The 128379-nt window shown below is 42.1% G+C and overlaps 1 protein-coding gene across 1 annotated transcript; it reads left to right on the top strand.

The window, feature by feature from the left end:
* Positions 1–34196: 34196 nt before the first annotated feature.
* LOC143352945 (LIM domain only protein 3) lies at positions 34197–98626 on the top strand. Its single transcript, XM_076786000.1, has 5 exons — positions 34197–34309; positions 34406–34543; positions 37978–38103; positions 80571–80727; positions 98412–98626. The coding sequence occupies exons 1-5, from the start codon at positions 34221–34223 to the stop codon at positions 98568–98570; spliced, it is 669 nt and encodes a 222-aa protein (XP_076642115.1). The 5' UTR covers positions 34197–34220; the 3' UTR covers positions 98571–98626.
* The last annotated feature ends 29753 nt before the right edge of the window (positions 98627–128379 follow it).

The raw sequence follows: 128379 nt of genomic DNA on the forward strand, positions 1-128379 counted from the left end.
GCACAAATTCAAGAAAATGTTAGTTTTTCCAATACCACGCGCGGAAAAACTTTTTTTTTAACATGCTATACATCATTTCCCATAGATTTCTTCACGCTGATTTCAAATCTGGTCTCAAAATTTGTCTACGACCTCAGGATTTTGCAAAACATAGATTTTTGTGACAAAAACTAATGAAGTCATTTTTTCGTTGAAATGATTGGATGGTAATAATCTCCCTATTTTTCCCACATTCTACAAAGTTGCAGCTTTCATTTAAAAAAAATTTCATCGCTCTACCTGATTCCTATCGAAAGTTCCTTGATTTTGAATCCGATTTTGTCCAAATTGCCCACTGTGCGGCGCATTGAAGATTCCAGGATAAAGCGATCGTCTCCTTCATTCTTAAATTCTCCTCAGCAGTCTCCGTTCGAGCCATTAAGAGGACGACATTGCCAGCACCCGGAGGGAACCGAAAAATATGTGTCTGTGAACGATGCACGGTTTACCGAACCGTCGCGTCGCTCGATTGTCCCTTGCAGGTAACGGCGGGATAATTCGATAACAGGTTCGGATAGTTATCGATTCAATTAGCTAAGAGTGCCATAAAAGTCCCCCCCCCCCCCGGAACGTGCGGTTTCCTTCGGACGATTAACGCGTCGAGAGCCCATATATTCTTAAGGAAAACGTTAATTTCGCTCGAGATTAAAGTACCTCCTTCGATTGGTCGACGCGGCTTTATCGTTACCTGCACGTGATCCCGATCGTGTGAAAACGGCACACGCTCGCGTCTCCTCGCGAGTGGCTCGCCGGCCAAGGGAACTTCCCGGTTATCGGTTGAAGTCGCGCGAAAGCAAACAAGTCAAAGGGCTCGGCGGCGGTCGCTAAGCCATAAAGTATCCCTCGGCTGTACACTTAGGCGGGCCGCAGTAAGTTAATTCCCCGGCGTAACGCCGGCGAAGTGGGCCGTTAACAGTAAATAATACTGCAACTATTACCACCAAACGGCGCTCTTACCGAAGAAATATGGCACTCGTACAAATCGTGCTTAAGAATCCCGAGCTCTGGAGGAATCGAGTCGACGCGAGACCAACGGTCCCCCTCCGACTTGGTCTCTGCCGACGATTGTAATCCTTGTCCTTGAAACCTACGTTTCATCTCCTTTTCAACATTCTACACCGGTGAGAACGAAAAACATGTTGGAACTGTCGCCGGTTAAACGAAACGTTTCAACAGGCCAATAAATCATACTCGAATTACTCGGAAATGTTACCATTTTATTAGTACAGTCTTCTCTCGATATATGTCGCAAATATCTGGGTTGTAAAAGTCGCAGAGCTATCCCCACTACCGCGGGGTATACAAGGCGAGGGGCCTCGAAGCTACGGTGGCCTTGGACGCCGAGGAGTGTAAACATAACACGGATCGGGCACGACTTTCAGCGTGGATGAGAGAATAGTGTCTCCTGGGCGATATACGTCGCTGGCAAGACCCTTCATTGGTGACTATTTGGTGCTTCATTGGTGCAGAATATTTATTTTGTATTTTGTAACATATTTCTAGCCCATTTATTATTAATTTACTCCTTTTTCTACGATATTATTTATGGAATAGGGGCCCAAATGACTGTTGCAATCTCTTAGTTTATTTTTAAAACGATCGTGCACTCTACATTTATACTACAAAATTTAGAAGAGTAACAATATATTCACAAGAAATTATCTAACAAAGAGCGAGCAAAGTTAGCTTCTAATGCGATTTGCATTTATTCTTTTACGGGTCCATTTTTCCAGAAACGGCCCCCACTTCCTTCTTCCGTTAGGGAGTTGCGAACGTCGAGGAATTTCTAATCACTATGACCGCAATATAGATCGCAGTGCGAGGGGTAACGTTTCCGAAAAACGTTTCGCAGGAACGTGTCGCCGAATTTCTGGCCGGAGGTGATCGAATTTGCAGAAACGGATGAATATTGACCGGCAATCATCGAAGAACATTCCGCGCGGCCTGATTACCGCGAACAAGCGTCCACCGCAGAGGAACGATTGCTTTAATATTCAACGTTGGTAATAGCCGGACGCGAGGTTTATGATTCCTTCAATTATTCAAGTCCGCCGCTCGTTAGGTCGGTCTAAATCGAGATCTAGGCTATGTCCGGAGTTTCCCGCGGAGGAAATCTAAACTTGCCCGGCGGTGCTTTGAATTTTGCAAACCCGCGTGTATATAACTGCGAGCCGTTCCGGCACTCGATGCAATTCGCTTGAAAATACACAGTGTACCAAACATTTTAACGCTCGGAAAGAGGTTACGAAGAAAACTTCGTTAGCCGTGCGAGAATAGATCATTCCGGGCTGGTCGTCGGTAAACATATTTTTTATGCACTGCACTATCGTTCACCGTTTGTAGAATAACAAGTTTCGGAATCTGTCGCTGGCATTCAGTTCAATTTTTTATCAAATTTTTATCGAAAAGAAAACCAGGACCGAGCGGCGTGAAAATATTTTTACGAACCCTCTAGACCACAAAAATAAAAATTCAGATATGCCGATTTCGTTGTCCTAATCTGTCCCATTATGGTGTACAAATCCCTCCTCAGGTTTCCGAGCATTCGAAGCTATTAATAATTTGCGAAATGTGTTACGCAAGTCGCCTATTATTTTCTGGAATTTCTTTCCAGAACGTGGGACTCTTCGACGCACTATTATCGAAGTAATAGTCGCCTCTCAAACATTCTGCAACTCGCAGTCGCATCGTCGCTATACCGCACGTGGCTTCAAACATACCCAAATCTCAATCGAACTGAATTACTGGCCTTTTTAGCTGGACAAAATTCTAAATCGCCTATTTTTCTATATGTATCGATTAATATGTTTACAGGTGTATAAAATAGGAATAATTATTAATTTTTTACAACATTTAGTTGGTTTTTGTTAATTAAACAATATATTTTAAGTGATTTATAATTAAATATATGATACAACAAACTTAGTAATGGATCTATGTAACACAAAATGATTTAACAAGTAGTAGATATTGTCAAAGAAGACGTCATTTTTAAGTATGGACAAAAAGAACGTGATTTTGGAAAGATGATTGTAAACGTTACTTTTTGGAGATTCAGACATATTCTAACGGGAAAGAATTATTCTTTGGTTTAGTACAAGGCTTCATTTTATAAATAACAACTGTACTTCATGTTATTGTTTATTGTTTTAATAAAAATATAATAACATGGAAATATGAATAAAACAAAAGAAATAACAGAGATCGAAATCAAAGTCTTAAATGGAAACGTTCGGTTGCTAAAAACAAATAAATTATAAACTAATAACTAAAACAAATAACTTATAATTTGGAATTACTAAAGTGAAAATACATGTTTTGAGATGTTATAACCAAACATTCCTTAGTACATTTTAACATATTTCTAGCGCGTATGGAAATGTGCCCGTTCATTTACAGGTTAGGTGTTCGTCTTTTAGGTGAAGTTTACACGCTCTGTAAACATACAACAAAAGAATTTGAAGTTTCAATATTCAAGGGTTTTAATACATGGTTATTTTAGATTATATTAGCACAGTTAGTTTTTGTTAAATTTGAAAGTTAATTTTGTCCAGCTAAAAAGGCCATTCGTCACGCTGTGCAGCGTCTCAATCATGATCAGTGTCTCTCTCATACTCGCAGAGGCAGACAATTCGCGTCCTAGAATATTCACCGTTGGGACCAGAAGGGGTCACGTGTGCCCCTGTGGCTACTCCCGGAAAAAGTGATGCGAGGAGAACAATCGATCGTTACGCGAACGGTGTGTAACGGCAGTTAATCGGGCAGGGTTGCACGCGTAAGATGGCAGCGCGCCGAATACCTATAGAATACAGATCTTGTTCCATGGCACGGTCTCGCTGGCTCGGCGAAGGGCGAGGAGGAAGGGCGGCGAAGCGAAGGGAACGGTGTTAGTTTCCGTGGCATTGACGTTCCACAATACAGGCCTGATGCCGTTGACACCCCCATTTGCAACCCCGGGGCCGCAATCTCTGCCGTCGTGGTGTTGCGTACCGAAAGTGCGTCAGGGTGAATCTTATTCATCCCCTTCCGTGTCTCCCAGGATATTTCCTGTCGACCTCGCGCACGACAATGTGATTTCGGGAGAAGCCCGAGCTCGGATCATCGTCGGGGCCATCGCGAGTCATTCTTGCCGACTCGCGAGACCCCGAAACGACGAAAATATAAAGAGTCTCCGCTGAAAAGCGATAAACCGAGGAGTTTTATTAGCCCCGGTTTACACAGCGGGCCGACCTGCCATCGCCGGAGGAAACGGAGCATGAATCCGTCCCGTAAAATCTATTATCGGGCCGCTTATCGGTCCTACGAGTAGGACAATGGATAATATCGGCGTTAACCATCCTCGAACGACCGCGACCGAGCGTCGATCAGTGACATCGTTATCAGTTGTTTCCGGCTCACCAGCCACTTCGGAACGATCGCTCGGCAAGATGGCGGCCCGGGGATCGCACAGCTGGTTTTTGGGACGGACGCAGATGCGTCGGGACGCCCGTAAATCAGACGCCACGCAAAAATTAAGCTCCTCGTGCCGTTAACGGATTGTACTTGTTTGAACGGTCGAATTTAATGATCTTTTGACAGATTAACATGGTGACTCTCATGTCACCCACATGTGGGCGACGGAATTATTTGTCCAAGTTTTAAAATGAATTTTTACGTTGATGCATTCATTGTATTAAATTTGATTAGGATCAGTAAAATGTAAGGAAGTTGAAGGACCAGTCGATATCATACATTTAATTTTTTTCGATTTTTATTTCATTAAATAACACCTTGATTATATGGAATTTTTGAGGTTTCTAGTTTGCCAGTGAAAGTGTTAAAGTGTGTTTCTTTGACAAATCTTAGTCCATAACGTTTGCTGGAAAAATGAGCTGAGTATCTTACACTAGGACGTGGCAGCCATTTTTGTAAGAGAGTTTCTGATCGTCAGATTTTGTTTACTACACTATTTTTCAATTTTTGCATTGAATTAAAAATGCTAGTTCTTGTCGAGGCTAATGTTGAAAATGTACATTCTTTTAAAAGTTGCAATTATTCGAACTCAAATACACATACAATCTTTATGCATTTATAACAAAATTGAGTGGATAAAATTTGAAATTGTAGGAAAATTTTAAAAATTTCAAATGTCATACTATTTCTCATCTATTAAAATTAGCAAGTGAAGAAGCAACATTCCACATACTTTCTATTTCCTGTAATCGATGCAGACAATTTTTATTTTGCATAAAGATCCGCAGTCTACATATTCTATAATAATATGTTATTCTATAAATTTTAATAATATACAGGGTGAGTCACCTAACACTTGCAAATATCTTCGTAAGAAAAGTCTTCCCTATACGTTTCCCCTGCCTGTGACCTTGAACGACCTTGACTAATTATAGTTACTGAATTCACAATGAATGGGACTATCATCGTAGGTGATTAAAAGGGGGTTATTTTTCTAAAATAATTACCTAAAAATAAATATTATTATGGCGTCGTGTGAGCTCTATTGGTGGGGGGAGGGGGGTCCTGAACTCTCACTTGACCTCACGTGGGTAAGGACGACTATGCAGATGTAAAAATCCGGTTGACATTTTACTGATCCTTATATTCAGTTTGTTACCATCTTAGGCGCAGCCTGTTCGATTAACTGATTAACAGCTTGTGTAACTTTTTCCGAAAATCATCATTTGGTCCCAACGGCGAGCGCACGCAGGTACAAATGACCCGGCCGCATCATGACAGTCATGGGAAACATTCGGCGCGTTAATGGGAGCGCCGCTGTGATCGTGTCGTCTTGTCGAGCACCGATAAATTCGAAAATCGCCGATAACCGATAACTGGCTGTCAGAACAATCCACTCGTTCTGACACCTGTGTCACTTCCGGTTATTCAAAGCCGGAGGGCGCGCCGTCGAAAACATTGACAGCGCCTTTATCCGTCGCGTTTCGAGATCGGCGCGTGCGGGGTGGTCCTCGGCTATTATTAATCGCGACCGGTCAAGTCTTTTTAGACGATATTCTTCTTCCGACGTGATCGGCAACAAAACACACACACACACACAAACACACGCACACACTTCGGCCACCGGAACGCTTTCAAAGCCGTGTCACACGGTCGGAACGCGCGTTTAAATTTCACCGCTCGATTTTATTATGTGAAATAACGTCACCGCCGCGTTCGCGATCATTGTCAAAAGAAGAGCGAGACGGCCACAACAACTGTGCATGACGTGAATACGTTTCCCGAAATCCTTCGCCCGCTTTGGAAACACAAGCTTTATCGCGGACGTGCAGAAAAATCCTTGCTAACTCTCCGCCAGAGAGCTGTCGGTCCCCTTAATTAATGCCATTGTTGTCCGGTGTCGCAGTTAGTGTTTGACTGGCATTCATTTGGAATTCTAGCTGCCTAATTACAATATTTCATAGAATTTTAACACATTATTTACCCCCCACCCCCCAAGCTACTGTTTAACAGCTTTGAGTGCCAACCTAACCTAGCAGTCTCAAATTGCAATCAGCTCCATCAGAAGTATTTTTGTATCTCTAAATACTTCTGAACACGGGGCTTCTACTGATACCTAGTTACAATATTTCGTCGAATTTGAAGACATTATTTACCTACCAGCTACTGTTTAACAGCTTTGAGTGCCAACCTAACCTAGCATCCTCACATTGCAAGCTAATTCATTCAGAAGTATTTTTGTATCTCTAAAGACTTCTGAACACGAGGCTTCTACTGATACCTAATTACAATATTTCGTAGAATTTCAACACATTATTTACCCCCCAGCTACTGTTTAACAGCTTGAGTGCCAACCTAACCTAGCAGTCTCAAATTGCAGCCAGCTCCATCAGAAGTATTTTTGTATCTCCAAATACTTCTGAACACGGGGCTTCACTGATACCTAATTACAATATTTCGTAGAATTTGAAGACATTATTTACCCCACCAGCTACCGTTTAACAGCTTTGAGTGCCAACCTAACCTAGGATAGCTTAGCTCATCTCAGAAGTATTTTTTTATGCCCAAATACTTCTTAAAACAAGTTTTCTACAAATATTTCTCCGTTCTCTGGTGAGGAGCAGAGTTGCAGTACACTTTTCCGAAACATTGAGGACACAATTCCGAAAACAAGAAGTATCGATCATGTGTATTATAACCTCTGATGAAGGTAGCCCGCAATGCTTGCAAACACCATTGGGAAAAGACAATTTTCCAGAAGGACACTGATACCCGAAAAGCCTCAACACACTAGAAATAGTATATTGAAGCTAGACTATTGACAGTCTCAAAACTGAGACTGAAGTCAACAGAGACTGTCATGAGAAATATGATGACGAACTGAAGTAGTTTGGTAGCGGCTGAAAGTATGTGAAAGAGGAGAAAGGAAAGCGGGTTGTTTCGTCCTGGGCCCACTAGAGGACTCTCTCGTCACAATGAGGTTATCTATCGGGCCCTGCCTCAGCCATTAGGATATCGAAAGATAGTTGAGGAAGGTATATGTGTATATAGGGATCGGTAACGGATCATGTAGCAGCGAGAAAGGTGTCGACTGTTTGTCCATCTGGTGGCGAGCGTAGAAGTTAGCCGCCACGGTAGCAAAGAGGCGCTAAGCCGCTCGACTCTAAGTCTTCGTCGAAGCCAGCAGCGAAAGGGTTAATAAGGGGCCATTTCGCATAACTCGGGCGTCGCGGCAGCGTGTGCTGGTTTTCCCAGGCGCCGGAATGGACCCGGAGTGTAAACCGTCGAATAAAACGATTATGTGAGAACTCTCGCTGACTTAGCACGCCGGATGGGCAAAGACCAGAGACCAGGGCTCTGTAGCGACTCGCAGGCCGCGGATCGAAGGGTTGAGGGACCACCGTTTCCTACAACGATATCCACTTTGGCCGGAGTCCTTATTAATAAAGTCGGATTAGCATAACTGCTCGGATCCGTCGGCCGAACTCCGCATAATTAAGCCGCGTCGATTGCTATCTTAGCCGGTGGAGTTCCTAGCCGCGAGATAAGCCGATAGGTCTGGAGAGGAGATCTTGAAATACGAAGTGGGCGGGTAACAATTGGAAGCGGCGGGGTAATAGATCTCTGGTCAAACTTCGTAGGGAAGACTCTCGAACGTGCACTAAGTCCCTCAGGACTTTTTACCTGAAGGATACATGCACGATGCTATCGACATATACATTGAAATAATTTTCAATCTGAAGGAAACCAAAACGTATGCAAAGTACTTACCTCATACGTTGATAGATTTAGATTTTTAGCAGTGGAGCAGCATTGTGTTGTGCGACTCAAACGAACGCTTCAAAATACAGTGACTTCTCGATATATGTCATCATCACGGGTCTTGTCAGGGTCGTGTATCGTCCAGGAGATATACCCTAACCGAGCTTCGTGGCTCCTCACGGGGTATACCCCGCGGAAGTGGGGATAATTCCGCGACATTTATCGTGCAGGTCTTGGCGACATATACAGAGAAATCACTGTGGTGAGTTCTAGTATCGTGTGGAAACTGTTGCCTATATTGTTGATTATATTGATTAGAAATTCGTCATCGTTCAGAATCTCATGGACTAAAAAAAGATATCATGTTTGCACTCTTCGGCGTCCTCGGCCACTCGAGCTTCGCGGTAGTGGGGATAATTCCGCGACGTTTATCGTGCAGGTCTTGGCGACATATATAGAAAAATCACTGCAGTGAGTTCTAGTGTCGTGTGGAAACTGTTCGTTGCCAGATCAATGCAAGTTTCGACCTTCTACTTATTTTGTGGTAATAATAATTATAAATTCGTCGTCGTTCAGAATCTCATGGACTAAAAAAAGATGTTATGTTTGCACTCTTCGGCGTCCTCGGGCTCTCGAGCTTCGCGCTAGTGGGGATAATTCCGCGACGTCTATCGTGCAGGTGTTGGGGACATATATAGAGAAATCACTGTAGACCATAAACAAAGATATTGCAGTCAGGACTTCTTATCCGACGTTTAGCCGCTGTTTGACCCTTGCGCGTGTGAAACGCTTCGGAATTGCGGCGACGAGCGGACGGTAAAATTTTCAATGATTACACCGCACCGCACCGCACCGGCAGCGTTTCACTTGGCGCTTGGTGTAATTGCGGCCGCGATAATAGCGGCGCGATGATATCGCGCAGAAACATTTTGAGAGTCGAGAGAGGCGACGACAGAAGTGGTCTCGGGCCGGGGGTTGAAGGAACAGAGAAAACGAGTGGAACGGAGACGAGACGAGCCCTTGTCATACACGCATGTTGCCTCGGCCCGTGTACGCGAGAGCACACGTGGGCCCCGATAACGAGTTCTGTCAGTGACTGGTGCCGCTGTCACGCGGGATCGTCAACGAAGAAAGGGTGCACGTTTGTGTTTTGCAAGGCAAAAACTAGAGGCTACGTCACGACGGCATAACGGCTTATCGGCCGGTGCGGTACATTAAGCACGACCGTTTACTGGCGCTACCGCAAAACGGGGATGCTGTCGGTCATGGTGGCAGAGGGATCGCGCGGGGAGGGGGTGGGGTAGGGGGCAACGGGTGGGGAGAAGAAGGGTGTCGAGAGATTATCTTGTCGTATTCAATATTCCTATGGAACGTTCGGGATGATAAATCGACCTTCTCGATAGGAAAGATGCGTCGGTACCACCGTTCCGCCAGGACCTCGATCGACTCGCACCTCAGACCACTTTGCGGTCCGTTGCTCTATAGATCCGTTCTGCCCCCCGCCCCTGCCCCTGCCCCTGCCCCTGCCCCGTTTGAATTCACCGCGGAGGGATCGAGGAATCGCCTGCAGTCAGGCTAGTCAATAACGTCTTAACACTGTCTTCCTTATCTCCTTCTGCGCCGGAGTGAAACACTTTATTTACAGGCCGATTTACGATCCCTCGGAATTCTCAGCACAATACCGAATGATCTAGCAAAAATATTCATTTAACCCTTAGCAGTCGAATGGCGACTGTAAGGCGCCACTAAACATTGCTGTATCATTATTCAAAATAATTTTTACGTTGTTCAATTTGTTTGTATTTAATAAATCACTAAACACTTCTGTATTGTGCGAGCAAATTGCACCATTTTTGAATGTATAACATGAAAAAGTGTATATAGAGGGAAAAAATTCTAGATCGGATTCTAATCGTTTGACTGTATATCATTCCATTAAAAAAAAACTTCGATGACCTTGAAATCTCAGAAAATATAACCTTGAAAAAGTTTTTTTGCCTACCATAACATTTGCCCCTCTGAGCCAACTAATGTCTTCCTCTGCAATTTTTTTCTATCATAAAAAACAAGCGAGATATTTTAGATGCTCGAGTCGGGTGAAACACCCTGTATATTATTTTTAAAGTATTGCTAAAAATGTGGACAGCACGTTCTTCTTATTTTTACAAAGTAATGCAAAATAGTCACTTGTAGTGCTCCGTAAACCCAGTGTTGACATTTACGAAATAAAACAATTGGAGATCTACAGGATACAGTATTCTCTCGATATAAGACGCCGATGTCTCCTCTCGCAACACGGAAATCTATCCCCCCTTCTTGCTTTGAAGATGTCCGCCGGTCTGGCGGTTATGGTCTTCCGGACTACTCTATGGGACCCATAAACTCTCAGCAATTTCAAGAAGAATTCCACGTCGAATAGGTCTCCTCATCCGTAATACGTCGAAAGCCGTCCCGATCCATCGTCCTATATCGAAAGAAAACTGTAGCAAACTGTTTTCATCAAGAACAGCTTTAACCGACGACTGTGTCAATCAACAATGACATTAGCTAACAACATTAGGGATATATTTGTTCATATTATTACGAATAACAAAAATATTCATGTGGCGGTCATAGTTATTGTTTCACCTTGTATATCTACTGGACAATTTTACTCTATTTACTTATGACACTTTAGAGTGCAAATAAACAATCTGGAATTATTAAATATTTAAACAAATTCCCTTTTTTTGTCTGGTTAAAGTGGGTTAGTCTCCTGAAGTCTAAAGTTGATACCTATCAAATTTTTAACACTAAACCTACCACCGCAGGTCAAAATGACCGTTCCAGATTTTTTATTCTACAATTACTGAAATTATATAAACAATTAAATAAATCTATTTAGGAGAGCATGTATCATAATACGAACCGCACAAAATCCAAATAAATTCAATCTCGTCATTTTTATCAGACAACATGCATTAGTCAATTTTAAGGCTCGGTAAGTTTAGCGTTGAACAAATGTCAGCCATTTTGTTGGAAACAAGAGTTTTTGGTTCCTGAAGTCTGTCACTGGCGTTCACCTCGTAGGGTATTTTCGAAGCCTGAGAACGATGAATCGTGGAAACCACGGGATCGGCGTGGATGCGGGTGCGAATGCGTCCACCGAGAAATCCGGCGAGTATCAGTATAATAAAACCATTAGAATGATCCTCGTACGTGCATTCAAACCGTATAAATATCCGCGGAATCCCTCGCGCCGTTTCCAACTTCTGTGTAATGTTAAAGTTGCGATAAATCCGAAGTGCCGGCCGGGGGTGAATCTCTTGTCCCCGGCCGCTTAGGCGAACGGTATCATCTTCGGCCTTGACCACGGACAATAAATACCCGGCCGGCGTACGCGAAGCGTGCGGGAACCCCTATGGCGCTGTCGCTCGTATTACGTGCGATATATTTTTTTCTCTCCCAGACCGGTGTACTTTCGAAGTTTCATTATTTTATGTGCATTCATCACGGAAACAATAACTCGGTTGACCTTTACTTCTTCTTTTTTTTTTTTTTTGCTTTTACCATTTGCATCGGAATCGGCGCGCGTTCGACCCGCTCTCATCCTCGCGCGTCCAGACATGCTTACCGCTCACAATTTCGCCAAAGCTGTTCGCGAGAACCAGCTGAAAAGGCATCATCATCGTTCGAGTCATATCAGCTTGCGAATTACCATTTTCGTAAATTGTTTTCACAACAATTTCTTACAATAAAATATTGCAAGAATTGGCATTTTACTGTCTTCAGTTGTGGGACGCCCATTTTGTAAAGACAGTACGATATTTTCTATGATTTGAACTGTGCAGTGTGTAAAAAAATGTTTTGTCGTGACTATCACAGATGGCTTCTACATCTTCCGATCGGTGGAGATCTGTTAAAAAAACGTCCCGCGAAATTGACCTTGACCTTGAAATTCAAGGTTAAATCTTTTTTCTTGCAACCTGTTCTACTCATCACAAGGGTCCAAGTTGTCAAAGGAACCATGGATCAAAACTCAACCTTGAAAATAGTTATTGAACAATATGATGTAAATATTTGTGAATCTTACCTGTTAAATTTTCAAAGATTTTTACCTTCTGTGTCTCGTTCGAAGCCAAAGAACGGATCCATCTTGATTGATGTTTCGTAATAATCGTTAAATTAAAATAGTTTGACAGCTTTGACCCTTGTGACGAGTAAAACTGGATGGAAGAAAAAAGTTTGACTTTGAATTTCAAGGTCAAGGTCAATTTTGCGGGACGTTTTTTTAACAGATCTCCACCGATCGGAAGATGTAGAAGCCATCTATGATAGTGACGACAAAACATTGTTTTGCACCCTGTACAATCTATTTTTTTAAAGTCGAACAAAAAAATGTAGACAGTTTAAAAGACGATTACGGACCGGCGAAATTCGTTTGTAGCCCTTCGAGATTTTTGTTGACATAATTACGTTATCTGGCGGACACCCGACGGGTCCCAGTCATTACAGTCCTAAGTAAAGGCTGACATAGCACTCCCGTTTCCTTGTGTAGACGCGTATATAATTATCGAAGCGTATACCGAGACGATGTTGGTGTCAGCAATGGTCATTTGCCGCTATCGGTTGGTTCACAGGCTATCCTAACTGCTCTGTCCTGTCTGATTATTCTCTGCACCCATTCTGCTCCATAAAGCCTGTTAGATGGCAACCCGTACATTACCAGCACTAAATTAGCGATTTCAGTGTTAATTAACACTGCGAACCGTTGACCGTTTCGTTTCTCGAAAAAAGGTACTCCGCTCAACAATTTAAGCTGTCCCCCATGTAAAAAATAACTGAAAACCTCGTTGTTCTTAACACATTACTCACCGGAGGCCTGTTGGCATGATTATCAATAACTGTCCTGTATAAAAAAAAATTCTTGAAAGTCTTTAAAATCTTCGGAAAAATAATCCCGAAGGAAATAATTGAATTGCATGTAATTTATATCCCTGCGGGTTTGTTGTTGCTTTGTATGTAAAATTGCTGTTAAATAATTCTGTAAGAAATACGGAATTGTTAATCATAAACTTCCAAAATTTTTTAAATGGTTGCCGTCACTTCTCAAGCATATGAATTTTTTATTGAAATTGAATTTGCTCGAAATAAAAATGTAGATTTACCTCAAGAGAGTCTAGAAACATCGGTTAATAGTAATAATAATTAGTAACACCGGCGCGTCGGTACACTACCATCGGCAAACACTGTTAACACTTAACAATAACTGGACATTCGATTAAAATTTTGTTTACTTAACCGATTCTAGTGGAAAGCGATTTCCAAGTTTGGCAAAGAAATTTTGGCGCCCGAAAAAAGTCATGTCAGAAAATAGATTCATATATTCTTGTTTCGGGATGTTTACTGAGCCTAATTATACCCATAATATTTGTTCTAAAGAAAATTATGTCAGAGCAATAAATATGAGTCTAACCCCATGAGTAACTTAGTTGATAGCGACAGCGATATTAGCGAAGAATTATTTCTATATTGTTATATTTAGATATTATTGTTACACTTATTTAATATTACATTTCTTATTTATTTTTATATTTGTTTCTATAATTTATATAATATTTTTCAATATAAATATTATTTTTAACACTTTGAACGCCCAACTAGAAACCCGAAAAATTCCATAAAATCAAAGTAAGTTATTTGATGAAATAAAAATTGGAAAAAATTAAATGATACTGAGCAATCCTCCAACTTTCTTGCATGTTACAGATCCTAATCAAGTTTAGTACAATGAATATATCAACGTACAAATTCATTTTAAAACCTGCACAAATAATTCCGTCACCCACGCACAGTGGGCAATTTGGACAAAATCGGATTCAAAATCAAAGAACTTTCGATAGAAATGAGTTCGAGCGATGAAATTTTTTTTAAATTAAAGCTTCAACTTTGTAGAATATGGGAAAAATAGGGAGATTATTACCATCCAATCATTTCAACAAAAAAATGACCATTAGTTTTTGTCACAAAAATCTATTTTTCGCAAAATCCTGAGATCGTCGACAAATTTTGAGACCAGATTTGAAATCAGCGTGAAAAAATCTATCGGAAATGCTGTATAGCATGTTAAAAAAAAATTCTTTCCGCGCGTGGTATTGGAAAAACTAAAATTTTCTTGAATTTGTGCGCGTTTTACGAATTTTCTCGAGGTTAAAAAACGTTCGTACCAGAATCTCTCTATTTTTCCCATATTCTACAAAGTTGCAGTTTTCATTTCCAAAAAATTTCATCGCTCTACCTCATTCCTATCGAAAGTTCCTTGATTTTGAATCCGATTTTGTCCAAATTGCCCACTGTGCCATTTATGGGTGACGCGGCGCCGAAAGTGTTAATGGATTCGTTCAGAGACTTCTACACGTGCGAATTGTTTCGATGTAAATCAGTTTCGGATGATCAACGAGTTTAATCAGCGTAGGCACGAAGTTCTTTCGGGCTTGGTTTGCCGGCGCAACAGCCTGCGTCTATCCGGAGAAATTAATCGAGGCAAGTATTTTGGCAGTAATTCCGGCCGATCGATCATTTTGTCGAAGAATCAACAAGTACCGTTCACGGGGCGACAGGCGCGCGAGGTTTCTTCGTGGCCGAGTCGCCAACACCCCGGCCGTGTGTTTCACCGTTTCGACCCCTACCGCAGACGCTTCTCGCGAATATCGATATATCACCGAGCGCGGTAGCGCCCCGGACGTTTCCTGTCATCGGTTTAACGGAGCACCCACTTGGATTAAGTGTTCCCGTCCGTGAACGAGTTGTACTCTTCGGCCGGTCAATAACGAAACTACTCGACAACGAGGAGAGCGCGAGGGACGCCTGTCAAGACCTCTTCGACGTCCCCTTCGGCATCGACCACCGTTTTGTCTTCGACGACGTTCTCTCGGATCCATCGAAACGTCAAAATTCAACCCCCGCACGCTACTGAATTACCCCGACGAATTATCATGTCTCGTTCGCCGACGAGTCGTTCAACGAATTGTTCAACGCACCAATTAAAAATTTTAAGAACGATCGCTGTTTTTCCACCAATTTATTTTTATTCCCTATTTTCTTAACGCTAGAATTACGGGACCCGTCAAAATGACGGATTCTAATATTTTTAATTCAGGAATACTGAGATTGCAAACATGAGGAGTGGGGAATTATTTAACAAATTGATTTCTCTAGGTATATATTTTCATTTCTTTGCCCTCAAGGTCATCGGAAGGTCATAGTATCCTATGACTCTATGATCGTCGAATTCGTCTTGATACGGGCTACTGTTAGGTCAAAAATACAAAGTGCCATTTAAGAAAATGAAGGAGGCCTTGGCAATACTAACAAAATAATTTTTTTATTGCAATGTATAGCCAATCGAAAACTGATCGACTTTTGTTGAAAATATTTGCTTGTCAGACTATCGCAAGTACTAGAAAAATCGTGAAAAGTGTTACGCGGGACACCCTGTATATTATTAAAAAATGGCTACAGATTTTGATAGATATATTCACGTTATTTTTATAAGGAAATGTGAAATAGTCATTTTTAGTGCTCCGTAAACCTAGTGTTAAAGTACAAAGGAACGTTTACAAATCTTGGGAAGCGGAACACAAGAGAATATTGTTTTATGCAAAAAACCAAGTTAACTCGGGCAACAAAAAAAAAAAACTTGGAAAGGATAAAAAAATATTGAAGAATAAGCTTTTGGTCAAAATTTACGTATTAATTTGGTTAAATTTTAACCCTTGACGGACCAATGCCGCCGTATAAGCGGCATGGCACTTTTGCTTACTGGGAAAAAAATAAAATACAAATATATATAAAACAAAATATAAATATTTTCCTTCCTATACTTGATATAAAAATGTCGAATCCACAGTTTCTCTCTGTATGAAAAATAGCTTGGACCCGGTGAGAAGTAAACTCGAAATACTTCCGGACCGTTGCAGGTTAAGACATATATAATTAGGACATAGATAATGTCACATTCAGCACAGATACAGGGTGTCCATTTGAAAACTTTCCAGCCGAATATCTCGAAAAGTATGAAAGATATTAAAAAAGTGTAAAACGCCAAGTTCTTTATTTCGGTGGCGTTTTCAAGGTCATTTGAAGGTCAACTTTGTTTTTCCAAAGGAAACCTATATTTTTTATTACGGGATCTTATTGTACGTGAAAAGATCAGCAATTTTCGTGGGATACTTTTTTCTAATCCGCGCACTAGTTTCGGAGATATTTCAAGAGAAGAATAATGTGGTCGTTAATGACTACTGGTTAATGGTATCGCTGTGAAATGAAATAAATAAATACTGTACCCCCTATACTGAATATACTGATGTGTCTTTTGGCAGCCGCACTAAAAAAAAAGCATTGAATCGTCAAGCACTGTGAGCTGGCAAGTGTGACTAACACTTCATCAATGTCAGTGGCGTGTGTTCAGTGTCGCGTGAATGCAACTAGTCCGACCGAAAACCGATCTAGAGTTAGAGAGAGGCCTCGTGTTGAAGATACCGTATCTATCCACGTAGAAGGGTGGTCGAGGAGGGTGTCTAGGTTATTTACCGACTAACTGCTAACGGCCAGCCGTTCCTAGAGCGGTCCTAACTCACGCGCAACGACCGAGAATATGTCCCGAGCGTCCGGACCTTCGTCTTATTGCGGCCAGGCCGTCTTGAATGAGTTATCTGGACTAGACCAAGGATGGCCCGAGTTAATCATACCCTTTGCCGGGTATCTTGCCCGATTTAACAAATATTCATGGTCGGTGCAGCCTAAACGGACCACTCTCTCTCTCTCTCTCTCTTTCTCTCTCTTTGCCGACCCCGGCCGCTCGTGCGGCGTATCATGCGATACTTTAAACGAACAATTTACGAACTAAATTTCTTCCTGTTTGCGAGAAGGTGCCGCGATCGCGCTGGCAGAGGGAAAATAATTAATAAACATTCTTCGGGGAGATATCTCGCTTTCCTTTCCCGCGGCTGCATACCGTGCGTTTGATTTACGCGGACTCATAGGAATGCTAATTAAATCGCTGCGAAAATTTCTCTGCAAACTTCCAATGGATCTCTTGCTTTTAGGCTCCGTAAAACATTGAAACCGGCGCGAATATGGGGCAACATCAAAGGGACACCTGATAATCATAATTTTCATACTTTTAATTACATGTCCTACGAAATCCCTACTACTGTTGCGGTTGTTGGTTACTTTTCGCATACCTGCGAAATCCTAGTTTCCGAAACATACGAGTCCACCAACCTTGCTGACAAATAATAAACTCTTAGTGTGTATTAGTACAGGGTGTTGGAGCGCAGATGGGAGAAAATTTAAGGGCTGGTTCTCCGAGACAATACAAGACGAAAATGAAGAATGAAAAAGTCGCGATTTCGGCTTGGTTTTTTAGTTATTATCGATGAAAAATCCGCCGGAAATACGGCAACCCGGCCGACAGAGCTGTGCGTTGCTTACATCATAAAGGCGCGCGTATCAAAGAGGGTCCTCGCTCGCACTCAGTTAGGCTTCGACGTCACACACTTCAGCCAATAAGTGGGCTAGAACCAAAAGTGGAATGACCTAATCGGTCGGTGTAAACGCCGAATTCTTGCGTGGCACGCGGAGTATCAGTCGCTTGATACACGTGACTGTCGCGCGCCTGTATGACGTACGCAACGTACACCTCTGTTGGCCGGGTTGCCGCATTTCAGGCGGACTTTTAATCGTTAACACGTTCGCGGACGTGAATGCTATAGCATTCATTTTCATAGTGCAACTAGTTTCAAGAAAAATTGCCTGTCTATTTTTGCAGCCCACTGAAATTTTTACCGTCCGTGTACGTGTTAATAACTAGAAAATGAAGCCGAAATCACAATTTCCGTACTCTTCATTTTCGTCTTACATCCTCGTGGAGAACCACCCCTCAAATTCTCTCCCACCTGTAGTCGAACTCCCTGCATAATAAAATAAAACTAGTTGCAATTTAAAATAGTGAGGAGAGTAGCAGACTTCGAGAGTATTAATATATTATTTCTCACTACGCTAAAGTTACTAGTGATAGATATCAATTTCTATTCAGCCTCCTCGGTCTTACCACTATTTCGCAAAGGTTTCATTTTGCAGAAGGATCCGGAATCTGATTATAAGTATTAAATACCATGTGCTAGAGAATTCTAGTGAGATGTAATATTAACGCTTCCTGTCTGGCTCGCAACTGAGAAAGGAACATACTACTTGCAGCTACGTGTACAATATAATTGTTTCGCCAAAAATCTGCATGTTCTCCCTATATCATGTGTATACACAAAGAAGGGCCGTCGTTTTGTCCCTGGGACTGCGACGGACCAACCGAAAGTTCTCCGGCAATCAGCATAGCGTTCGGACGCGAGACATGATCGGCCGCCGTCGGGGTTGTGGGGTGTTTTTGCGCGAAAAAAACGCAAAGAAGAGCCTGACCGTGCGGCAAGCCGCGCGGGCTAGGGGTGCGTCTCGCTTCGAGCGGCGTTATCTTGCGCGCGAAACATTAATAATAAAAGTTTTCGCGTCATTGTCTCCCGCGCCGTCCCGCTAAACGGGAGACGAGCGATCGCTCAAGGGGTGCGCGGGATAGGGGTAGCAGGGAAGAGGAACACGCCGGGCACCGTACCACGAGTCGAGTCCGTGTTCCGTATACAAGCGCGCGAGCGGCGAGCGCGTTTTGTCTTTGTCATGAATGCTCCCTTATCTTCCGCGAGTCCATCACCGGAGACCGGTTTTGTCCCGGCGTAGGACTGTCTGCGAATTGTAAGGAGACAGGAAGCTGGACACCGAGCAACGTCTGGACGTTCAGTTGGGAAATATTTCGAAACGTCGATCAGCCGCGAAACAAGGGTCGTGAGTTATGCGATGGGGGTTTAGTTGACGCAAGTCCCTCCTACCCTCTCCGGCCGAGAGAGGCTCGCCACCGCCGATCTGGACCGTCGCACAGTGGGCCAAAAGCGCCAAAACGTGGCCAAAATGCAAAAAATGAATTTCACGTTAGGGGTACGGCTCTTGCCGTATTGGATTCTCAGGTAATGACTGTATAAGAAGCCGAAGGTAAAAAGGTCTTACTACCTGTACCTGCTAAATGGTGGGAGTACAAATATCCCATACAGTCGTCTCGCAGTTTTCGTGCAGTGAACTACGTTGTGGAAAAAAAGGTGTCAAGCTTACAATTTTACGGAAATTGAATTTTTTTTTGTGCGTGTACGATGGATGCTGTTCCTGGAAGTAAATACTATACATGATAATAACATTGGATTTATATTAATTAATGTTTGGAATGTATGAAGTGAACGATAATACTTAGCGCACAGATTTTACAAATGTATACTAAAAGTTGTATATTCCACAATATTCCACGGAGATTCTTGTCGAGTCTTGTAGCAGATACTATTATTTAACATTATTTTGAAAAAGTAGCTGCCCAAAACTGCGCCTTTCGTAAAGCGATTCATTTTTGTGACGCAGAGGTAGTCATGGTACTAGTTACAAGCATGTTTTCTCGAGAAATTTAGAAGTTATAATAAAATTTGTTAAATGAGCATTGTATGGTTCCACTGATAGAGTTTTCTGATACAACAATTTCTTTTTTAGCAATAATTTTTTTATTGTTTAAAAAAATTTATTTTCGTTTTTTGTAATTTTGACATCAGATTCATATTCGCCGGCCCGAAAAATATGGGAATACTAATTTTTAAGAAAGTCCAATAATTTTTTTGGTTACGCATCCGCCACATTGAATCCACCATTTTGTTTTTTGTAATTTTGACATCAGATTCATATTCGTCGGCCCGAAAAATATGGGAATACTAATTTTTAAGAAAGTCCAATAATTTTTGTGGTTACGCATCCGCCATATTGAATCCACCATTTTGTTTTTTGTAATTTTGACATCAGATTTATAATCAGCGACCCGAGAAACCTATGAGTACCAATTTTGAACTAAATTGAAGTACTCCTTCCTATTTTGGCCACGTTTTGGCGCTTTTGGCCCACTGTGCGATTTTACTGGCCAAAAATCAAAATGTCATTGGATCTTCCTGAAGTTGGTAATCACGTGTTTTTGAGGTCACTGATAACCCTTCTCAAAGTTTAAATTGTTAATAATATTGCAGCATTTGCACATGGATTAAATAATGCTTAGAAACTAATTAAATACTGAAAGTACGCCTATTAATATATATATATATATATATATATATATATATATATATATATATATACATATAAAACATTCATTCAAACCTGTTATATCATGTTCTGTAATGAGTTCTTAGAATAATTAGTTTCCCTTTGAATTTCAGAATTTTCTATTCAAAACGTTACCCTCGATACCACAATGATCTGAAATGAATAATATTTTGGATTTTTAAGGTTTCAAGTGTTTTGTTACTCTATAGCAAAGAAGTTTTTCAAAATCTTGAACTTCGAAAATTGATTTTTGCCCAGTAAAATCGCGTTCTCAGACCACTGTGCGTCGCACAGTGGGCAATTTGGACAAAATCGGATTCAAAATCAAAGAACTTTCGACAGAAATGAGGTAGAGCGATGAAATTTTTTTTAAATTAAAGCTGAAACCATGTAGAATATGAGAAAAATAGAGAGATTATTACCATCCAATCATTTCAACGAAAAAATGACTTCATTAGTTTTTGTCACAAAAATCTATTTTTCGCAAAATCCTGAGGTCGTAGACAAATTTTGAGACCAGATTTGAAATCAGCGTGAAAAAACCTATGGGAAACGATGTATAGCATAGTAAAAAAAAATTTTTTCCGCGCGTGGTATTGGAAAAACTAAAATTTTCTTGAATTTGTGCGCGTTTAACGAATTTTCTCGAGGTTAAAAAACGTTCGTACCACAATCTCTCTATTTTTCCCATATTCTACAAAGTTGCATCTTTCATTTCCAAAAAATTTCATCGCTCTACCTCATTCCTATCGAAAGTTCCTTGATTTTAAATCCGATTTTGTCCAAATTGCCCACTGTGCGTCGCTGGAACCCTGTAAAAATCGTCGATTTTTCGCGACTTCGGGGTCTCTTATTTCAACGTACGATCCGTCTTATATCTTCCTCCTCTCCCCTCTCCCACCCCTTCCCTAACAGGTCCGAGGACGCGCTTGTTGGCCGTCCTCTTTCGCGGTTATCCTAATTCGTGATGGTCGCGCAGAAACGGCGCAGCCGGCGGAATCGATGTCTCCCGATCGTTGGCCGCATCTCTCAGCCGACCGCAGGCTATCCGACGCGCGAGCTCGCTTTCGGTGAAGGGATACGATGTAAATCAGCCTGACGCCCCGCCGCATGCATTGACCGCACATTAAGTAGCCTTGACCACTCGAGATCGAGGAGGGCTAATCTCACAGTCGGACTGCGCGCCGGGTGCCCTTCGTTCGAGCGATGCCTGCGCGTGACGATAAAGCGTTCGATCTCTGCCTCGCCTCGAACAAATCGCACACGACCGCTCCGACATCGATAATTGCCGTCGGAACGTGTTTGCTGTGCGGGGCCGAGCGGTAACTGTACGGTAACTTTTCACCAGAAATTTGTCCGAGATCGAAAAACAATTCAATAGGATTTGTGAATTTTTTTTTCTATCCTGCAGGCTAGGAATCCCATTTTTAATGACGTCCCTGATGCATTTTCCCAGCTCTTCGAACGTCTCGGGAATCTACCGAATGATGACGCAGAGGAACAACTAGACTGCTGACAACTAGATCTTCATGCGAAATAAAATTTTCATCAATTGCGATCTATAGGAGCTAAGAAAAAATTTGTTTTGCTCGCTAATAATTTTTATATGTTAAAAATGATATTAGACCCTTTTAATCTTTTTACTGCTTTAAATGACACTTACTCAATTTTGTTATAAATGCATAAAATCCGCAGTTTATTTGTGAACATAATTTAACGTAAACGGCCGCGAAAATATTATTGCAGTACCTTCACGTCACGAAAGTATAAGCAACGGAGTGTTGGAACGAAGTCAACGGGCTAATAAGCTTTTTAAAAGTCGACGATTAATAACCAATGATCTTTTAATGAATAATTCGGTGCTCGTGCTGTAACAGTTCCTGTCGCGGAATACGTCTAAACGAATATGATTAAACTTCTTTTAGACGCGGCCAAATCAGCGAGGCTCCTATTAATACTTTCAGCGAATAAACCGTTAACCTCGACAAACATAGAACGCTTTTTCCGCAGTCGGATATCTATAATTCTGTTGACATACTAAATTCACCAGACAAGTTCACCTATTAATTATAACCCGCCGCAGGAAACGATCGTTTATAGAATCGTTATTTGCGGTTTCGGCTTTATTCGCAGGAATTCCCGCCGGATACAATAATCCGGGCGAGTCTAATTCGTTTTCGAGACTGTCTCCGCGAATTTGTCACCAACACACTCGTTCGGAACGTTCTCCCGACGTCACCGAGCGAGAATTGCTGAGCACGTATGTGGAAGGAGGACACCGATCGATCGTTAAGTTCGTACCCGGCTGCAGGGGACACTTACAAATTAGCCAATCAAGTTCTAATCCCACCACGATTTACCCCAATCAGCCCGCATCCCGCTGCAAATACTTTAATCCGTCCATTAATCCTACAAGATAAAAGTTTCCGAAGTTGTTATAGCCCCTTTGTCGTCGGCATCGGCAACGTATCGGATCGCGAACCGGTCGAACCGATTACCGGTTGATAAGAACCGTCCCCGAGCCTAACAGCGCTCCACTAAATGCCCAATCCTCGATTTCCGCCGGCAGAAATTCGAGAAGTTGTAGACAATAAAGCAAGATGTGTCCAGAGTCTCAAGAACATCCCTCGATAATGGGGTTGATCATTACTTCAACCCCCGCAAGACTGGGTCTGCGGTGACCCACAACAAGCCTGTAGACTACCATAAACTGTCGTCTCTGATTGCGTGGTCGTTGGCGTGGGTCGCGGGAGACCCGGCCACCGCTAACTACAGTCCGTCACGCGAGGATTACAACATTTTCTGTGCTTCGCTTTCGGCAGAAAAACGATTTAGAGGTGAAGGAAAAGATTGTATTAGGGGGACCCACGAGCAATCAATTATTTTGAAATCGAAAACAAACTTTGTGGTAAATTCAATTAATTTATTATACAGGGTGGTGGGTAACTGGTGGTACAAGGTGAAAGGGGGTGATTCTACGCGAAGAAAGAAGTCGAAAATATAGAATAAAATGTTTTCATCCGAAGCTTCGTTTTCGAGAACATTGAGTTTGAAAATGCAGCCAATGCGCGTGTTGTTCGATGGGAATTGTCTGCTGCGTCTGATCATGACCTACCAATTCTACTTCCCGCGCATACGAAAGCACGCGAACCCGACGGATCTTTAAATTCGATTTTCTCGAAAACAAAGCCTCAAACGAAAAATTTGTATTCTATATTTTCGACTTCTTTTGTCGCGTAGAATCACCCCCTTTCCGCTTGTACCACCAGTTACCAACCACCCTGTATAATCTCTGTCATTGTCAAGGACAGTTTGCCATCTTTCCCGCAAATTTTCGTACACGTGTTTCCTGTTCAACGATCGGTACAGAACTAAAGGTAAAACAAATTCTTTGGAAATAATCAGTTACCTATGGGTCCCGAATACAAAGGGACTAACAATGCCATCGAAGCGTCCAGTAGGGATCCTCCAAAAAGGGACCGTATTTTTCAAAATTAATGACGGGCGGCTTGTTCTTGCAGCCGCGTCTTTCCGGCGTAATCCCAAATGTATTTAAGCGGGCGATGGGATTGAAATCCAAAAAACGAGGAGCGACGCGCGTTCCAAGGGATTCGGTGTGTGGGGTGGCGAGGCGAGGCGGGGGGAGGTGTGAGCATCGGTTAAATTTATGCTCGGCATCGCGGCGGTCGTCCCCGGGCAATGTATTTTTTTTTTTTGTTTTGTTTTGTTTTTCAACTTGAACCTCGGGGCGATTCTCTCTCCCCTCCACCGGGGCCGGTCTCACTAGCGGCGGTGGCCATACACAGAACGCTGGACAAACAACAATAAATACATTTTCCCAGTACGGGGTGGCAAACCCGGTGAGGGGTGGAACTTCCATGCGAGCACGTACGGGCATAGCTTAGCGTAATCTGACTGCACACCACCCCATTTCAGCCGGCGACCCTCCGCGCCGCGACGTACGCAAACCCCCGACTACCCCCCCCACCCCCCACCCCTGAACTACCCCCGGCCTGTTACTCCTCCGCAAGACTGTGACCACCCTCTCTCTCGTGGCCGTGGAGAAGCGCGACGGTGTGTAGGTGGGCGATGGAGAGATAGCTGGAGAGACAGTTGAATGAAACAAAGCAGAAAAAAAATGTAAAGAGAGAGAGAGAGAGAAGGAAACAAAACGGAAGAGAAAAGGAAGAAGCTGGGGCGGAGAGAATGCGAAAAAAAAAATAAGAGAAAACAAAGAAACACGTAGGAGCCGACAACGTAACCGAGGGTAGGTGGCATCGCCACCTGACGAAAGAATGCCGCGGCCTGACTAGAATTTCATTAACCGGCGCCTGGCAGAAGGGCCGGACAAATATGAAGAGAAAAAGAGTGGAGACACTGCGGCCGCGTTTATCGGCGCGAAAGAACTTGTTAAACAGACCGTTTGTCCGTTCCGCCGTTTCCGTCGACCTTAAGGGGCTGCTGATGGAAATTATCCGGAAGGATGACCACCCCGCCAAGTATTTTCGCTATATAATTACCTTTGCCGAAGGGTATCAGTCCCGCTGGAAGTAATTTTATACGCTCTCGGACACTTTACGAAATTGTTGTCGAATGTTTTTCGGAATGTCGATCCGGGTTGCCGGCGTTCAGTAATGTTTTTGTGTGTCGGTTCGAGTGTTGTGCACAGTTGTTCCCCGGTTTTCCACAACGCGAGAAATCTCGCGGGGGAGCGTGTTCTCTCGGTCGACATCGGCCTTCGGAATGCTAATGCGTGATTACGGCTCGGCCGCGGTTGTAATACGTGAACTTTTTGCGACTCACGCGTGGCGGCGGCGGCGGCAGCGGACCGCTTAAAACATCCCTTAAATTACCCCCATTAGCAAGGGCTGAATACCGGGTAAACGGGGATTTCACTGGCGGTGTTACGCGAGATTTATTCCGTAGGAAATATTCCTTTCGCCCGTTAAATTACATCGTTACGGAACGCCCCGGCCGCGCCGCGCTGGTTGACCTAAACACGCGTGTAAGTTGATTTGCCGAGATTTTACGCCTAAACTCGAAACGCTCTCAAATTGAATCACGCGAGTTTTAACGCCAGGTTTACGGACCGCTGGAAATGACTATTCTACGTTACTCTGTGAAAACAACATGAACGTATCTATCCAAACTCGTTGACATTTTTTAATAATATACACGGTGTCCCGCGTTACACTTTTCACGATTTTTCTAGTACTTGCGATAGTCTGACAAGCAAATATTTTCAAGTTGATCAGTTTTCGATTGGCTGTACACTGCAATAAAAGAAATTTTTTTATAGTATCGTCAAGGCCACCTTCGCTTTTTTTTAAATGGCACTTTGTATTTTTGACTTAACAGTAGCCCGTATCAAGACGAATTCAACGATCATAGAGTCATAGTGTACTGTGACCTTCGGATGACCTTGAGGGCAAAGAAATGAAAATTTCAACAAGAAATGACAGTCTGCTTGAATTTCCAAAGACAATTTCCAAAGAAGAAGAGGGGGTAGAGATTTCCTTATTGCGAATGAAATGTCGGCGTCTTATATCGAGAGAAATCTGTACACTAGTGTAGGTACTATGACACAGTGAAGTAAAGGAGATTTTCATTGAATCAACCCTTATGTCAATATCCAAAATTTCTTACAACATCCAAATACCATTGCATTTTACAGCTCAGCGCACATTCAAATGCCTTAAATAATAATAATAATAATATAATAAAAATAATGACAATTTGTAATTGTCCAAGAACATAGAAATGTGTAGCGAGTTTGTCACTTGTGAAAACATTAAACAAATGGCCATTTGACCAGTAGACGGTCACCTTAAGTTATTATTAGACTGATGTTAATGCAATTTTCAATTTCTGCAGACAAATTTTCAGAAAGTGGAGTCGCATAAAATTTTATTTTTAGCGGGAATAGTCTTCGTGGATAGAAAGTACACAAAAATCGTACGAAATTCTATCGTATTTCACGTTCCCGGATTATTTGAAAATTTGCATAACCTATAAATGCATAAAGTTCCGCAGCCCAGTTATTATTAATATATTCTAAATTTTGTATACGAGGACACGAAGCTGGAAGCGAGTAATAGGCTGACCACCGAGCTGATTCAAATACTGACAGGAGTTTTGTAATATCTCTTATTTCTTTTCAAGATGGCCGACTACCGGGCAGGTGCCGAAATAAGGCACACTATGCCAATTTTTGCCACGAGAATCCGCACGCTAGTGATCATTGTGACGAACAAAATCTGCCCGTAACAATCGCGTATCTTATCAAGTTCTTTAATTTTCCGGAAACGGGAGGACAGGGGTGCGTGTCCGCACGAAGAAAAGGGGGATGCAAAGGGGGACGATTTACAGAATTTAAACAGTCTCTGGGGGGTAAGGCGGTACAGCGCGCTGCCTCGGATTAGCAGGCTGCCGCCGTCGAAATAATTCCCCCTCTTGCCTGGACGCCCTCTTCAACCTCCGGGGAAGGTTACGTCCTTCCTGCGGGATAAAACAAAACAGCCAGCGGAGTATATTAATGCTCGGCTTAATGTGGCCCGCCTAATTAATGGACCGACTCACCGGATGCCCGTGCTCTCCTACTAAAAGTAAAAGATAACGCTTCCGCGGGGGCATTATTAAAGACAAAAGCGGTGCCGCTCGCGAACCGCCAAAGCAGAATTTTTGCCGGTCCCTTACGTGCGAATAAGTTTCCGAAATTCTCTGTTTTAAGAACAATCGCGCCGCGGCGGAGCCCTGTTGCCGAACGTTCGTCGCGCAAGAGGGAAAACCTGGAAAATTCTGTTTTTCCGGCGCACAGATTCCCGAGGGGTGGGAGGGGGTGGTGCGCTGGGAGTGTCGCGAATGCCGCGGAGGCGGAGCCTTGAGAACTGCATCGAGACTGCCCAGTGACGTCGATAAACAGAGAGAGCTCCTTTCCTCGTTTCGCCTTTTCAAGAAATTCTCAACGGATTTGCAATTTTAGTAATAATTCGTCTGCAGAACACCACCCCTCGACCGATCAATCCAGATCATTTTTAAACGCGAGAGGAATTGCACTCCTTTCGTACTCGGTACAGTGATTGTTTTGCGTTTTGCAATTACAAATTTTTTCGTCTCCCCTCCGAAGGGCACCCCCACCCCTCGAGGTGCTGGTCAGATTTACGACGTCCCCTCCGAGGGAGCAGTCGAGTACAAGAAAATACGCGGTTAGTGTGGTGTATTCTTCCACATCGATGCTGAAGAAAAATTACTGCCTCTCAATGATGACTTCACTTTGCAGAGAAAGTATCAGTGATAAGTGATTACTGCGGATTTTCTGCATTTATGACAAAAATCGGTAAGCACTATGCAGTGGGCATGTTAGAAAGATTTAAGGACATCAGCGTATCGGCCTCGGCTTAATAAACTAATTAAAAGAAGGAGAAAATTTCAATCAATCAATCCCGAAGCCTAATGTGTAGGATTTTATGCATTTATGGGAAAAATGAATAGGAGGAGCCCTAAATAGAAGAAACGTCGCTGGTACAATATTTACAACCTATTAAAGTTATTAACCCTTAGCACTCGAATGGTGACTAAACTAAACTAAACTAAAAATTGCTGTATCATTGTTCAAAATATTTATTACATTATTAAATTTGTTTGTATTTAATAAATTACTAAAACATTTCCGTATTGTACGAGTAAGATGCGCCATTTTCGTATGTATAACATGAAATAATATATATAGAAGGGAAATATTCTAGGTCGGAAGAAATCTTACGTGTTGGAGTTAAAATAGCTTCGAGTGCAAAGGGTTAAGAGAAGAAATCATTTTTTATTTAACTCTCTTTGCTTGCAATTGATGAAGAGAATTTGTATTTTGCATAAAGATCCGCACTGTATGTTTCTAGTAATAATAATGATCAGAAAGTAGTCGTAGACGGCACGCCACCGTGATTAGAGTAATTGAACGGAAATAAGGGAACAGCTCATTCAGCTCTGAACCAGTAATTAAAATGAAATCGTCCTTAATTCCGTGAATCGACCGGATCCGCCGACGTGTCATTGACTGGCGTGCGCGTGTAAGACCCAGCGCAATTAATTGATACGTTCCGAGTGAAATCGGCGGAGTAATGAAACGGTCAAAGTCAGCGGCGATCCATGGGGAAAAAAGGGACGCTTTTAAAGAGGATTCGCAACGCGTGGAAATAATTTAATTAGATTCAGGAAGTTGAGTAACCAAGAAGATGTACCGATTGGAGGACATGTCGGCGGTCGTCGAACGTGTACGGAGATAATCGAATTATCGTCGCTTTGAGGAGCAGCGTCCGTGGATGATCTGATCACGTACCTGATGAACAGATCGCCAGCGATGCGAGCAGCTTTCGAAGGGTAGGCTCTCGCGTGCTCTCTCGTTATGGACCCTTCGGTTACGTTCCAGCGAACCATTCCCACTGTGCTCCGCCGGCTTTTCGGTGATAGTAACTTCTCTGCCGAGCAATTAATGCCACGCGAACCACGAAAAGGCAGCCGCGAATATTGGTGAATACGTTAAATGTTGCTGCAGAAACGCGACCGATGTTTTGATAAGGGTGCATTTCAATTGCTAATTAAATAGAGGCCGGTCGGGACCGGTCATCATTCAAGTTCGCCAACTTACACCGCTGTTCCCTCGAATTGGCTCCTCTAGCCTAAATTTTTTCTCTTCGTATTCGATTCGAACAAAATTTGTGAGATAGCAAGCTTTTTATCCTCCATTTTGTGTGGTGTCAAAACTGTGTTTAAAGCAGTTTTGAGGTAGTTCTCAATTTTTCTCTGTATATGTCACCCAGACCTCGACGATAAACGTCGCGGAATTATTCCCACTACCCCGGGGTATACTTACACCGTGAGAGCTACAGTGACTCCCACTAATATTCGGACGCTTTTAAAAATCGTATAACTTTGTTATTATTGGATCATACGACTTGGATTTTGTAAAAGCAGTTAGCACAAGTGGTTTGCTACGTAAAGTGAACAAAAGTTTTTACAAAAATTGCAATTGGTCGAAATTGCAGAGAAAATACTAAAAGTTGTATTTCGCAACTTATCGATGTGGACGTATATTGAAAATTTAGAAAGTACGATTTGTAGATTTGTATGAATTATACATATTCTGAGAATTTCATCAAAATCGATCAACGTTGCAATGAGCTACAGATGTTTCGAAATGAACACATAAGGGCGATATTCCGTGACAAGACCAAAATTCTGCGATTTTCACCCTTCAGCTATCATCGTTAAGCGTTTGTAGCTCATTGCAACGATGACTGATTTAGATGAAACATTCAGAATATGTATAATTGATACAGATGTACAAGACGTACTTTTTAAATTTTTTGTACAAGCCCGCATTGAAAAGTTGCAAAATACAACTTTTAGTACTTTCTCTGCAATTTCAACCATTTGCAATTTTAATCGAACATTTTTCCACGTTATGTAGCGAACCAATTGTTCTAACTTCTCGAAAAAAATTCAAGTAGTGTAGTCCAATATTAATAAGGTTATGCGATTTTTAAGAGCGTCCGAATATTAGTGGGAGTCACTGTATGTCTCCTGGAGATACATCGACTTTATATCGAGAATAATACTAATAATACTAATAATTAGACTGCGGATCTTTATGCATTTGTGGCTTATGGAAATTTTCAAAAAATGCTGTAACATAAAATTCGAGAGAATTCGATATGATTTTTATTAGTTTTAGATCAAAAAATGCCTCTACAAAGGCTGTTCCCCATTAAAAATAGGATTTCATTTCAGGCCACTTTCTTAAAATTTGTCTACCAAAATTGGAAATTGCATAAACATCCTCAGTCTACTAATAATGATACTTAAAACAGATTGGAATAAATATTCAATTTTTTGGAAAGGGACACAGCGAGTTTTGATACCACACTAGGTGCACTTAATGATGTCCCTCGACTTGAATATGGTATTTACATATGGACAATTGTTTCCATAATCTTTGGTCAACTATTAGGCTCAGGACATATGAAAAGCAATAAATTTTTACGCAGAATTACGACAATAGAAAAGCAATACATTTTCACGATATAAAAGATGAAGGTCATTCCGGTTAATGAAATCAATGTGACATCAAAATTCGTCTACAAAAATTGGAAATTGCATAAACATCCGCAGTCTACTAATAATGATACTTAAAACAGATTGCAATAAATATTCCATTTTTTGGAAAGGGACACAGCGAGTTTTGATACCACACTAGGTGCACTTAATGATGTCCCTCGACTTCAATATGGTATTTACATATGGACAATTGTTTCCATAATCTTTGGTCAACTATTAGGCTCAGGACATATGAAAAGCAATACATTTTTACGCAGAATTACGACACTAGAAAAGCAATACATTTTCACGATACAAAAGATGAAGGTCGTTCCGGTTGAAGGAAACACGGTGACCTTGAAACCTCCGAAACTCCTTCACCCATATAAATATGTTTACATCATATTTCCCCTTGTACACCATGTAAACTTTTTATACATAATATTTTCATATTGATGCAATTAATTGAAATATTCTAGGTGGCATCCTCCCTTGGACCTCCCTTTTAACACTTCGATCGCCAAACTAGAAACCCGAAAAATTCCATAAAATCAAAACAAGTTATTCAATGAAATAAAAATTGCAACAAATTAAATGATACTGAGTAATCCTCCAACTTTCTTGCACGTTACAAATCCTAATCAGGTTTAGTGCAATGAATGTATCAACGTAGAAATTCATTTTAAAACCTGCACAAATAATTCCGTCACCGACATATGAGTGAGGTGGCATTCAACGTGTTAAATTTGTTGATACTTTTACTTGTACTTGTATTACATGACTGTACTTGAATGAATCGCGACGGAGACGTGTGAGACGACTGGCGGCGATGGCTACGGGAGTCCACAAAAATTATGGAACAAAGTGGAAATTGACTGACCACGTAGGGTCCGCGAAGACCTTCGAGGTCGACGCCGGTATTCGGGTTGGCTTCCGCAGGAATTTCGTGCGGTCGAATTCCAGTACGCCCAACTCGAAAATACTTTTGTTATTATAGAACACGCGCTCGCTTGTTTCGCGTCTCAAAGGAAACGATCCCAGTTCTCTCTCTCTCTCTCTCTCTCTCTCGCTCTCTCTCTCTCTCTTTCGTTGCAGAGGCCGCCGAAAAATGCGGACCATTTCGCGGAAATTGTTGCCGTTTCATTCCGCCGAATGCGTCCGCGTCGAATGTTTTCCGATTAACATATTAACGGTGACTTTAATCGACCTATAATAAACAGCAAAACGCATTAATGCCGCGCAATACATTTCCACCGGGACGAATTCGATCGACACGTGATTATTATGTGGGCAACTTTGCGCGCATTTGGATTTAATAGTTTGTATAATTTACCGTGCTGGTTGGTTATTCCATTAATCACTGTACTCGTACGAATATATGTTTGCGAATAATAATTGAAGCATTATTTATGTCATATTCGATGTATCGAAGTCCGCGAAGGCGTGTAAATGGCCAGTTAATTAACTCGCTTTAATGTTGCTGCTCCCGTTTGTTGGCTTGATTGTCCTGAAATAATAACAACAAATAATGAACGCGGTGCACGGCCATAACGGAACACGTCCATTCTTTTCAATGATCCGTGCGAGGTCGCACGGTGATCCATTTTTCTCAGAAATAGAAAAACAATTTACTGAATTCTATTAACAATTTTCTAATTCGAAAGTTCGCAAAATTCTTAGTATTTTTGTTTCATATGTCCCAAAATATAAATAAAGCGTGAAGATGTTTTGTAGAGAAGATTTGTTTTGTAATTAGCTACCTAAGCTCTTTGCAAAGTGTTTCCTGGGAATTTCGTATTGTTTATTATTCAATGCACATTTGCAGAACACGAAATGAATCGCAGCTTCTCGCAGGTTTCAAATTTAATCATCCCAGGGAATTGCATACAACTCCGTAGCACAGAGTGCTTGTATTAAAATGGCTAACTAATTATATTAAACCTAATTATATTAAAACACTGGAACGTTTTCTGTATTCATAATTACTACTTGCCAGAATAATACCGGATCCTATAATAACAGGTTTTATTGAATCATCGAGAAGAATCGGCGACGCTGAATGACGATATTAAATCGCTACTGGACATAATTAGAAAATAATTAGTACTCCGTGCTCGACTGAATTATTTGTTAACAAATATTGTCCGTTTATTAGACCTGAATGTTGATCTTCGGTCACTGAGAGATTAAAAAATTGACCACTGCGCGTCGGCTTCGCCGGAAAGGAAACCGTGTCCGATGGCGCGAGTTTCTGATGCTTCGGTCTTCAGTAATTAACATATCAAAGGCTCGGTATTAATATTTGCTTCGGAGTCTCAACCGCATAGAAGATATTAACGTCCCCGTAATATTGTGTCCAGGCTAAGGGGAGAGGACATATTGAAACCGCACAAACTTTGCTCATAGCATCCTCGGGTACTCGTAAATATACCGGGTGGCTCGAATCAATCCGGGGGATTTAAGTCTGCGGCAAAAATGGATCCGACCATCACAATTTCCGTCGAACCACTCATCTTGTCTTCTTACTGAGCGGCAAAGAACAAACAACTCCCAAATTAAAATTCAGTATGAAACATATTCTTGTACATGCTTACGGAGTAACTATTCTTTACTAGACTGGACAACGTCTACAGAAATTTCGGTCAACTTGCAATTAATACAACATTTATGAAAACCTGAAATATGTCACTTTAATTTATACACGCGACTTACACGTGTTCATTTATAGTCGCAACAAGATTGAATCTGCTCAGATACCGGAGCGATAAGAACGTACCTACTATTTATAATTAGCCAGGGAACTATATTTAAATACCTTAAAGGTTCTGTAGTATTATTTTCAGGCCGCTAAAATTATTGAGGCAAGTTGCAACTGATGCATTCTCATTCTGCGCAAGAATCTATATGTTCCTTTGTTATTAGAGGGTTTGCTAAATTCTACTTAATGGGACCAGTAATCTGATAGGCCGAGGCGAAAAGGTCGGAAAACGCGGGCCGATTAAATAAACGTTAAACCCCTGAAATTCGGTTTAAACTGAGCACAGGGGGTGGACTCTACATACGTCTTCGACCGAGAACAATTAATGTTTATCGGGAAACCCGTGCAGCCGTTACCCCGAGGAGCCGGTGGCGTTTAAACGCGCAATAAGTGGTGTGAGAGTGGGAGAGAGTGAGAGAGAGAGAGAGTGAGAGAGAGAGAGATAGGGGTGGAGAGGGTCAAACTAATTCGATTCTAAACTCTGACCGCATCGCGAGAAAGAGGCGCGTGGGTGGGTCGGGCCGGGCCGGGCCGAGGAAAACCGCTCCCGTTCAGGATGGACACAGATGGCTCTAACCGCGCCGTTAAATTCTGGAACCTGTAACTCTAATTGCTCATAGACAAGCGGACGTCCTAGTGCCAGATGCCGGTGAAACTTGTTAAAAGCACGCGAATCCGATTATTCATTCGGCCGTCCTGCGCGCCCCGCCTGTGATTTATCGTGTACACCGGAACGGGGACACGCGGAAAATTAATTAGCCGATACAATATAATAATCGTTGCGCGGGCATTAATTGCCCGGGCATTATCGGCCCTGCCGCGTGCGCGCCGCTCGAATCGTAATGATCAATTAAGACTTTTGTTTGATCGCAGGTAGAACCGGCCAGCCGTCGAACGGTCCAATAAAATGACGATGGATGTGAGCAAAAGCGAGCCAAGCAAAAAGGGGGCGGCGCAACAGGAATGCGCGGGCTGCGGCAAGGTGATCACGGAAAGGTAAACGGCCCTGATTGATCACCGAGATCCTCGCGATTCCAACGAAAAATAGGTTCTCGTTCATACCGGAGAATAACCTGCTGTGTTTCGTTGAAGGTACCTCTTAAACGCGTTGGACATGTTCTGGCACGAGGAGTGCCTCAAGTGCAGCTGCTGCGCGTGCAGGCTCGTCGATGTTGGATCCTCCTTGTACACCAAGTCCAATCTTATACTGTGCAAGAGGGACTATCTAAGGTGAGTGTCATCAACATTGTGCACTCTTCGTTGCTCGGGTGACCTGAAACAGGTCATCCAAATCTGTTGGCGATAGAAAACAGTGTGTCAGTTCAGTCAGTTGACCTTCGACGACCTTCGATGACCTTGACTCGTAGGTCACTGTACGCGTCTTGAAACGTCCTATTAGATAGCACGCAGAAAAGTATATCATTCTAATTTAAAAAACGGAGATGACCTTCGTATGTCCTCTACGCGTCAACCTATGAGAAAACTATTAACATGGAATTATGCCACCCCCGAAACCCTGCAAGTTTCGTATAACACATTTTTTTCTATCACCGACAGCAATCGAGTTATTTCGGTGGCCTGTTTAGGCGCCTCAGCCTGTATACCGGGTGTCCTAATGTTGAACTTCCTTTAAAGGAGATCTGAAAATATTGCTGAGGTCATTTCAAGCAATTTTTTCCTTTACGAAAATGTTCTGCGTGGCTTTGTTCAGGAGTTATTAACGAAAAGCATGGACCAATCAGAGCGCGGCTACAGTGGACGAATTCCGGCTCGGCCAATCCCGACGCTGCACTCAGCGGGACCTAACGCCGAGCCGGAATCCGTCTGCTATATTCGCGCGGTGATTGGTCCGTGTTTTTCGTTAATAACTCCTGAACAAAGCCACGGAGAAGATTTTTGTAAAGGAAAAAATTGCTTTAAATTACCTGGGGAATCACATTTTTGGGACACCGTGTATGTATTACAAGGAACTATACAATTGAAGATAGATTTTACTAACAATATTTACATTACTAATAATATTTTTGTTCTATTGATTAGAGACGTTAAGGGAAGCTTTAGTTTGTTAATTTTCGCACATTTTGGATACTTTAAAAAAATTTAACTTCAACTTTCTTTACTCAAACGAGTTGAATATTGTTTGTAAATTGACATTCTGAAAGACTTCTGTATTCTACGAAAGACTTTATTGATACCACGTAATTTGATTCGTTGCCTTATAGTGTATTCTTACTACTTCTGTTGAAGTGTTGATAAGAACATTGTTACAATATTTTTGAGTGATTAAAACTGTTGAATGAAGAATTACATGCCCATTTAGCTACGTTCGACTTAGAACATTTTTGTATTTGACATAAAAATTGGCAGTCGAATTACAAATACTTCATTTTGGTGTTTATTCCTATTATTGCCATATAGTGTATTCTTACTATTTCTGCGTTCCTCATTTTCCAATTTAACAAATATTTTTATCAATCGTTTAACATTGCGCCAAAGCGTTGATAAGAGCATTGTTACAGTATTTTTGAAATACATGTCCATTTAGCTTCCACATCCTACCGATCGACTTAGAAAACGATTGTATTTGACATAAAAATCGGCAGTCGAATTACAAACACGTATTCCGCGTTCGCGGACAAATACATGATCGAGACATCGACTCCTCCATAGTATACTTCATTTTGGTGTTCATTCCTATTATTTCCATATAGTGTATTCTTACTATTTCTATGTTCCTCATTTTTCAATTTCACAAATATTTTTATTAATCGTTTAACACTGCGCCAAAGCGTTGATAAGAGCATTGTTACAGTATTTTTGAAATACATGTCCATTTAGCTTCCACATCCCACCGATCGACTTAGAAAACGATTGTATTTGACATAAAAATCGGCAGTCGAATTACAAACACGTATTCCGCGTTCGCGGACAAATACATGATCGAGACATCGACTCCTCCATAGTATACTTCATTTTGGTGTTCATTCCTATTATTGCCATATAGTGTATTCTTACTATTTCTATGTTCCTCATTTTTCAATTTCACAAATATTTTTATTAATCGTTTAACACTGCGCCAAAGCGTTGATAAGAGCATTGTTACAGTATTTTTGAAATACATGTCCATTTAGCTTCCACATCCCACCGATCGACTTAGAAAACGATTGTATTTGACATAAAAATCGGCAGTCGAATTACAAACACGTATTCCGCGTTCGCGGACAAATACATGATCGAGACATCGACTCCTCCATAGTATACTTCATTTTGGTGTTCATTCCTATTATTGCCATATAGTGTATTCTTACTATTTCTATGTTCCTCATTTTTCAATTTCACAAATATTTTTATTAATCGTTTAACACTGCGCCAAAGCGTTGATAAGAGCATTGTTACAGTATTTTTGAAATACATGTCCATTTAGCTTCCACATCCCACCGATCGACTTAGAAAACGATTGTATTTGACATAAAAATCGGCAGTCGAATTACAAACACGTATTCCGCGTTCGTGGACAAATACATGATCGAGACATCGACTCCTCCATACTATACTTCATTTTGGTGTTCATTCCTATTATTGCCATATAGTGTATTCTTACTATTTCTGCGTTCCTCATTTTCCAATTTCACAAATATTTTTATTAATCGTTTAACATTGCGCCAAAGTGTTGATAAGCGCATTGTTACAGTATTTTTGAGATACATGCCGATTTAGCTTCCACATCCCACCGATCGACTTAGAAAACGATTGTATTTGACATAAGAATCGGCAGTCGGATTACAAACACGTATTCCGCGTTCGCGGACAAATACATGATCGAGACATCGACTCCTCCATACTATACTTCATTTTGGTGTTCATTCCTATTATTGCCATATAGTGTATTCTTGCTATTTCTGCGTTCTTCATTTTCCAATTTCACAAATATTTTTATCAATCATTTAACATTGCGCCAAAGCGTTGATAAGAGCATTGTTACAGTATTTTTGAGATACATGCCGATTTAGCTTCCACATCCTACCGATCGACTTAGAAAACGATTGTATTTGACATAAGAATCGGCAGTCGAATTACAAACACGTATTCCGCGTTCGCGGACAAATACATGATCGAGACATCGACTCCTCCATATTATACTTCCGTTTACCTCGAAGCACCTTGACACAGCATTCCATTACGGCCCCGTAAAGTCAATAAAGGACACGCGGGGGCGCCGGAGGAATAGCTGGCTCACGTACGAGCAGTCCGGGCGAGGAGAACGGAAGCAACAAATCGAATTTTACAGATGAGTTTCCCTTATTGAATACATCCACGTCCCATATAAACAGGAGAGGGCAAATAAACCGTGTTGAGATTACAAAGTCCCGAGGGAACACGCGCAGGTGGCGGCGTCTGCGAAGACCGCGCGGTCGCTATCGAGGTGGTCTTTATTAATGGCCTAATATTTGAAGATGGCATATTCGTGGCGGCGGTAAGCTTCTTGGTTCCCGCTCTGTGCCGACTAAAACTCCTCGCTAATATCGCCGACACGACGGGACAGCGAAAACACGAAACCGCGTTCCGGAAGAAACAAAAGCAATATCGTTTCGGGACGGTCGCGCGCGGCGTGTCCTTGCCATAATAAAATCAGTAAAAGTATCCTCGTTTTCCTGACTGCGCAGACTATTCGGGGGCACCGGGCATTGCGCGGCCTGCAACAAATCCATACCGGCCTGCGAACTTGTGATGAGGGCAAGGACCAATGTCTATCACCTGGAATGTTTCGCCTGCCAGCAGTGCAATCACAGGTAAGCTGATCAATGAAACCTATTCTCGTACGGACAAACAATCGACTATTGTAAAATATTTTAAATACAAGGGCTGTTCCAAAAGTTCCGTGAAAATAATTTTTATTCGTAAATGGAACGTTATAATTATTTAATGCAAGCGTAAACTTGTTATCAAGATCCTCTTTATCAAGTTATCTATTCACTGCTTCGCAATACTTGCAAAATACTTGAAAATGAAGCGCACAATTCGATTTGCTGTATTTTTGTTGATTTATTTTGGGACTTTTGTGGACGTATTCACTGACTCTCTGTGCAAGCAGAATGTTGATAAGGAATCGTACAAAATAACGTCTTCGTGGCGATGAAATATATTTCGGAGTATTAATCGGAAATGCTATTTTGACGGATAAAAGAGAATTCGTGGAAGACCGGATTATTCCGGCCGTGTGTTAATCAGAAGCGTATTCGGATACGCCGAGGATATTATTTTATTAAATTATACCGAGAGGCGGTGATTAAAAATTCACACCCGAGGGTGGCGGGAAAGTCGCTGATTCGGAGGAGGTATTCGTCGTGGCAGTTCATCCGTTTAACAATTTAATTCGAGCCAGCCGGGGCTGCGCGCCTGGGGGGGAGGCTCGGCGAAACTTCTGCAGCACTTCGCAACACTTCGCTTACTTATTTACAGCAACCAAGTTAAGCTGAAACTCGTTCGAGCCTGTGTTTAAGTCGAAACACCTCGGCGAATCCGCCGGAAGAAGATAATCGGCGCAAGAATCGGGAAGCCCCGAGTGAGCCTCGCCTCCGTCAGGCTGGCTAATAAAGTCGAATTAGTTACACCGCGGCTTTCGTCCCTTCTCCGTCCCTTTTCCGTCCCTTCGACGGCATCTGTCATCGACGCCCGCCCGAGACACATTCACTGTCACTCGTGCAAAACGTTCGAGTCCTTTATAGCTCGAATGGACCAGTTCTGAACGACGCGATGCACGTGAAACTATGGTTGTCGCTGGAAGATGCCACACATATTATTACAAGCGACGAAACACGTGGGATAAATTGGGGAGTGGTGGCCCACTTTATTTTAGAAAATATCAGTACGTTGTAAATTTAACCGCTGTCTACAATTTTTTAAAAATATATTTGTAAAGGTAGCTACAGTAACCGACACAGTGGGGCAATATTAATCCAAAAATTTTTGTTTTCATTATTTTTTTTGTGGAACCGTTACCAACCTATTAATAAGTAACCGACACAGTGGGACAATATTAATCCAATGATACAAATTTTTGGTTTTAATTATTTTTTTTTGTGAAACTGTTACCAATCTATTAATAAGTAACTGACACAGTGGGGCAATATTAATCCAAAAACTTTTGTTTCTAATTATTTTTTTTTTTTTGTGGAACTGTTTCCAAGATATTAATAAGTATCTAACACAATGGGGCAATATTAACCCAATGAGAAAAATGTTGGTTTTTAATTTTTTTGTGGAACCGTTACCAACCTATTAATAAGTAACCGACACAGTGGGACAATATTAATCCAATGATACAAATTTTTGGTTTTAATTATTTTTTTTTGTGAAACTGTTACCAACCTATTAATAAGTAACCGACACAGTGGGACAATATTAATCCAATGATACAAATTTTTGGTTTTAATTATTTTTTTTTGTGAAACTGTTACCAATCTATTAATAAGTAACTGACACAGTGGGGCAATATTAATCCAAAAACTTTTGTTTCTAATTATTTTTTTTTTTTTTGTGGAACTGTTTCCAAGATATTAATAAGTATCTAACACAATGGGGCAATATTAACCCAATGAGAAAAATGTTGGTTTTTAATTTTTTTGTGGAACCGTTACCAACCTATTAATAAGTAACCGACACAGTGGGACAATATTAATCCAATGATACAAATTTTTGGTTTTAATTATTTTTTTTTGTGAAACTGTTACCAACCTATTAATAAGTAACTGACACAGTGGGACAATATTAATCCAATGGTACAAATTTTTGGTTTTAATTATTTTTTTGTGAAACTGTTACTAACATATTAATAAGTAACCGACACAGTGGGGCAATATTAATCCAAAAATTGTTGTTTTTTCATTATTCTTTTGTGAAACTGTTACCAACATTTTCATAAATAACCGACACAGTGGGGCAATATTAATCCAGAAATTTTTGTTTCTAAACATTATTTCTTTTTTTTTGTGGAACTGTTTCCAAAACATTAATAAGTAACCGACACAGTGGGGCAATATTAATCCAAAAATTTTTGTTTGTCATTATATTTTTGCGAAGCTGTTACCAACATTTTCATAAATAACCGACATAGTGGGGCAATATTAATCCAAAAATGTATGTTTTTAATTTTTTTTCCGTGAAACCGTTCCCAAAATATTAATGACATTTGCGTATGATTAAAATGGGACCAAACTCGATACAATTTGGATTATGTTTATCTGTTTAATATACTGTACGATACAAATAATTGTTTAGCCCTTTTAGCGCCAGGTTTATCAAAAATGGGAAGCGGAATTGTCCGTCCAGATTTGTAAATAAATTTTCGCGGTAATATATTGTGTGCAGCAAATTTGGTTGGGATCTGGGAAATGCTGGGAGAGTGAGAGACTAAAAAATATACAACTCTTGTAATTTTCATTATTTTTTACTTTCAAAAATCACACATGTACCTCAAATACCAATAAGTACGCGATCAAAATCCCAGTGGGAAGGGTTAAATAGTTTAAAATAAAAAAAATGTTTGCTAAAACGGCTTCGAAGACCGGAATACCCTCTTAATACCCTATTGTACACGATCGATGCGCGCTCGCGTTAATTTCGGGGCGAACGTCGGCCATCGAATATTCCGGGAATAATTCCGGCTAGGAAAATTAATTAATTTGCTAATTTTGGATTATCGGAGCAACGGGCTACGTACCGACGTCTCTCACTGCGGGCCCCGTGTGTCCTCCTTCCCCTCCTTCTGGCCTGCCTCCTAGCCGAGCCCGCGAGATTCGTTAGTTTTCCCGGGAAATTAGTCGGCGGTGATTTGCATCTGACGTGCACCTCCGGGCACCTGCACGTCGCTCGCATAGTTCCGAACTCTGACTTTCCACTCGGATCTTCTCTCTTGGATGGATGTCTCAGCGCCCCCTCCGCGCTTCCACGTCAATTACGGACGTCACGCTTGGAAATTTCAGCGAGCCTCTTCCCCGAAGGGTTGAACGGATCCAATTTTTCAGGAATTCCAGAATTTTTTCGCGAAGCGCAGCGACCGCGCGTCAGCTGTGCCCCGCGAGAACTAAAAAGAGTACCGGACACGCGATTGATAGAACCGGAAATCGTCTGCCTCCCAGTCTCCTCAAAATTTTTTTAAACCTAATTCACAATTTGGCGAGCCACCGTGATCTGTTACTCCACCATTTGTAGAACAATTCATCCGAAATTGACTTATATTTTTTCAAATTTATTTATACACGCAGGGTATACCACTTTAACACTAGGTTTACGCAGCACTAAAAGCGACTATTTTGCATTACTTTATAAAAATAACAAGAACGTGCTACCCACATTTTTAGCAATACTTTTAAAATAATATACAGGGTCATCCGTTTTTAAACGGCCAAACGTCAACCAGCTATAGAGGACCCCAAATGAAACAACTTTCACCCCTAACATTTTTTTTTATTCGGTCTTGATTTTTAGATAATTGCAGAAACCCGTCATTTTTTGCGTTCACTTAAGATTAAATATATTAGGACTGCAATTATGTATCTTGATGATTTTTCCTTTGTTTGGTTTAAAATAAATAGGGGCATCTTTTTTATTAAGTCAACTTTTTTGTATGACCTTTAGATTTGGGGTCCTCTATAGCTGGTTGACGTTTGGCCGTTTAAAAACGGATGACCCTGTATACTCAAAGAAATAAATTTGCTAGATAATTTCTCATGTATGCATCCTTAGAATCTTCGCAATGTTAAATTAAAAATACTCGAACCCGTCATTTTGACGGGTCCCGTAAACCTAGTGTTAAGTGTCGCACGCAGTCATTTCCGAAACTATAACTCGTTATTAAAAATATTTCAAATAGAACCCACTCCATCTCGGTACAAGTGTTTCCGTCTAGCTAAGTTTTGAATAGTGCCAAGTGACCTTGAATGACCTCGGAAGAGGACAGTGTCATAGGTGAATTCGCCTCGCGCTTGCCTAAATAAAAACATACTGTTCCGTGTCGAAAATAGAGGTCACCTTGAAATCTCGGAAACAGAGTGAAGTCTAGTTGAAGTATTTCCTACAACGAGCTACAGTTTGGGAGATAATTGCACAATAACAAACCTAATTGCATAGCATGTGTGTTATTTTGAAATATGGTCAAACTGAACACAAAATTCTTTAAAATTTGACTTATAACGATTGTTACTAGTATTTCCTTTATTGATTCCCCTCGGGGTTACAATTCTGTACGCACTCCTTCCGCTCTTACCTTAAACTTAAACTTAAGCTTAATCATTAACCTAACCTACCCTAACTTAACTTAACTTACAACCGCCAGAGTCGTTCTCTAACCGCTAGTCGTTCCGTGCTCTATAACGATTGTTACTATTAGGACCTTGAATAAGTTCTCGCTGTTTCTTTTACAAAATAAAAGCTTTATTTAAATTATAAGGAACAAAAACATTTCATTCAAAGTATTGCCCATCACTAGCGACGGCTTTCTCCCATCTTTCTGGCAGTATATGAATTCCGCGTCGGAAAAACGACATGTCTTTTGAGGCTATCCAAGAATCGATCCATTTTTTAGCTTCTTCATGAGAATGAAAGCGCTGGTCAGCTAGGCCATGTGCCATCGAACGGAATAGGTGAAAATCAGAAGGGGCTATGTCAGGTGAATACGGCGGGTGGGGTAGAACTTCCCATTGAAGCGTTTCCAGGTAGGTTCTCACTGGTTTTGCAACACGAGGCCGAGCGTTGTCAAGTAGCAAAATCACTTTGTCGTGTCTCTGCTCGTATAGCGGCCGTTTTTCTTTCAAGGCTCGACTTAAACGCATCGATTGAAGTCGATAGCGCTACCCCGTGATAGTCTCATTCGGTTTGAGCAGCTCATAATAAATTACACCCTGCTGATCCCACCAAATACAGAGAAGAAGCTTCGAACCATGGATATTTGGTTTTGCAGACTATGTTGATGCATGGCTGGGCTTACCCCACGATTTTCTACGCTTTGGATTATCGTAGTGTATCCACTTTTCATCGCCAGTCACGATGCGGTGCAAAAAACATTTTTTTTTCTGCCGTTGAAGCAGTAGTTCACACGTGAGAAAACGCCGTTCGACGTCTCTCGGCTTCAATTCATACGGTACCCAATGTTCTTGCTTCTGGATCATTCCTAAAACTTTTAAACGTTCTGAAACGGTTGACTCATCTACTTGTAATGTTTTTCCAAGTTCTGCTAGCGTCCGACATCGGTCTTGATCGAGTAATTCCTCCAACTTTTCGTCTTCAAATTTTTTCGGTGCGCCAGAACGTTCTTTATCCTCAAGTTCAAAATCATTATTTTTGAAGCGTCCAAACCAGTCTCTGCACGTCGTATCCGACAAAGCATTGTCACCATAAGTCTCAACAAGAATTCTATGTGCTTCAGCTGCAGATTTCTTTTGAATAAAGTAGTGCAATAAAATTCCCCGCAAATACACTTTATTTGGCACAAAAGTAGACATTTTCAGAACTAAGAAAAAATTGCTTTGTTTACACTAAAGTGAACTACCATACACTGAAATATAAGGTTAGATACACTACTACCTTGCATGTGTGTTACCATTCGAAATTCCACGAACGGGGTACTGCTACTGCCATTTTTGAAGAAACAGCGAGAACTTATTCAAGGTCCTGATATAATATAGCATTCGTTATAGCCAGTACGATGCACAGACGTTGTCCCTGAAGGGTTGAGAATCTTCTTGTATTTTCCTTCAATCGTCGAAGATTGCTTTCCTCTTTGTCGTCACATTAAACGGACCCCTCAAAGGGGTAGTCGCGCGACATTTCGCGCGCCTAATGTCAGACGGCGGCATTTCCCTGACCTTCCCCCGTCCTCCTGGAGCTTCCGTCTCGGATTAACTTCCGCTCGACCGATATCAGCGTATCGTGCGGCCACGACACGATACGAAACGCGGCTCATACTGTCGCACGAGCAGCCCCGCGACCTCCGCGTCGGATTAGTCGGACTTCGGTTAGCGGACGAACGGGTTACACGTTCTCTTCCTGAATTGCGAATATAAATCCCCCATTAAAAACGAAGCCTCTCTCGATTGTGTGGGTGAGTCCTATCGCGGCGAGAATAAAAATACACGGAGAGGAAAAAAAAAAGAAAATCGCGGCTACGGAGCCGCGGACAAAGGACACCCCCGTTCGCCCCCGTGCCCTTTGCCCGTCGCGACGCTAAGCAGAGCGGAGCGGAGAGGGGAGGAGAGGAGCAGCGAGCACGCCGCACGTGACTATCGAGCGAAGTCGATTACTGCTTAAAGATACGTCGAAAGTATACTTTCTTTCGTGGTCGAAGGTAACGTGCAACCCTTAAGGCGGACCATTGGTTAGGGGTCGAAGCGGTTGACCGTAGCTAAAACGGAAACGGATGTGGCCGTTGGGTCACGCGATCTCCACGAGCCGAGCATAAAACACCTGAGTTGTTTAATCATACGCTCCCAGACCGAGTCCGTACATCGTAAACTCGTAAGGGTAGGCCTCCGTCTCAGTTGCCCAAACGTGATCGCTATGTTCCTCTTGACCACCGAGATCTACACCGCGATAAAACGATCGCTTTCAACCGTTAATTGACTCGTCCATCAATAACCGGTCGTTAATAATCACGAACATGACAAATGTCGTGTTTCTACAAATGCACCATATTCTTTAAAATAAATTTTCATAATCATCATCCTGGGAACCTTTGCTAGCGTTTTGCGGTTAATTAACCCCTTACACTGTAATATCGAATCAGGAAAGAAAGTTTCACTGTGTGAAACAGACATACAGTAAATTCTCGATATACAGGGTGTTCGTTTGAAAACTTTTCAGCGGAATATCTCGAGAAGTATAAAAGATACTAGTATCAGTTTTTATTTGGGTGGCGTTTTCGAGGTTATTTGAAGGTCAACTTTGTTTTTTCAAATGGAAACCTATATAAGACCAGCCGAGTGCGCGGATAAAAAAACGTATCCTACGAAAATTGCTGGTCCCTTTACGTACAATAAGATCCCGTAATAAAAAATATAGGTTGCCATTTGAGAAAACAAAGTTGACCTTCAAATGACCTTGGAAACGCCACTTTTCGAGATATTCGGCTGGAAAGTTTTCAAATGAACACCCGTCCAGGAGACATATCCGTGTTGTAATGGACTGGTTTACATGCGGTAACCGTTGTTACAAGTGCCTGATTTAGGTATTTCCCTGCATACAATGGTTACGACTTTTGGTTATCAAAGTGATTAAAATAGTTTTCGACTGGTTTTGCAATGTGTGGCATTGCTATACTAAAAAATCACTTTGCGTACAGGAATATTCTAGATGCTTTCTCTTTCAATGCTCGATTTAAATTGACTATAGTGTATTCTCGATATATGTCAACAACACGGGTATTACCAGCGTCGTGTTATGTTTACACTCCTCGGCGTCCGAGGCCTCTCGTATACCCCGCAGTAGTAGGGATAATTCCGCGACGTTTATCACCCAGGCGTCCGCGACATATATCGAGAAATCACTGTGTATTCAAGCGGGGATTCGAAAGTACTCGACAGCAGTCGGTCATGTAACCGTTTTCTGAACACTCCGGAACGAGTGGAAGGCTAATTGTGAAGACCGATGCTATTGTTAGAAGATCAGCATGATCTCGGAAGTGCGACTAGCTGGTACGGCCAGAAACTTCCAGAGGAGATAATGGACGGACGAGTGGCAATTAAACTTGTTCGAAGGTCTCGAGGGACGACGCGGAAGACGCGAGACGCCGAAGCTTTTTCGACTTGCGATCCGGCCGACGTAACATCGAGCGGTCCTTTGTCTACGAAAGCGAACCGGGTATTGTCGGGTCGGTTCTACGGCTCCTCCTTCGCAGGGGTATAGTTCATTGTTCGTGCGTATATTGTATTTAGGCATTACGAGTCGAGCCGGTTTAATTGTTATTGTTCCGCGGCGCTTATCGAACTGGCTGCCCTGCTGCATTCCCACGCGAGTCATCGCCTAGCCTCGCGATTACTCGAAAATCATTAAACTCCCTTCAACCGGGTACGAAACGCCCAAGCAACCGACGGGAACTGTTAAAACAGATGCGAGTTCGGATAACCCGATGACGAAACCTGTCAAAAATGACGGAACCGTGAACGTCTACGACAAACGGATCCCGTTCCCGAGGAATATTAGACTCATCCCCTAGTTGCACCCGTGACGACAGCGTTTCCGACGCTCGGCACAATGCAAGGTAAACTTCGCGTTACGAATTCACGGTTTTTAGAAGGGTAGCAAAGAGAGAGAGAGAGAGAGGCGTATCGTCGTGGTCTGGGTGGAAAGGTCGGCAAGGAGCGGAGGCGGAGAGGAGCGAGTCGCGTAGAAGGGAGCGGCCATTTTGTTTCCGGTGTCCCGGGAGCACTTCCGGTCACCGTCACGCAGTTCTGCGTCGCGAAGTGCCCCCGAGCTCCTGAGATCTCCTTCCACGATTATATTCAAATTAAATGCAGGAGTCTGACCGGTAATATACTGCCGCCAATTTAGCTACAACCCCCCGGAGGGTGGTTCGCCTTACCTCGTTCGCCGGCCATCCGACTTTAGTGCCCCCGGGAAGAATCCGGAGAATCGTTTCTATCTGATCGTGTTCCGATCTTGCGTGCCGAAAGTCGCCACGACCACGGCGAAGGCAAAAGATTCGCGCGCGACCTATGAAATTTCCGCGTTTCTTTGTTTACTCGTCGATTTCCTGACGCGATCGAGAAGGAGGGGTTGGGGGAAGAACAATACCACCGGACCGCGACGATAGAGGTGACCGGTGCAACGAGAGAACAGACTGATCGGATCGGGTGGATATGAAATATTGAAGACCCCTGGGAAAACAACACCTCTGCCTCGGGAAAATCCTCGCGATCGGCAATAAATGGCGGACAGACAAGGAATTCGCTTCCGGTTTTCGATGCAAAGCTTGCCCGCGTATCGCGTTCAAGCGCCGCTGCGTCCGAACAGTTGGGTTTCAGTTGCACCATTTTCAATGGTGATAATCCGACGTAACGGGGACCTCGTTGCACGTACCGAACCAGCTTTGTCACCGGATAACCTAGACTCGCATTGCCGGCTCCGGTAGCGACAGCGATAGACCCCCAACCCCCCGCTCCCCCGCCCCCATCCGACTCTCCCGTTCCCAGCCCGACGGTTTCCACCCCCTCGCGGCATCAACCCACCCTCTTTCAGCCAGCCGGTTTCATCCCCTTCGTTGAATCTGCCTTCGAAACCGGCCGCATCGTGTTGCCGTGAACGCTGAAGCGCGCCCGCGCGCCCCGTTGCACTACTTCGCACACAAACTCGCGGTAATAGACGTTCCGGCGCGATTATAAATGAAACGCGTGACACGTACGATCGAATTACCTGAACGATCGCTCGAACGGACTCTCACTGCCGGAATGATGGCCGGCCTCGCCTCCGGGAAAGCGAGAGCTATGCCCTTCGGTCGTAACGAGTTCGCATTCATCCTGGACCTAGCCTCCACCCGGTCTGATAAGTATAGTCGAGAAACTGCATTTCCAGTGTTGAATCCTGAGCCTAAAAGAAAAGTCTCTACTCGCTTTGGTTTGCTCTAAAGTTTCATTGAATACAGTGATTTCTCTGTATATGTCGCCGAGACTTGGACGATAAACGTCGCGAAATTATCCCCACTACTGCCGGGTATACCCCGTGAGGGGCCGAGAAGGTAGAGAGGCTTTGGTGTGTCACCTGAACGCTCAACCCGTGTTTTCTCGATATTTGTCCATAACACCCAGGGACATATATCGCATAGAAGATATTAGTCTTTAGTACACTGTCGAACGTGGAAAAGGACAGCGAAGTTCTAGTGGCCTCGATTTATGGCTCCCCATGGGGTGTACCCCGCGACAGTGGGGATAGTTCTGGGACTCCTATCTGCTAGATATTTGTGACATGTATCGAGTAAAGACTGTAAACACGGAATTTTACGTTTCGATGTATTCTTCTATGTTTGTAAAGTCCAATTTTCGACGCTTTGGACAGGAAAATTAGTATGATAGTTCTAGGACTTGTATCTGCTAGATGTTTGGGACATATATCGAGTAAAGGCTGTACACGGATTTTTACGTTTCTATTTATTCTTCTATGTAAAGTCCACTCTTCTACGCTTTGGACAGGAAAATCAGTATGATAGTTCTAGGACTTGTATCTGCTAGATGTTTGGGACAAATATCGAGTAAAGGCTGTCAATACGGATTTTTACGTTTCGATATTATATCAGCTAGAAGAGATATTATTCTTTGGTACACTGCCGAACGTAGGAAAGGACAGCGAAGTTCCAGTGGCCTCGATTTATGGCCCCCCATGGGGTATACCCCGCGACAGTGGGGATAGTTCTGGGACTCCTATCTGCTAGGTGTTTGTGACATATATCGAGTAAAGACCGTAAACACGGATTTTTACGTTTCTATTTATCCTTCTATGTAAAGGCCACTCTTCTACGCTTTGGACAGGAAAATTAGTATGTACACGTGAAGTATGCGAATAGGTAAGTCCGTGTGTATGAACAGCAAGTAGGATTGTTTCACGGTTACACGTGTGCCTCGCTGTTACGTCGACATCGCAGAATCGAGACGCACCGAAGCGACCACTGCACATGGTAATCGGAGCCAAAAACTCTCTGAGTTTAATTGAACGCGATAGCCGATACAAACTGAACATTGCGGTCAAATGGCAACAGGTTCGGTAAAGGGCGCCTAGCTAAACCGAAAATACCAAATAAAATGTTACGACGATCCGACGCGACGCGGCGGAACGAACAAAAGAGCAAACTCGCCCCGGCGTTTCGTAGAACCGGACCGTAGAAAATTAAATCTAGGAATCAATTTTTCCGTATACGGAACTGGAGCCAAGATATCCTAGGATATATCCAACGATAATCTGAAAACATTCCGATACTACGATTCCCCCATTAAAAAATCCGATCCGTGCAATTATTTGATGACCCTACCATATAACTGTCTTTTATTTGGGTTACAGTAACTCGATTTACAAAAATAGGAATTTTTGGAATTTAGTGGACTGTGTGTTGGTACAATTCAATAAAAATGGGTTGGTACCATTTAAAGCGGTAAGGGGATTAAGATCTGCAAGACGCACATTTTAATTTTTCATAGCGGGCTCAAATGAAAAACTCTCGGAAAGTGCCTTTTTTATTTTATCAAGTAACTCCTACCATCCGCAATTTTGCTAAAATCTGTTTTGCATCCAGTAAATCAGTGCTTCTAGTTGCTCGAAAGTACAGTGAATTCCCGCTATAAGTCCCTACAAGCCTCCAGTCCTACAAAATAATTCTCACTATGTTCAATATTTTCCAAATAAAAAGTACACAATAAAAATACATACATAAACACTATTTTTAAATAGTACACAGTATTTGAAATAGAAAATCTCATCAGAAACTTTTTCTTATAAATAAAATAATTTATTTGCATGACTATAGGCATGCTTTGAAAATAAGATAAACTATTTACTATTTAAAAATAGTGTGAATGACCCTCGCGTCTATATGACCAGTGCTGGGAAAAATAGTATTTGAAATAGAAAATCTCATCAGAAACTTTTTCTTATAAATAAAATAATTTATTTGCATGACTATAGACATGCTTTAAAAATAAGATAAACTATTTACTATTTAAAAATATAGTGTGAATGACTCTCGCGTCTATATGACCAGTGCTGGGCAAAATAGTATTTGAAATAGAAAATCTCATCAGAAACTTTTTCTTATAAATAAAACAATTTATTTGCATGACTAGAGGTATGCTTTAAAAATAAGATAAACTATTTACTATTTAAAAATAGTGTGAATGACCCTCGCGTCTATATGACCAGTGCTGGGCAAAATAGTATTTGAAATAGAAAATCTCATCAGAAACTTTTTCTTATAAATAAAATAATTTATTTGCATGACTAGAGGTATGCTTTAAAAATAAGATCAACTATTTCGCCCAGCATTGGTCATATTGATCATTCACATTTCCATCGTGCACTGCGTATCTCAAGCACAACGTCCCGCGAGAACCAGAGATTCCTCCTAAATGTCACTCGCCAGAACCGTGCAAGGGACTTATATCGGGAATTCGCTGTATTCGAGTCGTTCGGCGCAATTTGAAAAAAGTTATTCTTCAATTTAAATGGCGTTTCGAGGCCACTGTAGATCCGAGTACAACGGTAGGATGAACGTCTTCGAACAATTGTTTTCGGCGATGAGATCGAGCGGGTATCGCGATTAAATTCTCCGATATCTTCGCACGAACACGTTAATCGATCGGGCCGAGCCCGTGAACGTGGCACATTTCACGCAGCCGGTACGGATTGTTCGCCGAGGGTGCTTTTGGCGCTGACAATACCGCAATGCACAGGTTGGCCTAATAAAACTATGATCGCCGGATAAAACAGTGCAGTGCATGCTGGTAATTAGCGGTATACATAAATCATTGGCAACGTAGCACGTAAATGTATACACACACGGCAGCGTGTACCCGCGCCCACACCGTTGCCCATTACAAACTCACGCGCCGCCCCCCCCCCACCCCTCCGGCTCCTGACAATTCGAGCAAACCGAGAGCCGACGTGTACGTATATAACGTGCCACGCAACGTTGCACGGTTGTGTGTCGTCCTCGGAATCTTCGCTCTTGTGTCAACGTCAATATCCATTGAAAAACGAGTGGCATGCATCGCGCGGCGGCCGAGCCTGCAAACAAAGTGTCCGATATAAATCCACCGTTGCGAAGGAGGAGAACCGAATTGAGAGGAAAAAATAGGCTGTGTCACTGAGAAAAAGGAAAAAATTAACAATTCAACGATTTTGCATAATTTTATAATTTTTGTATTCTTGTCATCGTTTATTCTCGTCTCTATAGACGAAACGAGAAGAGAGCGACGGTATTGCTTCCTGTGTCGTAATTACAGTGAATTCCCGATATAAGTCACTGCGGGCCTCGCGTTTAAAGGTCACTGGGACTACCCATACCACCACGGATAGTGACTTTTACATTTCCAGCGTGCACTGTGTATTTCGAATGTAACTGTCGGCGAGAACCACAGATTTCGTCTGAATGTCACTCGCCAGAACCGCGCCAGTGACTTATATCGGGAATTCACTGTATTTAGTTTCTATTCGTCTGATTCGATGGAGCATCGATCGAACTTTGTAAAATTATGATCGCTAAAATAGAATGATGGAGGATGCAGAGTTTCCTGCAAGCCTTGAGAAAAGGTACGGAGAATTCCCGATATAAGTCACTACGAGCCTCGCGTTTAAAGGTCACTGGGACTTCCCACACCACCACGGATAGTCACTTTTACATTTCCAGCGTGTATTTCAATGCATGTGTGTTTCAAATGCAACTTTCGGCGAGAACCACAGATTTCGTCTGAGTGTCACTCGCCAGAACCGCGCAAGTGACTTATATCGAGATTTCACCGTAATTCGCCAGTCGCTCGGCGAGGCTCGCGAAGAGAAAATAACAATTCAACTATTTTGCAAAACGTATAATAATAAGGACGGAACGAGAAGGAAGTGAAGGTATTGCTTCCGGTGTTGTAACTAATTCGCCAATTGCGCGGCGAGACTCGCGAGAAAAATAACAATTCCATGATTTTGCAAAAGAAATAATTGTAAAGACGAAAGGAGAAGGAAGCGACGGCATTGTTTCCAGTTTTGTAATTAATTCGCCAGTCGCTTGGCGAGGCTCGCGAAGAGATAATAACAATTCAACTATTTTGCAAAACGGATAATAATAAAGACGAAACGAGAAGGAAGTGAAGGTATTGCTTCCGGTGTAGTAATTAATTCGCCAGTCGCGCGGCGAGGCTCGCGAAAAAAATAATAGTTTGATGATTTTGCAAAAGGGATGATTGTAAAGAGGAAAGGAGAAGGAAGCGACGGTATTGCTTCGAGTGTCATAATTAATTCGCCAGTCGCGCGGCGAGGCTCGCGTTAGGTTAAGCCTTGGATTTTTGAAGTGCTCTCATGCAAAGTGATGGCTTAATCTCCGGTTTAGGGGTCTTGTTAGAAAATGGACGTAGCTAAGCCTTGCATGGCTTAAACGGGGCATTAAACTCTTCCCGTCTACGGCGTACACATGCCCTATATCACTCTGACAAGTTGCGATTAGTTCGCCCCGCGTAATGTCAGCTTACCGCCTTAACGATGCCTCGCGTTTTCTGCCCGTTTTAATATTTCATCGCGTGCATCGTCGCGTGGCCGATTCCGACGCGATTTACGCCGAAGAAAACGGGACAAAGTGACGAGCGCGCCTAACCCTTCACGCCCTAGAACGAAGCTGGAATAAACCTAGCCGTCCATTTCACAACTAAACTGTCGACAATTGCACTCCGGCAATACTTCTCGCCAGTGAACACTGACACCGTCCGCGAACATCGTTCGGCCATTGCAGAATATGTTGTCGCTTGCACTATTAGGATGGTGGACAAATAATTACGGTTCTCCTTCTCGAATTTTAAAGTTATACACTTTGCTTCATAACACAAATTTTTAATAACGTCGAATCACCGTTGTACAATCAACTTTGGTGTGGCGGTATAATCCCTGAAACAGTTCCGAGCTGCGAAGATATGAGATTCAGAAAAATGTCACGAGCGAGAACATGAACAGCGAAGCCAATGCTTTCCAAAGTTAATATCAACACACATCTCGTTAACATTCAAGAAAATTTATTGTTCTAGGAGGCTCTCGTGTTGCTGGACTTCATCAACGAAACTAGGTACAGTCGGGCCGCTTTTGTTCGAACCGCGGAACAATAGAACAGAGGCGGGTCCGCGATGTTTGCCTGACCCGTCTACAGATTTCGCTGGCCCAGTTTCGCATTCGAAACGTCAACTGGTACGCGCAGAGACGCGAGCCGGTGGATATAAAAATATTTCAAGCCGTAGAACAAAAGGTTTGCGCCCGCCGGAGAACGCAACCTAATGAATCAACGGGCGCTCTGTTGATATTAGCAGCCGGCGGCGTTCTCCGGCGGCGATGCACGGGCCGCGAGCGGGAAAGTAGCGAACGAAGCGGTACGAGCGAGCGCGCGCGCGCGCGCGTTGTGTCGGTGCGTGCGGTATGAAGCCCGCACGACAGAATAATTAACGAAACATCAAATTCCGTTAAACGCGGGAAATTAATCGAGCAAACACGAAATTAGCTGAAGCGGACGGCAGATACGCGGCGGCACAACCGGGAGGCCGGACACGTACGCGTTTCGGTATCATCCTCGCACGAACGCACACCTATTGGCGTTATGCGGTCGCCGATAAAACGATACCGAAATTGCCGCGCTGCGGCGAACATCGTTATAGAAATTAATGCGATTTCCCCGGAGCTATCTACCCCCTACCCCCCCCCCCCCCCTAGCCCCGTTTAGATTTACTCTAACAGTAATCGAAAAGTAATCGAGTGGATCCGTGACCCGCGAGCTCCTCCGCGAACGAGGAATCCCTCTCGCAAAACCGTCGATCCCCGCGCAGCCCTACCAGGAAAGCTTGACAATGGTCGAGGGCGAGAATGACGTTTCACAAACACCATTCGTTCCCGCGTCCGGGCATTACACGCGTATAAACAAGCAGCGGCGTGCCACGGAACGTAATTTTTTCTACGGCGCGCATGACTCGGCATGAGCCGAGCCAATTACGAAAAACGACGCGTTGACGGCTCGACGTTGCACAGGTCTCGACGGCATTAACAGCTCGGGAACAACGTGCTCGCCCGCCGTGTCTGTAACAAACCGACACCACCGAAATGTTATGCAACAAACCATCGCCGTCGCGCCTTGCTTCTGACTAGAAACACGGAAAAACTCGCGCCCCTGTCGACATACAACAAATTATTGGCGTTAGACCGTCGATGCACTCGGCTACAGGAATATCCGGATACTGTGCTCTCCGTGAAAATGTAAAATAGTCGAAGGAATATTGGAGCCGTTGATTTTGAAAGTGGTCCATGTCTATTTGTTAATTAGTTTTTGTTGCACATAAGTAGATGCGATAATTTTGGACACGTGAGTTTTCGCAGTTAGTTCAATAATTGAAATCATCGCTTTGAAAGTGGGCCAAGTTCAATCCATTATTTTAACACTTTTATCAAAAAGTGCCGGAAAGGTAATAACTTTGTTCTAAATGTAATGGAACAAGAGTATTTCGTATGAACAAAATTTTTCGAGGACGCCATTTTTAAAAGGATAAGAAATTCTAACGGAGATACAATAAGTTGGTTAAAAATATGCTGGATGCGTTTTTTGAGAGATGAACCGTATGAAATTTTCTATGAGATGTCAATGGATGAGAATGCAAAGTTTAATGGATTTATTAAGAAAGTTCGAAAATATTGTATTGACACCACTTTATAAAAATATAAGAGGAATTACAACAACAAAGTACAAGGACATGATGCACTTACTACGATACAGTAAATTGTTATGTAATTTGTGTACTGAGAAAATGTCCTGAATTGCATAAATTGTGTTTTTGAAGTGTTGTAAAGATATATAAAGTAAATTGAGTATTGTTTTGTCAATTTGAAGCATTTTAAATTATGTCGAATGGACTTGGGCTCTTTCAAATTTTATTACGAATCGGGTTGTTAACTTTGAAAGTGGCTCAACGCCATCTTTGGTAAGAAAACACATATTATTCACTTAATAATTGCTATTATTTTTATAGGAACTGTAAAATTTTTATAGTATGTTATAGTACAGTTACTTTATTTTTATAGTATATTTTTAATTTTATTGAAACTCAAACCCTTAAATATCTCAATTTAAGTATAAGTGGACTTTGGCCACTTTCAAAATAAACAGGTCATATAATAATTAGACTGCTGATGTTTTGTGCAATCTCCAATTTTTATAGACAAATTTTCAAAAAGCGTAATAAAATCATATTTTCATTGGGAACAGCTTATGCAGATCCGAAACTAGTAAAAATCGTACTAAATTCTCCCGGATTTTATATTATAGCATTTTCTGAAAATTTCTATTAGCCATAAATGCATAACCATCCACGGTCCAGTTGGGATACGTTGAATTACAATTTTTAGTCAATTTATAGTTCAGTTTATGTTTCAGTTTTTGAACATTTGATCTACTCAGTTGATGGATTAATTTTGCTAAAGTAAATAATAATTCTAGGGTCACGGAAACATTCTGATACCACCTAAGTTTCAGAAAATTTCAGTTCAATATTTCTAGAGGGATTCGTCAATCTGTATGAATACTGAATAAATATATTTTCCATATATTGTATTGTACATTTCGTTACTTGTGTAAGGTGATACTTGCAATCTTTGCTTTTAGTGCTTCAATCGAGATAAGTGTTAATTAGAACGAATGCTAAAATATGAATTACCAATAACATTAAATATCTATATTCTCATTTTTACCCAGCGTATAACATTAATATAAAACTGGTAGCATGTGTGACGAGAGCGACGCAACGCGCAGCGAGGGGAAGTTTTTAACTGTAAATTAGTTAGCGCGGGTATGTGACGAATGCTGTAATAACCAAAGCGCGCGGTAATATCGCGTCAATTAATACCCGCCCGTTAAACAAATTCTTCGAAAACAACGGAAATCCAACGGTTGCCGATAGGAATGGCGATGGCGGCGGTGGAATCGAGAGCGGGTAGGGTGGCGCGATAAATAATGAGAGCGCGAGAGATCGGCCGTGCTCGCGCGTGACCGTCGATAAAATAATAATTACCGGCGACAATGCGCCCGGTACAAATTGCCCGTTAATTTTTGCCGATAAACATTCGTAAGCCCGCGTAGAAGCGAAAACCGTATGGACGCGACGCGTAAATAATGGCGAAAATACGATCACGAAAAACGTGCGCGCGCGCGCCTCATGCATATATACGCGGGCATGGGTGAACGTGTGTGTCCGTGAACACAGAGCGCGGTCGAACGTGCGGCGGCAGAGGTTAGCCTCGGCGTAAATATCACTAGACAATAATTTCGCATGGTTATTAGCGATAATAAAATCCCAATTTATCGAACGATGCCCCCGGACCCCCCACCATCGCGGCCACGCACGACCGCGACGATTTATAATCTGCGCTCCGAGTGCTTCGTCACGATCATACCATGCAACGAAACAATGCGTCGATATTATGGATTGTTGGAAAAATAAATTCGACCATTAATAGTATCGAGACCTCGCGATTTATCGGAATATCGGTTTCGGAATGCTCCGCTCGGCAGATTAACTATTCGCAGCATTCTTCACGTATGGAAAGCAGGATGCAGGGAGAGGACCTTTGTCCTTGCATCGATCCTTTTATTCCCAATGCTATTCCGGCTACGAAACCTAATCCCAATTTTTGAAGTCCCGAAGGCCGCCGCACGCCATTCGTCTTGTCGTCTCTTTCTCTTGCGTAGTCATAATTGAGTAATATAACACAGTTGGACTCTTGCTACGCTCAGTATATTTTCTTGTCAGTTCTAAAAGAAAATGGCTGACGCACAGACAGTAACTCGAGCCGCAGTGGCTGTTATTATAAAGAAAGAGAAAAATAAGCGGAGATCTCGAAAGAAGTTATTAAACGAATTAAGATTAAAACCTGAAGATTAAAACCTGAAGTGTCTACGCACGAGCGAACATGTTTACAATGAACTGCTTCAGGTTATATTTCCGTGCATAACGAGTGCAACACTGCGTTTTTGTCTGCTCAAGCTTTGGGAGTAATTATACCGAATAGACTATACATTTCCCTTCGCTGAACTTTTCCATCTTCTCTTTTCGAAATCGACTTCGACGAGGGCTAGCTTTTTGCCTGCTTTATAATGCCAAATTTTAAAAAAGTGTTCCGAATAAAACAAGCGGTGTTTTCCAAGAATGACTCGGGGAAAATGGCTGCCACCTGGATTAAGATATTTAGCTGAATTTTCTAAATACCGTGAGATAATTTTCTGTATAAAGTAAATAGAGTTTCCCGAATTTTTCAACTCTTTAACTCGATGATGTACGGATGTTTTGAAGAAAATCGAAAGGGTTGTACAGTCCGAGGGAAACAACGCGTGGCGTTCGGATCGCAATGAAACTAAGGCGCAAATCTGACGCTCGTTCCTCTGTGACACATCGGTTTCTGAGTTACACAGCGTCTGCGGCAGACACGCCATATCTAGTGGGCTGCAACGGAGTTAGACGACTCGGTATAATATCACTTGTCACGTCCAACGTCAGTTCGGAAACCTAGACTATTCGGTTGTTGTACGGTTGCAATAACGTTCCGCCCGTAGCCGAGCCGAGCGTATAACTTGCGTCGCTCCCCGACAGCTCGTCCGGTTCGTTTGTGACAGTCGTAAAGGATACGACGTTCGCGGTCTGTCGATATCATTCGCGCGCTCCCGCGAACCGTTATCTATTAACCGTTGTTAACTATTTCTGACACGATAATATAACCGCGTCGCGTTAATTCACGTCTCCGCGGATTACTTTTCACGCTGACTGACCGCACACTGGTCCCCTCGAACGATCTCGTTGTTCGTACCGATTTGAACACTACTTGAAAGTCTAAGGGTATAGTAATTCAGTTCGTCGGATTCGTTTTGACATCAGCTGCAATATTACGAAGTGGAAAATACATATTTAATTCTTTCTAGACTCAAGGTGACCTTCGGATTTCGATGGAATAAACTTTTTTTGGAATTTTTTTTATTGGAACCTCAAGATCGCTTAATGTGGATTAACTTTTGTTGAAAACATTTTTTTCTTAGATTATCGGAAGTGCCTGAAAAATCAGGATCAATGGACGCGGAATATTAAATAGATTCTCCATGGTATCAATAAGAGGAGAACACAAAAAATTCATAATAATTTAATTTAGGTCGTAATTTAGGATTCGTTAGGATCTCGTTGGATTCATTTTGACATCAGCTACAATGTTACGAAGTGAAAAATACATATTTAATTCTTTCAAGACTCAAGGTGACCTTCAGATTTCGATGGAGTAAACTTTTTTGGAATTTTTTCTATTGGAACCTCTAGACTGCTTAGTGTCGATTAACTTTTGTGGAAAACGTTTTTTTCTCAGATTGTCGGAAGTGCCAGAAAAATCGGGATCAATGGACGCATAATATTAAATAGATTCTCTATGGTATCAATAAGAGGAGAACACAAAAAAATTCATAATAATTTAATTTAGGTCGTAATTTAGGTCATTGGATTCGTTTTGACATCAGCTACAATATTACGAAATGGAAAATACATATTTAATTTTTTCATGAATCAAGGTGACCTTCAGTTTCTTATGGAGTAAACTTTTTTGTAATTTTTGTATTGGAACCTCTAGACTGCTTAGTGTCGATTAACTTTTGTTGAAAACATTTTTTTCTCAGATTATCGGGAGTGCCAGAAAAATCGGGTTCCCTGGACGCATAATATTAAATAGATTCTCCATGGTAACAATAAGAAGAGAACACAAAAAATTCATAATAATTTAATTTAGGTCGTAATTTAGGATTCGTTAGGATCTCGTTGGATTCGTTTTGACATCAGCTACAATGTTACGAAGTGGAAAATACATATTTAATTCTTTCAAGACTCAAGGTGACCTTCAGATTTCGATGGAGTAAACTTTTTTGGAATTTTTTCTATTGGAACCTCTAGACTGCTTAGTGTCGATTAACTTTTGTGGAAAACATTTTTTTCTCAGATTGTCGGAAGTGCCAGAAAAATCGGGATCAATGGACGCATAATATTAAATAGATTCTCCATGGTATCAATAAGAAGAGAACACAAAAAAATTCATAATAATTTAATTTAGGTCGTAATTTAGAATTCGCTAGGATTTCGTTGGATTCATTTTGACATCAGCTACAATGTTACGAAGTGAAAAATACATATTTAATTTTATCAAGACTCAAGGTGACCTTCAGATTTCGATGGAGGAAACTTTTTTTGGAATTTTTTCTATTGGAACCTCTAGATCGCTTAATGTCGATTAACTTTTGTGGAAAACATTTTTTTCTCAGATTACCGAAAGTGCCCGAAAAATCGGGTTCCCTGGACACATAATATTATATTGATTCTCCAGGGTATCAATAAGAAGGGACCATACAAAAATTCATAAAATGTAGAAAATGCTTGTTCCAATCGCAATTGTTATTAAATCTCGCTAACTTCATAGTGTACAAGTATGATGGATATTTAGAAGGCGATATATGTAAGTTCGATGAACATCGATATAACATCGTTGACATTTTACCAAATGATCAGTTGATTCTTCGATCTGGCCCAGCTTGTGACGTATCGATATCTGATCGAGTTGCAGCGACTCTCGTTTTTCCGACGCGACGGTCCCGGGGCAGCGTCGTCGCCAGCGAGATAATAGATCGGTGTGTTCATTGAGAAAACTTGGAAAAAGTTGGCCGGAAAAGCAACACGCCCGGACAACGTAAACCCCGTGGTTCAGGGTCCCGTCCAGTGCATCAATTTCAACTTTACTCGGTATCCCTCCCCGTTTTTAGAGGACGCATTTTCTTCCACTTAACTTTCCCGGCGATAAGGCCGAGCCCGACGACGACGACGACGACGACGACGCCGTCGTCGACGAGATGAGGGAGGACCAGGGGTTGCCCGAACGCATGCAAAGTAAAGTTGCTCTTTAGTTCGTTAGGTCAGGCCAACCGGAGAAGGGGGACGCTTTCCGCTTTACTTAGAGGACCCGAAGCTGAAAAGATAACCTGGGAACATATATTTATGCATTCGTTTCTGACAGCTTGCTGGAAGTGGAAGTTCACGAGTTTCCGAAACGAAATTCAGTTACCGTCCCCGTCTTGCAGGAAATGATTCGATCGTTTTCTAATTGACCGTTCTAGATACTGAATTGTAGAAATGTTAACCCTTAAGTGCATAGGTAAACTAAATATTAGGAACATGATCCTCCATGCATACATGGGGTCCATTCAGGACCCCACTTACCTAATTCCTTGCTAACTTTGATCACAGCAACAATTTATTTCTGTAAACACATTAAACATAACCTAAATATTGACAGAAGCAAATGGCTGAACTCTCGGTTCACAAATCGCGCGGCTAAAAATGTTAACCCTTAGCACTCGGATGGCGATTGTAAGGCGCCATTAAAAATTTCTGTATCATTATTCAAAATATTTTTGACACTATCAGATATGTTTGTATTTAATAAATTACTGAACACTTCGGTATTGTACGAGTAAATTGCACGATTTTCGTATGTATACCATGCAAAAAAAAATCTATAGAAGGGAAATATTCTAGGTCGAAAGAAATGTTTCATTTTGGAGTTAAAATTTCTTCTCCTTTGCGGACCCCACTCATGCATTTAAGGGATTCCAGACAAGGTGAGACAAGAAATGCACAGAATCATTGATATTCCGAAACGAAGATGGGTGTCCACGGAATACAAAAATCACACCGAAGCTGGGACAATATTAAAAAAGATTTTAAGAAGAAATCAACAAAATTCCTTTGTCGCAAAGACGAGTACAGGGTGTCCCAAAAGTGTGCTTCCTTCAAACGGGTGATTCCCGAGAACATTCGAAGTAACTTTTCCCTTTGCGAAAATTCTCTCCGCTGCTTCTTTAAGGAGTTATCGAAGAAAAACACGGACCAATCAGAGCGCGGCTACGGCGGACGGATTCCGCCTCGGCCAATGACAACGCTCAGCGCGAGCCGTCGCAGCCGCGCTCTAATTGGTCCGTGTTTTTCTTTGATAACTCCTTAAGGAAGCCGCGGAGAAAATTTTCGCAAAGGAGAAAGTTACTTCGAATGACCTCGGAAATCAATCCTTTCAAGGAGGTACAACATTTCTGCGAATTTTTATCATTCCAATTTTTCTCAGTTTGTTGCTCGGTCATTGAAGGTTGAAAATTCGCCAATTACATGAAGATGGAACTGTCAATTTATTAAAAACTAGTTAAGGGTATCGTCGTGTTAAAGCCACACCGATAATTTATTGGACAATCTGACAAGTGAGTGGAGCGAGCCGGGGAAAAAAGGAAAACAAAACTGCTTACGTTGATAATATCGAGATATCAGAACGGAGTTGGTCAACGTTCCCGGAGTTTGGTGCGGATCGTATTGTCATTATGATCTCGTTAAAGGCAAAGTTCTGCACACCTCATCACGAGGGTGAAAGAGGATGCCCAAGGGCCAGTCTATGGATGGCCTTCTCTTCGAGGGTACAGGATGGATTCGAACTCCCAAGGGTGAAATGGCTCATTCCGACGCACTTATCCGGCGCAAGCCGTAGATAACCATAGATTAATGGGGCTTGGAGACTCGGGAAGGCAACGGGAAGAGAGGCGGAGGGCATGAAAGAGCAAGGGCAAAAGCGAGTAAAGACATGTGTCACGGAACGAGGAAAAAAGAGGAGCGATCTATAAGAGAGGGCGTTATACCTTACTCGGCGTCCTCGCTGATTTATTGTTTATTGAGAAATATGGCCGTTGCTACGCTTCTAAGAATTAACCCCGTTCGCCCCTTTCGTTCCGACAGACTCGTCGATAAAGGAGCTAAGGTCCGGTGAAAAACAAAAAAGAAATGAATCTGCACCGCTCGATTATTGTTATCGTCCTCGCGCCATGCTTGCGATCGATATATTCGATAACGGCTTATACGATAATTCCACGTTAATGTCGAACTGTAGACAGTCTTCGAAACTGCTTCGGCTTTACACCAAGTTGATGGACCTTGCTTAATGCAAAGCCGAGCCACGGAAAGGATTAGGCTAACTACGCTCGGCAACGGAACTCTGCCGCTCTCTACCCCCCCCCCCCCCCCTCTTCGGAATATTCAGGATATTCAGTTATCAAGTGCTACCGGTCAGAAGGAGCCGTTAGAAGTCAAACAAGCTGCCCTAAGCGAGATAACGCCACGAGACCCTGGATCGAAACGATCGTTCCTGCCTTTTGGTGGCAAGAAAAAATAACAGCCAGGATTAACCGAATTAGCATTCCGTTGTTTCCGGTTACGCGTGCTCCGAAGCACGCGATGATAAAGCATGGTACATTAACTAAGCCAAGAAGTTCGCAGTAGGATCCTGCGGCCAACTTGCTACAAGATTTGGTAATTAAACCGTGGCTCGCGGAAGTTTGAATTATCCGTGTTCACGGTCCTGCGCCCCCGGGAACTCTTCGGGGACCAATTTGTTGATTAAGCCTTCGAAGTATCCCACCTTCGAATTTCTCCGTGTCGCGACCAACTTGCCCGCCCCATGAAACCTCTTCGAAGCGCACCCGCAAAAAATTGATCCTCCGGTTGGTCTGCCATTGATTCGACCCTCCGAAAATGGATGGCTTTTACGGTTCTGTGGCTAACAGTCGCTCGGTCTGCTTGGACCTTTGCTGGACAGCCTCTCAAAGTATATTTTTTAACGACTAAACACAGTCGGACCAAGATTTCTCTATATATGTCGCCGAGGTCTGGATGATAAACGTCGCGGAATTATCCCCACTACCGCGGAGCATACCCCCGCGTTCCCCGTGTGCGGCGTGCCGAGGAATGTAAACATAACACGGCTATGTCACCTGCACGATACACGACGAAAGGGACTATCATTGTAGGTGTTTAAAAAAGGGTGGTTCCATTTTAAAAAGTCAAGGTGACCTTGATATCTCTAAAAAAATGACATAAAAGCAAAATTTTTTTTAAGCATCGTGTCAGCCCCATTGTACCATTCAACTTTGTCCTTACCATATTTTACGTATCTTTAGAAACAACAAAGATATTTGAGGTGCAAACGTTAGCTGACTCACCCTGTATATGTCGCCGAGGTCTGGATGATAAACGTCGCGGAATTATCCCCACTACCGCGGAGCATACCCCCGCGTTCCCCGTGTGCAGCGTGCCGAGGAATGTGAACATAACACGGCTATGTCACCTGCACGATACACGACGCTGGCAAGGCCCGTGTTGTGACATATATCGAGAATTCACTGTAACTTAGAATACATGGAATATCTCGTCAAATGTGGTCCTGTAATTTTTTAAAGGCAATATTAACTAGTCGCATTTACTGCTCGGTTGTGTTAGTATTTAACCCTTAACGCTCCGACTTTTAATTGTGAATATACCGGCAACTCCAACTTATTCTCGTCATACTTTGACCTTGCAAGTTTTCGAGTGTCGGATTTTAAATGCTACAATGTAAATAATAATATTAAAGTGATTCAAAACAATCTTTATTCATCTCAGAAGTAATACAATTTTTACTACAATATTTATATTAATCGGTCGCACATCGATGGTGCCCGAGAGGCACACTTGGAGCGTTAATAGCAAATCAATATTCTGTATAATAACGTGGCGGAAGAACTGTAAAAGACTGAAAAACTTTCAGCACCAGAAAAGCAAGTTGACTTCACTTTAGCTCGTATTAGATAATTCAGCGTTTCAGTTCGAATTCGCCGACGTTATCTAAAAGTATAATAGTTGGAGATATTTTCAGACGATATAAGTGCCCGCGAGTCAAAGTGGACCCAGACACCGGCGCTCCAACAGTTAATTCACCGGGTTACGAGAGAATCGATCAAGCTTACGGGCACGAGCGTCACGGGCAACCCATTTAATGAGTTTTACCCGCTTAAATCGACTCTGCGGATCTCTTTAATTGTGGGCTTAATTTTAGGGTTTACATTCATAACCCTTCCCGCGCGGGAGAGGGTCCGTATTATTCTGCCGTGGGGTACAATTTATTAAATCCGTTCCGGAATACGGGCCGATTCCTGTAGAAGTGCGCATTACGCGAGAAAGATTCGTCTAAATACGGTGGGCCGAGCGAAGTAATCGGACATTCACCGCGTTACCTGGCGCTTCGGTTTTCCATCATCGTTTCCCATTATGACAAACCGGACCCCCACCCCCCCCCCCCACCCCCCGGGCTCGAATAAATGACTCGCGCCACGACTCAACGCGATACACCGGCCCTCTCTAAAATTGATTTTAACGACAGAATTAACAACGAAACAGTCTGCAGTTTCCGGTAGAATTACGCGACCGATTTGGACATTTTCCAGCCAAATTACAGGAACGTCAACACCATCGTCGGTATCCCTGTCATCCACAGCGGCCGGCATGCTTCGGGGGGCCAGCGCGCTCTCTTTCAAGCGTAAAATTGAATCACCGGTTTTTAAACAAAACGCGCATTTACTTCTACTCGTTGAATCCGACCGTGTTCGTTACGGAACGACAATTTTTTCGATCAATCTTATCGTTCTAACATACGAGGCTCGGGCGAAATGCAAATTCCTTGAACATTTTGCGTAATCAAAATATCTGGATGAAACATGATCGACAAAACATTTTTCAATATTTCTCTTCTGAACTTTAACGCACATCTCCTAGATATACATAATGCTTATTCGATATACGTCCAAAACAAAGGCCTAGCCTGGGACATATATCGACAAGGAGATACTATTCTTTAATCCTCGCTGAACTTGGAAAGGACAATAGTGACAAATAGGAAATAATTAAAAATAAGGAAGTTCTGTTATTGGACTTCCCGTATTATGTTTACACTTCTCGGCGACCAAGGTCACTCGCTCTACCGCGGCAGTGGGGATAGTTCTGCGACTTTTATCAGCGAGGTATTCGTGACATATATCGAGTAAAGACTGAACTGCGAATTTATACGCAAAATTGTATTAATTTCAGGATACAGGATACTTCTCTGCTTAATAATTTCAATTTGATGTATTTTTGAATCCTTTATATGTGCTCGTTTTTTGGGATTTGATTTACTAATTTTTGCTATAAATTCGCAGTCCAGGAATCGCGAGATGCGTTGACAGTAGCATCCAAAGAAGACTTTACTGAAATTGATCGGGAATTGTGTGTAGGGTGACAGTGGTGCATTCCGAATGATGCACTTCATTCGAGAATGGCCGCTCAGGTGTCGAAGATGATTACACGCCGGCGGGGAAGGCCGTCAACTTCGACAACAAGTGACACTTGAACGTGTCGCCGAATTGATTAACGCAAACAGGCGAATCACAGTAGACAAGATCGCCGAGAAATTAGGTATTTCGCATGGAAGTGTGTGGCGCATCATCGGTGACCGACTCCGACGAAAAATTCCAAAATTACAACGTAAAAACGGTTATCGCAAGCGGAACGACGATTTTTTTAACCAATCAACTGGGTGACTTTTCAATTATAAACGCTCACTAGTTTATAGCAATATAAATACTCTTGCACAATTTTTTAGAAGTCGATGGCGACCTCGAGTGAAGAATTAACTGATTTTCAATTAAAATACACTAAACATACCAAGTATAAGAGACATAAAAGCGAAACGTCATATAGAAGGGAGAAGATTGAATTGACATAAACTCTGTACGATTTTATAACATGTGCTTAGATGAAGAAATCATCCACCCATAAGTAATCAATTATTTTGAAATATAAAACAAACTTTATAGAAAATTCAAGTTTTTATTTCTTAATTAAATCCCGCTTGAAAATGAAAAAGTATGCAACGACGAATACGATCCTCGGAAGGTACGGCCGTCATTTTATTATTGTAAAAAAAATTATACTTTTTCGAATATTTTGACGACAGGCTGCTTTACCGAAGACTGTAAAAGAATACGTGTTTCCTCTTCGACGATCGGTACAGATGTAAAGGCTAAACAAATTCTTTGCAAATAATTGATTACTTATGGGTACCCCTAATAATTAGACTGCTGATGTTTCGTGCAATCTCCAATTCTTATAGACAAATTTTCAAAAAGTGGAGTGAAATAAAATCACATTTCCAATGGGAACAGCTTTTGCAGATCCGAAACAAGTAAAAATAGTACTAAATTCTCTCGGATTTTATGTTATAGCATTTTCTGAAAGTTTCTAGTAGCCATAAATGCTAATAATTGATTACTTATGGGTACCCTAATAATTAGACTGCTGATGTACAATATTGTGCAATCTCCAATTCTTATAGACAAATTTTCAAAAAGTATAGTGAAATAAAATCATATTTCCAATGGGAACAGCTTTTGCAGATCCGAAACGAGTAAAAATCGTACTAAATTCTCTCGGATTTTATGTTATAGCATTTTCTGAAAATTTCTAGTAGCCATAAATGCTAATAATTCATTACTTATGGGTACCCCTAATAATTAGACTGCTGATGTACAATATTGTGCAATCTCCAATTCTTATAGACAAATTTTCAAAAAGTGGAGTGAAATAAAATCACATTTCCAATGGGAACAGCTTTTGCAGATCCGAAACAAGTAAAAATAGTACTAAATTCTCTCGGATTTTATGTTATAGCATTTTCTGAAAGTTTCTAGTAGCCATAAATGCTAATAATTGATTACTTATGGGTACCCCCAATAATTATACTGCTGATGTTTCGTGCAATCTCCAATTCTTATAGACAAATTTTCAAAAAGTGGAGTGAAATAAAATCACATTTCCAATGGGAACAGCTTTTGCAGATCCGAAACAAGTAAAAATCGTACTAAATTCTCTCGGATTTTATATTACAGCATTTTCTAAAAATTTCTAGTAGCCATAAATGCCAATAATTGATTACTTACGGGTACCCCTAATAATTTCAATAATTGTGAAATGGAAAATCGGTTTAGCGTCTAAATAGGTTTAGTGTTAATAATGCCATAGAAAATTGATACAGTCCCGTTCTCCCTTGGTATTACTCGAATTTGAGAATTCCTCAAACGCATAAAGATCCGCGGGCAGCTGATCAGTAATAGATGACAAGCGAAGCCTCGATAATGCCGACTAATCAGGGTAGCAGCTACAGTGGCCGTATAAATTCGATATCCGAAGAGAAGATTCCATCGTTGGGGCCGTTCGGCATTCGAACGGTGCCTTCGCAACCGTCCCGTTAATGATGGAAAATTAAGTATCAACGTAGTACATGTTCAGCCGGCTTCCCCTTCACGGTCCGGCCCGACAGTTCGTCGAGCGAGGTGACTTAGCGGATCTCGGTTCTCCACTTCCGGTGCGGCGCGGCGGGGGCACTCGAATGCGCCAGCTCTGCGCCGACCCCATTCAAATTGGCCGGAGTTTATCTGAAATTATGGAGTCGGGCAGCGTACTTCTCGACGGTTCTCGTCGATGAATACGAGTATGTGCTTACGGGCGGATCGATCGGCTATCAGCCGATAGCATAATTGGCAGAATTCCTCGTTATATACACCAATTAAGTTCTCGCCGGGGCCCGGCCAAAAACTGTTTTATCAATTTTCGAATGGGGGAATTGAAGGACCATCGCGTTCGTTTCGGTTCGTTCGGCGTCAAAAAAAAAAAAGAGAGAAAAAAAAGAAATCTCCACCGAGCGGGTTGGACGCGGGCCTTGTGTGCACGCGGGAGCAAGAGGCGGGCAGAGGACGCGCGCCTGTGTACGCGCGCGTCACGGTATCGTGTGTGCGTTCATGCGAGCGCGTTATAGTTCGTTGCCGTTAACTGGCAATTATGCAGAGTGGGAGCTTAGCCTTTCGAAATGGGCATCGATCGTGCGCCGGCTATCCGTACGGTTATACCGGCGTATCCCGCCAATACGCTTCCGTGAAACTGAGATAATCGAGCGTCGAAGCGATACCGCGATTTCCTTCCACCACCTTTCGGACGCGGCGCCGTTCATCGCCGATGAAACGCTCGTGCCGTGCCCGCTGCACAGAGAGAGAGACAGAGAGAGAGAGAGAGAGAGAGAGTTTCCCTTTATTTGCCTCCGCGTGAGAACCGGGGTTCCCGTTCCACGATCCTGGAAAACAGAGCCCCGTGGCCGACGCTCTATAATTCCGGATCGTTGAGACCCGCTCGACCGGGAGCGCAGCCGTCAATTCCGTGAAATGAGTACCCGCCAGGCTTCCCAGTCACCGATGTCGCGGGTGATCTTCGAGAACTGATAAGTACCCGCTCCGGGCGAACGGTAGATTTATTGCCGAGCTTGTCGGTTAACCTCTCTCGCCGTGCCACCCCTTCCCCGCTCCCAACGGGTTCTATCTTTGTGTCGTTTCCCCCTCCGTCCCCGTTGCGCACCTCCCCCCACTTTCATTTTCTTCGGTACGACTCTTGCCCTCGACTTGTTCCGCGATCGAGAACGATTCGTACACCCTCCCACCCCGCCCCCTCTCTATCTGGTCCGCCCCCTACCCTCCGACGAAACTCAACTTCCGTTTTATTGGCGGAAATAATCTTTGATGTGATTGCGCTTTGCCTTGGAACTTTTTCTCTCCGGCCGACTCGGGGGGTGGGGGGGGGGGCGTCCAACCCCACCGATCGATTCGCGATACGAAGAGCCGATTGAACTTGAAACAGCACGAACCACTCCTCGTCCGCATATTTACGATAACGTGTATTTCTTTTCTCTTGCTCCCTTGTCAGGGGCTCGTTACATATTAATGCTGGCTCGGTATTACCATAACGCCGAACAATATCTCGGCGAGAAGGAATGCGGGAACGCGTAATACGGAACCGGAGCTCTACGCAGGGAAAAATGACGATCTCTCTCTCTCTCTCTCTCTCTCTCTCTCTCTCTCTCGCTCGCTCGGAACGAAGAGTAATACGTCGCGATTGTTCACGATAACCGCCGCCATTAAAGGACGCTCCGTGGATGATGGTGCAGCGCGGCGGTCGAGCAGAAATATCGCAGCTTCAACCCCTTCGTCTCCGAAGCCAACAAAGCCGCGTTCCTAAAGGTATCAACGACCCATCGCTGTCTTAATTTCCTTCGTGATCTGGGTTATTAATATAGCTTAGGGCCGACGCCGCGTAATTTCACGCCGCATAGAAATTGATAGAAAGATGAACGCACCACCCCTGCGGCCTTCGCGGTTGAATAATCGAACGGAACAGCGGATGAACGGTGCACGAGAATTTTCATTTTTGATATTTAACCCTTCCCGAATAATGCTTGCGCAATCACTCCGGTGAATATTCTAAAAAAATTACAAGAACAGGCTATTAGGGATGATTCACGTGCATGAGAATTATAAGTGGCCCCATTTTTCTGACAAACATCAACGTCACTCCTAATCTAAGTAAAAACATTTGTTTTAGCAAATATCTCCGAAACTAGTGCGCCGATAAAAAAAACTATCCTACGAAAGTTGCTGATCCGTTCGCGTACGATAAGATCCCGTAATAAAAGATATAGGTTTCCATTTGAAAAACGAAGTTGACCTTCAAATGACCTTGAAAACGCCACCCAAATAAAAAACTGATCCTGCCCTCCTCTTTTCCCCCGGAAATCCTTGGATACGCGTTTTACACTTTTTCAATATCTTTCATACTTCTCGAGATACTCGGCTGGAAAGTTTTCAAATGAACACCCTGTATATGTCCGCAAAGCCTAGACGATAAAAGTCTGAGAACTATCCCCAGGGGATACCCCGTGAGAGACCATGAACCTAGGCCTCTTGAGCTTCGCTGTCCTTTTCTACGTGGATCAAGGAATAGCTCCTGGCCGATATATGTCCCTGGCTGGACCCGTGATTTGGACATGTATCGAGTAGTCTCCGAAGAGTTAATTTTTTGAATAGCTAACGCTCGTTACGCGTTCCGTGGAACGAAGGCGTTGAAACGAATATTCCGTGAGCAGATTTTGCGAACGATCTGCGATTTCTGTTGACGATTCGACGTCGATCATCGGCGGACATGACGTAGAGCTCGTGAACATTTCCGCGTCAACCGGTAGGCCGCACGGACGGACAATGAGTCGCGGAACCGCGGCGCGACGCGCACTATACTATCGAGTGGCATTCCGACGCGCCTCTGGAGCGACATTTAGATAGCGACGTCAACTGTCTACGGGGGTAAATCTGTCTTGGAAGCAAAGGCAGCGCACTTCCCCCCAAAGCGCCGGCGGCAAGCCCTCGCTACCGAAGCGAGCGAATTCACTTCTGATCGAATTAGCGCGTCACAGTTCCCTGATACCCCGACAGTCTGAATTAATTAACAGGAGAACGCGCTAGGTAAGCAGCCATTATCGAAATAAAGCTGCCTGATGTACTGCGACCAGACGATATACACGGTGACGCGGAAAAATTTCTTTTCACCAGCACCACGCGATACGGTTACTGAAAATAACTGAAAAGGGAACCGAATTTCGAGTAAATGAAAATTAACGCGGCACCGATGCGAAGCTGATTCGTACCAATTGCCTGGAACGTAAATTTCGACGGTATTAGGAAAGTTTATGTCTGAGCTTTTTGGACGTTACAGTGAGTTCCCGATATAAGTCACTGGCGCGGTTCTGGAGAGTGACATTTAGACGAAATCTGTGGTTTGTCGGCGAACGTTGCATTTGAAATACACAGTGCACGCTGGAAATGTAAAAGTCGCTATCCGAGGTGGTGTGGGTAGTCCCAGTGACATTTAAACGCGAGGCTCGCAGTGACTTATATCGTGAATTCACTGTATCTTTCCTCAACGCTTGCAGAAAACTCTGCCTCCTCCATCATTCCATTTTAGCGATCATAATTTTACAAAGTTCGATAGATAGTCGATGGAAACAGATTAATAGAAACCAAAATCTTAGCGGCTATCTTCTAAATACAGTGAATTCCCCATCTAAGTCACTGGCGCGGTTCTAGCTAGTGACATTTAGACGAAATCTGTGGTTCTCGCCGGACGTTGCATTTGAAATACACAGTGCACGCTGGAAATGTAAAAGTCGCTATCCGTGTTGGTATATGTAGACCCAGTGACATTTAAACGCGAGGCTCGCAGTGACTTATATCGGTAATTCACTGTATAAAGTTTCAGAAAGCTTTTGGTGTATCCGGGTGACTAACGTGTATTAGAACAACTAAAATTTCATGAAAATAATATATCGGTGCTACCAGCGAACATCAGGGATTCCAGGGTACAAAGAGTTTCGAAGGAACTTGACGGTTATGTTGGCACCTTTGAGACTGTAGGGCTTCCCGCTAAGATCCGCAGGAAGTTGGTATCATCCTCCAAATTTCGCGAAAGCCCCTGAAGACTTCTCTCGGGGACCGCGGGCTTCCAGAAGCCGTAGGAAACTTCTGAATTCCCTAAACCCGAAAGAAAATTCGGAAACCGTAGAATCTTCCCGAGATCGGTGGAGCCTGCCGTGCATGAACAGGTTCGAGGGCATAAATTTCGCATTACGCGTCTGGAATAGAATTATCTGTTTATTTATGAAAAAGGCAGAGCACGCCCGCCGAGCTGCCTGGTGGCATGCCCGGCAAACGTGTTGGCGCAGAGGAGCAGCGTCTTGACTCCATTAACTTCACACTTAGGAGCACCTTAGAAACACCCCGGTGCCGTCGGAAGATCTGATTAGGGGTTCGAGTCTCTGCTAAACGCGTTAGTCTCGACTGTAGAACGTCGAAGGGAGTGAGAGTACAGCTCCATCAGGTGCTAGAACGGTGGCTCAGCGAGGAGCCTGGTGCAGACCGAGGGGATAGGAGCCGGTTGTCTCTCCATAGTTTGATGCAAATTGAGTCGGAGCGCCCACCAACTACCAAGAATATAGACGCTTTCTGCAGCTCTTCTCTCGCTCTCTTCCCTGCCGCTCTCTCTCTCTCTCTCTCTCCCTTTCTCTCCCTCTCTCTCTCTCTCTTTCTCTTTCCCGGCGAGGACCCAGCGATCAAATACAAAATTTATTCCCTGCAACCCACCTCAACGCTGCTGCAGCTCCTTCCCATCTCTGGTCTCTCGACTACCGCCAAAGTGTTACCGTTTGGGGTTTCTCACCCTCCGCTCTCCTACGACTCGCTCTGTTTGCCGACGAATCTCGGAGGCTTCCTCTCGACTTAGCAACGTTCAAAAGTCGTGACACAGAAAACGATAAACGATCCTCGAAGCTGCCATTCTCCTTCGTTCTTCCTCGCTCCGGTTTGCTCACCGATACCTCCTCGTCTTGCGATTGTTGTTATCAGACTGCGGATTTTACGCGTTTACGACAAAATTGAGTGGATACGGAAATTAGTAGATACAGAAATGAAGTTTTATTATTTATTTTCTGTTCGTTCGAAACGGAAGAAAGAGTGGAAGAATTTAGGCATATATTATTCTTAACTTATTCGAATGATTAAGTAAAGAAATTCTTGTTTCGTTTCTGCGTCTTGTAATCGACGTTGGAAGTCCTTGAGAGATATATTAAGTCAGAAGACTTCGGACTTTTCTGCGAAATAAAAATTGTATGCCTTCGTTCCAAGATACTGGAGCCAGGCACATATTATTGTTAACTTATTAAAATGATTAAATAAAGAAACAAATTTTTATTTCGTTTCTGCGTCTTGTAATCGACGTTGGAAATTTTTGTTTTGCATAATGGCCTTGAGAGATATATTGAGTCAGTAGACTTCGGACTTTTCTGCGAAATAAAAATTGGATGCCTTCGTTCCAAGATACTGGAGCCAGGCACATATTATTGTTAACTTATTAAAATGATTAAATAAAGAAACAAATTTTTATTTCGTTTCTGCGTCTTGTAATCGACGTTGGAAATTTTTATTTTGCATAATGGCCTTGAGAGATATATTGAGTCAGTAGACTTCGGACTTTTCTGCGAAATAAAAATTGTATGCCTTCGTTCCAAGATACAGGAGCCAGGCATATATTATTGTTAACTTATTAAAATGAGTAAATAAACAAATTCTTATTTCGGTTCTGCGTCTTGTAATCGACGTTGGAAATTTTTATTTTGCATAATGGCCTTGAGAGATATATTGAGTCAGTTGACTTCGGACTTTTCTGCGAAATAAAAATTGGATGCCTTCGTTCCAAGATACAGGAGCCAGGCATATATTATTGTTAACTTATTAAAATGATTAAATAAACAAATTCTTATTTCGTTTCTGCGTCTTGTAATCGACGTTGGAAATTTTTGTTTTGCATAATGGCCTTGAGAGATACATTAAGTCAGCAGAATTCGGACTTTTCTGCGAAATAAAAATTGTATGCCATCGTTCCAAGATACGGGAGCCAGGCATATATTATTGTTAACTTAGTAAAATGATTAAATAAACAAATTCTTATTTCGTTTCTGCGTCTTGTAATCGACGTTGGAAATTTTTGTTTTGCATAATGGCCTTGAGAGATACATTAAGTCAGCAGAATTCGGACTTTTCTGCGAAATAAAAATTGTATGCCTTCGTTCCAAGATACGGGAGCCAGGCATATATTATTGTTAACTTAGTAAAATGATTAAATAAACAAATTCTTATTTCGTTTCTGCGTCTTGTAATCGACGTTGGAAATTTTTATTTTGCATAATGGCCTTGAGAGATATGAGAGTATTGTTGAGAGTCAGTAGAATTCGGGCTTTTCTGCGAAATAAAAATTGTATGCCTTCGTTCCAAGATACAGGAGCCATTGAGGAATTTTTTTCTTTCTTTAACAATGTTAGTTGGTCGAAATAATTAACCCAAATTGAAACCACTTATTTTTGTCATGAATGCATATAATCCGCAGTCCACTGATCCCTCCATACATTAAATGAAGGATGCCCACTATTTTCAAACTCTTCTCTTGTACTTTCTTTTTTCTCACAATGGAGGTTCCATTATCGGACGAGATCATCGGTCAAAATGGCCTAGATCGTTCGTCATTGGAGGATTGACTTACCGTAATACTGTTGCAGGACGCGTTGTTCTTTAGAAACATGACGTACAAGCTCGAAAAAGTGGGTATTGGCGTAGGACCTTTCGGTGCCATTTGACGTCACTAATGCCGAAAGCGTTTAGCAATGCTCCTGCGGAATCTATAGGCGTATCTGTTCGGGAAATCACAACACCATTACGCTATGATCTTCGTCGCCGTTTTGCTCTCTTCAGCGTCTCTCTGGTCTCTGTCTAATGTTCCCTTTTTATGGTGCACGATTCGAGGCTGCCCCCGGGATCGATTTTACTTCGCGCCATGGCACTTATCGTACCCCGTTACGGTGGAGCATTGCTTTTTATGGCGAACCATGCTAGATGTTCCGATCGGTGTCTCTCTGGTTCTCTCGCGATTTTCCTCCCCCCTCCCACCCCCCACCCTTCCTCCGTCTATCTATATTCTTTCGCCCTCGCAGAATCACGGAATTAAAAGAACGGAAAAAGGGTGCTCACCGCAAAATCGGATGTTACCAACACCGGGCAGATGCTGTCTCAATTCATTCTCGATGACGGTAAATCATCGCCAGGCGCGGATCGATCACCGCCGCAATAACGGGCTGCGTATTGGAAAGCGCTCCGCCATCGCTGTCTGAATGGGAAACAAGTATCGTTCGCTATGACGATGCAGCGCCCTCAAGAATTCGACGACAAACGCCACGGCCGTGACGTCACAATGCTCTTCGAAAAATGGCACCGCTTCGCAGCGTCGCGAATGGCCATTCCAGGCCATTTGTTCGCCTCCAAATGCGAGGCGTTGCTATCACGTACCGACGAAATATTTCAAATATTCTGCCAATTGATTCATGGCTGTGAGATTTATGGGGATTCGCAAATAACAAACGTTTATTACAGAAGATAATGCATGAACGTCTGAACAAAATCACAGACCAAACAAACAAAAACACAACCACGCAACCAACAGCAACGCACGCGGACCTAGAAGCCGGAACGCGCTAAAAATTCCGGAACTTGAAGACGTGAAACAAGGGCGATATTTTCTTTCAAGGTCATCTGAAAGTCATCGTATAGCAGGTCGTTGAATTCGTTGCGACGTCGCCTACAATATTATGAAATTGAAAATACCCAGTTCCATTACAAGATATGACAGCGACCTTGATTTTTTTTTGTTGAAAATCGATTTTTTTTTAATTTAAAAATTGTAATTTTTTGTAGGTTAAATACTGATTAACTTTGGTACGAAACACTTTCCGACCACCCGAAGGGGCTGAAAAATCGTGGAGACTAATTTGCGCCGCACCCTGTATATAGTTTGAACTTAATGCGAACAAAATTTCAAGATGGGCTCTTTCGAGACTTTCTAGTTCTGCTCTATTAACACTAGGTTTACGGGACCCGTCAAAATGACGGGTTCTAATATTTTTAATTTACGATTATTGAGATGGTGAAGATCCATCTACGTGGAATTGGTCAACAAACTTATTTCCTTAGGTATATATTATTTAAAAAATGGCTGAAAACTTGGATAAACAGATTCTTCTTATTCTTATAAAGTAATGTAAAATACTCACTTTTAATGCTCCGTAAACCTAGTGTTGAAGTCAACTAACCGGCATAGAAAACTGGTACCTAAAAAATCTCTAAAAATTATTGCAAAGGACTTTATTAACGAACTTTGCGAACATTAATGTAAATATTTACTTACGTTAATACAGAATATCGTGCATAGAAGCTTCAAGATTCATATTTATCGCTGCGACATAATTTTCTTTAGAACAAATATGTACGATTTCGCCGTATCACGGTTCGGAGTTTTCACGGTATTGACTTCGATGCTTACATCGCTATTAAATGAATTATAATAGGTATAATTAGTGAACATTCCGAAAGAAGAATATACGAATGTTACATCTATTCTCTGACATGACTTTTTTCCACCTAAAATGGCGATTCGCGACACTGTGCGCTCGGCTCGTCTCGTTTCGAATGCTGCAAATGCCCTGCACATTCGTACAGCCGGGTAGTCTGGGTAGGTGCTGAAAAAATCACGTCTGCATTTACATAAGCGCCGGTATAAACCACTCGACAGAAATCCCGACATAAAACTCAAACAGGATCCCAGCACGGGACAAGCACATCCGTTGAATACGGAATGCCCAGATGTACTCGATGTACTGTCCCGCCCCCCCCCCCGAAAAAAATGCTTTTATTATTCACCGGCGGGCTACGATACTCAGATACATCGTTCACGTTTACACCTACTATGCTGATGCGACGCTTCGCCTACCTTTTCGATGACGCTGCCGTCAGGTGAACTCGTATGCGAATCTACGCTGCGGATTTCGTGCTTTTACGCTGCGGTTCTTTGTGCAAAATAAAAATCGAATTCGCTGCAAGACACACGAATCGCGTAGACGTCCACGATTTTGAACAATTTTAACCCTTTGCACTCGAAGCTACTTTAACTCCAAAACGAAACTATATAGTTTACTTAAACTATGTATTTTCTTTATCTTGTTACACATACGAAAATTGTGCAATTTACTCGTACAGTACTGAAGTGTTTAGTAATTTATTATATACAAACAAATTTAATAGGGTAAGGCATTACCGCGGGGGTACCAATCACTGTGTGTATATTAATTACACTTCTTTTCAAAGCATAATGAATATCAAAAAAGAGATATTAAATTTGTTCATTAAAATTAGTAAATGTAGATGTTATATCTCTCTTTTTCAATATTCATTATGCTTCAAAAATAAGTGTAATTAATACAGGCACTGAGTACCCTCACAGTAATGGGGCCCTTTACCCAAAAACATATTTTGAATAACGATACAGCAATTTTTAGTGGCGCCTTACAGTCGCTGAGGGTTTAATGGGTTGGAAATAATACAACCGTACGTTTCATAGCTTTAAATATTTCCTTTGTCTCGTGTTCTCTTGATAAATTGTGCTTGAAAAATGCAATAATTCAATGAAATTATACTCGTAATATTTAACATTCGTCGAAACGATAAATAGAAAGGTAGTGAGACGATAAAATTCCATTTAAATCCACAAAATAGTAATATCGCCTGCTTCGATAACAACAAGAAGGAGAAGAATTTATGGCGCCGATAAAATTTACAATCAGCATCGGCAACCGATGGCACCGTGTCCGTGAAGGTTCTTTATTTTTCGATTTCTGACGTCCCGGCGTGTACAAAATGGGGTGGGGTTGGGGGGGGGCGGCGGCTACGTGACTCGGTGCGGGATTAAATAATAAGGGAGCGGCATTTGATTCGGTCGAGACAAATCGCGGGAACAAGCTCGTGATATCGCGGTCGATACGAAGTATGTATAACACTCGGCGAGAGCGATGTTCGCGGCGCCTGACAAGAATTTTCAAGCCGAGTATCCTGACAAAACGATTTTCGAGTCCCCCGTGGATCCCGGTGGATCTATTGTGCTCCCTGGAAGCCAGCCACCCCCGCACGGTTCCCGAGCCTCTTTAGCATTTTCGGCGTATCGGTCTTTATGCGGACACCCGGAGAGCACGCGCACGTTCTTCGCGGCGCGGTTACCGAAAAAATTGACTTTTAAGCTGGCAATAAAAAGGAAAAATGCGAAATCTTTGATTTTAGAGGCGGCACACCGCAACCGGGGGAGGGCGACAGTTGGTCGATGCGTATAACCCTCGCGGCAACCTTATTTCTCTTATATCGCAAGCGAAGCACGTCCGTACTTCGCCACCATTTCGGAATCTAGCTGCGTGTGTATAGCGCCGGATACCGCAACGGATTCCTAGGAAATCCCATCGATTTCATACGTTGAATATCAACGCGCATTGCCCGGGAACGATCGAAATCACCGGGAAAATATTCACCCCCTAATATTTAACCCCTTGCCGCGTCATTTTCTCCCCCGCTACGATCATTAAAACCTCCAATAATTTTTTAGTATCCACTTCGTTGCTAAATCGGCTGGGAAACCGCTTTTCGTCGGAAAACTAGAATTTTCATATTTTGAACAAACTTGCATTTGTATCAATCGATGAATTCACTAAAGTCGATACGAAATATTAATTTATTTCCCTGTCTAGTGGTCTTGTGAAGCTACACGAAAAAACTTCTTGGGACAAAATTAGAAAATTACAATTTGTTTGAAGGGCCACATGTAACGGTGTAAGGGAAAAATTTTCAAGGTCATTTTTGTATGAGATTTCAAGGATCACGATGTTTTTTTAAATGGAATGATATATCTTCGTTAACGTAATGTTGTAGCTGACAAAATAACGAATTCATCCATGTAACCTACAAGTGACCTTCAACGCAGAAAAATGGAATAAATAAAATTCAACGTGTAAGATTCATTTGGTTTATTTCTGTTACGCAAAATGTTGAAAAATATTCCCTTGAGAGCTGCTACACATTTATTTAGCCGTGAAGTCCTCACCTTCGCACATTTTTTATTTTCAACACTACCAGTTTCGCGGAATTTATTTATCAACTTGGAGTAAACGGAAACTGATGGACAATTACGGTTAGGAAATCGGTCCGTGTATAACCGCACTGCTTCTCTTAAACACTGTCGACTTTCTCCATAAATGAAAATCATATCAATCTTATCTTCCTTCGAGTAACGCATTGTGAATCGTTCATCGATAAACTGATGGATTAGAAATTTTAGAAACAGTGGAGATCTGATAGCGAGAAGGTCTCCAGAGTAATTAATAGTTGATAAACACGATTCTGTACGAATGCATAGGTGAAGGTATATCATAAGTGTCTTCCTGTCAACACCGAATCTGTTATTATGTTGTGTATTGCGATACATTTGAATGTATAGCAGTTCAAGGGGATATTTTTGAACATTTTGCGTAACAGAAATAAAGCAAATGAATCTTACACGTTGAATGTTATTTATTCCATTTTTCTGCGTTGAAGGTCACTTGTAGGTTGCTTGTACGTTGAATTTTATTTATTCCATTTTTCTGCGTTGAAGGTCATTTGTAGGTCATATTGTGTTACATGGATGAATTCGTTATTTTGTCAGCTACAACATTACGTTAACGAAGATATATCATTCCATTTAAAAAAAACATCGATGACCTTGAAATCTCACAAAAATGACCTTGCAAATTTTTTCCCTTACACCGTTACATGTGGTGCTTCGAACAGTGTAACTTTGTCCTAAGAAGTTTTTTTGTACAACGAAAAGTGACGGAGATATTTAGGTGTTCTGTTTCTTCGGACTCACCCTGTATATGTCGATAACTTGATTCTTGTAATCTTATTATTGTTTGAAGTTGCATCCAGCCATTTTTACCATAAGTATTAGACATAAAAACCGCAGTCTATTGAAAACGAGAGAACAGAATTTTGTTTCAATTTAAAACAAAATAAGAGCATTCGTGCTTAACTAATTTTATGTCACACTGGGTCTGCGGGACACTAAAAGTGGCCATTTTGGATTATTTTATAAAAATATGAAGAATATACTCAGCCAGATTTTTAGCAGCTTTTGCCACAATATATGTTCCAAGGAATGTGTTAAATAAATTTCCTACAATGCATTTAATGCATTAAGGTCCTTTTTTGCTTTTTTAATGCTTTCTTTCCTTCGCATTTTTACAATCACAATGATTGTAAATTAAAGAACGTAGAACCCGTCATGCTGACACGAGTCGGACTCTTATCGCGAGGAATTAACACTGAACCTACCAAGCATTAACAGTATCTGGTAAATATTGCCTTATAAAAATGGCAATCTTAAATTTATTGAAATTTATTCCACTATTTTCCATAAATGAATGTTTATAATTTCAATAATTCTGAAATATAAACCCGGTTATTTGACCGTGGTGGGTTTAGTGTTAAGGATCGAGTTTAAACCACGTTTGCTGGTGGAGTCGTTTTGATTTTATTTTCGTTAGGTGGGGGGGGGGGGATAAATCTTGCGATGTTGAGACGCGCGAGATTTGAAAACGGAACTCGTCGAGCACAGGAGAAAGGGGAAACGTTACAGCGGAAAAGGACTCGACGGTAATCCAGGTACAATGTAGCGTCTGCGAATCGAGTGGAAATTTACATTTAAAGGAGCTCGAAGACACTCTCGGAAGGTATGGCGGTGCTAGGCGTTTCGCTGGTTGTTTTTATTTTCTCGCAATTTCCTCGACGGAGCGGAACGGAAAGCGGCCTTAAAAGGAATTAGCACGCTTTACTACTCCGCCTATCTCCGACAACCCTTAGCCCGGAGTTTCTTCGAATCTTTGCCACTCGAGAGCTCCGCGATGATTGCGACGATATCACGGCGTCTTAATAACTGCCTTAAAAAATGTACTGAGAGTCTCGTGACCGTGAAATTTAAAGGGTTAGACTGCTGCAAGACAGTTATGAACTCCGACATTTTGGCTCGAACGATAGTCTTCGGTCCCTGAAATAAAATGTGTCGGAATTTTCAAACAAATCTTATTTTACATTGTCGACGTATTTTTTGATTTTTAGAATCACCCCCCTTCTCGGTTGTACCACCACCACAGACACAGATGTGTGACGTCCACAGTATCGGAGATTGTTCAATAATAATAGAATTAATTTTGAGACGGTCTGCGACGTAATTAGCATTACTGTATGATTCATAGTATCGTTTTGTTTTCTCAACAGATTCTGCATCGGTGACAGATTCTACTTGTACGAGAACAAAATCCTCTGCAAGTACGACTACGAGGAACGACTGGTTTTTGCAAACATGGCGGTGCATCCACCGCCGACCGCAACCCTCGCACAGATTAAGAGACAAGTGACGCATCTTCAGCCACAGGTAAATTACAATTGTACAGTTCTCGACTCCGTGAAAGAGGTTATTAAACACGATATTCGATGCATTCGTGAATTTCACGAGGTCATCAAAATGTTTTAGAATTTTGTAAGAGAAATTTTGGCAATTATTCGCAATAGGGGATTGCTCGCCGATTTCAATGACCTTGAAATTTGTTGTTGGGGGCATAATTCTGAACAACTTTTTCCTGTACAGGAAAATGACCTTTTCCTTTTTCCCTTTTCCTTATAATTCAAAAGAGTAAAAACATTAGAAGAATTTAAAAACACTGTTGTACTATTTTCAACCTATTAAACATATTAAAAAAGAAAATTTTCTATTTCAGTTTGTTGCAATTCATGTAACACATTTTCATTTTGCATAAAGATCCGCTGGTTACGTATAACTAGACAGCGGATCTTTATGCAAAATTATTTTCTATCTGAATAGCTACAGACTGGAGTAAAATAGAAATTTATCTCCTTTCTTAATATGTTTAATAGGTTGAAGATCATATAACAATCTTTTAAAGTTTTTCTAATGTTTTTACTGTATTAAAATTACGCCTACCCATTTTTGTCATAAATGCATAAAATCCGCAGTCTACTTAAAACTAATCTACAGGGTGTCCGGCATGAACAATCGATTCGGAAGTAATTCAAAAGAAAAAAAAATTTCTTCATTTGACGCCTCGTTTTAGATAGCAATCGGCTGGTGTGTCTGACCATGACCTACCGATTCTACTTCCTGCATTTACTAAAGCACGCGAAATCTTTACAGTCGTTTCTCTAAATAAATTATACTTATCAATAAATTTGATTCCCTCGTTTTAGCTCAGTATCGGCTGCAAAATTACTTCTCAACCTTTTTTCCCCAAAATTACATCCACAATTTGTCCATAAAAATATGCTTGTAAATCCTAGTATATTCTATAAACATTTGCAGCATACGAATCGTTCCAAGTGGTGCAGAAAGTTCCCACAGAAATCACTATACAACGACGAAAAGAGGTATTAGATCTCGTCCACCGTGAAATCAGAAATTCCGCGAACTGACCACGCAAGCGTATCAATTTCCGACGCGCATTCGCCAGGCAGCCTTGAATCTTCCGGAGATTATGATCGTCGGATGTTCGGTAAGGTTCAAAACTCCTCAAGATGTAACCCCTTAAGGTGGGTTAAAGTGGCAGGTCGGCCGTCCTGACCCTCTCGACAACAAAGGACTCCCCCGGGGCTTCAGCTATGCTTTACCACCCCACCGTCGTCTTACGAGTTAGGATATCGCGTGTCCTTATTAATTAAGCTCGCCCGTTAAGCAAGCCTCATCGCATACCATAACGATCCGACCTCTCGAGCGGCGTTGGAACGTGCGAAAGAATGTACTCTTTGAATAAGGATTTGCCGGCGTCTTAAGTGGAATTACTTAGCTGAAATTCGCGTCCCCCGATGAGAGTACACCCTCCCCCCACCCCACCCCCTCCCCCTCGCGAAAAATGTTTTCAGATCGGATGATCGAAAGAGCTGTTAGGAAGAGATATTTTATTCAAATCGAGATTCCCGGATTAGTTTTGGCAAGCTCCGCTTGCCGATATACAGTGTGTCCCACAAATCAATCCACTGTTTTCCCCCATTTACCGATCAGGCTACTTTTACCAGCACTGGCCGTGTTAACCCTTTGCACTCGAGTGGTGACTCTGAAGCACCACTAGAAATTATTGTGGCATTATTTTTTGAAAGAAATTACAAAAAATATTACAAAATATTTGTTACATTACAAAATTTGTATCTAATAGACTACTAAACATTTAAATATTATATGTACAAATCGGATCGGTTTCGTGCGAATAACATGAAAATATCGCAAGACGGAAGAAACATTTAGTTTCAGATTGAAAATAGCGCCGAGTGCAAAGGGTTAATTTGCATAACACGCGTTATTGATACGGGAAACGCAACAGTTCAAAGACTGCAACGTTGCATCGCTGCAGATGGCCGACATTTCGAACATTCAAAACAGTCAAATATCTCAGGAACGGTAAGTTTTAGGACGAATGCACTGTAGAGCTGAAAAAATTGGACATTCCATTTAAGAAACAAAGCTGACCAAAGCTATCTATTGGGGATTTTCGTCTACTAAATTAACACTCGCTCTTTGGTTTTACCTTTTGGTTACATTAATAACAAGTATACAACAAACGTTACAACACGTGCACTCTCTTACGTGGTCACATTCAATCTCATGCAAAACCCGCGAACGACGCTTTCTCGATTCGCTTCTTTTTTCCGTGCTTCACTCATTCCATCTCTTTCTCATACTGTTCTCAATTGTTTCTTGTAGATCCTTCCAGATTCTTCCATACACACAATATCTCCCTATTCCTCCGCTTGCAAGAATATCATTTTATAAGTTTCGATGCATCTACCATATAGTCCGGACCTGGCACCAAGCGATTACCATGTTTTCCTTGCATTGCAAAATTTCCTTAGTGATAAGAAATCGGCATCAAGAGAAGATTGTGAAAATCGATTGCTAGAGTTTTTCGCCATTAGGGGCTAAGACTTCTATGAGAGAGGCATTATGTGGCTACCTTTAAAACGGCAACAAATTATAGAACAAAACGGTGCATATTTGACCCAAAACGGCCCAATCCGAAACATGTTAAATAAAGTCTTGAAGTTCACGTGAAAATGATGGATTTCTTTTTCCCCAACCTAATATGTAGTTTCTCGAACCCTACAACATCTGTAGGTAAAACACTTATTCCGTGAAGTAACCTATTCAAGTGGACAGAGCTCGTGCCGTATTTTCGGTGCAAAGAGGGGAACAATATTTGTCTAATGTTGATAAGAAGGCCCCTGAACGGAGAGCCCCTTACAAGCCGGAATTATGAACTCGTCACGTTAAGCCGTTCGGGTTTCTTGATTATCTTAAGGCAACAGCCGTGCTTCCGAACAATATCTTAAGCCCTTGCTGCACGGAGGACCTGCTCCTGTCTGACCCAACGAGGATCCGATCTACTTAATCCCGGCCGCGTCTTGCAAGGATGTTTACGTCGCCTAACATGCTTACGTCACGTACCGTAATTTTGCCAAGAGCAATATTTAACGCTCGTCCGAGCACTCTCTCTCTCTCTCTCTCTCTCGCTCTCGTTCTGTCCCTTAAAATTCCGCGGATCGATAGACTTTCGTGGATCGAGGCGCATTCCCATGCTCTCGAATTCCCTCGGCGCTACGTTCCGCGATGGCGACCGCCTTCGATCGGCCTTAATCCCCGGTTCATTAGTCGAAAGGCCTGCACGGTTGCTTAAAACTGTCGTTAAGGAAGTTTCGAGACAAAGTTTTAAGACTGGTCGAAGACCCCAGATTGCCCGGGCACACGCTCGAATGGTACGCATGCACAGAATAACGAGGTTCCCGAGTCCGATGATATCAGGCTCGGCAGCGTTGTACTACTTATAATATGCAAATTTCCTCCCCTTAACCGTTCTGCCAGCGAACTGCGTGTAATTCAGGGGTTGCTAACCCTTGCGACTCTATTTCTACACCACGTAAGTGTTCATGTTCTTGCGCGGAAGCCTGCTGCGTGCGAAAACCGCCTCCTCGTGCGTGTGCCCCCTCCCTCCCCCCTGCACCCGTGCGTGAGTGTTTAGTTCAATTAATATCAGTTTGCACGTTCGTTCGGCTGGAATCGCGAGTACCGCCTAATGGAATTGCAAAATGGAATTGATCCGGGGAAAAATGACCAGCCGCGCGAAAGACTGGGCGTGTTCTTGTCGAAGCTGCGTTAAGTAATGCCTGTTAATATTTCGCATTGTTTAAGAAGGAGCTGTTAACGTCGCGAAATCATTATTCACTTGTAACCACGATATTCTGTTATTTCAGGAGGGGGGAAATGGAAGTTCGGCCAATTTATGACCACTTTTTATAATACGAAATAACTGTACAATACAATTTCTCTGAAATTTCTTGAAATAGATCTTGACTATTTCTTGAAACAGAATTTTAAAAAATGGTGACGGAATGATTGTTCTTCATTCTTTCTTATGAATGGGCTAAATACAATACGCGTGCTGAAAAATTCACGATAAATGTGAAATATGATTCAATTTGGGATATACTTTCTCACTACACCAGATTGTTTAACTCTGGATCATTTTCTTAGCTTCCGTTAAAACCAAATGCTTCGGTTATTGAATGCAATGCTTGCACATTTCACTGAATCGGTTTTTTAACACTAGGTTTGCGGAGCACTAGAAGTGACTTGCATTACTTTATAATAATAACGAGAACGCGCAACCCACATTTTTCGCAATATTTTAAAAATAATATACACCCAAAGAAATAAATTTGCTAAATAATTTCTCATGTATGCATCCTTAGAGTGTTAATAATTTTAAATTACAAATATTCGAACCCGTCATTTTGACGGGTCCCGTAAACCCGGTGTTAATAAGGTTTCGGCATCTTTGTTGCCGAATAAAAAAGGTTTAATTATATTCACGCTTCTAATTGGCGGCGTTATTTCTGCGCGTCACGGTTTAGACACATGGGGTCAAGGTAACCCTATTGTGACGGTGGGGTGAAAAGAATATTCAAAGCCAGCCTCCATCTTTGATGGTTCCACGGATCCAAAACCGTTCAGGGAGTATCGATTCTACGGTGGAGACTACAGCGGAGGGTTATAAATGACCGTTGCGCGAAATAACGGGATGGCAGACTAATGCCAATAATCGGCATGGCATGCTAATGTCGTTTGCGCATCTATTACGTTAAGCCTGATGGATCCCTCTCGACATGTCGTTGCCGGAGCATGAATACCTTCGATCGCGGCGGGAACACTCAAAGGTGTCTGGCAACCCAACATCCAGAGAGACGAGGGGCGAGGAAGAGAGATGGATAGAGGGAGAGACAGAGAGAGAGAGAGAGAGAGAGAGAGGGAGAGTCGTTCTATTTCCTCGGTAAATGTCGCGGTGACATTTAGCATCTGAATGGAAAAGACGATCGTCGGGACAGCTGGTCTCCGGCGCGAGGTTGACGCGCCAGATAATGTCAGATCACGAATTGTCTCTAGTTAATTGTCACTGGCGAACCCGAGACCCGCACACTCAGTTTAGAAACTGCAACTACACGAAGATCGCGGTAGCTATTTCGACCGCCATCATTTCCCGCATTATCGAAACCGTGAACAACGCTGTTCGGTCTTCCCTCGTTACCGCCATCTTTTTATCTTCAGTTGATTCATTTCTTCTGTGGCCTCGAGACGTCAATTAATCGACAATCAGTACTGAATAGTGCACAACGTACATCGACACATGTTCGTGCAATATTTGTAACATAAATATAATATAATAATATCCTGTAACATAAAATTCTCGTAAATAGACTGTCGACCTTCCTGCATGAATTGCAAGAAACAGAAGCCAAGCAGAAATGTCATTCTTCCTGCAATGATTACAATAAGAAATAAATAATAGATTTGTATCCTAAAATTCTTTTCGTAATGAAAAAAAAATTAAAAAATAATTCTTCCCGTGTCTCCGCTAACTTAAATTCCACGAATTCATTTCAGTAATTAAATGCTTAAAGTTCGCAGTCTACTCATAACACAGTTTCCAAATATCACGATTTATCAACCTTTATCCCAACCTGTATCCTAAAATTCTTTTCGTAATTAAAAATAAAATAAAAAAATAATTCTTTTCGTGTCTCCGCTAACTTACATTCCACCGATTCATTTCAGTAATTAAATGCTTAAAATCCGCAGTCTGCTCATAACACAGTTTCCAAATATCACGATTTATCAACCTTTATCCCAACCTGTATCCTAAAATTCTTTTCGTAATAAAAAAGAAAATAAAAAAATAATTCTTTTCGTGTCTCCGCTAACTTACATTCCACCGATTCATTTCAGTAATTAAATGCTTAAAATCCGCAGTCCACTCATAACACAGTTTCCATATATCACGATTTATCAACCTTTATCCCAACATGTATCCTAAAATTCTTTTCGTAATTAAAAATAAAATAAAAAAATAATTCTTTTCGTGTCTCCGCTAACTTACATTCCACCGATTCATTTCAGTAATTAAATGCTTAAAATCCGCAGTCTGCTCATAAGACAGTTACCAAATACCACGATTTATCAACATTTTTTAATTCTTTTCGTTTTTCCGCTAACTTAAATTCCTCCGATTCATGTTTGTAACAAATGCTTAATACGCGCAGTCCACTCATAACACAGTTTCCAAATACCACGATCTATCAACCTATATCCAAACCTGTGTCCTAAAATTCTTTTCGTAATAAAAAAAAAGAATTTTTAAAAATTCTTTTCGTTTTTCCTCTAACTTAAACTCCACTAATTAATCGTTCTAATAAATGCTTAAAATGCGCAGTGCACTCGTAACACAGTTTCCAAATATCACGACTTACGAGCCTTTTATCGCACGTTTCCACGTTTCGTTTGGCACAGTTGCAACGGGGAGCGCATTATGGGTGTCCAGCGAATCGAGTAACCCTAACAAGGGAAAACTATATCCGAAGGATCGTGCACGCGTTTTAAGAAGATCGTGGGAGCGGATTAAGCGGGAGCGACGATCAACAGGAGTTAAGGGAGGTAAAGGATACGAATTCCGGGAGGCTCCGGGAACGGAGGAGCCAGGAATTAGACGTCGTCGCGACGAAATGCAAAGTGTCGGCGGCGCTATCTCGGCTTGGCAAAATCGTGGGGGAGAGTAGGAAGCAGAAGAAGGGCGTTAAGATTCTTAAAAACCGCGAAGAGGGTGCTCGGTCCCGGCCGAGGAGGCAGCTGCCGCCCCGGTGCTCTCCTTAAGCCGTGGCTATGGGAATGGCGGTGTTGCCCGAACGAGGAGCACCGGTAGTTTTTCTGATTGCCTGGGAACAAGACAGCTGTCCCAATCTCCCGTAGCCGTGGTTCCGGAGGATCTCTCCGTTCCGGCTCCTGTAAATAATGCCCTGGCCGCCGCAGCATTTGCGAATAACTCGAGCGTGCGAGGTGAGCCAAGGCAAACAGGTAGCCCGGGGGTGAGTTCGCGAAAGAGGCAGCGGGGAGGAAAGAAACGACCGGTCATCATCCTCGATAAATTCAATTATCGTCGACGTGTTCCTCCTCCGACGCGCAGTGTCGCGAATGACCATTCCAGGTGGAAACAAATCATAGATCGTTTCACGCTTCTTCGGACCGATTGAAATTTTCTGGTAGGTCATGTGAAATGAGATTCAACATACAGTCAGTCCAATAAGTATCCGTGCGATCTTAGAAATCGCATAACTTTGTCAATATTGGACTGTACTACTTGAATTCGTTTGAGAAGTTAGAACAATTGGATCACTACCAAAAGTGAAAACAATTTTTTAGAGAAATTACGATTGGTCGAAAGTGCAGAGAAAATACTAAAAGTTGTATTTTGCAACTTTTTTATGTGGACTTACATCGAAAATTTAGAATGTACGATCTGTGGATTTGTATGAATTGTACGTGTTCTGAGAATTTCATCAAAATCGGTGAACGTTGCAATGAGCTGCAGGTGTTCCAAAATGATCACATAAGGGCCAAATGCCCTGAGAAGGCCACAATTCGGCGACTTTCGCCCTTAAGTTTTCATCGTTAAATACGTATACGTATACGTAAATACAGAATACGTATATTTGATACAGATGTACAAACCGTACTTTTTGCATTTTTAATATAAGCCCGCATAAAAAAGTTGCAAAATACAACTTTTAGTACTTTCTCTGTAATTTCGACCAATTGCAATTTTAATCAAACATTTTTCTCGCGTTATGTAGTGATCCAATTGTTCTAACTTCTCAGAAAAATTCAAGTAGTATAGTCCAATATTGACAAAGTTATGCGATTTTTAAGAGCGTACGGATACTTATTGGACTGACTGTATGTAGAACTTTGAGGAACGTGAAACCATTTTTCGAATATTTTTGTCGGTAACGTGGTCGCTCTACCTTATCGCGAATCTATGGAGACTTGGCTCTTAATTAAAGATGCGAAATCTGCACGGTAACTTTGTATATGACGCCAGACATAATGCGGTTTCGTATTCAACGACTTAACCCTTTGCACTCGAAGCTATTTTAACTGCAGAACGAAATATTTCTTTTGACCTCGAATATTTCCCTTCTGTATATTCTTTTTCATGTTGTGCGTACGAAAATGGTGCAATTTACTCGTACAATACTGAAGTGATTAGTAATTTATTAAATACAAACAAATTTAATAAGGTAAAAAATATTTTTAATAATGATACAGCAATTTTCAATTAAATTTTTATTAAATTCAAACAAATTTACTAAGGTAAAAAATATTATGAATAATGATACAGCAATTTTCAGCGGTGCCTTACAATCGCCATTCGGGTGCTAAGGGTTAAAGATAATTCAATAAAAAAATATTTATATTGAAAAATATATAAATCACAAAAACAAACACAAAAATAAATAAAAAATATAATATTAAATAAGTATAACAATAATATCTGAATATAACCATATAAAAATAATTCTTCTTTACAAAGTGAATTACAAAGTATTACAATTACAAATTATAAAGTGAACAGGATAAGCAAAGCACAACAGTTTATTTCCGTTAATATTAACAATACAGAATATTTATCGAACATAGAGATTGAAGACAATTTTTACCGTTTCGCGCTTTAATTGTGCTCGTCGAAATAAAACTTTAAATTAATATTTTCGTTTATTTTTGTAAAATATTATATATATTGTTAATATTATCTAACACAAACTGTTACGTTTTGTTTATCAAATTCACCATATAATTATTATTGCTTTATCATTCAATTAGAAAATAGGTTGTATTATCATGTTTTATGTAAAACTAGCGTGTTTACACATTTGCTCGTCACTTTCAAAATGGCCATTCGCGACACTGTGTCTGCGCGGTCGTTTCTGCCTCTGTATCATCGCGTCGTTGAAAACAGGGTCCCGGCTCATCCATCAAGAAACGTCTGGAGGTTTTTCGAGGCAGCTTAGGTGTCGTCTGGATCGATCGATCGATCGTGGGATCGCTCGAGGACCGTACCGAGGACGTAATCTCCCGGCGTCCCACGGCGAGCAATGTAACGCGTTTAAAAATTGGCGAGAAGTCTTATTTTGATCTAATTTTCCCCTCGAGACCCGTCGGCGAGAGTGGAACGCGACGCGTAAAAGGGGTGGGTGCTTGTGTGAGGGTGAACGAGCGAGACGGGACAACGAGCCGAGCCGAGCGCCGGAAGAAAGAGTAAGAGGCAGAACGGAGGGAGTTCGAAACGATTATCTGAGTTTTAAAACAAACTCTCAAGTGTCTGCAAAGTCCTCCGCGAATCAGAGGGTTGAAGGGGGTAGAACCAGCGCGGTGGGAAAGAAGGGAACAAGAGCGGAGGGGGGGGAGCGAAGGTCGCGGAAGGAGATAATATGCTAATGCCAGGACGGAGACTACATGGGAATTTAAGAGGATCAATGTGCAGTACGAGATTCGTACGGGGAATAAGGTATTACAACGTCTTCTATACTTCTTCCAGGCGATTAGACCTACCCCTCCCCCCTTTCCCTCCGAAAGTTCGCGGGACGCGCGCAGCCGACTTGAATTAAATTAAACTTCGAAATATTCGTCATCCTTATCGCGTGCGGGCGCGTACCGGAGCATGATGCGCGCGCTCGAAATACGAGCCGCGGATAAAATACCGAGTCGGACCGTGAACGCTGCCAATTATAAGAAACGTCGTTCACGCTAATGACCGCGTTATTAGATGCAACCCGCCCGGTGGATTCTCGCGTAAAGCTTCCCGGGCGATTCCTTACACAATACGCGGGGAGGAAAACTCGCATGGGAAAGCCCGGCTTGCGGGCTTATGCGAGATTATGAGTTTAGTTGCGAAAACAACGGCGCGCTGCCCCGGCTCTCTCTTTTGTAACGATTATTGCGCGGACCCACTTGTACGCTCGGGTGCGACAGCCGAGCCACCTAGCGTCGAGTTTAATTGACTGGCAGAATTGCGTGTAATCTCGCATTCGTCGGGCACACGGGGCCGAAAAAACCACGGACGAACGTTCGTACGAGCGTCTTGAACGTGCACGTAACGATTCTCGAGATAAATAATCTTTTCCTTGGTTCCTTAAGGGGGCCGGCATGGTTTGAAATCCATATACGTATGCAACGGTCAAAATCTAGACAAACTGCCGCTTCAATATCGCAACGAGCAGTTTAGAAGTGGTCAATTGTGATTCCTAAAAGTCCAATCTACGTCTGTATGGAGCCCAAATTGCGAATTTCTATCTCATCGTCGAGTAATTTGTCATATTCGGCAGAAAATTCGAATTCTGAAGCAAGTATGACGTCACAAGATGGCTGCCGCTGAGAGATTCTCGTAATTTCGAGAGATTTAGTGTTCGTATCGAAAAAAAGGTCTATACAGACGTAGCAAAGACATGTACAAACACGGTGGTATGCATTTTTAATTGATTACTTACATATTTAAGACGTAAAATGTCTAGAAAAAGAGGCACAGCGTAACATAGCGTGACAGTCAAGGCCAAATGCCTGCCGGCCCCCTTAACAATCTACGGAAAAGTAATTCTCTCTCTCTCTCTCTCTCCCTCTCTCTCTCTCTCTCTCTCTCTCTCTCATCATCTCTCTAATCTCTCTCTCTCTCCCTCTCTCTCTAGTTAGTGTTCCCGATTTCTCAACATTTTTCATTCCTCGAGAAATGAGAAATAAGACTATATTTCTCGATAATTCTCGAGAATTCTCGAGAATTTTTAATAAAATGAAAAAATATTGGGAAACTTTTACCAAACTTTTGTAAAGTGAAACATTACGCTTTCGTTTTGAAATGATTTCTTGAGAAGCATAATGCGTCTAATGTAGAATCAGTCAATCTACTTCTTTTTTTTTTTTTGTAACAAAATCTGTAGCCGTAGAAAAATTTCTTTCATTTTGTGTGGATGTTGGCTTTATCGTATGCAGAACATCCAAAAGTTGCTGAACATTGGGTGTCCTTTCTCCAGTGGACACAAAAATTTGGAACTCCTTTGTTAGAGTCCGGAATTTATTTTCTTTTGCCGCTAAACTCTTGACACTAAATTCTTGAAGGCCGTCTGCAACTTCTAATTCTAACTGTTCTGTCCACTGATAGTTCCTCATTCTGAGAATCTGAAAGTTTTTCACTATTTTCATAAGAATCATTGTTATATTTTCCAAAAAGTCTGCTTAGAATTTGTTTCGCCATTTTATACATATCTGCCTTGGATGTTAAATAAAAAAATGTATCTTCTGAATCTTTTTGCAGAGACTCTGGATTATGCAGATATTTTATAAGGGATACGACAATCTTGTCTCTTCTTTTAGATATTTCTTCTTTGATAACAACAAGAAACTCATTACTCAAATTCAGTATTCGGTTTTTCTAAAGTTTTAAATAAGAATTTAAGAGAATTTAAGAATTTATATGTTATAAAATCAATGAGATTCATGGGAATTTTCCTAGATTTAAATTTCTCGAGAAATCAGAAATAATCTGTTATAAAATTTCTCGAGAAATTCTCGAGAAGGAACACTGTCTCTAGTTGCGGACATTCCTAAATTATGAAGAACATTAGCGAAATCCTTCGGTGATATAATGATCCCCGGGTATAATGGCGAGGTTCACGGCATTCTGTTCTAAATGATTCCTCTCTCGATAAACGACCCGCCTAATTCTCATCCCGTGCTACCACGCGGATAGCCGGCGAGGGTTGGGGGTTGGGGGAGGGGGTTGGGGAGGGAGACTCGGTGAATGGCGTGGAGGGTGGCGCTAATTTTTGCGCGTAAGAAAAGCGCTGCTGCCGAGGAAGTAGCTCGCACCTGGTCGGTTCCCAGCCGCGGGAGATCAACGGACAAATGACACGCGATTCACCCCAGCTCCCGGCAACCCCCGATGGGTCCGCGTTTACCGTCAGTTACAAACTGCCTTCACCTTCTCGTCGAGTCGCGATTAATGTCTTATTCACGGGCTGGAGGCTCGCTTACGTTTGCCGCGTTATGTGACCGACGCCTCGAACCACTTCAGATAAAACGGGACACACGTCGTTCCTTCTTCTTTAATATTATCAAGCTTTTACAGTGAATTCTCGATATATGTCAACGAAACGGGTCTTAGCAGCGACCTGTATCGTCCAGGAGACGTACCTGAGCCGTGTTATGTTTATACTCCTCGGCGTCCGAGAATGTAGTGGGGATAATTCCGCGAGGTTTATCATCTAGGCCTCGGCGACATATATAGAGAAATCGCTGTACAGTGAATTCTCGATTTATGTCACGGGTTTTGCTAGCGTCGTGTATCGTCCAGGACACATATCCGAGCCGTGTTATGTTTATACTCCTCGGCGTCTGAGGACGTAGTGGGGATAATTCCGCGACGTTTATCATCTAGGCCTCGGCGGCATATATAGAGAAATCGCTGTACAGTGAATTCTCGATTTATGTCACGGGTTTTGCTAGCGTCGTGTATCGTCCAGGACACATATCCGAGCCGTGTTATGTTTATACACCTCGGCGTCTGAGGACGTAGTGGGGATAATTCCGCGACGTTTATCATCTAGGCCTCGGCGACATATATAGAGAAATCGCTGTACAGTGAATTCTCGATTTATGTCACGGGTTTTGCTAGCGTCGTGTATCGTCCAGGACACATATCCGAGCCGTGTTATGTTTATACTCCTCGGCGTCTGAGGACGTAGTGGGGATAATTCCGCGAGGTTTATCATCTAGGCCTCGGCGACATATATAGAGAAATCGCTGTACAGTGAATTCTCGATTTATGTCACGGGTTTTGCTAGCGTCGTGTATCGTCCAGGACACATATCCGAGCCGTGTTATGTTTATACACCTCGGCGTCTGAGAATGTAGTGGGGATAATTCCGCGGCGTTTATCATCTAGGCCTCGGCGACATATATAGAGAAATCGCTGTACAGTGAATTCTCGATTTATGTCACGGGTTTTGCTAGCGTCGTGTATCGTCCAGGACACATATCCGAGCCGTGTTATGTTTATACTCCTCGGCGTCTGAGAATGTAGTGGGGATAATTCCGCGACGTTTATCATCTAGGCCTCGGCGACATATATAGAGAAATCGCTGTACAGTGAATTCTCGATTTATGTCACGGGTTTTGCTAGCGTCGTGTATCGTCCAGGACACATATCCGAGCCGTGTTATGTTTATACACCTCGGCGTCTGAGGACGTAGTGGGGATAATTCCGCGACGTTTATCATCTAGGCCTCGGAGACATATATAGAGAAATCAGTGTACAGGGACTCGAAGAACCGAACGTTTTAAAGCTGCGCAACGGCTTTCCCCTGTTTCTGGACGCTACCCCTTTGGATTTCGGGGTCGCTCGGAGATAAATCTTTGCAAAATCCTGGAATATTTAGAGCTTGGACCCTAATGTCTGCCGACACCCGGAATAGTCGGGTTCCTGTTGACTCTTGCTGATATCTCGATCTAGAACTACCCTTCCAAGGAGTTTGAGACACCCAATGGATCCAAGTCCGAGGAAGCATAAGCGACAAGTCTGGAAGTAATTTGGTTTGTCCAGGGTGCGACACTTCAGGGTGAATTGGAGAAGGAGGTGATCTGCCAGTTTTATGACATTCGAGGTCGATACTTCGCAATTTACCTGACTTTGATCCGCGCACTTGTCCCTTCGCAAGAAGGGTTCCACAACGAAACAGAAAGATTACATTTATTATAGCATGAATATTTAGTTGATTCTGCTCGACGTCTTCGTCACGTGTCTGGCTCGATATTATAGTGCAGGGGGTTAATGATAGAGGACTATGCACCCATCTTGTTCTTGTTCTGTGTGAAATGCAACGGCCCACTGGATAATCACTATCCTCATTCTAGGGCCCAGACTTCCGTAAAGAACGACTCCACAATTTTTATTACAGTGAATTCACGATTTTTGTCAGTTACGCGAGTCTTGATGTCGGGACATATATCGAGTAAAGACTGGACTGCAAATTTATATGCAAAATAAAAATTGTATTAATTTCTAATCGTCTTAATTGTATTAATTTGTCTCTCGAGCTACTTCGCCCCTCACGGAATATACCCCGCGGCAGTGGGGATAGTTCCGGGTCTTTTATCGCCTAGATATTCGGGACATATATCGAGTAAAGACTGTACTGCATATGCAAAATAAAAATTGTATTCGTCTCTCGAGCTTCTTTGCCCCTCGCGGAATATACCCCGCGGCAGTGGGGATAGTTCCGGGACTTTTATCGCCTAGATATTCGGGACATATATCGAGTAAAGACTGTACTGCATATGCAAAATAAAAATTGTATTCGTCTCTCGAGCTTCTTTGCCCCTCGCGAAATATACCCCGCGGCAGTGGGGATAGTTCCGGGTCTTTTATCGCCTAGATATTCGGGACATATATCGAGTAAAGACTGCACTGCATATGCAAAATAAAAATTGTATTTGTCTCTCGAGCTTCTTTGCCCCTCGCGAAATATACCCCGCGGCAGTGGGGATAGTTCCGGGTCTTTTATCGCCTAGATATTCGGGACATATATCGAGTAAAGACTGCACTGCATATGCAAAATAAAAATTGTATTTGTCTCTCGAGGTTCTTTGCCCCTCGCGAAATATACCCCGCGGCAGTGGGGATAGTTCCGGGACTTTTATCGCCTAGATATTCGGGACATATATCGAGTAAAGACTGCACTGCATATGCAAAATAAAAATTGTATTCGTCTCTCGAGCTTCCTTGCCCCTCACGGGGTATACCCCGCAGTGGGAACAATTCCGTGACATTAATCATCCAGGCCTCGGCGACATATATCGCGAATTCACTGTGGTTCGCAGCAGGACCCCCGTGGCCTTGTCTACCGACTGAAGATTATCCTGTACCTCCCATTTCCTGTTATTGTCGGGCATTTGAAGAATCTTATGCTCGCCCCGGCGAAGTGAATGCCTGGCGACTGCGTAGGACATCCTGTAGCACCGTGGCCCGCCGAGCACGCGCCGTTTGATTACAAAGACGGCAGTAAATCCACGGGACGGTAATTCCTCCTCTGGCAATTGTAGATAAAACTTGAATAAGTCATAGACTTAATTTAACCCGTGGTACCGACCGACGCCGCCCGGAGTCTTCCACGGAGATTTCTTAATTACGTGCGGGGACCTGGCGAGGGCCTAGGGGAAGCAACAGAGACATCCAGAGAGAGAGAGAGAGAGAGAGAGAGTGAGGACAGGATAAAACCGAAGGGCGTTGTATCGGGCAGAAAAAGAGGGGAACTGAAAAGGGTTCTCGTTGCGGCAAGAAGATTTAGAAATTCTCGCCGGGAAGAAAGTCGCCGTTGCCGTTGCGGTGATAAAGCATTTCTTTTAGCGGCGCTTTGTCATTTTTATCGTAATTATTTACGAGTTAATTACTCGGCCGGCCGCTTCGTGAATCCTGGCACGGTCGCTTGCCGCCTTTACTCGAACGGTAACCGTTCTATTAATCAACGTACCCCTCCCCCCTCCGTCAGAATTATAGCATTTATCTCTACCTTCTTTTTTCCCCAGTGGTATAACGGCGAATAACTCGGCAGCTGCCACGCGTACAAGGTTCGCAAGTAATGCGAAGGGAGAAAATCATGAAAACGGTAGTCGAGCGCACACGTTCCGTTGAAAGTTAGCATGATCAACTCGCGGCTGGGCTAAAATCATGGTAAAGGAAGGAGAGATCTCCCGATGGAAGGGGGCTGAGCCGCACCACCACGGTCTGTCGAATTTTAAGCCTGTATAATTTAACACCTTCGCCGGGCGGAAACTAAGAGAAACTGATGGCGAAGGGAACGTGGCGTAGCCAGAGATACGAAGTTGAAAGTTTTCAACGGCACTTACCTATCCTAGCGGCGCATCTCCTGTTCCCCGGCGGTATACCTTCTATAGTTCCCGCGAGCGCTCTCTTGCTCTCCCGTTCCCGTAAGTACGGCTCGCAGAGACAGAGACGGCCCTGAAGACAGGGCCGAGACAAACGGCCCTCGGCCTGGAAAGAAAGGGAACGAAACCGTGGATATCGAGAGGGATACGGGACGGAGGAGACGAGAGGAGAGACGAGAGTTGAGTTATTCGGGGCTGAGATACAACTTGGTTCTTCTGCTCTTTTGTTTTTCGAGTAAAACCGTAGACTTGGCGAAAGGGGTGAACGAAGCGGCGCCAGCGCGAGGAACAAGAGCGTAGCATCCAAAACGAATTCGTTAGCGGCGCCGACCCCTTTCACCTGATAGAACGTCGCCTCCCCCTCTCGCCGGAGTTTTAAGCCTCTGTCGTGAATAATTGTTCGAATCTGATTAAGTCGCTGCCTGGTCGATTGATTGCGAATGTAATTACGGGACCGTGACCGCCTCCCGTTCTTTTCCACCAGGCGAATTTTACGGCGATCAAGGCGATCCTAACCCATTTGCATCGTGAGGAAATATGACGAGAAGGCGTTCATCGCCAAACTCATTTTTTATTATGTTTAACACTAGGTTTACGGGAACCGTCGAAATGACGGGTTCTAATATTTTTAATTCACGATTATTGAGATTGTGAAGATCCATCTACGTGGAATTACTCAACAAACATTCTTATTTCCTTAGGTATATGTTAGTTAAAAAATGGCTGAGAACTTGGATAGACACGGTCCTCTTATTTTTATAAAGTAATGTAAAATACTCACTTTTAATGCTCCGTGAACCTAGTGTTAAGGACAAAAATGACTACAAGCAAGAGAACTTCATATTTCAGCATTATAGGAAAAAGAAGTGAGCAGGAAAATTTATACACAAATTTGGGTCAACCCTTAGGCACTCCAATGGCGACTGTAAGGCGTCCCTAAAAATTGCCGTATCGTTATTCAAAATATTTTTTGCAATATTAAATTTGTTCGTACTTAAAATAAAAATATTTCATTTGCTGAAAATTTTCGTTCTATTTAACACGTTGACTGCCACGTCACCCATACCTGGGCGACGGAATTGTTTGTCCAGGTTTTAAAACGAATTTTTACGTTAATATACTCATTGTACCGATTGGGATCTGTAAAATTCATGAAAGTTTGAGGACTGCTCAATATCGTACATTTAATTATTTTCAATCTTTGTTTCATTAATTTATTTTGATTTTATAGAATTTTTGAGGTTTCTAGTTTGCCAGTCAAAGTGTTAACAGCACATGAACCGCGCGAACGTCAACGTGTTAGTTCGAAAGGAGGAAAGAGTACAGTGAATTCTCGATATATGTCACCGACACGGGTCTTGCCAGTGACAAGTATCGTCCAGGATATTTGAACCACATTAAATTATACTACTTAACCCTTAGCACTCGAATGGCGACTGTAAGACACGTATCATCAAAATATCTTTTACATTATCAAATTTGTTTGTATTTCATAAATTACTGAACACTTCAGTATCGTACGAGTAAACTCCACAATTTTCGTACGTATAACACGAAGAAATAAATATATGGAAGAGAAATATTCTAGGTCGGAAGAAATGTTTGGAGTTAAATTAGCTTCGAGTGCAAAGGGTTAATTGTCGCAATTCCCCTATCACCGCATCGACCTTCGTCGCGTTACGTTTCGTCGCCTAGATTTCCGGAATACATTCTAACCTGATGATACTTTTGTGTTCCAGACCATATCCACGGGAAGCCCGCAGGAACACGCAAACGGCGAAGCGACCCATAACCACAATGGGTACCTCGCGTCGGCGGGCACCAGCGCCCATAACATCCTGAACCCCATGAATAATTTAAACGGTATCAATACGCAAACACCTTACGACACCAAATAACAAACGAAGTAAGCGCCGGCGCACCGACCGAACCGCGAAAGCGTTGCCAAATTTATTTAACGCCCTCGGCAGCCATACCGACACACACACACACACACACACACACACACGCTCGACGGCTCGCTCGTTGCCATATTCACGGACCGCGACTATTATCCGAATCCCAGTAACGTCCCGTTCCATCGGCGAGACTCTCTGTAAAACTAGAAGCTCGCGGATACACTCGAAATATCCTAGATCTAAGGCGATCTGAGTCGCGACTTTCGAAAAACGGTCGCCGAAGGATCGGCGAGGATCGAGCGATCCCGAGGGGATTCAACCCTTGTCCCGCGGTTCACCGGGCGACCGTTAAGGCTGTACGAATCGAGCGCGCGAAACTATTGGTGCTGTTTAGACGAAGTTTAATTGTTCGAATTTCCCAGGCTAAAGTAGACGATTAAAATCAACCGATTCGGCTAGAGGAGGAGGAGGATGAAACGGACAGAGCGCATTGTGTCGCGAATGGCCATTTTAGGTGGAAAACATTCGTATATTCTTCTTTCGGAATGTTTACTAATTATGCCCATGACAAATTCATTTAATAGCGATGGAAGCATCGAAATCAATACGTGAAAACTCAGAACAGTAATACGGCGAAATCGTACGTTTATATTTGTTCTGAAGAAAATTATGTCGGAGCAGTAAATGCGAATCTTTAAGCTTCTACGCACGATATTCTATATTAACGTAAGTAAATATTTACATTAATGTTCGCAAAGTTTGTTAATAAAGTTCTTTGCAATAATTTTTAGAGATTTCTTAAGTACCATTTTTCTATGCCGGTTAGTTGACTTTAATAGAGCAGAACTAGAAAGTCTCGAAAGATCCCATCTTGAAATTTTTATTGCATTAAGATCAAACTATATAGAAGGGATTCTGACAAAAATCATGCCTGTCACAATTTTTTAAAATCTTTGTAACACCGTACGGTGGACCGAATGGCCATTCTAGGAAAGCAGGAGGCTCCACAAATAATGGTAACACGGTTAGACGTTTCTTCAAAAACTTTGCAAAAACTTCGAAAATAACAGGCATTGATAAGGGACTTCTTGAACGATTTTTTTATATCTGCTCTTTCTTCAGGTCACTACAGTAATTTTCTAAATTTCGAGAAATTTGTTCGCGACACAAGAGATTTATATTTAAATTAACATCCTTGGTTTTATATTGCCGGTTACAGTGCACAAATTATTATTCCATAGAAATAAGTAAATCATGCCTATTGCCGATTGGCATGACGTCTGAAGAGGCTCGAGAAGCTCGCAACAAAGACATAAGAAGGTTCAGGATTGGCCACACAATAGCAATGCTGTTAATTACTTCCGATCCCATCGTAAATTATTATAGGGTGATACCGCAGAAAAATACAAATACCGAAAGGTGTGTTAGATCTACTTTTAACAAGAACTTCCGTCTAATCCCATAAGTAGCTTAGTTGACAGCGATATTAGCGAAGAATTATTTTTAGATTGTTATATTTAGATATTATTGTTATACTTATTTAATATTATATTTTATTTTTATATTTGTTTCTATAATTTATATAATATTTTTCGATATTATTTTTAACCCTTAGCACCCGAATGGCGACTGTAAGGCGCCGCTGAAAATTGCTGTATCATTATCCAAATTTTTTTTTACCTTTTTAAATTTGTTTGTATTTAACACGTTAACTGCCACGTCAGGCACATATGACTGACAGTGATTTTTGACTGGGTTTAGAAATTCATTTTTATCATGTGATATCCAGATAAACCGAATTTTATTGGAATCTTTCGAATTCAAAAGGATTAAGACAACGTCCCCTATAATACATTTTAAATTTCTAGTGTTGGTTTCATTAATTAAACTACTCTGATTTTGTAAGAATCTCTGGGATTGATGTTTGGCGCTTAACATGTTAATAAATTACTAATCGCTTCAGTATTGTACGAGTAGATTGCACCATTTTCGTCCGTACAACATGAAAAAGAATATACAGGGTGTTCGAAAGAAACCATTCAATATTTATATGTTATATAGGATACACTGTACCGAGTAAAAAAGCTTTAGTAAACATAGGTCGAAAGGTCAACCGTTTCTGAGACGTAAACATTTTTGTTTGCTAGTATCATGATTGACTTACTTCCTTCCATCGCATGCGATGTTTACTTCAGTGTTTACAAACCGCGTCCTGAATGTCCTCCATCAACTGCCGACAGTAGAGTTCATCCGGAATCAGTCAGTTCTGTAGCGGAGAATCATAACGCGTGCAAAAATTTTCTATAAATATCAAAAAGCCAGTAGTAAACGAATCACGATGAAAAATGTTTATATCTCAGAAACGGTTGACCTTTCGACCGATGTTTACTAAAGCTATTATACTCAGTACAATGTACCCTATACACCATATAAATATTGAAAGAATTTTTTTGTAACACCCTGTATGGAAGTGAAATATTCTAGGTCGGAAGAAATATTTCGTTCTGGAGTTAAAATATCTTCGAGTGCAAAGGGTTAAAGGTTCTACGTACGTTGAATCTCATGAGCTAACAGAAAATTTCAGTCAGTCCGAAGAAGCTTGAAAGGATCTACGATTTTTTTCCACCTGGGCCAATCGCGACACCGTGAAGCGCCGAGGAGAATCAAAGATAGAGAGAGATTGACAGAGAGAGAGAGAGAGAGAGAGAGAAGCAGGATGAGGTTAGCGCTCGCGGGGAAACAATGCGGGTAAACCGAATGCTCAGGGGTGATCAAAGTTTGGCCGTTCTTGTAGTCGACTTTGCTGTCCGTTGCGGGCTACGCCGGTAAATCTAGCTTTACCGGACTACCGGACCAACGGGCTACCGGAGGTAGAACTCGAGGAATGGCCACAGGGTGAAATTGGTGAGCGAGGTCTGCCTGGCAGATCGAATCGGTAGCTAGGCTCCGGCAACCAGCCAGCCAAGCCCAGCCTCACCACCCCTTGGGGCTCATACGTTAGGGGTGACTTAAGCATTGTTTCAACTTCGAATCTCCCGGTAGAGGCCCCCAGATTGATGTCGCGAACTTTTACGTTGCCTTATTTGCGAGTCAGATAACGAGACTGAGTTATGCCGAAACTTCTCTCTCTCTATCCTTCTCTGGGACATTTGGCCGAACTGCTATCATGAGCGGCGGCTGCGCTCCGCCCGGAGAAAAATCTTTTATTTCCTTCGTGCCGTACGCTCCGGACGATTTGTCGGCGGCACGCCTCCGGAAAAAGAGTTTCGCAAATTCCTCGAACGATAATAGGTTTACCTGTCTATCCCCCCCCCCCCACGTGATTATTTTCACCCTAAGCGAACACCTCGTTGGGCAGGCCGCGTCTTGCGCGACTCACCTGCGACCGTCGCTCCTGCGCAACTGATCATATTCGTCGAACGAAACTTTGCAATTTAGTGCGCAGGCTGGACCGTGCGAACTGTTAGAAGGTGTTCTCGTTGAAGAATGAAAAGGCTCCCTTAACACGTTGACTGCCACGTCACACATACGTGGCTGACGGAATTATTTGTTCGGGTTTTAAAATGAATTTTTACGTTAACGCTAGAACTACCGGATCAGTCAAAATGACTGGTTTCTAATTTTTTCTTTTACAATTACCGAAATTGTAAAAATGTTTTCATCGGACATTTTTTAACTCCTTAACCCTTAAGTGCATAGGTAAACTAAATATTAGGAACATGAATGCATGCATGGGCTCCATTGAGGACCCCACTTACCTAATTCCTTGCTAACTTTCATTACAGTAACAATTTATTTCTGTAAACTTTCTGTAAAACTGTAACATTTCTGTAAACTAAAAATGGCGCGGCTAAAAATGTTGACACAAAATCCAACACTGGGGTCCTTCGCGGACCCCACTCATGCATTTCAGGGTTAACTTGTACGCTCGAGTTAATTCGAGCGCGCTGATCAGGCCGAACTGTGCACACTCGAGATAATTCGAGCGGCGTTGTATTTTATGCTGCTATAATTTTTCACACTCGAATATAATCGAGAATTGAAAATAACAATGTGAAAGCAATGAAAAAAAAATCGTTTTATTGATCTTTATCATTTACATGGGATTGTAGGCTATAACACTTATTTATTCAAGAATAAAATATAGCCTTTTTCCATGGAACAAAAGTATATCAAAAATTGATTTTTTGTGGCCGGTTTTTTTTTCAAAAAAACTGTGCGTTAAGGGGTTAATGAACCTCTTCGTTGAAGCACATATTACAATAAAAGTTGTATTAAGTCTGAACGGGCACAGTCTTGTCACTGTTACAATGCAATATACGTCAGTCACATTTATTGCTCGGTAGTTCTAGTGTTACTATACTCGTTGTACCAAATTCGATTAGGATCTGTAAAACGCAAGAAAGTTGTACGACTACTCGATATCGTACACTTAATTATTTTCAATTTTTATTTCATTAAATAACTTACTTTGATTATATGGAATTTTTGAGGTTTCTAGTTTGCCAGTCAAAGTGTTAACAGCACATGAACCGCGCGAACGTCAACGTGTTAGTTCGAAGGGAGGAAAAAGAGTACAGTGAATTCTCGATATATGTCACCGACACGGGTCTTGCCAGTGACAAGTATCGTCCAGGAGACGTACCCGAGTCGTGTTCACACTCCTCGGCGTCCGAGGACGTAGTGGGGATAACTCCGCGACGTTTATCATCTAAGCCTCGGCGACGTATATAGAGAAATCATATCGAGTGCTATTTGAACTGGATATAATAAACGCGCTGACGTTGGTCCGGTGTCGTTCACGTGCCGTTTAATTTGGAAATGTGCGTTTTAATCGTTTTGTCACATTTCTTATCGCAAGTAAACGGCTTTTTGTTCACCGACGATCGACTTATGCGTGTTTTTCAGGTAAGCCTACGCTCGTTCACGAAAACTATTGCCAAGTTTTTCTATCGAAACGTTCGTACATCTCGTTCGTAGTTTTAGTACGAATTTCGTAATGACCACGTCGTATTAGGTGTAACGAATACTTCCACCGATACTCTGTAACGTTACGAGTACACGCGCGTAGTTCCTAAGCGTACGTTTATGTCGGAGCTGCGATAAATGCTGTCGTCGATCGCAGCAGCGACGAGATCCGGTGATCCAGCAATGGCGGTTCCCATCGATCGCCGAACACTTCCGTTTTCTAACAACAATCGAACGTAATTTCTTCGCTCTGGTTGTCGCCTTTGATCGTTTGCCGCGGCTCGAACGTGAACGTACCCTAGCCGTCTCCGTGATAAAGGAAAAATGGAGAAAAAAAGCATACGAAGGAACAGACCGGAAAAAAAGAAAGAATCGTAAAAAAAAGGTAAAATTGTATCGTGTCGTACCGACTACTAACCGACTATCTTAACCAATTAACTCGAATAGATTACGATTAGTAACGACCGTGGATGCCGATCACCGAGGCCATCGTATAGTGTTCCTTCTCGAGAAATTTTAGAATTGATTATTTCTGATTTCTCGAGAAATTACAGTATTTCTCGAGAAATTTAAATCTAGGAAAATTCCTATGAATCTCATTTATTTTATAACATGTAAATTCTTAAATTTTCTTAAATTCTTATTTAAAACTTTAGAAAAGCTGAATACTGAATTGAGTAATGAGTTTCTTGTTGTTATTAAAGAAGAAATATCTAAAAGAAGAGACAAGATTGTTGTATCCCTTGTAAAATATCTGTCTCTGCAAAAAGATTCAGAAGATACATTTTTTTATTTAACATCCAAGGCAGATATGTATAAAATGGCGAAACAAATTCTAAGCAGACTTTTTGGAAAATATAACAATGATTCTTATGAAAATAGTGAAGAACTTTCAGATTCTCAGAATGAGGAACTATCACTGGACAAAACAGTTAGAATTGGAAATTGCAGACAGCCTTCGAGAATTTAGTGTCAAGAGTTTAGCGGCAAAAGAAAATAAGTTCCGGACTCTAACAAAGGAGTTCCAAATTTTTTAGTCCACTGGAAAAAGGACACCCAATCTTCAGCAACTTTTGGATGTTCTGTATACGATAAAGCCAATATCCACACAAAATGAAAGAAATTTTTCTACGATTACAGATTTTGTTACAAAAAAAAAAAAGAAGTAGATTGTCTGATTCTACATTAGACGCATTATGCTTCTTAAGAAGTCACTTCAAAAGCGTAATGTTTCACTTTATAAAAGTTTGGTAAAAGTTTCCGAACATTTTTTTATTTTATCAAAATTCTCGAGAATTCTCGAGAAATATAGTCTTGTTTCTCATTTCTCGAGAAATGAAAAATGCTGAGAAATCAGGAACACTACTATCGTACATTGTTCGACGCGTTCCAACCAGGCGAACGGTTCGCATTATAATCAAGCCGCTTATCTAATGGCAAAAACCGAATTCCGTCTCGCTTCGAATCACGCATGTACGATCAGTGTAAAAATGAGAGAGAGATAGAGTGAGAGTGAGAGAGTGAGAGAGAGAGAGAGAGAGAGAGAGAGAGAGAGAGAGAAAGGGAGAGGAGAAGGGAGGAAGCAGAATTGAACGGGAAATACGCAAGGAAGTGTGCAAGTTCGCTAGTATAGATATGTTTTGTATCATAGTTCTATCATAGAAATATTAATTGAAATAAAATTACTGTTTCGATGTTATCCACTGTGTGTCACGTTCTTTATGCACGAAGGGGAAGGGACGCGGATATTGATTACGTCGACGTGGCCGCAACTATAACGCCTCGCGTAATATCTTCGCATCCCCGTGCTGTCTCGAGATTTTCCCTACGTTCCTCGCATCCTTCGCGCCTCCTCTGAATTATTTAACGGAGCTACGTGATTGGCCGACAAATCCGGCGTGCCTCAATAATTTACCAATCATACACACGGTCCTTTGTGTTTTATGCGCCGCGTTTCGAATAAATCGCATTGCGTATTCAGGAGAGCAAAGGATCCGACTGTATTCGGGCGCAACCCCCCACCCCCGCGTATTCCCCGCGAGATCGAAACAAAAAAAAAAGAGAAGAAGATAACGGAGAAGCAGCCGAGCTCTCTAGGATGGGAAATCGAAAAGGGAGTGATTTCCACGGGTCTACTCGAAATTTCGCCGAGGGCCGGATGCGTCTGACGCGGCCATAAACTAAATCGAAACATCCCCCTCCTGTTCCGTTCGCGCGGGGCTGCTCCTTAATCGCGAATGGATACTTCAAGGGTAAGTTTGAACCGTGAAACGAGAAACAGGATCACGGGGATGGCCTCGAATATTTTTTGGAAATACTAGCTCTACGTCCCCTTTGCGATAGAAATAAAAATACCGTTGGTAATTAATTAGACATTTTTCTTCCCCGCTCGTCTTAACTCCTCTCGTAAATTTGGACATTCACCTACTATAATGGGACAGTAAAATGAATTTATTTATTTCTCTTTTTAAATGGTTTTCAGACCTCTTCAACCACCAGACCTACCAGCAAAGTCAAAGCGACTTGTTCCTCAAGTTTGTCATCCGCCATTACCGAAATTCTAAAAATGTTTCCACGAAAAATAACACTAAAGCTACCACGGTCGAAATTACCGGTTTTCTATTTCACAATTATTGAAATTATAAAACCGTTTCCATGAGATATTACTGAACCGACCATTTTGGTTAAGCACATATTATAATGAAAATCGTTCAAAGTTTAAATAAATTCGATCTTCTCCCGTCTATAAGACGTTTCACTTTTACATGTTTTGCGCTCGGTAGGTTAAACAAAGTTCCCTGTACAACAACATACGATAAAGAATTAGTGACGATACCTGAATAAAATGAATTTTAATAAAAATTACAAGACTTTTAGTGGGGAATTATTTTTTTTAATGTTGGAGTGCTGCAGGAAACGTATACGAAAAACTAATTGAAGAGCATTGTTTTTCTTTTTTGAAGCAATGAAAGAAAACGTCCAAGGAGTTATTCTTTGTTTAAAAGGCTGACGGCAGGCATTGTTATTAGTGAAACCGTGTGTGATGAAACTCGAGGTAATAGGGAGCAGTTCACGGTAACAGAATGCGAGCCGATTTTGTAAAAGGAACCGCTTATCTATGATCGAACGGGCTGGCTGGTAAGCAAACTATGGCGGGAAACGTGCGGTGGAAAGAGCGAGCATTCGATGTAAATTGGCAATTTTTCTCGTGCGGCTCATGGTAATCATTGGCAATTAGACCATGGGGCCTCCGATAAATGTTATTTATAGCCGTGATTATCCGCGGGCGCACCTAGTTGCTCGAAGGTTCGCCTAACTATGGCGGCCCTGATCCCCCGCCGCGTCGACGTCTAATTGGTCAGCGATTATTCCTGTTTGTACAAAATGTCGGTACAAGCGCCACTTTACCTCCGCCACAAATACAGGTGAATGTTTCTGCTGATCTACGCGGACCGATTTAATGCGCGTGAATCACGGATCCCGTCGAACGACTTCTGTTCTGACGGGATTCGTTCGAACTACATGTTAATTGCTTCCGATGACTAAAAGATAAATTGTTTGATTTATTTTCAGTAACTTCGTTCGCGATATTCGTTGATTTACGGTGAGTAGGTAATTTGCATTCCATCTTCTTTCGAGACACGGTACAGTGATTTCTCTATATATGTCACGAAGACCTGGATGATAAATGTCACGAAATTATCCCCACTACCCCGAAGCTCGAGAGACCTCGGACGCCGAGGAGTGTAAACATAACACGGCTCGGTTATGTCTCCGAGACGATACACGACGCTTGCCATGTTGTTGACATATATCGAGAATCAATTGTATTTCTATGATTGTTCTTTGCACTGTGAGAAAAGATGAAATGATTTATGCTAGGTGTACGTATAGTACCTTGTAATGTCCCGTAAATTACACCGGGAAATACGTTCTTGAAGCAACTAAATTAAATTTGGATAACGATTCAATTTTAGTATTCGGTTTTACAATTGTTCTTTAGCACACGAATTAAATGGAATTTTGGAGAGCACGAATTATTTGAAAGATGAAATGAAAAATTATTCGAACTTCATTCGAAGTTCAAATGACGAAATAATTTTTAAAAACTTCAGGGGCTGTGCAAATAAACTAACACGTGGTTATTAGCATTATTGACCCTTTGCACTCGAAGCTATTTTCACTCGGGATCAAGACCAAGACGGATCTGAAGTCAGTGGCTGATTAAGTCAATTACCGACCTGCTGATTCTGCAAAAGTCACGTGACTACCCTTGGCTCTTATGCAATATTTTTCGTACAATTTATAAGCCCGATTCGCAGGTCTAACCGACTGAAGCCCTGAAAACTAATTGGCCAATGAATGACAAACAAAATTTTTTAGTTTTTTGCTAATATACAGGGTGGGTCGCCATATTTTGCCATCTAGATTTACGTCACTATTATTACGCATGGCAAACAATGTTTCAGATGAAGTTGAATGGTTTTGAGAGGGGCACAATCTGATGGTACATTTCTTTTTGTAGGTGGACGTGTAAAGGACATATGAAGGTCATTAATGTTTTTTTTTTATATCTTTTATTGCATCAGCTGTTGCTCCTTCATATTCTTTACAAAAAAGTCTTAATATACTGACTTATTAGTATATGAAGGAGCATCAGCTGATGCAATAAAAGATATAAAAAAAAAACATTAATGACCTTCATATGTCCTTTACACGTCCACCTACAAAAAGAAATGTACCATCAGAATGTGCCCCTCTCAAAACCGTTCAACTTCGTCTGAAACGTTGTTTGCTATGCGTAATAATAATGACGTAAATCTGGATGGCAGAATGTGGCGACCCACCCTGTATAACGTACTCGAAGAAAAGCTTCCAGCAGGGTCTGGGTCTGGAATAATAGCGATAATTTTTTCGCGGGCACTGCGTACGATGCCGGTAATCGTTTCTCCCGTTACATTTTTCTACGGCTGAAGCACGGATGAGATTTCAGGGCCGAGTGACGGGAAAAAAGAAAGGGGGTAGAACGGGGCCAGAAAAAAAAACACAATATAGCCGTATTCCATCCGTTGAACGTGATTAAAAGGGAAGGACGAACGCATCACGCTCCTCGCGATCCTTGAAACAATATTATTATTAAAAGCTGTGCGCGCGGACCGGTGATCCACGTGAGTCCACGGAATGGCGAAAAGAGTGGACAGGACAACGCGGACGGTTGCAGAGAAGACCGCGGGGGTGGTTTCGGGGACGATGGGGGGTGAGGCGAGGTTGGGATTGGTGGAGGGGTGGCGGGGAGGAGACGGAGGGACGGGTCCGGCGACGGAAGAGCGATTAATTAAAAGAGCAAAAACTGTTTTCATAAAATTCATTTGCGGAAATATGCGCCGACTGAAATAATATCCGGCCGATGAGCGCGCGTGTCCCAGCTTGAAGCGGCGTTCGCGGGAACGCGTTGCTCGAGTGAAAAAGCGACGCGAATAAAAATGGAGGCTGGACGAAATGCGAAAGTTTTCGCATTTTTTTACGTTCGCCCAGCGGACCGTGTGTACGTTATCGCGGGGCCGTGTGAGCACGGTCGGGCCGGTGTGCGTTTATTCTCTTGACCCGGCATCGTAAGCGTATCGTGCATGCACCGGTTACAAAGCAACCAATCTTTCCCCGTTCTTTCCTTCTTTTTTTCTGTCCCTTTCAAACCCCTCTCTCTTTTCCCGCCACCCCCCCCCCCCCCCCACCCCTTCGTTCTTTCTCTCTTTTTCTCTCGCTCTCCCTTTTGTCCGTCACATTTCCCTCTCCCCCGTTCCGGTCCAATCTCGCAGCCGTTCGGCCATAAAAATATTTCTACGCCTTCCTGGATATTTTTTCCTTCTGTCACCGTGGCTTGCACACTTCTCGCGGGCTCGGCCACCCCCTACCCCCCCCCCCTACGTTATTCCGGCCGACTCGAGCGGAGACGCGAAGTGTGATTTAAACTCGCCGTAAAAGCGGCCGTTAAAAGGCAAGAAAGCTCCTTAGCGCCCGCTTTGATTGGCCAACTCGGTTTATTAAAACGGCCCCGGCCGAGATATTACATATTTTTCTTCTCGCTTGAACCCCGGCCACTTCACGCGGCCACTCGACGCTTTTCCCTCGTCGTCTCCACCCACTAAACCCCCCCCCCTCCCCCCTCCCGCCGTTCCTTTGTCAAAGTGTACGGCTAGCTGCTCAAATAACCATTTTCTCTTCCTCAGTTTCTTTTCTTCCGACCCACCCTTCGGGCAGTGTTTTACTGCGCCCCGGAGAACTTTCTTTCCCGAGCAGCCGTTGCAACGAGCATCTTTCTTCAACCCTTTTGAACGATACCGCTTCTGAACACTGCGAACACCACGGCAACGCGAAAGTAATACGCGAGAACGGGAATGACGATAACGTTTTATGCAATCCGTTCTCGAAATCGAACGGAGAATTATCGTTTCGAGGGATCCGGGAGGAATCGGTCGGCGAGGATGAAACGTTACCGACGCCACCGCGAAAGAGAGGCGAGGCATCTTTGTAATATTAATTAATAAGGCAACATCCGTGGGGCGAGATACTTGCTCCTAATTAAGAAATACCTACGGTGCGCTCGTTTTCAGCGCGGGGGCGACGAGGCGGAAAAATAAGAGGTAGAAATTCCACGCTGCTCCGGCACCCTTGGAACGAGGTAAACTTAATCCTCGCCGAAGTTAAACCAACTGCTAAGCTTTTCATTACGCTGAAACGAGCGAACGGGGAAGACGATCGTCGAATATACCTCTTCTATTTTCCTTCTTTTTTTTTTTCATTCATCGATACCGGGCGATAATATTTAATCTCTGGTTCTCGCGGGAACGCGAATTCCTTTCTCGCGAGATACTCCTTTTAACAAGCTTCAGGCTCTAAACTTGTCGCTTGTAAGACGGGATAATTTTTGTTTCTTTTTTTTTTTTTTTTTTTTTGGTTTATATTTTGCCGGCTTCGTTTCGGTCCCCGGGCAGGGTATTTCCCAAAGGCGTCATTTACGGTATAAATAAAAAGGGAGAGTGAAAGACGCGGAAGAAAACTGCCGGCAACTTCGAATTCAAGCGGCGGGAAAGGCGACGAAAAGTTTTACGAGCACACGGGCCAGTCGTAGTGGCTGGCTGGCTGGCTGGCTCGCTGGCTGGTTTGAATTGCATCAATTAAAAAAAGCCGTTCCGCAAAAATTCCATAACGCGACGGGTGGAAGCCTGCGTCAAATGTCCCTGCACATTCGCCCGCTTTCCACTTCTGCCCGGGCAGTAAAACCTTTTCATTCTTTCGCGCCTCTTTTTCGTTGCATTGTCAATAACACTCATCCCGCCGATTTAATCGGGTATCCCGTTTTTAGGGATTAATAAGCAGAACTTTGAACGAATTGTTCTACTTCCCTCCGGGTATCCAGTCGGAAAAACTTCTGTTTCGATGTTCGACGAACGCGTTTCGCGAATAATTTGCTGGGAACTTGCAGAGGAACGTAGAGAATAAGCTTCAAAAAACTGTCAGGTAATCGGAGAAATTTTTTCAAGGTTCAAGTGATTTCTCGATAAGTGTCGCCGAGGCCTGGATGATAAACGTCGCCATCTCAAATAATTTGTTGGGAACTTACAGAGGAACGTACAGAATAAGCTTCAAAAAACTGTCAGGTAATCGGAGAAATTTTTTCAAGGTTCAAGTGATTTCTCGATAAGTGTCGCCGAGGCCTGGATGATAAACGTCGCCATCTCGAATAATTTTTGGGAACTTGCAGAGGAATGTAGAGAATAAGCTTCAAAAAACTGTCAGGTAATCGGAGAAATTTTTTCAAGGTTCAAGTGATTTCTCGATAAGTGTCGCCGAGGCCTGGATGATAAACGTCGCCATCTCGAATAATTTGTTGGGAACTTACAGAGGAACGTAGAGAAGAAGCTTCAAAAAACTGTCAGGTAATCGGAGAAATTTTTTCAAAGTTTCAAGTGATTTCTCGATATATGTCGCCGAGGCCTGGATGATAAACGTCGCCATCTCGAATAATTTTTGGGAACTTGCAGAGGAACGTAGAGAATAAGCTTCAAAAAACTGTCAGGTAATCGGAGAAATTTTTTCAAGTTTCAAGTGATTTCTCGATATATGTCGCCGAGGCCTGGATGATAAACGTCGCTATCTCGAATAATTTGTTGGGAAGTTGCAGAGGAGCGTAGAGAATAATCTTCAAAAAACTGTCAGGTAATCGGAGAAATTTTTTCAAGGTCCAAGTGATGTCTCGATATATGTCGCCGAGGCCTGGATGATAAACGTCGCCATCTCGAATAATTTTTGGGAACTTGCAGAGGAACGTAGAGAATAAGCTTCAAAAAACTGTCAGGTAATCGGAGAAATTTTATCAAGGTGCAAGTGATTTCTCGATATATGTCGCCGAGGCCTGGATGATAAACGTCGCCATCTCGAATAATTTGTTGGGAAGTTGCAGAGGAACGTAGAGAATAAGCTTCAAAAAACTGTCAGGTAATCGGAGAAATTTTTTCAAAGTTTCAAGTGATTTCTCGATATATGTCGCCGAGGCCTGGATGATAAACGTCGCCATCTCGAATAATTTGTTGGGAACTTACAGAGGAACGTAGAGAATAAGCTTCAAAAAACTGTCAGGTAATCGGAGAAATTTTTTCAAAGTTTCAAGTGATTTCTCGATATATGTCGCCGAGGCCTGGATGATAAACGTCGCCATCTCGAATAATTTTTGGGAACTTGCAGAGGAACGTAGAGAATAAGCTTTAAAAAACTGTCAGGTAATCGGAGAAACTTTTTCAAGTTTCAAGTGATTTCTCGATATATGTCGCCGAGGCCTGGATGATAAACGTCGCCATCTCGAATAATTTGTTGGGAAGTTGCAGAGGAACGTAGAGAATAAGCTTTAAAAAATTGTCAGGTAATCGGAGAAATTTTTTCAAGGTTCAAGTGATTTCTCTATATTTGTCGCCGAGGCCTGTGTGATAAACGTCGCTATCTCGGATAATTTGTTGGGAACTTGCAGAGGAACGTAGAGAATAAGCTTCAAAAAACTGTCAGGTAATCGGAGAAATTTTTTCAAGGTTCAAGTGATTTCTCGATATATGTCGCCGAGACCTGGATGATAAACGTCGCTCTCTCGAATAATTTGTGGGAAGTTGCAGTGGAACGTAGAGAATAAGCTTTAAAAAATTGTCAGGTAATCGGTGAAATTTTTTCAAGGTTCAAGTGATTTCTCGATATATGTCGCCGGGGCTTGGAAGATAAATGTCGCGGAATTATCCCCACTACCGCGGATTATACTTCCTGGGGGGCATCGGAGCTCAAGAGGCCTCGGACGCTAAGAAGTGTAAACATAACACGGCTCCTTGAGGATACAAGACGCTGGCAAGAACCGTGTTTTGACATACATCGAGAAGTCACTATACCGAAGTATGCGAACCCAACGGATCTTTAAACACGATCGAAAACGAAGCATCGAACGAGGTAAAAGTTGATTATGCAACGGTCAGTCGACAGTATTCAAAATTTTTATTATTAAGCAAAGTGTGTGACTTTCAAATTCAACAAGAAGAACTGTAATCATTTTTGTACCATCTCGATAGAGTACAACAGTCCCGTGTTGTTGACTTATATCGAGAATTTACTGTACTTCTTTTTCGAGGAACTAAAGGGACACCTTCGACAATAATTGATCATTTTCTGTTTGACAAAGGCACCGAAAATGTAAGTTAGAATTTTATTACTATAACTGTGGAAGCTCAATGCGTTTTTAAAGTTGAAAATTCCAGTTACTTCCAAATCGATTTTCTGAAATAAAACTAAATGAAAGTGAAAAAAATTTACGGAATTTACAGAAAACTTTATAGGTCAAATTTGTGACAATAGAAACATCTACTCAAAGTTACAAATCCGGAAAAAATTACTTTGTAGAATATTATTGTAAGCAGTTTCAGTAACAGATTTAATTATTGATTCAGATTAATTATTTACGTAGGGAAAATGGATCTCCGAAATTCTTTTCAAATATTACCTATTTGGAGGTTATTCGCATAATTTATTCAGCGCTGCTGAAATATATCTGACGTGTAGTACGTAATTAATTCTTATGACTGGACTGCGGATCTTTATGCAGAATAAAAATTTTCTTCATTGATCGTAAGAAACAGGAACTAAATAAAAATATCTTGCACTCTTTAAAAACTGTACAGAATTAAAAATAATTTTACGACATCCTTAAACTTTTGTAATCTCTTCACTGTTTTCAATTTTACCTACTCGTTCCCCCCATAAATGCATAAAATCTACTTATGACATATCTAAACAGAAATAACAGAAATATTCGAAACCACATTTTTTAACGAGGTTCACCGATAGCTTCGAGCGTTGAAATATTTCTAGAAACACGCTTCGCTTGATAAAAGAGATCGGAGGGATTCTACGGGAAAGGACGCAACAATAGTACACTCGTTCGTACACGGCAGTCAGAGTATGCGAACTATGTTCTCATAATACTTTGTCCGGCAGAAAAGAATATACGAAAATACATATGAGAAGGGTCGACGACGCCGAGGGTTATACTCGGCGCAACTAGGGCGGCGGGTAGAGAGTTTCTCGCGATTCTACTAAACTAAATTCTAAACTAATTCTAAACTAAATACTAAACTAATTCGGAAATAAAGGGTGTCCCAAAATGACCTGACATTTTAATTTATGTTATGAAAAGTATGAATGTTTCTATTTTAATGTACAAACATGGAGGTTATGTATGGAACACAATATCTGACAAATGGCCGCCTCGTCCCTGTTTGCAAACGTTCACTCTTCTGACGAAATCTTCGATTACATTTTGGCATAATTGCGGACTAATCTCTGCAATGCCGCGTCCAATCGCTTCCTCGAGCTGCGGAATGATCTGTGGATCATTGGCATACGCTTTTCCTTTCAGAAAACCCCAACGAGAAAAGTCCAATGGCGTCAAATCACATGATCTTGGCGGCCAATTCACATCGCCGCATTAAACCTTAATCCTTCCCGCTGCCAGTTGCCAAATGGCGCGCAATTTAAAATGTCAGATCATTTCGGGACACTCTTTAGTTTGAGAAACATTCCTGGTTCTATTCGAGGTATTTCGATTCCTTTCCCTCGGCGAGAAAGAGACTTTCCGAGGATAAAGTCTCGAGTCAAAATTGGAAAAATCGAGGAACGAGAACTGTACCTGCCATGTCGGCTGTAGCTTCTGTCAGCGAAATTAAATGAAAAGTGCTTCTTAGCCGCGTTTCACCGTTTCGCATCAAGTAACTCCGCGGGAAGGAGTTCAAAGGTTTCAGCGACCTGCCGCCGCGAAACCTTTGAAAAATCATACCGTGAAAGATCTCGTTACCAACTCTATTGGCCCGATATTCGTTCAATTGTGTGGCGCAATTTAATTTGCGGGAACGATACCTCGCAGATGGACGTTTGAATAACGTTTTCCCACAAAACAAGTAATCGTTTACGAAGATGGCGGTTCTTCGATCGGGCTGGAGAGCCGCCGTTCACAAGCATCAATATTTTCCACAAAAAATCCCTCGTTTCGGGATATTTACCGGCCAAGCATTTCCGGGGGCTGCTCGTCGAGAGAACGACGAATGAACGTCGCCGGCCGGTAAATGGCGGCGGCCGGTTTCGAGAGTTAATCGGCAAACGATTTTTCCTATAAAGCCCGACCGGAAAAAGGACGGTTCTTCGGGGAGTTGCCCGAATGAATCGAGCAATCTTGGGGCCCTTTGTTTTCGAGATCTGCCACTTGTAAATATAATTACCCCGGGCTCCTCTCGGTCGTCCTACAGCCCCGCACCATCGTCTCTAATTTGATTCTGCGGTTGTTTTCACCCACCTTCGCCGCCGCCTCCTCTCCTCTGTTTTCGGCTTCGCCCACGCATTGTCTCTTGTCTCTTCATTCAAATTACCCTCGGCTTTCCCATTCTCGCGCCGCTACAACCGCCCCCGAGCGTCTCCTCTTCGCCCCTGCCGCCCCCCTCCCCTCACGGCCCACCCCTCCCGCAATCCCGCCACGCAGCAGACCCCGTCGTTTTCGCCCTTATTGTTGCGGTTTTATTGAATCCGGTGTGCATTGTCTGCGCGCAAGCGAGACGCGGCCCCGTTGTTCAAAGAAAATTGGCGCGCAATTCGAAACACACGGACATATCCGTCTTTCATCCGAGGCTTTTCCCTCTGCGGCCCGATGAAATCGAGTTTCACGGGTGCGTAAGTACGGTCAAAAGGTACACTACGCCGGCACACTGTTATTGTTCTTTGATATATTTTTTGTTGTTCTTTTTTTTTCCCCCCTCCCCTTTTTTCCGTTCTTTTCCGCGGCCGTTCCCGGCTCGTTTTTTGCAGTTGCGAAACCATGAAATCGTTACCGCGGCAAAATGGCCACCGAATTATAAAGGGATGCCTCCGGTCTGTTTTAGACTGCGCTCGAAAACTCCGGATTCCCGAGGCTTTTCGACAGGCCGTTCGAATATGCGAACGCCGCGAGTCCCCCCCTCCGCGGGACTGTCGGAAGTCGATCCGAAAAAAATACTGTGTGACACTAACACGGAACCGGACCAATTTGTTGGGCACTGAGAAAGTTTGTAAGGTTTACTGATTGACGGTAATTATGCAGAAAAGGGGCCCTCAACTTTCGATCGTGGGTCAAAAGTTGCGAAAGAAACGTCAGTGATCCACTAATTAAGGCGTAGGTGTCTATACTTTTTAATGAAAAATCTATTTTATGAAGAAGGTACAGTAGTGTGAGAATTAATGTGAACACACCAATATTTTTAATGTCTTACTAGGTTTTTAGAGTTGGCGACATGACTATGTCAGTGGTGGCCATTTTGTTGTGCGTTTGATGAACCAGTCTGTGCCGACCTGTTGGGTCACCGACATTCTGTTTTTCTTTAGACTTTTTCAGGATTATCTGAGTTGAGTTATCCTGCATATACTGTTTACTCGATGTATGTCACTAACACGGGTCTTGTCAGCGTCGTGTATCGTCCAGAAGACATAACCGAGCCGTGTTATGTTACTCCTCTGGAGCTTCGTGGCCCTTCACGGGGTATTCGGTTGGGATAATTCCGCGACATTTATCATCCAGATCTTGGCGACAGTGACTCTGATATTCGGACGCTTTTAACACTACACCTACCGAGCCTTAAAACTAACTAATACATGTTGTCTTATAAAAATGATGAGATTGAATTTATTTGGATTTTGTGCGGTTCGTATTATATTACATTCTCTCCCAAATATATTCATTTAATCATTTCCCACGAAAGCACTTTTACAATTTAAGTAATTGTGAAATAAAAAATCTGGAGCGGTCATTTTGATCGGCGGTGTTAAAAATCGTATAACTTTGCTAAGATTGGACCCATTCAAGCAGACCGTCATCTTTTGTTGAAGTTTTCATTTCTTTGCCTTCAAGGTCATCCGAAGGCCATGGTATGCTAGGTCGTTGAATGCGTCTTGATACGAACTACAATACTGTTAAGTCAACAATACAAAGTACCATTTAAAAGAATGAAGGTGACCTTGACAATACAAAAAAATAATTTTTTTCGAACTTTCTTTCTATTTCAATGTATAGTCAATCGAAAACTGATCAACTTTTGTTGAAAATATTTGTTTGTCAGATTATCACAAGTACTTGAAAAATCGTGAAAAGCGTTACGTGGGACACCCTGTATAGGTCGCCGAGGCCTGGATGATAAAAGTCACACAAGTATCCCCACTACGACCTGGAAAGGCCCCTGGACGATATCTCCTGGACGATATATGTCGCTGACAAGACCCGTGTTGTTGACAAATATCGAGAGTTGAGTATATGTCGCTGATTGCTTGTTCACTGTACCCTTTTATCATTGTTTTACTAAAACAATGAGGCGTGTACTTAAATACCGACGCCAGTGTACTTTGCTCGTGATTTTCGAGCATTATCTTATTTCTGCGAGTACAGAAAAGAAGAAAATGAAACTCGTGTCCGGAATACGCTAGTAGGATCGTTCCCGGGGAGGAAATCAGTCGAACGAGAGTAAGACAGGGGTAGATCCGTGCGAGGGGATGCAGAGAACGTTTGTACATCGGGAGAATCAAACACGGAAACCCCCGTACAAACTGTCAACACGCGACAAGGCGCGTCGGTTTTGTTTATTTTAACCATTATTTCCGCGCGCATCCGGATGATAGAAACGATAAACCGTGCCGCGGCACCGACGCGATATCATTCGCGATTTTTCGTGTTTTTCTCTTTCTTTCTTTCCTTTTTCGTTTCATAAATTTTGAGCACGCGCCAATAGGGGTTGTCTCGAACACGTCATCGAACGGAATTGTTGTAGGCAAACAACAAAGGCCGGAGGACAGGGGGACGCGACGGAATAAAAAGGATGCTTAATAGCCGCCGGTCTGGTGGCTGTTGATTCGTGTAATGAAATCAAGAGTAATCGAGAGGGCGGCCGCTTTTGTCCACGGCGCATGAATTTCGGCGGGCGACCATTAATTATTCCGAAATTAAATATCCTTCGCGAGCCTTTAATTAAAATGTTTTCAATGTCGCCCGTCCAGATCGCCGGGGACATTTTGTCGTGCCGATATATTAAAAAGGCACGGATTCATTCATCACGGCCCGGTTCCGCTTTGACGGAACTGCACTCCCCGGTTATACTAAATGAAAACCTGCGAAACAAACATGTTTCCCGCGGACAAAAACGAAATTAACAAACGCACCGTTACAGACGAACCGCTCGGAACCCGAGCGGTGCAAGGTCAACTTTTTCCGTATCAATTTGTTCGAACCATAGCGATTTAGTTCTTTTGTGCACGCAGTTTATTCGTATGTGTCCGTTAATAAATGTATTCTTCTCTTCGCTGAAATTTAAATTGGCACGCAATTAGTGAATTTCGAGCGAGGAGCAGGAGACGAATTCTCTTTGCCTCGGCCGAATTTTTATTCGTTTATTCTACGGTTTATTCCGTGATTTATTTATTCTTCTTATACTTATCGACCCCTTCTATTGTTTTTCTGTCAGTTTTATATTTTATGCAGTTTTATCTTTTATACAGTTTTATATTTCTTCCTAAAATCTTATTCTTCTTCTTCCTAAAATTCATTTGAATTTTCACTTAAAATGTGTACAAACAAGACTTTAACAACATTGAAAGAAAGAGTGAAACCTTGACGCATCCGCTAATTCTAATATTAATAAACTAAAATATCGTAACCACAAAAGGAATCCTCACACGCAGTTAGTGTTTAGTTCGCTTCTTTCATAAACTACCTAGTACATTAATTCTTCTAACGTCTCAAAAAAAAAACTGTAGTCGTTTGAAGCAATTTTATAAAATTAATTCGTGTTCAAAGGACGGCCGGATACTTTTGCAGCAGACTGTAAATATTGAATGATGTATCTCAGTTTGATCTACACTGATCGGAGGCCTGCAAACATGGAGTCCGGCGGCAGGCTTATCCTATTCGAACAATTAACGAATGGGCTTGAACAAACTAATACGGCCGGCCGATCGCTGATTGCCGAATCCAGTAATGCAATTACGGCGTGGTTCGATAATATTCGTCTAATTAAAATTCCGCGCCCTCCGCCTACAGCGTTCGGTGGAACCGCGCGCCTCCGATCCAGCCCCGTGGTCCCTGACTCTTGCGAGCAAACGATTCCTGTTTGTTTTGCAAACAAAGGGTTTCTCGTAAGGGTTGGAGGAGACTTCGACGGGAAAGAGGGAGGGAAGGAGGGAGGGAGAAGGAAGAACCGAACAGAGAGACAAAGACGGCCGAGAGAGCTGGTAGGCGAGCAAAGGGGGACAAAGAAGGAGGGGCGGAAAGTGAAAAGGGGGGCGCGTGGAAAACAGGGGCAGAATTATTACATCTTTTGTTCGAAGGCTCGAACCGCCCCATTTGCGGAATTGCGGATCGCGATCCAGCCGCGATTGCGACCGCTGAATGCCACGGGGTCGGCCAGGCCTTTGTTAGTTTTGACTAATTTCCGCCAGGTAATCTGCTTCAATTCGAATTTCCCGGAGCGTAATAGCACGTTACCGAGGAATTCGGTAAAATTGTCTATGCGATCTGAATTCCCGATTAGTTCACGGCCAGCTGCGACGGATAGCCATTATTTCCGCGTCTCTAACATGACAACCGGCGCGTACGAATCGTTCTGTCGCGAATCCGCTCCCTAATTACACGCGACAATTATTTCGTTAAAGGGAAGGCCGCCGTTGGCCTTCGTAAAAATGAATAACGGGCACGGGTGGAGACCGGCCGGGATCGTAAAATTTTAATCCCCCGCGTGTCGCGCCGCGTCGCGTCGCGTCGCGTCGGGTCGCGTCGCCGTACCCTATCCCCGCGAGCGAGTTTAATTCTTGTAGTCCCATCGGTGACTTTATCGCGAGAAATTGCGACGGTCCGGAAACCGTCGTTACAGCATCGTTACCGTAAGAACTTACTGCGAGCATTGTTACGGCTAATGCCACCGAACTTGGTTAACTTTCAGTTTTACCGCCCAATTCGGATTAAGAATTTATGGTAACGGCCCGACTCTTCGGTTTATTCGCCGCCGCCGAAGAACGGAGGAAACGTTTTCGAGAGAGACACTTTAATTACCGCCGGTGGTAACGCCTCGAATATTTACTTTTACGAGTGCTCGCCCACTCGATCTTGAGGAACGACGCGTTCCACGGTGTCGCGAATGGCCATTCCAGGTGGGAAAAAATCATAGATCGTTTCATGCTTCTTCGGACCGATTGAAATTTTCTGTTAGGTCATGAGATTCAACATATGCAGAACCTTTAACCCTTTGCACTCGAAGCTATTTTAACTCCAGAACGAAATATTTCTTCCGACCTAGAATATTTCACTTCCATACAGGGTGTTACAAAAAAATTCTTTCAATATTTATATGGTGTATAGGATACATTGTACTGAGTAAAATAGCTTTAGTAAACATCGGTCGAAAGGTCAACCGTTTCTGAGATATAAACATTTTTCATCGTGATGCGTTTACTACTGGCTTTTTGATATTTATAGAAAATTTTTGCACGCGTTATGATTCTCCGCTACAGAACTGACTGATTCCGGATGAACTCTACTGTCGGCAGTTGATGGAGGACATTCAGAACGCGGTTTGTAAACACTGAAGTAAACATCGCATGCGATGGAAGCAAGGAAGTCAATCATGATACTAGCAAACAAAAATGTTTACATCTGAGAATCGGTTGACCTTTCGACTTATGTTTACTAAAGCTTTTTTGCTCGGTACAGTGTATCCTATATAACATATAAATATTGAATGGTTTCTTTCGAACACCCTGTATATTCTTTTTCATGTTGTACGTACGAAAATGGTGCAATTTACTCGTACAATACTGAAGCGATTAGTAATTTATTAACACGTTAAGCGTCAAACATCAACCCCAGAGATTCTTACAAAATCAGAGTAGTTTAATTAATGAAACCAACACTAGAAATTTAAAATGTATTATAGGGGACGTTGTCTTAATCCTTTTGAATTCGAAAGATACCAATCAAATTCGGTTTATCTGGATATCACATAATAAAAATGAATTTCTAAACCCAAAAAAAAATCAAAAATCACTGTCCGTCATATGTGACTGACGTGGCAGTTAACGTGTTAAATGCAAACAAATTTAAAAAGGTAAAAAATATTTTGAATTATGATACAGCAATTTTCAGCGGCGCCTTACAGTCGCCATTCGGGTACTGAGGGTTGAAAATAATATTTATATCGAAAAATATTATATAAATTATAGAAACAAATATAAAAATAAAATATAATATTAAATAAGTGTAGCAATAATATCTAAATATAACAATCTAAAAATAATTCTTCGCTAATATCGCTGTCAACTAAGCTACTTATGGGATTAGACGGAAGTTCTTGTTAAAAGTAGATCTAACACACCTTTCGGTATTTGTATTTTTCTGCGGTATCACCCTATAATAATTTACGATGGGATCGGAAGTAATTAACAGCATTGCTATTGTGTGGCCAATCCTGAACCTTCTTATGTCTTTGTTGCGAGCTTCTCGAGCCTCTTCGGACGTCATGTCAATCGGCGATAGGCTTGATTTACTTATTTCTATGAAATAATAATTTGTGCACTGTAACCGGCCATATAAAACCAAGGATATTAATTTAAATATAAATCTCTCGTGTCGCGGACAAATTTCTCGAAATTTAGAAAATTACGGTTCGGAGTTTTCACGTATTGATTTCGATGATATCGCTATTAAACGAATTGTTATGTAATTGTCCTCAGTAAACACTCCGAAAGAGGAATATATGAATATTACAATCTGAACATGTGAAAAGCGAACGAAGTGGGGCAGAAAAAGCGCAGAAAAGAGAACAAAAAACAACACCAATAAGAAAAGGAATACGCGAACAGAGAGTAAGTCATTCAAGACTGCGGTTGGAATTCAATGCATCCGAGCCTGTTCTTGTCACGTATAATTCGATCCGTCCGTCGTATCCTCTTACCGTCGATTCGATAAATCAGGCGAACAGCTCGGACACACGACATCATCGTCGGGACACCGAGAATACTGGTCTCGTGTGTCATTTTACTTGCCAGATCGGCGCTTTCGCTCCTAGTCAATTACATTAACGAAGAAACCCGGGGCGACGAGCCGAGGAGGAAGAACACCGGAAAAGTTATAACTTTTCCCCGCGAACTCGCTATTTTTGCTCTTCATCCCCCCCTCACCCCCTCTCCCCCTCGCCCATCATTCGCCCGCAACAATATACCCGTGTCGTGGCGGTGTTAGCTTCTCGGCTATATGGCTCGGTTAACTTCTGCTAATAATGGCGGGACATTAATTTCAGCCGATTGGACCCGACGGAGTTCAGCTACAAAGGCGAAAACACGAGGAGCGAAGACGCGTTTCGTAAAAGACGAAGAATCTCCCACTCTCTCTCTCTCTCTCTCTCTCTCTCTCTCTCTCTCTCTCTCTCTCTCTCTCTCTCTCTCTCTCTCTCTTCCCCTCCTTTTTTCGTGTCTTCTCTTATTATCTCCCGGTCCCGGGCTTCTCCCGGTTCGACGAGCCCCATGGCATTCGAATTCTCATTTCTCGACGGGGAAAGGACTATTTTAACCCTTCTTCTTCGCGCCGTACAATCCTTCCCTCCGCTAGATCTCACTTGGCGGTCGGTATAATCGCGCCGCACCGGTGTTCCCGCGGGAGCCGTTGCTCCCGACGCGATTCCTCCAAAGGATGAAACGACGAAAAGTTTAATGAGCCCGCCTACCGCGTGTCCTCGGTCGGTAGAATTGCCTTTTCGGTCTTTGAAGGACCTTGGGACAACGCGGCGACCCTATAATTGGGACGGAAACCGAGCCTAGCCAATTTCCAACGACGACAGTTCGGAGCTATCGCTGTCGAGAATAAATCCGGAATTGTTTTGCGGATTTTGACCAGCAAACAAGCGTCTGTTTTATACCGTATACAGACTGTTTTTTCTCGATAGAATGACTTTTCCGGATTGACCTCCGGCGACCCTGCTCCGGGGAATAAAGCTAGCACGATTTCCTCGGGGGGATCCGACGCGAGCAAAAAGTCCGCGAGTAGAATCGTCGGACGGAACCGTGCCGAAACATGAACGCGGCTCAGCACTAATTGACTACCTTAAATATTGTAAGACCGGCCTGCCCACCGGGTAGCGGGTAACAATAAACTAACACTTAAGACGCACTCCAGGGCACAATGCGAAGTCACACTCCTCGCGCTAACGATCTCACCTTGCCGAGGCTGCGAGCATTACGCCGTAGTGTTTCTGGAGACTGTTTTCACTTGTCGTAAGAAGCAACGAAACACCGGCAAAGAATTTTGTTATTAACAAAATCTAACCCTTAACGCTCCCGTCTTTTAATTGTGAACATACCGGCGACTCCAACTTATTCTCGTCGTACTTCGACTTGCAAGTTTCTGAGTGTCGGATTTCAAATGCTACAATGACGCGTGAATAATAATATTAAAGTGATTCAAAAGAATCTTCGTTCATCTCAGATGTGATATAATTTTGATTAGAATATTTATATTCATCGGTCGCACATCGGTGTTTGAGTGTCGGATTTGAAATGCTACAATGACGCGTGAATAATAATATTAAAGTGATTCAAAAGAATCTTTGTTCATCTCAGAAGTGATATAATTCTGATTAGAATATTTATATCAATCGGTCGCACATCGGTTTTTCAGTGTCGGATTTGAAATGCTACAATGACGTGTGAATAATAATATTAAAGTGATTCAAAAGAATCTTTGTTCATCTCAGAAGTGATATAATTTTGATTAGAATATTTATATCAATCGGTCGCACATCGGTTTTTCAGTGTCGGATTTGAAATGCTACAATGACGCGTGAATAATAATATTAAAGTGATTCAAAAGAATCTTCGTTCATCTCAGAAGTGATATAATTTTGATTAGAATATTTATATCAATCGGTCGCACATCGGTTTTTCAGTGTCGGATTTGAAACGCTACAATGACGCGTGAATAATAATATTAAAGTGATTCAAAAGAATCTTTGTTCATCTCAGATGTGATATAATTTTGATTAGAATATTTATATCAATCGGTCGCACATCGGTTTTTCAGTGTCGGATTTGAAATGCTACAATGACGCGTGAATAATAATATTAAAGTGATTCAAAAGAATCTTCGTTCATCTCAGATGTGATATAATTTTGATTAGAATATTTATATCAATCGGTCGCACATCGGTTTTTCAGTGTCGGATTTGAAATGCTACAATGACGCGTGAATAATAATATTAAAGTGATTCAAAAGAATCTTCGTTCATCTCAGAAGTGATATAATTTTGATTAGAATATTTATATCAATCGGTCGCACATCGGTTTTTCAGTGTCGGATTTGAAATGCTACAATGACGCGTGAATAATAATATTAAAGTGATTCAAAAGAATCTTCGTTCATCTCAGAAGTGATATAATTTTGATTAGAATATTTATATCAATCGGTCGCACATCGGTTTTTCAGTGTCGGATTTGAAACGCTACAATGACGCGTGAATAATAATATTAAAGTGATTCAAAAGAATCTTTGTTCATCTCAGATGTGATATAATTTTGATTAGAATATTTATATCAATCGGTCGCACATCGGTTTTTCAGTGTCGGATTTGAAATGCTACAATGACGCGTGAATAATAATATTAAAGTGATTCAAAAGAATCTTCGTTCATCTCAGATGTGATATAATTTTGATTAGAATATTTATATTAATCGGTCGCACATCGGTTTTTCAGTGTCGGATTTGAAATGCTACAATGACGCGTGAATAATAATATTAAAGTGATTCAAAAGAATCTTCGTTCATCTCAGATGTGATATAATTTTGATTAGAATATTTATATTAATCGGTCGCACATCGGTTTTTCAGTGTCGGATTTGAAACGCTACAATGACGTGTGAATAATAATATTAAAGTGATTCAAAAGAATCTTTGTTCATCTCAGATGTGATATAATTTTGATTAGAATATTTATATTAATCGGTCGCACATCGGTTTTTCAGTGTCGGATTTGAAACGCTACAATGACGCGTGAATAATAATATTAAAGTGATTCAAAAGAATCTTCGTTCATCTCAGAAGTGATATAATTTTGATTAGAATATTTATATTAATCGGTCGCGCATCGGTGGTGCCTGAGAGGCACACTTGGAGCGTTAAGGGTTATGTGAAATTTACAAACCCGCCACGCTGTTCAATAACAAATTGACCCTCTATTGTCCGCATTTTTGTCATGAGTATGAAAACACTTGTACTTGATACGAGTTAACAATGGATACACAGGTTTGGACAATTGACGCCAGCGATGCATAGCTTCCTCGGTTACAACAAAATACTTTTGTCACATTATGGCTACAAATGAAATTACATTAAAAGATATTGATAAACATTGAAAGATATCAGTGACTTCAAAGTTATGTGGAGCTATAAGGGTTAATGCGAGTGAAAACAGTAATTTTATGTACAGGGTGTTCGCGCTAACACTGGGCAGCATTTTTCTTGTAAATAGGAAACATTGGGAAAAGATAAAAGAGGGAAAATTACAGACAGCACATTACATTAGCTGCAAAAAACAGTATAACTAACATTCTTTTCCCTCTTTCATTTTTTTCTAAGGTTGACCATTCGCAAGAAAACCGCTGGTGTTAGCGCGAACGCCCTGTATAAAATAGAATATGTAAAATCAAGAAAAACGAATCGAAACTCCGTAAATCTGGACTGTTTGAAATCGGTAAGGTAAACAAACGTCTTGAATTGATTAAAATTGCAAACAGAAATCGAAATTGTAGCGGTAAAACCCTCGACCGAATCGACAGCCGATCCAGAAAATATTTTATATTTGTATAGTAACATGATGCGATGGTAATTGGCAAATTTGACTGTACAAATAGAAGACGGGTTAAATGTTCGATCCGTGAAAAAGAACGTAAACTATCGCCTATCCTCCGTTCGTAATAAAACTGAACAAATCCTCCCGGCGGTAGCTTAATCGATGGAATTATTTTCTTTTTCACCCTCCGATCGCGCAACAGCAAATCGAAATGCTCTCCGCGTCGCAGTTTTTCGTTTAAGCGGACGCGACACGAGGCCGCGTTACTTACCACGTCATAAAAGCTAACAATGATGGAAATATTAGTTTTTAAAGCCGCGCAGGGTGTCGTTAACGGTCCTGAACCTTTCCCGGTTGCGAACTAAAAGTTGCTAGCCCCTCGTTGCTCGTCGGTTTTCTTACGCCCCGCGTTTATAGGCCTCCGTCAGCTATAATTCCTCTTTCCTCCTCTACACTACTCGATACGGAAGGAAAGGAACGTGTTCCCATTCGTTTACCTTGCACGGAGTTATACGACTTCGGCTGCACCGAGCGCTGAAACGACTCTTCATAAAAATCTATCTAATTTTCCCCGAGACAATTTATCTATTTCGCTCCCGTTTTATTATTCGAGAGAAAACGTATTCGAATCGAATCAACGATCCTTTCACTAACCTGAGAACGTGACACAGAATTAAATGTAACGAGGAGCAAAATTGTACCAGTGGAACCACATCCTTGGAAAATCATTATTTATCAGTTCATTAATCAGAAGAAATTCGAGGGATACACGGTTTTGCATTAATTTGAACTTGAGAGACTAGTAAACTACATATTTTGTTAAACTCAATGTAATAGAGTTAGAATATCCGCTTCCAGAGCTAGGATAAATGTAAAATCATGCGCTTCTTGAAATTTTTGAGACCCTGTCTTCATATGCAGTGCTTACTCTACAAAGTGTTCATTCGAAAATTTTCTGGCCGAATATCTCGAAAAGTATGAAAGATATTAAAAAACTGAAAAACACGTGTCCAAGGCTTTCTTATTTTTGTCCAAGGCTTTTTATTTGGGTGGCGTTTTCAAGGTCATTTGAAGGTCAACTTTGTTTTTTCAAACGGAAACCTATATTTTTTATTATGGGATCTTATTGTAGGTAAATAGACCAGCAATTTCCGTGCGATACTGTTTTTTATTCGTCCCTGTATTCCGGAAACTTTTCAATAATTTTGCTATACTGAAAGTTAGCTTACAAATCTTCAATGACATCAAACTTCCAAACGAGAGTATTAGATAATATTATTGAGGGTGACCTGTTGGCTCACAGTTGGAATTGATGTCGCTTAAAAATTATTAAATAATCGCCGTATTAAGTAATCTGCTAACACGATTCTCCATCTATCTCTGAAAATCAATTTTTCTGACAATATAGTAGCTTACACCGAGATTCATTAGAATTTGAACAATTTAAAACAGTTCCAGACACAAACACTATGATAAATTATATATAATGTCTAAATGACTTTTATTTTGTGGGATTTTTCAGGAATGATTGCTCGCTTAACAGTGTTTTCATGAATAAAAGATTGCAATTATTATCAAGATCCAAAGATAGAAGAAATGTGCAATTTTCTTCTTCGAATATTTAACGGGAACAGTGGTTTATTACAAGATGCTGAAAACATTTCGAAAATTCTTTGCCCGACCGCCCCGAATTTTTGGTCGCCGTTGCCTTTCGATCGCTAGGGCCGATAACGACGGTGATTATAAATTTAAGCGCTTTTAACAAAAGCCACGTTCGCTCGCAACTGTTTCGCACGCAAGCGGCACTTTGCATGCCGCATTCCGGACGACTTGCCACCCTTGTTTGAACTGGCGAACTGGTGTTGCGCTCAAAGTCCGAATGCATAATTAATCGGGTTATCAATTAAAGGAGCGTCGCCGAATCGTGACTGCGTCCTACGATTGAACCGTAGTTACAAGGACGCGCGATCGTATTTTTACGGCGACAGTCGAATTCGGTGTCCAGTCCAACCGGATCGAACGCTCTACGTACCCGGTCGATCAATTGAACCTAATTAATAATTCGTTTGAAATCAGAAATACTCGAGACTTCAATAACTCGAAAGAATCATCGAAATATCAGAAAGGGTCGCTCTGCTGGAAGCAATTGTGTGCCGCATTTATCTGAAATTCAGAAATATAACATTCAGATCACAAGCAGATCTTGTTTAATATTATTACAAACTCGTATAAATCAAAATTTTAATCCGTGTGTCCCGTAGTGGTACAACCGTAACCAAGTGATTCTAGATAAAAAAAATACGTCGATAATGTAGAATAACATTCTTTCATATGAGGCTTTGTTTTCGAGAGAATCTAGTCTGGAAATTTGGTGGACACCCTATTGAATAGAACATTTTCGAAAAGAATAAAATTGCTTA

This window comes from Halictus rubicundus, chromosome 3 (assembly GCF_050948215.1).
Source record: "Halictus rubicundus isolate RS-2024b chromosome 3, iyHalRubi1_principal, whole genome shotgun sequence".
NCBI lineage: Eukaryota > Metazoa > Arthropoda > Insecta > Hymenoptera > Halictidae > Halictus > Halictus rubicundus.

Bases quoted from the DNA above. Each gene is read 5' to 3' on its own strand.
- LOC143352945 (XM_076786000.1), top strand. From the start codon at position 34,221: ATGACGATGGATGTGAGCAAAAGCGAGCCAAGCAAAAAGGGGGCGGCG. The intron at 38,104-80,570 runs GTAAGCTGATCA...TTTTCTCAACAG, and splicing joins TGCCAGCAGTGCAATCACAG to ATTCTGCATCGGTGACAGAT. The intron at 80,728-98,411 runs GTAAATTACAAT...TTTGTGTTCCAG, and splicing joins TGACGCATCTTCAGCCACAG to ACCATATCCACGGGAAGCCC.